At 39.9% G+C, this 144,179-nt stretch overlaps 3 protein-coding genes and 1 long non-coding RNA gene across 10 annotated transcripts in view; 3 read left to right on the top strand and 1 right to left on the bottom strand.

Moving 5' to 3' along the window:
- LOC140337099 (uncharacterized) overlaps positions 1 to 469 on the bottom strand; it is a 5,433-nt gene extending 4,964 nt beyond the window's left edge. Inside the window, exon 1 of the long non-coding RNA XR_011921991.1 lies at positions 89 to 469. This is a non-coding gene — a long non-coding RNA (uncharacterized lncRNA). The remainder of the gene's footprint in view (positions 1 to 88) is intronic.
- CCDC71 (coiled-coil domain containing 71) overlaps positions 1 to 3,108 on the top strand; it is a 17,306-nt gene extending 14,198 nt beyond the window's left edge. Inside the window, exons 1-2 of one of the 2 annotated variants that reach the window (XM_072420640.1) lie at positions 257 to 438; positions 1,958 to 3,108. In XM_072420640.1, the coding sequence (XP_072276741.1) occupies positions 272 to 438; positions 1,958 to 3,089 (1,299 nt within the window). In that variant the 5' untranslated portion in view covers positions 257 to 271 and the 3' untranslated portion in view covers positions 3,090 to 3,108. Of the gene's footprint in view, positions 1 to 256; positions 439 to 1,957 lie in introns of those variants that run through there. The other variant, XM_072420641.1, reaches the window with a different exon arrangement.
- Positions 3,109 to 23,769: 20,661 nt separating this feature from the next.
- Positions 23,770 to 86,619, top strand: LOC140337095 (laminin subunit beta-1-like). 3 transcript variants are annotated; one of them, XM_072420636.1, is made up of 36 exons: positions 23,774 to 23,895; positions 24,005 to 24,148; positions 37,498 to 37,595; positions 48,387 to 48,562; positions 52,069 to 52,192; positions 53,555 to 53,628; positions 54,869 to 55,057; positions 55,412 to 55,475; positions 56,252 to 56,454; positions 57,540 to 57,660; positions 57,760 to 57,948; positions 59,005 to 59,184; positions 60,829 to 60,941; positions 61,674 to 61,753; positions 62,624 to 62,780; positions 63,651 to 63,803; positions 64,167 to 64,328; positions 65,511 to 65,632; positions 66,531 to 66,651; positions 67,413 to 67,605; positions 68,741 to 68,884; positions 69,465 to 69,696; positions 70,143 to 70,306; positions 70,675 to 70,899; positions 71,361 to 71,575; positions 72,146 to 72,242; positions 72,944 to 73,322; positions 74,133 to 74,317; positions 76,694 to 76,935; positions 77,326 to 77,529; positions 78,198 to 78,342; positions 78,903 to 79,110; positions 80,262 to 80,403; positions 82,322 to 82,498; positions 82,845 to 83,001; positions 84,929 to 86,619. In XM_072420636.1, the coding sequence occupies exons 3-36, from the start codon at positions 37,541 to 37,543 to the stop codon at positions 85,060 to 85,062; spliced, it is 5,526 nt and encodes a 1,841-aa protein (XP_072276737.1). In that variant the 5' UTR covers positions 23,774 to 23,895; positions 24,005 to 24,148; positions 37,498 to 37,540; the 3' UTR covers positions 85,063 to 86,619. The 3 variants fall into 3 exon arrangements, with proteins under 3 accessions (XP_072276739.1, XP_072276737.1, XP_072276738.1); XM_072420637.1 differs by lacking the exons at positions 23,774 to 23,895; positions 24,005 to 24,148 and adding an exon at positions 31,974 to 32,213; XM_072420638.1 differs by lacking the exons at positions 82,845 to 83,001; positions 84,929 to 86,619 and having other exon boundaries at positions 23,770 to 23,895; positions 81,285 to 82,462.
- Positions 86,620 to 100,789: 14,170 nt separating this feature from the next.
- The window catches only part of LAMB2 (laminin subunit beta 2), a 55,756-nt gene continuing 12,366 nt past the window's right edge, over positions 100,790 to 144,179 (top strand). For 2 of the 4 annotated variants that reach the window (XM_072420631.1, XM_072420630.1), the window contains exons 1-22: positions 100,790 to 100,948; positions 103,643 to 103,778; positions 116,825 to 116,997; positions 119,708 to 119,843; positions 126,583 to 126,656; positions 127,130 to 127,318; positions 128,172 to 128,235; positions 130,172 to 130,374; positions 131,226 to 131,346; positions 131,953 to 132,141; positions 132,958 to 133,137; positions 133,634 to 133,746; positions 135,986 to 136,065; positions 137,009 to 137,144; positions 137,917 to 138,075; positions 138,211 to 138,338; positions 138,813 to 138,933; positions 139,510 to 139,702; positions 140,824 to 140,967; positions 141,122 to 141,353; positions 141,457 to 141,620; positions 142,458 to 142,487. In XM_072420631.1, the coding sequence (XP_072276732.1) occupies positions 103,751 to 103,778; positions 116,825 to 116,997; positions 119,708 to 119,843; positions 126,583 to 126,656; positions 127,130 to 127,318; positions 128,172 to 128,235; positions 130,172 to 130,374; positions 131,226 to 131,346; positions 131,953 to 132,141; positions 132,958 to 133,137; positions 133,634 to 133,746; positions 135,986 to 136,065; positions 137,009 to 137,144; positions 137,917 to 138,075; positions 138,211 to 138,338; positions 138,813 to 138,933; positions 139,510 to 139,702; positions 140,824 to 140,967; positions 141,122 to 141,353; positions 141,457 to 141,620; positions 142,458 to 142,487 (2,857 nt within the window). In that variant the 5' untranslated portion in view covers positions 100,790 to 100,948; positions 103,643 to 103,750. Of the gene's footprint in view, positions 100,949 to 103,642; positions 103,779 to 116,824; positions 116,998 to 119,707; positions 119,844 to 126,582; positions 126,657 to 127,129; positions 127,319 to 128,171; positions 128,236 to 130,171; positions 130,375 to 131,225; positions 131,347 to 131,952; positions 132,142 to 132,957; positions 133,138 to 133,633; positions 133,747 to 135,985; positions 136,066 to 137,008; positions 137,145 to 137,916; positions 138,076 to 138,210; positions 138,339 to 138,812; positions 138,934 to 139,509; positions 139,703 to 140,823; positions 140,968 to 141,121; positions 141,354 to 141,456; positions 141,621 to 142,457; positions 142,488 to 144,179 lie in introns of those variants that run through there. The other 2 variants (XM_072420632.1, XM_072420633.1) reach the window with 2 other exon arrangements.

Here is a 144,179-nt window from a genome sequence, read left to right as displayed (position 1 = left end):
CCCTCATACCCTGTACCCCCATGCAATGCCCCCTCATACCCTGTACCCCATGTAATGCCCCACCCCCTGCCCCAGCACACACACATACATTACAAGCAGCCAGCCATGGAGTGGTCAGGTTTCTGCAGCAACCAGGCTGCCCGCCCCTCCCCCATTTCACTCCAGTACTGTGCGGTGGCGGGGGAGGGGCCTCTGGGTTTCCTTCGGTAGGTGGCGCTGGTCGGCCCCGCACACGGCCCATAGGAGCCCACAGCCGACGCTGTAACCCACCATGGTCGATGGGGGGCAGCCTAGGGCTCGTGCGGAAGCTGATCGGCATTTCCGGTGCTCAGCGGGGCGGCCATTTTTTTTCCCTGCCTGTAGAGCGGCGGAGGCAGAGCCCGGGGGAGAGCGGTGCAGGCGGGTCACCGGCGGAGAGCAGAACGGCGCCTTGAACAGGTAGAGGAGGAATAGTGACCGGGTGGGGGGAGCGGAGTGGGCGCGCGTCTGCCGGGTGTCAGGAACGCCTCCTGCCTCGCCCCGCCCACCGCCAGTCCGCTGTGTGGCCGAGTAAAGGGGGGGGGGGAGGGGTACCTTAGTGTATGGAATATATAGGTGGGGTAGGGGAGGTGACATTATATCTCCCAATATACAGATATATGGACATTATAGGGGTGACTTTATATACAGGTCATTATATGGATATAGAGGTGTTATAAAATGTTCACACACTTGTCTTATTATAATTATGTTGTCCCTCTATTGACATATGGCCACTATATAGACTGGGGGGGGGCAATGGCCGACTTAAGAGGACCGCCGCCTTAAGTATTAGGGGGGGGTCTTGGTAACATGTATCAGGCTGAATCACCTGACGGCGTGTGCCAGACGCCATTACTTTTACAAGTGGTGCTAAGAGGCTGGGAGAAAAATGGTGGCCGGAATTCCATTGGGGTGAATGGAGCTTCTGATTGGCTATTAAGGATAATAACGGGATGGATCGCCACCATAAGATAAATGTAGGTAGAAGTGGCGAACATTTATCTGTTTGGCTCCTCGGAGGTGACTGTAGGCTTATCAGATTTCTAGGTGACACCTTTTTATTTTAGTCTTCGGTGCAGCAATGGACTGGATGAACCCCCCCCCCCCCCCTAGCTTTTATTTCTGTGTCCCCATTGAGAAGATTTCCTCTTTTAGTTCTACAAGTGAGCGTTGTCACTAAAAATCCAAGGGAAGTCCTCAGAGGAGGGGAACTCCCCTTTATTTTTGGAGTCCTTTACCACCTTCCCCGGGAATGTAGGCATGGAAATGTCAAAAATGGCAGGCATTAAAAAATACCCACGGGATTTGCTTTGTCTGTACATACCCTTTAAATAGATGTGAATCTATACAATGTATTCAACAATATTGGCATAAAGACATTTGTGAATGTTTTCACTCAAATCTTACCAAGACGAGTCTAACTTTTTTTTTCTAGTTGTATTTAATTAGAAAAATTTGTGAATCTTGGGTAAAAAAGTTTTTCACCATATTTTGCTACATAGGGAAGTGCCATTGTGGGGCCATTTGGACATTATATAGACGTGTGAGGCCTTTTTATAGAACGGTGAAAAGGTTCACTAGACCAGTGGTGTTGAGTATACAAGACATCGTTTTTGGGGTCACCCTATTTATAACAGCTGCTAAAATTTCCCATTCCTCCCATTGGTTTTACTGATAAGCAGGGCTTTGTTGCTGCTGGGGACTGGTTGATAGCGGTGTACCTCAGCGGTCCCTTAATCAAAAACCACCTATTCTATTTTCTAATAAGACATTTGCAGTCCTCCTCAGAGAACTATAAGGTAGTTTGGTTTATGTTTTTGTCAGGTTTGGTGTTTCTGCTGTAGATCATTTTTAATGTCCAGTTGGCATTTATGTCCTAATTTTTTATTTATGTCTTTTTTTATGTCTTATGTTTATTTTTTTTTCTCCATTTCAGTGCAGAGTTAAGCCAACAGACACTGCCACCTAATGCCATGAACGACCCCATGGAGAAGAAGGCTGTACACTCATGGTCTCGCCTCTCCTCTGCTGGGAAAAGTGCCCTTGAGGAAGCTTTGAGGGTCTTCAACCCGATGTCCAAAGACCTGACCGACACAGAAACGCAGCTGGTGACATTTCTGCAAGGACTTCGGGAAGAAGGCTACCAGGCTACGATTCTCAGCAGCAAAGATGTATACGGATATAACTCCACCACTGCAAATACGCCACCCCCGAAATCAAAAGGCCCTTCTAAAACCACTCCTGTGGTGTCATCTTCTAAAACACAAACCAAAAACCAAAACGGCAAAGTGTCCAACTCTTCGGTGGGTATTTCTGTCAAAGCTACTAAAATTTCACCCAAGCCCACTGCCAAAAAATCCACAAACTTACTGTTGAGTTCCCTTAAAAAGACAGACTTAAAAAAATCCAAAGTTTCGTCCGTCGACTTTCCCCCCAACATGTATCCCGGAGTTTATCCTGCCATGAGACTGTCTGTCGTGTTGGAAGCGATAGTTCCATGTAAAGAGGACACTTCCTCTTTAGGAACCAGCCTTAAGCCGCGGCCTACGGTTGCTGCATCAAAAACCAATTTAAAGGGAAAAACCAACCAGGCCTATCAGTGTTTAATAAAACAGACATCTCCTCCAAATGGGACAGTTTTAAATGGGGCCAATGGAAGGATCCTAAAAGAGAACAATGCTTGTAACACCTTGGGAGTTTTGAATAGGAGAATTATGGTCAGCTCTCCTTCCCATTGCAATGGTGTAACCCAAACCAAACAGAACACTAAGCTACAGGTGGATGTGACCTTGAAAGATGAAAAGCGGCAACAGGCTGGCAAGGACAAAAAACGGAAAGCATCTGAGGCTTTCCAAGAACCACAGCCTAACAAGAAAATAAAAATTTTCATTCCGTTGGCCAAAAAGCCGACACTGGACAAAGACAAATACAATTTGCTGAAGTCTAAAGTTATTAAAGTAGACAAAGCATCCTCTGATGAAGATGTACGGAGGAAAGCACAGCAGATACTAAAAGTCAACTTATCTCCTGTCCTCCGAATCCAGCCTCTTTTACTCAACATCCAATAAAGTGTGTCTCTTTGCTTCTTTTCTTTGTTTTGTCTATTAAGGAAAAAAAAAAAAAAAGTTCTTGTTTTCCCTCGTTTGCCGCACTTCCAAACATTTGAGCTTCGCAAATTTATTGTGATCTCTAAGAATGAAAGCTGCTGGCCATCCAAAATTTTACAAATCTCCCCTTCTGAAACTTCTGTGGCTTTTTTGTCACTTTCTATTTCTACAATATACTTGTGTGCCGTGGTTAATGAACACACAGCTATGTCTTATTAAGAATGACTGGGGATGAACAGAATGGAAAGCGGGGCATTGAAGTCTTGTTTTGCGATCCTAGCAAGTTTTGATACATGAAAATATGTACATGTGCAATAGTTTAAGGACTTTTTTTTCAGTGCAGTATATGCACTGTGATTTTTGCTTCTCTGTATAAGTTGTTTGCTTCTTATTTAATTGACTAGGGACTGTTGTATGAACCTTTTTAAAATGTACCAGTGTAAGCCTAACAACAACTTGGTGACTTTGCTTAAGTTACATTTCAGATACAGAAGTGGATCCCAGAATAGCTTGACCTGAAAATTGAGGCAAGATGAAGTTTTTTTTTTTTTTTTTTTGCTAAGGGTTTTGGCTTCTATTGGATTCAGGAAAATATTTCCTTTAATAAGGTATTCTGTGTAGAGCATTCTGGAAATGTTTTAAAGAGCCACCCTTCTCCTTTATTGAAATAAAATCACCCCCTGCAGCAGAGTGACATTGCTTCCAATTTACCAGATATCAAGATCTCGGTGGTCCAGTAGACCTCTAGTTGTTGCTTCCAAGGTAGCTGGCGAATTGGTGGATATGATACCCCAATGTTGACTAGTTAGTTTTCTCTGGATCCATTTAGGAAAGGGAAGTCTTGGGAATAATTAGCAAGCACCAAGGTCCCAATATTGAAGCAAGCCTTAGATGAAAAGTGGCAAAGACAGGGAAGCTCAGCTGAATGTGGTATGCAGGGGTACTTTGTAGAGGCACCGGGACAACTGGAATTAAATACCTTCCTTAAACTAGCAATGGTGTATTGCTGAGGTCCACTTTAGGCAGCAATAAGTTCACCGCCCACAGCACCTAGACCAGGCACAGACTATAAAACCATGGACTCTTATCTATAACTCCTTACTAGGATGTAATGAAAACCTTAGCTCATGAAGTCAGATAAACTGCTGCTGCAGTAGCCAATACAGGGGCTCGGTTAGGGTTAGTCTGCCAGGCATTGGTAAATCTCTTTGGAAAGATGGTTTTTCTGGAGCTGAAGGCCTCCTTCATGATGGAACCTAATTCACTGATCAGTGTGTGGTATTAGAAGGAGAACTACTTAAAAATAATTGCATGGCTCCAAATCTGCAGCTATTGACTCTGAGACTGTTCTAGAGCCAGGGCTTTGACTTTCTCTGCATTTGGATCAAATTGGTTTCCTTATTAGTATCTGGAACAAGTATGCCGCTTCTTTAGTTGCTTACAACACAGGGTTCCAAGATGTATTTTGTGACAGACGAGGCATTTAAAAAACGCTCACAGCTTCATTTCCAGCAAAAACTCCAATGCTGGTGTGCCTTGAAGCCTTAGAAATATGAGGTGATATGAGTCTAATCCTGAGTTGTTCCCTGATCTCAACATCTTTTGCTAGCAATTGATGTTCCAGTCTTGCCCTGCTTCTCCTATTCTACTGATATTTCACACATTGCCTGTGTTTGCTTGTAGGACAGCGATCAATCTTCTCTTGATTTGAATACAGTAAAGTATTTAAGGTAATATTCCAAGGCTCACTGCTGTAGATCTGATTTACTTCTTTTAAATCACTTTCCACAGCTGTGGTTTTATCCACCAATCTCCTGATACCACGGAGTCCTTTAGTGTGGTGAAAGTTGAAGGATGAAATCACATCTTGCAATAGGGAATACAGTCATATGACACTCCTGGAAGTGTTAACTTTTACGATGTTTGTGGTAGCAGGGAACTTCCTAACGGGGTCACTTTTTAGGGATTATGGGTATAAGAATGTGTTTAAAAGTTGGTACATGTTGCTACTTTCCAACAATATGTAACAGGTTCTAAGTATGTGTGGGGGGATTCATTACCCCTAGTTTCGAATTTTAGAAAGTTCACCGCAGCACAGATAGCGAACTTTCTTTTGGCTTAAAAAGCACAGTTTATTTTCGGGTTGTAGAATGTGTTAATTGGAGTTATTACATTATTATAGCCAGGAATGCATTCTGCAGCTCTTGATATATCTGCTGAGCTAACATGATAAATCGTATTGAAAGTCTTGAGTAGAATGGTGATAATAGAGAAGAGGGATCTGCAAAGTATTGTCACTGTGCTGCATTACTAAACAGGAAACGGCCTTCACAAATTCAAAAAAAATGAAAGAGGACAAGTTGCATTAAAGCTCAGTAAATAGTCTACAATGATAATATTTATAAATGTGGGCATTGCTCCCTGTGTTGCTTGGTTTGGGTGACTCTTGGAATTAATGGGGGCCTTCTAAGGTTTGACAGCCTTCACCTTGTCAACTGGCTGTTGATAACACACTGGGGCTTCAAGTGCAGAACCTTAAAGAGAACCGGAGCTGAAACTGGCTATTGGGGAAGGATGAGAACTTCTTACTGCCCTGTGGCTGCTGTGGGTAGACTTTCATTCACTTCCTGTCCCATCAAAAATGTGTCAGCTAGTTCATAGAATGTTATACTTTTGACACCTTAGTTTCCAATGGTTGTCACTGGGTCATAAAGCAAGGGTAAATCTCTTAAATTAGGCATTGGCCACCAATAGAAACATGAGGGGTTCAGCTTTTCCACATTGCATCAAAAGCATTATGGTTGGAGTTATACTGTGAGAGGAACGTACACGACTGTAGGGCTCAGTTATTCTATACTTTTGTCCACACTAAGAAGCAGGAAGACAGTGTATGTTATAAGGGGGTCAAGGGGGGCACTGTCATTTTATAACCAAAAAGTTCAAACCTAAATGATAAGTGGCAATCACCATCCCTTCTCTGTTCCACGCACCAAAGCAGAACACCACCTGTTCATAAGCTTTGCTGCACAACTGTATTTTGTTCTTCTAATCAGTGGAGCAGAGAGAGCTTTGATTGGAGGAAACCGGTTGTGCATCCTGAATAGATCACGTGACTGGCTTCTCCAATCACAAAGCTTTCTCTACAACCGAAAACTCTGAATTAAGGACCTGACATTCCTTAATGTGTGGTGTTTTTTTAAAGCAGCGGTATGATGTTACAAACACATCACATGCTGTATAAATGACCCGCTAAGTAACAATAAGTAGGGGAAAAGCTTGATCTTTTGAAATTAAGCCTGCAATTTCAATGCATTGCAACTAAATATTCAGATTCTTGTAGCAGCCAAAATCATGACTGGTTCTTGGGTAAATCTGAATTCCAGACAGGAATAAAAAAAAAATCATAGTCCACGTGCACTTGCTTACGGTGTTCTTATTTAGTACATTATGTTAATTTTGAATAGGCTGGCTGTACACCTAACACATGAAAAATGAGTCCGGCCTGTGCTTGTATGTTGCTTTCTAATGTATCGGTTCATTTGGGTGCTATTAAAAATGAACAGCACCGTGCCATGCTTTGCAGTTTGCATCAGGGTGTGGTAAGGCACGTTTACCCAATCTCATATGTGTGAATGGGCTCATTTATCCTTAGACCGAGAGAGTAGCAGTGCTGATGTTCTGGTGGATGGAGAAAGAGCTTGCCTTATTATAGGTCTGCTGCTGTTCCTTTTATGTCCCTTTCAATTGCAAACTGACGATGTATGAAAATGGGGTCACCACCGGGAAGAACATAAAAACAAGGTTAACCTGGTTCACATATGAACGGTGCAGCACCACACGCATTATTACACTGCAATGTGTTAACGAGTGTTATGTTGATTCTGTATGATATGCTTGTTTGTGTTGCAGTTTTTTTTACAGTGCATGGTAATGCAATTCTGCATTTGTGTCCTGCACTGCTGTGTGTCACATGACCAGCACAAGGTGCTGCAAATTACACAATAATGAAGTATGGTGTCTGTACAAATGTGAACCTGGCCTAAAAAATCTAAGCGTTTAATTAAAGAGTGTAATTGTTGGGTCTTGCAAAGGGTGAATCGGTCTGTCTTGTCTGTCTTAGAAGCTAGTAAAAAAAAAAAGTAATCTGTGGCTCAAAAAAGGCTTTTTAATGTAAAAATAAGCAAGCTCTGAGAAGTGCAAGTCCTGAACTCACCATATCTAGGGCCGAAACACCCGGACGTTATTCAATTTACAAATCTTTAAAAGTGTACCTTCTGTTGTGTTACAAAAAAAAAATCTCTATTTTTTTATCTTTTTCCGAGAGTGTTGTAAAGTGTACCTGTCCTTTCTGTCCAGTGGAGCCAGCCCTATGGTGACCGGAATCCCAATACTGCCAATCAGAAACTAGAAGCAGTTGTTTTTTATTATTATTAATACTTGTGATGCTTCAAAGAGCAAAATGGCTTCCCTTTTCTGCATCCAGGCAGCAGGTGCAGGTTCTAATTTTGTGATGAACATCAACGGAGGCAGATTTTTCTTTTTGATATTTGCTGTAGTTTTGTATTGCCGATGTTAAAAGGACTTTGGAGGTGATGAGGTAATTTATCTTTTCTATTTAACATCTTTAAAAGCTGCCATGTCTGTTTTAATAAAGATCTGTGGTCTTGAATTCAGTTTTTTCCATGCTGCCGTTTTATTTCATTTGATCTCTCGTTGATTTCTGTTGGTTTTATATTGTGTGATATAGTTGGGGGGGGGTTAACGTAATCAGTATTTTTTAGGTTATTTTAATGTTCTATTGGTGATTGAAGTCAAGCAATATTTGCTTGACTTCAATCACCAAAGGAACTGGCTGTAGTATCTCAAGATACCATTTTGTAGTTATAATACGTATTATTTTTAATTTTAATTATTATTAAACACTATATAGAGCCAGAATATTACACAGTGCTGTACATTACATAGGGATACCAATAATGAATAATGTAAAAGAAAAACTTCCTATCTCACTCCATGTGAGAGATTAAGTATTTAGTTTTTTTTAATATTAGAAGAAAGCCCCCCTATGATGCATGCACGATCTCAGGTATGCGCAGAATGAGCAGCCTCCTGGGATATGTGACGCAAGTAAACCACGGCAGTAAAGAAGAAAGAAAAGTAACCTCCCCATAAATTTTTTTTAAAAAATGCACAAGGTTAGCCACCCCTTCATGTTCAAAATAATAGGTCATCTTTAAATTGCATTGGCCCAGTTATGTTACAGGTCCTTAATCTTTTACTGCAGCATTTGGGGGTACTTTCTGCAGCACAGGCTGATGGAATGGCACAACACTAGGGTCCATGACAGCCTGAGCTAACATTAGTGGGTTATATAATGCTGGCTGTCATTTAACTAGAAGAGAAGCTCCATCTATGGGAGAAGATGAGCTGTTTTTTTTTTTGTTTTTTTTGAAATCTTGGGCTTATTAAGGAGTTTAATATTATTTTTAACCAAAATGCTCTATGATTCAGTTTTACCTGCAAAAACCTGACTCCTGACCCTGGTGTAGTGAAGTTCATAGTTGTGGTTAACCTTAAAGGTTCTTGCACACTACTCTCTGAATTTATGCCCAGTTCTCCTTTCATTGAATACTAATTATCACTATTTGAAACCACAGCCCTGCCTTTCTCAATATTATCTAGTTTCACATGACTGAATTAGGCTGCATACATTCCGGTGTCAATGTATTTTTTTTTAAACCACTCAGCGCAAGTCTTCCTGCAGCAAACTTGTACAAATTGTGTGATTGGCTCGCAAGTACAGAAAATCCTGTTGTTTGCTGACAACTCTGAGCAAATGATGTTTATTTCTGTAAACTACTCAAACCGATCTACTCTTTCTAGTCCATAATCTAAAGGCTTCTCATTCCGTAACCTCAAGATAAGGACAGAGAGGGCCAATCAAAGAGCAAAAGAAAAGTTCATTGTTTGGGTTTACAGAAAAAATTATATATTATTCAGTCCCAGTTTTTGCAAAACAAAAGCCTTGAAAACGAGTTTGTGATTGGACACAAGAATAGAAAACTCAAAGATCAGCGTGAGCCTGATTCTCACCGACAGCAGGCTATAGATAACTCAACATTAGAATAGCATGTTGGCATCTTTGTGAATTCACGTACAAAGGAAAAAGTTTTGCATATCTGGACATAATAAACAATCATCAGGTCTTTCATAGATCCTAAAATGAGGTGAATACAACCTCCGATGAACAACAACACATGACTTATTACACCGTGGTATTGTTCATATAGCAAGGACTAAGACAAAATGCTGAAGCCATATGTGAAAAATAGGTACACCTTTACTACTTTCTTAGAATAAAGTAGTAGTCAGATGCTGATAATCAAATGCATGCAAATAATTGGTTATCAGCAAGTGTGACCGTCTAAAAATTAGACGTTTTGGCAGTTTTACAGTCTGGAGTATTCAGGTGTGTGGTAACACAATGCCAAGGAAGAAAGACATCACTGCAATGAAAAGCAATCTTTGTTGCCCATCAATATAGAAAGGGTTATAAAGCCATTTTCAAACAATCTGAAGTCCATCATTCTAAGAGTAGAACATATATTCACAAGTGAGAAACATTTCACACCGTTGGCAGTCTTCCCAGGAGTGAACATCCCAGCAAATTTACCTCAATGTCAGACAGTACAATGCTCAGAGAAACTTCACGAAACACAAGAGCTCGATATCTGACTCTCCAACCCTAGGAATGTTCAATATTAAAGCTCAAGATAGTACAATTAGAAAAGACTGCACAATTAGGACTTGTTTGGAAGGGTTGCCAGGAGAAATTCTCTTCTAAAAAGAACTCTCTAAAAAGAACATGGCAGCACGGCTTAAATTTTGAAAGTTGTATCTGAACAGATCACGGGACTTCTGAAACAATGCCCTGGACAGGCAAGACCAGATTGGAGATGTTTGGCCATAATGCTCGATGCTACATATGGTGAAAACCAAACCCAGTATATTACCACGGACATTACAAGTAAACACACTAACAAGGTGTGCAAAATAGGGGCAGGGTGGTGGTTGTGGGTGTGTGTAGATGGGGGTGTCATTTGCTTACATGCTTTGATCAAAAATAGGTCCCCCTTTCTTATCCCAAAACGTTGGGAGAGATGCCCTGTGGGCAGTGAAGAATGACAATCAGTAATTCCCCCTGTCTGCTGGCTGTGTTTATTCCTGTGAATGAAATGAGCATTGCCATTATTGTTAAGCTTCACTATATAATTGTGCTGCATGTGTCTTCCTTGACCGAGCGTGAATAAAGTTGTATATTTTCACATGTGTGGGATTTCGGAGACAGTGGAAGGCAGGGCTAGAAGTACCCCTTGCAAAGGAAAACTTAGCAAGACGGCATTGAGAGAAGATGGTGAGGGTTATAAATAGGTCGTCTTCCTCTTTGAACCAGGCCAACTTCTTACATTGCTTCATATACCAACCCATTGTAGCTGCTTTTGGCTCTGGACAGGGGTCAGCATGGGCACTGTGATGGTTCTGTGGCTAGGCAGCCCCATATGTAACAAGACTGCGATGGTCTGTGTGTTCCGACACTTCTCTTTTAGTGCCAACAGTCTGTTTTTCAGCAATATGGACTATATTAACTCTTCTGTGGGTTCAAACAACGACCCACCCTCATTCCTCCACCACGCCATCAATGAGCCTTGGGTGCCCATAACCCTGTCATTGGTTCACCAGTTGTCCTTCCTTGGAGCACTTGTTGTAGGGACAAACCATTGCATACCATGAACACCAAACACTGTCCCAGGAATGAAAACATTGTTACAATGTGTTTTTATATGAATGACAGAGCATTTTCTGGATAGGTGGAGCACGTTCAATTTCTATATGTATAAGAAAAAAAACACATGCAAGTATTGCAAAAACAGTAACTTTGTGCCGTGGTTTGGAAGTTACCGATTTCTGCGTTTTATCACATATGTCTGATCTTGCAGCTGGAATTGCACACAAAGTTCATTTATCAGTTTGGCACTTTAATCCTCATAACTCCAGAAATTCCAACACTTGCAGGAAGGGATACAAAGTGCGATCACACAGCAGCTGAGGTAACACAATACTATATAAGGAAATAAGGCTAAAGCGACTTGTGTCACCAAGGGACCCTGATGTGGACAAAATCTGAGAAGACAAAAACATAAAATTGAACATAACTTCTTCCTAAAGTCCTTTCTAGAAAAAAATAACTTGTTACCTTTTAATTCTTAAATAGTAAATAAGTAGTGTTTAAAAGTAAGAAAATACTTTTTTCAGATTTTTACTATTTTATATTTTGTAAATTAAATGTGTGCACAATGGAGCCCAGTGTTTCACTTTTAGTGTCTCAGCCCCTGTTGAGAGCACCATGAGCAAATTTTATCAAGGAGCATTCAATGTAGTATTAATTACATCGATCAATCAAAGCTGATCTTTAGACAACACATTGTTAATTAGCTCACAGGTGGATTGCTGACACAATGATTCAATGTCTTATTTATCTGATGCTTCATCTATAATTGTCACACTGGTTGCTCATAAACATGCACCTACAGATAGTGGCCACTGGGTGGCACTGTGACCTCACTATTAGGATGTATGGCAGCACAAAATGCAGAGGAAAACATGCAGGATATTTCTGCAATACATGCACATGTATATACATTCCCCATGTTTTAAACTTGTAAAGATCCTGCAAGTACAGAAACACTTCTATTGATTTGTCAGAAATGCACTCATGCCCTGTCACGCTGTCAGCCCCGACCAGTTTTGTTTTGCTAAACTACTCAAGCTCCCATTTTTCCATCTTTACAACATAAGGAGGCAAGAAGGGGATTTGTTACCGTAGTATTTAGACTAATCTGCTATATCTGTCTTTCCAAGGTTAGTGCCTACTGCATCCCTGTCACATGGTGCTCCATAATACTGATCACCACCAAATTTGGATTGTTGGAAGAAGTTGCTCTTGGTTTGATACCATTTTGTATTCATAGCAGTGTTCTTGGGCAAAATTGTGAGTGAGCCCACAACCTTAGATGAAATGCAACCCACACATGGATTTCCCCAGGATGCCCCACTGTTGGCACAACGCAGGACTTATGGTAGTTTTCACCTTTTCTTCTCTAGATGTCCCAAACTGTTGGAAAGAAGACTCATCAGAGAAAGTACCTACCTTCTGCTCAGTCCTCATACTTCCTGCAGAATTTCAGTCTGCCCCTGATGTTTTTCTTGGAAAGAAGCAGCTTAATTGCTGCCCTTCTTGACACAAGGCCATTGTCCAAAAGTCATCGCCTTATTGTGCATGCAGATTCACTCACACCTACTTGCTTCTGTAGCTGAATCCTCATAAATAGACAGTCTGGCACTTGCTGTACACTCTTGGACATCCGGAAGCCTTCTTCATCACAATTGAACATCTCACCTTGAAGTTTTTGATGATCCGGTGAATGGTTCTGTCCAGTGCAATATTTCCTTGCAGTTTCCTTGCATGTGAGGCCATGCAAAGTGATGATGGCGGCACACATCTCTTTGGAGATAACCATTGGTAACACAAGATACCAATTATTTCAAGCACATCTATCTCAGCTGGACTCATTCACACCCCTTAACCTGTGCTGATGATAGAATGATACTGAAATGAAGTCAGCTGATCAGTTTGAGGGCTAAAATTCAGTGAAAATGTTTTTTTGTGATAAAGTTCACTTTTTATGCTAAATAAGCTCTTTGCAATATAATTGTCTCTTTGACTATACAGGGATTACACAATCTGAGGTGAGTCTGTGCAGTTCTGGTACATGGTGCACCTTTTTATTTTTTTAAATATTTTTCCTTTGGATTATTTCCTGGGTCATGATGAGTTCATACTCGGCCCTCATGAGCCACACTTAATAGGATAATTTTGAAAAGCTAATAGCAGCAATTAGTTCTCCATTGCACAGACACCTCAGATTGTGCAACCTTAACAAATGTCGCATTGTGTGTGAGACTGACCCGCCATTCTGGCATTCTCTCCATTGGTCCTTGGGAGTAATTAACTGAAATCTAAACTAAAGATCATCATCAGTGGTGAATTCCACATTCCAACACTTGGGACCTATATAAACAGTGATCTTGTTTTACTGCAGAACAAGAGGACTGCAAATACAGCGGAGGTACGTACTGCTGGGGTAAGCGCAAAAATGCACAGATCCTTATAAATAATACATTTGTAGGATATGGCACTGTATGCCGCTTTAATTTTTTTATTTTAGCAAAACATTTGGTTCTCTTTTAAATTTCAACCAGACCCTTAAGGCCAGGTACAGACCTTCTTCAAGATTAATTGAACCCATGTGGCTCCCAGCAGATGGCACCTTGCCAACCACTTTGCTACTCACACCACCATGGTGGTTATTAAAGAGCCAGCTTCTTCAGATTTGATAGCAGTACCACTCACTGCAGCCCCCATTCATTCTTTCAGGGGCTGTCAAAAATTGAAGCTGCTTGCATGACCTCCCCCGAGTCAGTAGTTCACTAGCATAACCACACTGCAACCTCATGCCCAGTCTGATCATGTGGCCTTAATGACAGAATCAATGTACTGCAGTAATAGCGCCAAATTGGGCCAAAAATATTCTAATCCTTGTCGCCTGTTCAAATATGATTGAAGCATGCAGAATTTGCTGGCTGATGGTAGGTATATATTATTATAGAAGTGTCCAGGCAACTCAGACCCTATCTGGGCCATACAACTTACAATCAGATTGTATAATCTCCTTTGGACCCACCAGAAACTATGCAATGCATGGACCTACACAAGTGGTTGGATTGTGGTTGGCCCCCATATTATTTGTAAACCTAAAGGAGATTCTACAATCAAATTTTAATAGGTTTGAACTATGTAGGCCAAGCCCAAACACTTAATATCTTTTCTATAAAATCATGCCCTTGCACTTAAATTTTTACATACAATCAGATTGTATAGTGGATAGACAGCTTTATAAGGAGGTCAGCAATGGCCTTCAGGTCAATGCCCTTGTAGATTGCTAGGAGACATCTTGGTGGTCTTCATACAATCCTTTAAATGCTAACAAGCCATGGGGGGCCAAATAAAAATGTTGGTATGAAAGGATGGGCCAATTCTCACTGTTGTCACACCCGAGAGGATCTGTCCTATGATTTACACAGCTGATCAATGAGGCTGCCGGGGAGGCGCTTTTAATATCCAACCTGTTATGGCTTCAAAGGCTGCCCCCCCATGGGTGCCATGACCCCAGAGATATGTCAGCAAGGAACTGAGAACCGACAATGACTTGGGAGTGGCTGCTAATTTTGTCTTATTAATAATTACCAGGAGGGAGAAGTCAGATCCATCTCAGGATGCCGATCACTATGACAACTCCTCCCCTGACGGTATAAAACAAGCATGGTGAGGAGAAGGCTCTTCCAATCTATCAGCAGACAGAAAAAGCAACAAAAGGTAAGAAGAGGCCGTGGCATTGCAATCAAAAGAGATGCAGCTATAATGATGGGGGGCATTTTTTTATGGGTGACCATTAGTCAGTGTGGTGGTCATTGCAGTGTGACTTTGCAACATTCGTTCTTGGGTTCAAGTTCCAACATGGACCATATCTGCATGGTGTTTTCTACTTTGTCATCACGTATTCCCCAGTGCAGCAGCATAAATGTTGGGAGTATTACTTACTAATCAGGTTTCCTGCATTTACATGTGCAAAAAATAACATGTTGTCAGCAGAAGGAAGCAAAGAGATGACCTGATCAACCTGTTTTTGCTCTTGCACTATCCCCAGACTGGTGGTGGGAAGGTGACCTACCTGAACACCAGCAGACGGTCATTATTAGGCTTGCTTTGTGTCAGGGCTGTGGCAAACATAGGGCTGGGTGGACAGGATTACATTCCTTTGGCTATTACAATTGCATCCATTTATTGGTTCGGACTGTGTGTTTAGCTGTCCAGAGTTCAGTTTTAAGGGGTGAAGGCATCTCAGAAAACCCCCACCAAATGGTCAGTTTAGGTTGAATACCATGAAAACCTGCATTCTGTATGAAGTTGAATCTTCCCCTGTATATGACAGGTGCACTTTAGTTCCTTATTTTGTGGTGGAAGGCTCCTATGGCCAGCTGTCAGAACCAAGAAGCCAACTGTCGCCAGCGATCCTTCCATAGAGGAGACTCCAGCTTGATCTGTAACAGCGTTTGTGAGACGTTGCAAGAGACCACTGAGGAAGAGAGGGAGGCTGCGCCCAACCCATCTCCAGATTATGTCCAGCAGCTGTGCAGGTAAGTGACCCTCAAATGTCCATGTTTCTTACAGTATAGCAACAGTTATGAAAAAAAAAAACACCAACAGATACAGGGGAAGTATATATCTATTACAAATAATGAAACCTATTTCAATGCAACGATGCAAATGCCTGAATTTATTCAATTTCAGCTGCTTGATGGCTGCATGCACCGTTCAGTGTATGTTCAACAGGTAAGGATGTTTGTTTTATTGCAGATATTGCAGATATTGCTTGTGCCTGCTGCAAATAAAGATCTGTTTGCTTGCAATTTTTTCTTGTTACGGTTTTATTCGGAAAACCCGGAAAGCCTTTTCTTCCGCTGGGCTGAATGACACCCGGTTTTGCACTTTCTGTCGCCACTTTGTCCACCACAGCACTTTGCAAGGACAGCAGAAGACCCTATGGTCATGTGACCATACTAAAAACACCAATAAAAAAAAATAAAAAAAAAGAGTTTCTGGTGCAGTGGGGTAAGGGTTGGAAGGTGGTACAAATATGGCGTCAGGCTTTAATTGCACAGCACTTGTTGAAGTTGTATTTGTGCATCACACAAGTATATATTTCTTTCTTTAAGCATCCTGGGTAAGCAAACTGCTGAATATTTTCTAAATCCTCCACCGATGGATTTCCAAGTCAGCCCTACATTACAGAAACTCTTAGACAATATGGAAGGTAAATGTACACCGCTCTTTTCATAAGAATCATCTTCCTGTATGTGGTATTCATTTTCCCTGTAGTAAATGCCCCACTTGGCTGGGCCTGCAATTATAGGGCGTTATGCTGAACGCAGAATCAGTGTTTATGTTGGTTAATTATGAACTACCAGCTGTGTTTTGTAAGATTGTAGCCATGGGAATATGCTCGGCTATAAAGTCTCATCATAACATTCAGCCTTGTGTGTTCAAATAAGCTGGAAAAATTGTGCAAAGTTAGATTTTATTACATCCTAATATTCCTTGGATTAAAGTGGATATGTTAGCTCTTCATAAGTTGTACTTTTGACATGAAGGAACTGTATCTTAAAAAGCCATCTCTAAACACCAATCCAATAATTTTGCATTAGCATGCTGTTTATATAGACATAGGTGGAACAGGTATTCTAATATGTTCTACTGTAATTAGAAGTTCTGCCACTAGGTGGTAGTGTTATATATAATGCTTGTGTGATATAATTATTATTATACAGTATTTATATAGCGCCATCATATTACGCAGTGCTGTACAATGTCCATAGTCATGTCACTAACTGTCCCTCAAAGGAGCTCACAATCTAATGTCCCTACCTTAGTCATATGTCATTAATGTAGTCTAAGGTCAGTTGTTAGGGAGAAGCCAATTAACCTAACTGCATGTTTTTGGGATGTGGGAGGAAACCGGAGTACCCGGAGGAAACCCACGCAGACACGGGGAGAACCTGCAAACTCCATGCAGATAATGTCCTGGCTGGGGATCGAACCTGGGACCTAGCGCTGCCCTGCCCTAATGCCCTGCCTTAATATACTTTGATATAATGTTCTTTCAAGTGGGACTACATAGTTATGGTTTCCTGCTCTCCATCAAGAATGTCTCTGCAGCAGTACCTGACTCACAAAACCTTGAGGCAGGGAAATAAGTATGGGTGCCTTGGGTGCTTTAGTTGGTGGGGGAGCAGAAGAAGGCAGAAATTAAACAAATGTTTAGCCACATTTTGTCCTTTTTGCCTTGGGTGCTGAAGGACCTTGTCCCAGCACTGAGCAGAGCTATGTTGACATATAGAAATAATCATGTGGCTCTACAGCTGCCCAAACACCTTTACATTGAAGTAGATCCAAATGTTCAATTTACTTCTGCTTTTGTGGCCATAAGATTATTATTGTTGTGGGAGTGCGAGGATGAAATGACCCAAACATGTCTTCCTTTTCCATTATTTTTCTGGTTTCGTCCTACAGACCCCCTGGGAGCTGAAGAATTGTGGGGAATTCTGCAAGAAAAATCCAAACAGAAGCTCCATGAAGAGTATGGTGAACCAATAAGACCAGAAATGGTGATTATTGACCTAGAATTTGGGTACACAGAGCTGGATTTCTCAAAAAAAAAAAAAACACCTAGGCCTAGACCTAAGCTGCCCTGGCCACTAGGGGTGGCATTTGTACTGCTATCATGACTGTAATATGATAATTATAATATATAAAAGTACTTGGCATAGGACTGTTCTGCCCACAACCATCGTGGGTTCTACCAATGACTATCCACCATCATATCGTCATGGAGACCCTCCCATATTTGCCCCTCAACTACAAGATAGCTGGCTTGAGGGAGAAAAAAAATAAAAAATCTGGCCCTGGAGGTAAAAAATTATTGGTCCATTGTACTTGGTAATGAGGGGGGGGGGGCAACATTTCGATGGTTATACCATGGGCAGTTAAATTCATTTAAATAGTAGGGTATTAGAACCTATGGTGGGTTTTTCTTGCTGTGCCTCCACTGAGGGGATCCACCCTCCCCATTTATCTGATCGTAGGAAGGCAGAGCCTTGACGCCTTGGGCTAACAGGAAGTGGGTTGAATGATGATGGGTGGTCAGTATTGGGTGAATCTAAGGGACCAGCCCCAAAGAGAAAGTTGGAATAGCTGTCTGAATTTTCACCTTTAAAGTATTTTTATTTCCATCTTCCTCCTAGATAAATATTCTCAAGAACTTTGCTCAGCGTCCGATGATGCAGAAAGTGGCAGCAAAGCGCCATCATCTCACCTATATTAGACAAACTTTGCAACACCAGCAAGACCTAACCAACCTGCTTCTGTCTGAAAATCCCCTTCCAGATGTGACATCATCAAAATCAGAATACAGAAAGTTAGATTACCGGGGGCCAATGTGGCACCATTGTGGGGCTGCCACCTACAAGAAGAAGAAGTAGGAACTGTCTCTGATTAACCTCTAGCTGGATGATAAAAAAGGACACTCCGGGCAAATGCAATTCTACAACATATACCATAGAGATGTTTTATCTGTCAAATTATCCGCTTTTCCCTATATTGTCTTACATGGGGTGATGATATTTTATAGGAGCCTATCATTTTATATTATATGCCACTGCCCCGCCTCCTGTCTGTCCTCCAGATTTCAAGGATAGTATCATAACTTTGTATACGCTCAGCCTTGGTAAATTTACCCAATATATTCCCACCAGCCTCCCGTCATCCTCACTGCAAGTCTCTTAAGGAAATCTGGAGGCTGCTATCACTGAAGATACTTTTTGCTTGGCTGTCATACTAGTTCAATGTCTTCAATTCTTCTCAAGTCACCAAATAGAATTTTATAAATATTTTTGTGGTTACGCTGATTCCAATGTTAAGCACAATATTAAAGGAACACTACAATAAATTTGGATAATTTTTTCTAATACATGTAATATAAGAAATAATACCACAGAATGCCCTGCAGGGGGCAGCCTAGTCTACAGTGAATCACATGAAGCTGAACATTTCTGCTTCTGTGATTGGTTGAACCAGATTTTGTGAAACTGAAGCATCCGTTTGTCATTTTCCATGCCCCTTTTTTTCTTTTGTTTTCTTGAATTTGCAGCTCACCCAGGACGTGCCCAGACACAGCCACCTCACAATAAGACACCTGAATCCCTACTGTAATAGCAGGCCATGATATCTGCCCGAGGAATAGAAGATGTTTGTTTAATTGGCTACAGAAATAAATAAACTGTTTTCTACAAACAGGATGAATATGTTTAAAGTAGACAAAAGGATGTCATTGGGAAATCTCTGGGGTGAGGAGCACTGAACTATTCCAAAATGTGATAGATAATTTGTGAGAATAGGGGGCAACTTTCTTTCTTCTTTTTTTTTTTTTGGGGGGGGGGGGAGCAAGGGTTACCTAGACAAGAAGATTAGTAGAAAAAAGTGTCACTCATATATAAGACATTCAAGATTATTTGCAAACAATGGGATAAGCTAACACATTTCGGGGGTTTCCAAGGCTCCCCCTTCATCAGGGCTAAACACATAAATGTTATCATATGATAAACTTTTATCATATCTATATAATTATTATGCAATTTATAGATTTTTTATGATATCTGTATTTAATCCCTGAAGATGGACCCTCAGAACCCCCCAAAATGCGTAGGTATATCTTGTTGATCATAAATACAGTCATAGTGGAGTAAAATTTTTCAATTCAAAATTTATTAGCAGCACACTGTTATAGGAAGAATCTCAACTAGATAGGAGGAACTTAACCAAGTTCCAAAAATTGCTCATTTATGAAAAAATAAAAAATCATCATGAGCTAAATTTTGCTTTCCAAAGTAAGCGGCGTGCTTTACCAGAAGTACACATGTTCACTGTGTGGGGTACATGGCTGGACAGAAAATACATTCAGAACATCCTTAGGGCAGGACTAAATACTTTAGTATTTCCTACCTGTTGCATTACCAGTTACAGCCACCAGGTGTGTGTTGCTTAAAGGAAACCTATCATGTAGGAATCAGGGCTGCCCCTGATGACCTCCCTTTGTAGGTGTGTTTTGCCTGGCTTTGTGTTGAATCTTTTTTGGATGGCTTCTTGCCGCAGTTACAGCTGCCCGAACGCCTGGCAAGCACCCACTCGATCCTAACCTTAGCCGTAACTTAACCACAGCAGGCCAGGGTTAAGGATGAGCATCGGTCCTGGTATTGCTGCAAGAACCGCCCATGTGAATTCCTGATAACTGTTACTTTAAACAAACTCTTAGTGGGATTTAGCAAATATTCATTGGGCTTTACCATTTTTGCATCTTGCTAGCAGCTTGGTTAAAGTGCACCTGTCACCTGTTACCCGTGCAGCACAAAATCTGCCTTTTCAAAATGTAAAGTCAGGCAGATCATTGTTACAGAAAGGGACAGGTGATGCCCCTTCTGCAACAATCCCTCCTACCTGCCTGGTTGCTTTGTGGAATAGTCAAAATCACTGAGCTGTGATGTGCAGTTCAGAGTTGGTTGCCAGAACACCCAGCAATCCTTCTACTCCTGCAGATGCCAGGACTGAATGATGTCCCATGAACCTGCACAGGAGTTACATCATCTCAATCTGGCACAAATAAGAACAGAAGGAGATGATTGGGCTGTGCGATGGGTTGGTGAGTATGGTGGGATTTAGTTCTGCTTTAACATTAAAATAGATAAACCCCAAACAATGAAATACTCTGTCACATTTTTCACTTCAAGAGGATTTTAGTGAATGAACACTACCCATTGTGTACCTTAACAGCAGGCTCACAACCCATGCCCACTACTACTACCAATCACAACACAGTGAAAAGTGGTTGGCAGGCTAAACAAGATGAAAAACAAGAAAGTTTGTAGAACTCATAACGTTGCTGAAACCTAAATGTTGCCAAATTTAGAAGACACCGAACTCCGAGCATTGCCATGCCCAGAATGGTGCTGAATATTGTTCTTGTTCAATCTGAAATGGGTCTGGCAAACCTAGAAAGTTGCCGAACTCAGAATATTTGTAGAACTCATAATGATACTGAAACTTTAATGTTGCCAAACTCAGAAGATGCTGAACCCGGAACTTTGCCAACACCAGAATGTTGCTGTACCTGGAAAGTTATTGACCCCAGAATATTGCCACACCTAGAACATTGCCAATCCCAGGATGTTTCCGATCATTAATCATGTTCATTTTGGCCTGGGTCAAGCAAACTTGGAATATTGAAAACCCAGAATTTTTGTAGAACCCATAATGTTGCTGAAACCTGAATGTTGCCAAAATCACAAGATGCTGAACCCCGAACATTACCAGCAGCAGAATGTTATTGTACCTGGAAAGTTATTGACCCCAGAATGTTGCCAAACCTAGAACATTGCCAAGCTAGAATGTTGTAGAACCTGGAACTTTACTGACATAAGAAAATTTCAAATCTCAGATTTTTTCCAAATATTGTTCATGTTCAATTTGAACTGGGTCTGGCAAACTTAGAAACTTGCTAAACTCAGAATATTTGTACAACTTTGATGAAACTGTTGAAACTTGAATTTTGCTAGAAGAAGAGGCTGAACTGGGAACATTGTTAATACCAAAATGTTGGTGAGCCTAGAAGATTACCAAGCCCAGGATGCTGAAGAACCTGGAACTTTTCTGACCCCAGAACATTTCTAATATCAGAATGTAGTAGAATATTCTTGTTCTGTTTGAACCCGGTCTGGTAAACCCAAAAGGTTGCCGAACTAATGACTAAATGTTGCCGAACCTGGAACGTTTGCTGAACCCGGAAAGATGGACAACTTTCACTATGATATCAAAGGCACACAACACAAATTGCAATGTTGCATGAATAATAAATCCTCAGCGTGTAACATTGCGCATGGTTACAAATGGCGGCTAAGTGGATGCTACATCATAAAACACCATAAACCATCATTGTTACCTTTATACATTAGCTGTATACATATCTGCAGCGCAGCCCACAGCTCTCAGGCAGATGTTGGTACAAGTCTTCCAATATGTGTTTATTTTACACTATGTATTCATTGCATTCCAGTATAGACAGAAACCATTCACTGAGTGCACAAAGGGGAGAAAAACTCCTCCAACAATGCACTGAAAGGGTTTCCTTGGGAACCTCCATAGGCTCAGATCCTGTTAACTCCATCAGTGCCATAAAGTTCTGGATTACAGCAAATCTGATACTTACCAACCTCTGAGATTTAAAACAGGGTGAGATTGTGCAGTGAGTGACCTTGTCGAATAATAGGAATGGAAAAATCAATACAATCTGATAGCATTTCGCAGTTTGGCGCCTTTTTGGGTAAAAGGGAATTCCAACAATGTTAAAGTTTGAATACAGCTAGTGATTTTACACCATAGAAGCAGCAACTGACTGATGGGGTCAGCTCTCTGCTCCTATGAGCATGCTCCTGATTAGTTCAATGTTTTGCCCCTCTCTCTGCCGCTGTACAAAAGGATTAAATCAAGTCAAGTGCAGGTATTTATACTAACAGCGTTTTAAAGCTTAAGTTCAGTCCCAATGCAAGAAAGAAAAAAGGGACCTTTTTATTGTATAAATACATACAATTTTTTTAAAAAAAATATCTATTGTTCTATATTTTGTTCATCTTTTTATTTGTTTTTTTTTTTTTTTATATATACATTTTATTTTTAATAAATATTATTGAATTTAAAAATATTATTTTAGAATATTATTTATTATATATATACTTTTTGTTATATCCACCATGGGGTCTTTTTTTAAAACAGTGAATCAGACATTCATTGAAACAGTAATTGGTGGGGAATCTTCCAGGCCCATATATTTTAATGGTAGCAATTAATTGTCCACCGGTTTTTCAGTAAATGTCAGGAATTTATTTATTTATTTTATTGTATTTATGAGATAAATATATAAGTTCAGTTTTTTTAAATGTCTACATGGAGCCCACCTTTGAAAATTTTTATTTTCTATTTAAAAAAACAAAAATAATATTTTTTTATATCTGCATGGAATTTTTTTTAAATTATTTTTATTTTATTATTTTATTTATTATTATTGTTATTAATATTATTATTATTATTATTAATAATAATAATAATAATAATAATAAAAAAAACTGTGTTTTTAAAGCACCATCATATATATATAGCCCTGTACAATACCTAGTGGGTGCAGATTCACAATAAAAACACAGAATTTTTTAACAAATATATGTGTGACTGTCATCATTACCAACACTGTCCATCAGTAGCCTGTTCTTCTACAAGTAACCAGGATGTTACCGATGGACGGTGTTTGGTAAAGATGAGCACATGTGTAATTGTTAAAAAAATTCTGTGTTTTTATTGCCAATTGTGTGCTAATAAAGCTGTAAATTTTAGTTGTTGTAACTGAAAAGTCCCATTTTGCTGTTTTTTTTTTTCTTTATATATATCTGCCTGGAGATCAGCTGAAATGATCTAACATCACACATCATTTTATTGTTATTATTATTCAAAAAATAATCACATTGCTTTCAGATTTAGTAATTTTAATAAATAAACACATTTATTTATGCTTTTTCGAAAGAACTTTTAAATATTTTTTAAAAATATAATAAAACTTTTTTTTTAGTTATTATAATTTGTTGTATATATATGTATATATATATATGTTATAATATTTATAATAATATATTTCATATATAAAATATAAATTTATATATTTTTTATTTTTTTTATCTTTAATTATAAAAAAAATACCTGTATTGTTATTATATATTTTTTGTCTGCCTGTTTGGCTTTAAATACTTTTTTTTTTTCTGCTGGAACATTACACGTGGTGGCAGGTTGGGTGTAACATGATCTGTAGAACAATACCTTCTATATCAAAGGTTATACCCAACAAGAAAAAAAAGAAAGGAGAAATCATATCTCCCCATTTGTCTGCACACCTTGACAGGACGGCTACAGCCCATCTGCTCCTTTCCAGGGAGGACGGTGAGAGGGGTAAAAGGGGGCTGTGGGGGTCTGGGCTCAGGTGCTGGGAGTAAAGCAGGACAGGTATCATTGCATTGCAAACACACTGACAGTTCTCGCCCACTCCCAGTTCTTGGCAGGGCACCAGCAGGCTGGATACACCCCACAGCTATGAAAAAAAGGTTGGGAAGATAAGCCGGCGGAGTGAGAGGTGGAACTGTCTTCTCCCACGTCTGGGACCCCAGTGGGCACACTTACAGAACTTGCACTGCAGGTGAGTGCAAACTTTTTTATTGCTTCCTATATCTGATACAAAAAGACTTTGTCCTGCTGCAAAGGACACACTGGCACAACCCCAAGCAAGTCAGGCTGTGCTGATTATTGTGCACCTTTGTCACATCAGGTATTTGCTTCCTCGCCACCTATTCGGGTTCTTTTATTTCTAGCATTATCATTAAGTAATTACTTTTTAATTCACCTGATTTATAAAAGTGCAGATTGGCTGAAAATATTGGCGCTGTTCAGTGTGATCACCATGCAGCTATTGCATTTTACTATTCTGCTCAAAGAAAACTTATTAATCATCAGATCGCATTTGAAAGATGAGAACTCCATAGGGATCAATAGCGATCACCAGTGTTTTATTCACCCTGATTGACACCTCTGCAGTGATCTCCAAGGTGGTGATTGGCGGCTGTAACTATAGGCTTTGGGCCACTGTCTACCGCCACCGACTGCTGATAGAAAAAGTGCCGACTGGGTATTCACCACCAATATTCACCAATTCAGGAAATGGCAATCAATGCACTGATTATTAATATTTAAAACTCGATTGTTCACATTTTTATAAATAGAATGTTTTTAAAGTGGCGATTTCCAAAAATGGAGAAGTGTTGCCTGATATCTGATCGCCACTTTATTATAAATGGACCCCAAAGGTTTGGCGCAGCTGGCGCTGAAGGTGCAGAATGTGGTGAATGCTGGAGTGTGAGACCACCTTCTGTCCCTCGGTTTGGCTCCTTATATCAGGCTTTTTATTCATTTTCTGTTATGAAGAATGTGGTAGAAGTAAAAATTGCACAAATTTCACTCTGCAGAGTCAGGAACTATGGCAGGTGCTGCAGGAGACCCCTGAGAGATAAAGGAGTCCAGGGACGAGTATAACTGCATCATTCTTAAAGTGAACCTGTCTAGTATTCAATGCATTATAAACTAAACATACAGGAAAGACATCACCAGATGCCTGCTGTTGCATCCTAAAATCCTCTCCTCTCTGAAACTAGTTTTATTTAGTTACTGGGTTCCAGCTTTCTTCTCTTTCTGGATGGCACTGCCCATTGCCTCCCCCTTTTATCTGTCCAATATGAGCCCTCTCCTATTGGCAAAGTAATTCTGTTTAGCCCCTAAAGTCAGGCTGCTGGTGAAACTATCTTCTGAATGGCGCACAAACAAGGGTTGTCATCACAAGCAGTGCCATTCATTTCTAATGGCACCCCAAAAGTACCTTCCCAGGGCATTGCAGTACAAGATTGCCATGCATTCCTACATGCAGCATGCATCATTTTCTGCACACAGATTGGGCTACAATGCATTCCAATGTGCATATCAACTCAGCCTTGTGGGAACAACCCTTCAGGCGAGGCATTTTGTCCTTTAACATTAAAGAGACCCCGTCACCACACTAACCATAGTTTACATTCATATTATTCACCTGATACAAAAATACAAAAATGCTGCTATGAACCAATAGTATCTTCCCATGTGTAGCCATCCCAAAGGCCCAAGGCTGATATTTGGTGGTGCCATCTTGGATGTGAGCTCAGCAGGTTTAGAGCTATCACTCATGTGGCACCCTGTAATATTCTTCTTCAACTCATTCTTATGGTGCAGGGAGGGGCAAAGTAGCTGGGCCAGCACAGTTAGTATTTAGACACTCCCCAAAGAGAATGACATGCAAGGAGGGTGGGGCTCTGCTAGGTACAAAGGTTGAAAAATGAGCCCATTGAGATCAACCAATATGCTTTTTTCTATTAATACTCAAAGGCATTGCATGTGATGACCAACCATTTGGGGATACCATTCTATTCTATACACTTCCATTTAAAATATTTATTTTTGCTTTGATCCTTTTATTTACGTTGGTGATAGTTTGCAAGGTGGGCCCTCTGTCTTCTAAATGGTGCTCAGCTCCATAGCTGCATGCACTTTGCCGCTGACAATCTCGCTCACCCTTTCATTCAGCCCTGGCACAGCCTCCTTTGCGTTGGCACAATTATCCCTACATGAGCCTCTGCCAGGCTGTGATTTCACAAAGGCCGGCGCATACCTTTAGCTTCGGCGTTGTGTTTAGAGGTGGCTGGGCTGCCCAATATTTATGCCAAGAATGAGGTCACATATGCAAAACAAGTTGCAATCTGCTGACAATCTGAAAGATATTTTACTTTTCCTACTAAAGGATGAGATGACAAATAGCAGAAACAGAGGACAGCGCATTGGTTTTGCAGCACCGGTGTTCTGAGATCACTTCCTACCAGGGACTGTTGGTACGCTCCATGAATTGGGAGTCATTGTAATAGATTAGCTCTATAGGTGTGTATTTGTTGCCACTAGATTGTAAGCTCTTTGGTAAAACAGACTGATGTACGCTTCATATCTTTAAGGGATCTGTGAACACTGGTTCATTGATATTTGGTTTGCCAGAACATTGTGTGTCATAAATAATTATAATCTGATGATGATAAAATGTATCTTCTACTGTTGTATCTCCCCGCTGCAGGTTTGCAGCCTCTTTGCAGCCACTTGCTATCTGCATGCACTCCAGCTATAGTTGCATGGCATTGGACAGTGTGACAACGCAGGTGTACAACTATGAAATTTATAAAGCGTTGTCACCCTTTTACAGGAAGTGCCTAAATTAGTATCCTTGTGGCAGGATCATATCTTTTTTTTATTACAGATTTCAGAACATAGCTGCCCCCTATCTCTGGATCACTGCATGGCAGCCAATAATAGTCTGATAATGGCTTTAATGGAACTCTGTGATTAACCTGGGCCATCATTGCCATCCTCTCTTTCTGAGAATGTTAGTTGCATATAGTCATGCTGATCCAAAAAGTTCCAGAGATAGCCAGAAAATTTGTATTTTGTAATGGACTCCAACTAGGTGTTGTGACAGGTGCACTTTACGAAACCATATTGGGCATGAGCCAAGGGGCCACACATACCATAGAAGTGGGCAGGCAAGAACAACATAGGACTTGCACCTGGCCTCACTGGTGGATAACACATTAGGGCAACTTTAAATGGGGCCCAAATAGCACTGCATTCCAGCTTCCTGCTTCCTGCACACCCTACCATTGTGTCCATTGTGGCCCTGGAGAAGGTGGGGGCCCTTGGTTTCTAACCATTTCTGTAAAACTACCCACATTCTGAAGGACAGGTTGATCCCCCAATAATAACACATCCCTTGTGCCATATGTCTGCTTGGCGTGTATATGGAATGCCCTTCATGTATGATCTGCAGACACTCCCAGCACTGAAAAGTTTCCCGCACATGACAATTCGGTGCAAAGTGCATATTTACAGAGCTGTGATTTTTCTTTGCTCAGTTTCCTGTCGTTTTGACTCCCTCTATAGATTCTCTTCTATGGCTGTAACAAAGGCTGAGATCACGCCGAGCCTCCTGTTTAGATTTCCCCAGCTGTAGGCGCTGTGTTTAGGTAACATGGGCCTGCTGAGACATGTCCCTCACCTGTCGGCCACACCACTGTGCAAACAACAGGGATTCTCCTGCACAGAAGAGGATCTGTCAGGATCATGCCAGGGCTCCAGGGGGGAGATCTCTGTGTTGGGGATACTGGGGCCCCTGGGTCTTTGCACATGCAAAAATCACTGTGCTACTCTTTGCAATGCAGGAAGATTAGGGCTGGGCTTGGTGTCCGGCTTCAGTCCTGCATTAATTTAAACCCAAAGCGAACAAAGCCAATGTTTACCAATGTTCGGCAATCAGATTTGGAACCTGGGACAATAACAGGTACGTTGGTTGGATTGGCTGTGCCGTACCCTGTACCTGTCATTGGCTGAAGTTTATCCATTTAAATGTAGAAATTTTCCCCCAGTGACTTTAATGGAATTCAAATTTGGCTACCAAATCAACCCGAATATTGGGGTAAATTTGACAAAAAACCAACAATACCCAAGGCTGGTGGGTTGGTGGGAAGGGCAAGCAGTGGGCTGGCTCCTGGGAGGAGTTATGCAAATGCATGGATGGGTGGCTGCCAATCTGGAGGAGGTGGAGTCTGCATGTAGATAGTCCTAGGTAACACATGGGATGCTGAGACTCCTCATTTGGAGAAACTGCAATCCAATGAATGAAAGGGACTGGACCAGGGACAGTCAGGCTAAGGAGGGAGGGGCTAGATGATGTTGAACATTCTCCAATCAGGAAATGGGGCGGATCTTTCTGATTGCTAATGCACATTGTGTGATGCTCAAAGTGTGCAGTGAAATCAGAGTAGGCAGCTTCAGTCCAGGACTGCATGATGACCCGCATACATCACCTGACTCATCCATTTCCCGGAGGGGACACAAATGATCTGAAAGAATTTCCCAGGTTATGTGTAGGAAGGAGCAGCACAGGTCACGTCTCCCTTGTCTGTAGGGAAATATTACACCACCGAGCCCATGGTGTCGTCTGCCATAACAGGAAATAGGTGATGGATTTGAAGCTTCTGTTTAAAAACACAGATGGGCAGATAAAATATATTTATAGTATATTAGAGGAATGAAAACATTTCATTTATACTTCAGCTGGAAATACCATTCATTTCTTTTAAAGGGTAACTCCACTCCTGTGTGGTGCCTATTTTTTTAAAGCAGATTCACCCTATAGATGATTACAGATTTTTGGTAGGCTGACACACAAATAAAAAAGCTTTAAGTCCACCTAATATAATGAAAAGAAAGCTAGAATATCTAGAACATTTGATACTTGTAGATAATCGCAGGCATCAATTTAAATTGATCATAATTATAATTGGGATATTGATAAATAATAATATTAATAGAAAATCAATCAATAACATGGATTCACACCTCACACCATGCAACCATCCACCAGTTATGTGCAGCCACCAGGGTCGCCCAATTGTGAGAATTTCTCGTCCAATTAGGACGCCTGCTAATTATTTCCAGCGACCTCACACATCCGCTTATTAATCCTGGAGAGACAAATTCCTGTTGCTATTAATTAGCTGCTTGGGAAGCTGTTGACTTGACGTGGCCCTGATTGCTCAGCCATTCATGTTCTGGTTATGTAAACAATACACAAGAAAACTCGGGAATCGGGGGACCGCAAACAACTTCGCAGGACGGGGACATCGGCCACCTGAGGAGTCACCAGGGGCAAACATTCCATGGAAAGCTGTCAATCAGATTTAGACACAATTCCTATCATTGTCACAGATAACACAGTGATTCATATATAAAAAAAGACAAAAAAAATTAAATATCACAACATGATTTATTATATTTCTAATAGTATGAGTATTATGTCTTTATAATGTTGGCATACATGGTTCCAATTGTATTCTTTTCTATCATTGGTGAGATCGGTTAATACTGATCCTGCAGATCGATGACGATATTCAATATGTTATATAATTGTTTAATAAATGAACTGAATTTCAATCACTTTCACTTTTTTATCTAATCAATATTGTCATCAATATATAAAAGGCTCTATTTATAAAACAGGGAATTTGACATTCCCTCAAACATTCCCTGGTGGGAATCTATTATTGTCATTAAAACGTGTGAACCTGGAAAATTCCTATGAGGGAAAGTTGAAGGGAATGTCTGATTCCTTGCTTTATAAATGGAGCCCAAAAAATATTATCAATTACCATACAATGGTTAAATAATAGATTTATTTTCAGTTCACATTCTGCTTATTATTTGAAAACTTGGCCATATATATAATTGTTTTGATTGATTTATAATTGATTTGATGCTTTCATCTAATCAATCGAAAGAATCACATTGCTAGCTGAATGCTGGATACATGTGGGTTAATTTTTCCATCCAATCGTGCAGTTTGATTTGATTCATAAAATCAACTATAAAGTGATTCCTTCTTCCTGAATTAGATCAACCAAAAGTGATTGATATCAGGTGTAGAATTAAAAAGAAAGTTGTTCACCATATTGGGAAATTTCTATTGATCATATGAGAATCTGATAACTGAATTTTGGAGAATGCACATATACACTTGAGTGATCAAGGGGAAAACATATTGATCATTTTGCATTTTTATTAACTATAAGGAAGCAATAGTAGAGAATTATTTGTGCGTCAATGGCGATGTGTGGTAGTACAATCTACTGATTTTTCAATGGACAATTGACATTAATATTGGACATGTTGATGGAATTGAACATCATTCAGATGAGTGTTGATTCATGACATGGACCAGTATTTCTCATCCAGGGTTATTCCAGAGGTTGCTGGGGATTTCCTGAGCAAAAAGCTATTTTAACCTCCCAGGTCTGTTTAATGATCTTTTTGGCTATCTGTAAGGGTGACATTCTTCCCAATGGCCAGCAGTGTAAGAGGAATTCTGTACTCTGATCTGTGGATATGAGTATTATAGCAGGGATTCCCTGACAACCTAAAAGTTATTTCAAGCAGTTCACCCATGTTAAAAAGTTTGAGAAAGGCTCCCTTAGAGATTCATAGAACGATGTGCAGAACAGGCTTCATACTGACAGATTGAGGCCAGAACAATGAAATGTATTGTCATGTATGATCTGTGATGCAGTGAGGCACATTTATTTTAAATAGCACCCCAATGTACCCTGTAAATGTGGCTCAATACTTGCCCATTAAAAAAATGCATATCACATGCATTGTGGTAAATAGACATGAACACCGTCAGGAAACTCGTGGGAGAATGTTTAGGGCCACTTCACATCTGTCCATTTTGGTGCATTTAATAATGTATGAGTGTCAGATATTCCTGTACTTGCCCTAAAAATGGGCTGCCAATGGACCAGATATGAACATATTTTTCCAACACAAGGCACAGTAATTAGTTAGTAGTAATAAGTTAATATATCATGGGTCAATGACAATGAATAGCACCGCAACAAGCTGATATAGATAATGTGCAATAATGCATGTGTGTTCATTGCATTGTAAAAAAAAATGCTGCATGTTCATTAAGGCTTATTCACATTTCTCCAGGTCATTGCGGTGTATTGACACCATTTATTGTAAAAATACACCACATTCAATATGAATAGGCTGTGATTGGCAATGGTTCACAAATCTAAATTGTATTTTTATAGCACAATGCAATATAAGGCTGTTGCAGTGCACTTTAGTTCAAACGCATTAGATAAATGAAGAGTGAATCTTATAACACAGTGGCACTTTTACCATCCAGTCTTAATAGGAAAGGCTTACAACATATCCAGCATTGAGTTGCCAGTTGCAGTGCAATGCATGTCAGGGCTCACAATAAGTGCAGGTTAATGCGCATGTTACACACTGCAGCAAAATCAATAGTTCCTTAGTAAGGTTTCATATTTATTTTGAGTTTCTTCCATGATTCCTATTTGTTATATCTTGGTATGAATTATAATTTTGCATTTAGTATTGATGCATTTATCAATTTTTGACTGCCTCACTTTGCTTATATCAAAGTGCTAACTATCACACCGCTTTTACAGTTGACATATATTGCCATCCAGCAGCCAATCATTGACTTGCCTGTGTTTAAATCTATAACTGAGTTTCTACTTTGCCTGTGGTGTTTCTGTTATTTTGTCCGCCCTCTGTGTAAAGTGCCCATATGAGTCTAAGGGGCAGCATACAGGGATGGCCGGCCAATACCCAGCCCGGTAAGACTTGGAAAAAGGCCTGCAGCAGCGGGCCACAGGACGGTTACTAATAAAAAAGCAGCAGAGGCTCCAGGCTTAGTGTATGACCCACAGAGCAGAAAGAATCAAGCTCTGCATTCCTGTAGCCTGGAAACCATACGCTCCCCTTTCAGACCTCCGCTCACCAGTGACAGTACCAATTTGAATAAGAATCGCTCCATTTGGAATCAGAATGGAGGGGGGAAGAATGTCCCGGTTATTCCTGCCCGCTAGCTCCTTCCCTGCTTGTTTGTTTTCACATTGCTAGTGTTCTCACGCTGGAAGTTGGTATAACACCCTCCGTGCACTGGGAAAGCTGTGCCCTGGCGGTCCCTGGGCCAAGTTGGCAGATAAGGCTGACGGTTATCTTGTGGTCGCACAAGATTGGAAGACGAGCCAGCTCTGACGCACAGCCCCAAGGTAACTGATTTTAAATTCTACTTATGAATTGAGGTCAGTCCGTCCAGCCATCACACACAATGAAGGGGGGAGAGCGGGTACAAAGACTGAAAAATCTGATAAAATACACAGAGTATATGGGGGTGCGCAAATCACTCCAGGAAAACTTCACTGCAACTGTTTTTTATTTCCTCTGCAATTAATTTCACAAGTTTTCTAATAGAGATACAAAAAGTATGAGGCGTAGTTTTAGAAAAGTGAATGTGAATGCACAAGCAAGGTTCACCTACTGTGATTGTTTAATGAAAGCTGCAGCCACTGATACACCCGAAATACATTTTCTAGATAGAGATAGAAGGATAGATAGGATGATGAATCAGATAGATATAGTTAGGCCCATAACTATTTGGACAGGGAGAACTTTTTTCTAATTTTGGTTCTGTACATTACCACAATACATTTTAAATGAAACGACTTTAAATGAAAGTCTGCAGTTCAACTGCATCTGAGTTGTTTCATTTAAAATAATTGTGATAATGTACAGAACCAAAATTAGAAAAAAGTCTCTGTCCAAATATTTATGGGCTTAACTGCATTAGATAGGAGATAGTAGATGAGAGAACCTGGGTGATCCAGCAAATCTTGAATAGGTTTCTTAAAAAAACATTTGCTATTAGTTGGCAAATGCTTTTTATCCTGGACCAGATCCATTCCAGGTTCTCCCGTGATAGTTTATCTTCTTGGGGGGCTTTAATAAATCAAGTCCAATGTATTGACTTATATAACAATATCTACAAATCATTTTCATGTATCAAATCATGTATTCATTACCTCAAGGTTAAAATGATTCTATCCTCTGGGATCCCATAGATTCCTTCTTCAGCTTTAAAACAATTGGGGATCCAAGGGATAGATTTGCATATTTGCAATTTTATATGAATAATACTTTGAGCTAATCAATAAAAAAAAATCAATATTAAATTATATGTGGTGTAACCTAAACTATTAACTGGTTGATGACTACCTTGGAGGAAAAGGAAGGAAAGGAAGGAAGGAGAAAGGGATATAGACAGGAAGGGATAGAGGGAAGAAGGAAGGAAGAAGGGAAAGAAGGGATAGAGGGAGGGAGGAAGGAAGGATGGAAGGAAGGAGGGAAGGAAGGGATAGAGGGAGGGAGAAAGGAAGGAAGGAAGATTGTCAGCTCTTCTGGGGCTCTGAGGTCCGTGGAATGACCTTTCTTATTGCCCAGTATTGGATGGAATGTATATATGGTCACCCCCTGCAATGTTGACCTCGCTCTGTGGCTGATCCTCTTTTCAGTGAGTCTCATCTGAATGTTTCATTATGGAGAAAATTCCTATTATTTTGGCAAAGTTTGCATTGTTATCTCCAGCACAAGGCACAGAATAAAACCTGATGGGACTTTTTACCCTTCCATTCACTGTACAAACCCAAATAAGCATTGGCTCCATATACATTTAGATTCTTACATCCAAAGATGTCCTCAGTTTCAGGAGTTTTGTGTTCACAACCACCATTCCAAGGAGTTCCCATAGTGAAAGGTTATATGGAATAGAATCAGGGGACAAGAGGTTGCCTTCTTACCTTCAGTCACTGTGTAAAGCTTTTTGAATCCTTAAACTGATCTATAACCAAAAGTTAAGAATGAGTTACCAATTTTGCTGTGATGAATAAATGAAGAGGAGTACAATGGCTAAATAGGTACCTTCACTGAAGATTATGCTGCGGGGCTGAGTGATGTTTCCAGGTCTAAAAGCCAATTGATTTGGTCTCATACGCAGTGCTGGGACAAGGTCTGTTAGCATCCAAGGTGATTAATTTCAAGGTGCAACCTCCCTCCTACCCTTCCATGAGTGCAACTACTTCAACAGCATTGGGTTACAGATCTGTCCCTTGCTTAAGAACCCAAGACAGGCCACCGGTTCTGGTCACCCCATGGCCAGGCCTTGGTCACATGGCATCGGGTCATCAGCACTGGAGAGAGCCCATTTTTAATATTACAGACCTTATATATCTCTTTATCCATCCTCTATCACATACAATACTTAACACACAGACATGCAACACACCCAAAAGTGTTGAAAGCTGAGGACTTTTTTTGCTCTGCAAAGGAAATAGCTTAAGTAGCCTTAATGAATCATTATAATGTAATATAGGAGTTCCGTTCAATGGGAATATTTTAATTGGTTTTGTGGATTTATCTATAATTGACCTTTACAAAAGCAGCTAATTGTCACCATCCATGGAGCTATTACTACTGACCCATGCGTGACCAGTGCATGCTGGGAGGGCGGACCCCTATAATAAAAGGACGGACCGTTCTCTGTGTGTGGGTAACTCATTCTTATGGCTTTTACATTGCAAACATTTTATTTGCTTGTATTTTTCCTATAGCCACCTGAGTTTTATACGGTCTCACAGAGAAGAGTTCATTGGTAGGTTTATTCATGGCACATTCTGTGTTTTGAAATGCGCTGCAGCCTGCGGTATTCAGGAGCCATGAGAGGTGGCTGCATGCTGCTCCTGGCACAAACAATGCAGCACAAAACACAGTGAAATCATGTCACAATTCATTATAAGCCAACAGCAGTACTGGCGCATTGCAAACAGTGGGATGGCAATATGGTGCACTTTGCTGTATACTATGGTAGAAAAAAAGTTGTCTTATGTGTTTGGTCCTCTTTGCTCCAGCTTGCTTCTGTTTGCAGCTTTCTCTTTCCTGCTGTACTGCATGACATTCTAGGAAAAACAAGCACAGCACCCAATAGGAACAAAGAAAAAGGGGCCTTAATGAACAAAATGTGTGGACAAAGAACATGACACTGCCATGAATCAGAAGTGTACAAATATGATTGGCAATATATATATATATATATATATATATATATATATATATATATATTTATATGTATAGAGAGAGATCTATATATGGGGCAAAAAAAAAAGGGGCATCTGGGGTAGAATGAGGCACAGAGCGATTGTTTGAGGTAGCTGGGACATCTACACACCTTGCAAATCCACTGCTTTTTATACTTTTTTTATGACTTGTCAAAAACTTCAATTAATTAACATCAAATGTAGTATTTTGTCTAAGCACTTCAGTACCCAAATACCTTGTATTAACAGGAATTTTCTGTCTATGAGCTTATTGGCGCTAGATGTATATTAATATTTTTCCCTTTGCAATTTGCAAGGATAAATATACCATACATATATATGATACGTATCATACCATACACATATACCATACAATATATATATATATATATTTTTTTTTTTTTTTTTTATTTAACAAAAAAAGTTTTGAGAAAACTCAAAGAAATGCTATAAAATACTAAAAGTAATCTTTGGTAAGAATTCTGCTTTAAATATTTTTTACTTTTGCTGTACATTTTTTCGTAAACACAGTTGTACTTAAAAGTATCATTGTTTTCATTTCAAAATAATGGGAGATATAAAAATCAAAGATAATTATAGGCTAGGGGTACTAGGGTTCACTAAAATCACTTTTAACCAATCCTATAAATTGTGATTTACAATTGAATATAAAATTTGTGTATTGGTCAATAAATAAGAATTTTATAATAACATTAGTTTTTACTTTTTGATCTTTTGAAATCTCAATTAAAAATGTATAAATAGTGAGAGTGCACAAAGAGACAGCTATAATCTGGGCGGTGACATTTTGTATTTTGTTTATGCATATTTTTATTGACAAGTTGTTATACATTTTATAGCCAAAGGTTTGGAGGCAAAATATTGCATTCAGATGTTTCAGGTGAAGACCAATGTTAATGCAAACAAAGACATTGAAACTAGTTTACTTGTACGTGTACTTCTAGCCTTCCAGTAACAGTTTGTTGAAGGTATTTTTCTATTTTAATATAATGGTACTGCTGTACACAATCCAGCAACAAAAACTGTAGTATGCTGGGTTTGGCATGGAGTAATTAGATTGGCCTGCACAGAGCTCCGACCTCATCCCTAATAAACACCCTTTGGCTTTAATTGGAACACTGATTGCAAGGCAGGTCTTTTCATCCAACATCAGTACCTAACTCAAAATTGCCTTTTAGACTAAAGCACAGATTTCTAGAGACACACGCAAAATCCTCCCAGGGGAGTTGAGGATGTTGCAGCTGCAAAGGGTGGAGGCCATCTCTATACAAACAGCATTGGCTTTGGAATGGGATGCCCAACAAGCTCATATGGATGTTTACAGTCCACAAACCTTTGCTAAATAATTTGAGAGCGAGTGGTACAGTAGGGCCTGGAGCCTGTAAGAGACAGGAGATTACCGGAGGGTTAACATGACTGGGCGAAAGATTGGAGAGAGAGGTAAAAGAAGGTTCAGGGTTGGTATTGATATAAGAAGAAAACTAGGGCAGGAAAAAGGGGATATAGCATTGTGTAGACAGAAAGATAGCATAAGAGGATAGTACAACAGGGTGAAAGTTTCCTACCCCTTCCCAATTTTTGCTTGAACTTGTTTTCATTGGGGCTGGTTGGTGAGATTTGTTCTTTGGGTTTGGCAATTTGAGGACAAAAAGACAGGGTGAAAGTGTCTCTACCTCCCTCCTAATTTTTGGCTAAACTTGTTTCGGTTGGGGCTGGTTGGTGAGGGTTGTCCCTTGGTTTGGCGGTTTACGGTCCACCAGGGCAGTATGTGGATTATGTGATGGAGTTGGTGGAGAGCCATCTTGTGGTATGAATTTAGCGGAAAGTGAAAATTGGGTGGGAGAATATTCTGCTGGTAATTGATATTGTTTCCGGAGCAGTGGGGTTGCAACCTACAATATCAATGGGGTACAGATTGCTGTTGCAAGTTGATGGTGGTGGAATGGGTAATGCCTTCTAGGACTTGCAACTGGGTTGGTTAAACTGTGATTTGGTTAAACTGGTAATTCAGGTTATGTATCCTTTGTTATAGTGTTATTAGGTATATATTACCTGTAAAGTGTGATATTACCTAATATTAATAGGTGTTTTATCAATAAATAGCCATCAGGCCATTTTGTACTATATATTTGAGTGTTTTGTTCGGTTGGAGGGAAGATGTTTTGTTAGCCAGCAAGAATGACTTTTCTTTTGGGAGGTAAAACATGGTCTTCACTGTGAGTTGGGGTTCGCCAGCAGTAATGTATACTGAATTATGTGATGGACATGTGGCCTTAATTAAAATGCGATCTTTTAGTTTTAATGAATTTTAATAATTTCCATTATATTCAGTAATGAGGTTGGTGATGTGGTTTGTCATGTTCTGATTGGATATTTCTTTTTGCAGGAAGGTGTCTTGGCTGTGAAGTTTAAAGCAAACCGGACTGCAGATGACTGTCAGGAGAACAAGATGGCGACAGGAATGGCCATCCTTCATCCTTGTTGGTAAGAAATCCACACCCACAGCACACTGACTTTGGGATGGGGTTGAGAGTGGTGGAATGACAGCACTTTTACTCTAACCAACATCATGGGGTCCAAAACATAATATACTCCAACCCCTGGATCTCAGAACATTATCATAGTTTCACAACCCAAAAGCACATTACCACCTTGAGGGTCTTTTATCAAAAAGTGAAGGATCACCACTTTCTTTCTTTTTTCTGACTGACGTTTCCCTAAATGGTCATCAAAAACACTGCTTTCTTGAATCCAGTAACTGATCAGCACTTTATCCAACCACTATCACCACTTTTCACAATGGTAGTCAACACCAATACATTAAAAAGTAAGGATTGTGGCAAAAGAACTATTTCGAATATTGAAAAAAAATCCCTTACGAGGTACGAGGATATGATCACACTTAGAGCTCTTGGATATTTGGGGACCTACAAACGGACAGCACGGTGGCTCAAAGGTTAGCATTCTGGCCTTTGCAGCACTGGTTCCCATGTTTGAATTTAAGCCAGGACACTATCTGCATGAATTTTGCAGGTTTTCTCCGTGTTTCTGTGCTTTTCCTCCTACATTTCAAAAACATGCAGTTAGGTTAATTGGCTTCCCCCAAATTGGCCTTAGTCATGTATGAAAGACATATGACTATGTTAGGGACATTAGATTGTGAGCTCCTTTGAGGTAAAGCTAGTCACATTGGTAATGTCATATTCCTCATGTCATTCTTTTTATATAAAGCATTCATTATGACTCCAGCTCCTTGTACTGACAGTTTTATTCCCTGCATGTTGGGGGTTAATGGGATACCATATCAGCTGGAGCGCCCTGTGGAGCATGGAATACATGTCTTGTGATTCTTATGAGGTGCAGTGGATTGTAATGGAATGTAATTTTGCCTCATTGCTGCTAAGAACACAACGTTCCATCCAGGGCATCAGCAGCTAATCCCCCTCAAACCACACTTACCAGACTTATGAGTGATCTAAGCATTACCGGTAACTGGATTAAAAAAAAATTTATATGTTCCAAAATTCACATGGGACGGTGCTGAGTACTGTCACAAGGAAGCAGCCAGGTAAGGTAGTACGTATTGTGCACAATTTTGCTGTCATCATTTAAAACTTATACAAACAAACATGGAAGTTGTCATTCCTGGCCTCCTATGGAAATGTTAGCTGCCTCCCTATTGTGCTGAAAACTTAGGACTTAAATTTAAGACTCTGACCCTGAAAAGTTAGGGAGATAAAGAAAGTTGTTGTGAAGTTCTGAACTGCATATTTGGTGTATATTTAGTTTTAACAGTGTAAAATGTTTTTTTTAGATCAATAGGAAATATTGATGAATTATAAGCAATAGTACTAAATTCTATAGATGAGAATACAGCTTTGCTGGCGATATCAGATTATACACAGAGCTGAAATGGACCTTCCTTCTGTATTAATAGCCGGGTCACCTTAAAGTTAACTTGCACTTGATTATACAAACAAAAGACATCTGCCTATTTTGCTCCCTCATTTGGCTGCTTCCTTACCTTTAAATACCCCTCCAAAGGAGAGACATCATTACACAATATAGGTAGCAGTTATTTAAAGTGTAACTCCAGCCAAAACATTTCCTTGGTTGTGCATAGAATGTGGAAAGGATAGGAACTCGATTTGGTTTTAATTGCAATCTGTATCTTCATTGGGGCAATTTCTTCTCACTGCCTGACCTGGTTAATACTGTCATTACCATCGAAAATAAAGGTAAGTCTAAAATGTGTCACCAAAACAGAATCCCCTACGTCATTATAGTGGGCCTGTGCTGTGCAGGACCTGCATGGACCACGCCCACTCTGATTCCAAGAATGTGCTCTGCATGGAGCCCCCACTGACACTGAACATCGTGCACAGGGAATCCCTCACGTCACCCTGGTGGGCATGTGCTATGTTGGACCTGCGCAGACCATGTCCACACTAACCCTGAGTATGTGCTAAATGGTCAGCCCCCAAACATTTTCACCTCACCAAATCTGTCCCTTTTTGCAAAAAGTTTGGACACCCTGGCCCTAAATGGTCCCTGAACACATAATACTCAATCTCTTAATTTGACAGCAGTAAACTAAATTGCCTAACTATTTAGTACTTATTCTTGACTTTATTAGAAAGTATCTTTTAGCCTGCTGGATGCCCTGAATCTATACCCAGGAGTGCCCATTATAAATCTGTAGATCTGCAAGCCATTCTATGTAACTCACATGGTGCAGGGTCATATGACAGGAGCCTGCAGATTCGCCATGAAGAATAGTAAAAATCATGCTGAATCCGACTTCAAGTTATAAAAAAGTTGGAAAATCTGGGAAATATGATTGTACTTTTTGACTTTGGCACAGCAGATTTTAAATTAATATCACTTGTTCCCTTATTATTAGACAATAGGACATTTATTGTGAATGTCTTTTGCCTGTTACCTATAATAAAAGATATGACATGTGTGGCACCAGATGCCCATTACTGGGCTGGCATTGTCACAGCTTTAGGTGTCACATCTCCCAGTTCTTGCAAAATCTCATCACCGGCCCCAGGACAGATTATCCAATAATGGGCTCATTGTCAGACTTGGGGCTCCTCTCGTGCCGCTGTTGAGTGGCCACTCCTTGTGTAAGGTAATGTTTAGCCCAGGCTGTCTTCTGTAAGCTCTTAACATTCCTCCCATTCCATGACTGTGATTAACAGCTTTATAAACAGGTAGGAACATATTTATGTTCACATTAACTCCTTAAAGTCAAACAATCCGCAGGTAAAGCTGCAGCAATATTATCCGTACGGCAAAGTATAATAAATGCCAGGCGGGTCTTTGATGAAAAGCTGTAAAATGATCCAGCTTCTCCCCTGAATATTATACAAAATGGTTAGAGGTATTACACTAAATTCATTGTGACCTGAAATAGCTCTGCATGGACAGGGTGCATGCTGTGCTCCAGTATATAGGCTGATGGCAATGTTGATGAATTGTTCATAGAGGACTAAATGATGGTGGCTGCAAGGACATATACAACCAGGTGCAGGAAGATCTATGCAAATATCAAGATACTCATAAGCAGGAGATGATCTGGCAGATGACATCACATGGGGAAATAGCTACATGCCTATTATTCTACCCTTGCAAAATACTAAATCTAGTAAATCTACTAAATCTAGACTGAATGAGGATAAATGAGCTGTTCAGAGTAAGATGCTTAATAGGGCTAAGTTTAATTATTATGTCCCTGAAATATGACTGCTAACTAATAAATTTTGGTAAAATAAAGAATTTTAAATCCATATTTAAAGGGAACATAAAAGTATTTTTTGTTGTTTTAGGGGTGCAATGGGCTGGAAGCTTGAATGAAACCCTGTCACAATAATGTGTACTGTGTTGTGGTGCAATTCATTGTAATTGACATTCCAATATATAGGGCTTGATTTATTAAAGCACTTCAAGACTGAAGAAGTCATCTATCATGTGAGAAACTGGATGATCCAGCAAACCTGAAATGGATCTGGTCCAGGATTTCAAATAGCTGCCAACTAATAGCAAATGTTTTTTTCAAGAAATGCTTCCAGGTTTGCTGGATCTGAAAGTTTCTTCTATGATAGTCTTCTTCTAATCTTCTCCAGTCTTGTAGAACTTAAATAAATAAGGTCCACTAAGGCAAAGCATTTATTGTATTCCATAAAAAAGGTCATGTACCAGTTTGGGACCCTTTCTTTTTTTGGACCCTGGACCCCTTATTTTCAATCAGCTGCTTTATTACAAATAATTCTAATCCATGATACAACAGACACTGTGCTGCAACTGGGCCCTGAACATTTTTGCAGCTCCTTTCAGCTATCCAGGATCAGGTCTTGTACCAAAAATGGTCCCTCATGGCTTCATTATTTTAAGTTTTATACAAAAAGGAAAAACTACTATAATAATGTAAGCAACAGTACACAAGTAACACTGACATATATACAAAAAAATGCAAATACATAACCGCACATAAATGTAAATACATAATACGTACCCTTAATACACTGCAAAAAACTCCCCCATAAAACACAAAGATATTATAGTTTGCTCCAGCAAACCTCACCTACACAGCTCCATGAGTGAAATATTGCCTAAATGAAAATGTGGAATTTAGTAACAGTCAATCTTTCCTGGGTTTTTTTATTTATCCCTAATGATAAGGTGCTAATACTCCTCCTCCGGGGATCCTCCTCCACCAGCTTAAATTTTAAATCTAAATGATTACACAGAACACCTGTAGAGAGGTGAGAAATTTTGACCACTGTCTCATGTGTGTGGTTAGCCTAGCCAAAAGCCAATAGGAATAATGCTGTTGTAAGGGTGGCGTGTCTTTTGGCTAAAAGTTTGGAACAAAGGGGTGTCTCTTTTGGTCAAAAACAATTGAGAAGAATACATTTGATAAAATATTCCACTTTAGTTCCGGATTCTGTTCACATATCACATCCATTGTGATATGGCTTTTCTATTTATTCTATTTATTTCACATTACTGAGAGCACTCCAAGGACAGTAAACAGTCCACCCAACGTAGAATAAATTTTACAACCCCCACTATGGCCTGGACAGAGATCACAGTGGTGGTAATGGGAATCTCATGGCTAAACATGTTGCAGAAAGCTTCTAGGTAATTAAGCCATCCAGGTTTCAGTTACAACATGGAGAACAATTTTTGTGGACTGGTCCTTTAAAATCAGGAAATTGCCAGACAGTCTTATGACAATAAGAAACTGGACCGCATTCAAATTATTCCCTATCTCTTGTACAGAATGTAATAAATGAGCACTTGGTGACAGCACTTCATAGAGAACAGAATTTTATCTTCTCCAAATACCTGAAGGCAGCGTGATTCCTAACAGGTTATGTGAGATCACTTGATTGACTATTTTTAATTATGAGCTAAGCTTGTAGGCAGCAGCAGAGAGGCCATTGTTCTTTGTCTTTGATATTGCGATAGCATCTAAGGAAGTTCCAAACGCAAAACAAACCTTTTTCAACCCAACTCATTGTGCGCTGCACAGGGATGGGAGGACTTGCTGAAATCCTTAAAGCTGTGATAGACATGGAAACTGAATATTTCTAAAGTTAGTTTTGCAGAATACTTAGGGGTTAATGGTTAATGTTAATTTTGTTTTTTTTTGGTATAGGGATTACAGGTGTACTACTGTCAAAAAAGTACAGGAGCTGGGAATAGCCATGGGGAACACGTATAAATGTATCTACTTTGTTTTTAAAGATTCATTGAGGGGGGATTAAAGAGGAACTAAACTCAAAACTAAACTCACCTTTAATCCCACAGGGCAGTTAATCGGTTTGGATGTGTATTCCATCGGGTCCCGCGTCGTCCCGGAATCTGTCTTCCAGCCACCACCATCTTCTCCTCTTCTTCTGGGTTCTTCTTCCTACATCACCCGACCCAGGCACGAAATTGGGTGATGTAGATGGAAAAAAAATTGCTGATCTCACTGCGCATGCGTGAGATCTGCAATTTTTTTCTTTTTTGATGAAAAGACTCCTTTATGAGGAAGCACCCAAGAGCCTCCCGGGATGCGTGACGTAGGTATCCTGGCAGGCTTTGCGCTCCCATTCATTCTCAATCGCCTAGGCAATCGAGAATTAGGGGGTGGTGCTGCACCCTTTTTTTAAAAAAAAATGGGTGTTGCCCAAAAAAAAAAAAAACAAACAGAATTTTACTTAACATAAAAGGGTTGTCTACCTTTTGGTACGCTTATTTGCAGCTGCAAGAGCAATACAGACAATACATAAAAACCTTCATATAACATGCTTGGTGGATACCTTAAGGCTGTATCTGGTAGCATTTTCAAGATTTAAATAATTAAATTTCATTTCCACCAGACTCTTTTCAGAGATGGAAGCTATCCAGGAAAGGGAGGACAGGAAGCACTGGTTTGGGGGGCCTGATGTTGATGGAGAAAGGCTCATCCATACATTTTTCTCCCATATACCATACCAAGCCACATTCCTTCCCTAAAGACTGGTATTGGGAGCCTAATGTTGAGGGATAGGGCCTCATCCAAGCATTTTGGTCCCCTAAAAAGAAAGTGTAAAGTTTGTTGGAGGGCTTGTGGTAGAATCTGATCAATAATTCTGCAAAAATAGGCCTTTAAATCTTAGTGATGTAGGATAAATCCACATGGTGGTTTAGGCATCTGACACTCCCGGAAGTGTCAAATGCCAAAGAGAATGTAGGCGACTGAAGTGCTGGAATGAAGGGAAGATAGGAGACTTGGGCTGCCTTAGAGGTGATTATAATTCCATCTTTAGTGAGGAGTGGTGGTTGGATTTACTTGGAGATCTATTAGGGTCTCCTAAACATTTGGGAAGATGTAGCCAACAGTGGGCCCCCTTCTCCTGGTAAAATGACTTGCCCCTGTTGGCTGAGGAGGGTCCAGGTCCCCGATGCAGTGGCATCCTCCCCTTCTCCAAAACTTTTTTTTATTGAGGCTAAAGCTTCTGAGAGATGTAAGAAGCTGATGACCAACCTTTGCCCATCAAAAGAGAGCTATGAGTTGGTCAAATTACCTTCCACAAAGCCTCATAAACATCAAAAAGTGAGATGACACAAAAGTTCATTAGTCAAAACTTGGTGTTAAACCCTGCTGATCACAATATGGACCCACTAGCGCAAGCCAACAGACCTCATCATTCTCCTGTACAAAACACAAATGGCAGCCTTTGATCGCTGACAACATAGGAAGTATGATTAAGTAGGAGGAGAGAGAAGAATAGGGGGGCCAGGATGTGGCACAGAGGAGTTTTCATCCAGAACAATTCAGAGTTACTGAGTTGTACTGACACAGCATGGATATTTGATTGACCACGCCTTCCAAATATCTCCTGCTTAATCTACCAGCTGGGGCGACAGACACGCTTACGGCTTTCAATGAATGCAAGGATTTTTCATTCAGCTGTATTATTTTTCCTGCAAATCTTCTTTTGTTAGCTTTGCATTAACTCTAAACACGAACACTTTTGGAAAAAAACATGTACAGGCCTTGTCTGGCAAACGTACATCATGCAGTCATGAACTGTAGACCCTGGTGGACCACAATTTTGTTTGCAAAGAATACCAAGAGCAGCAGGACGATATCATTTATGTATTGTCACCACTAAAGATATCCTATTCCCAGTCCAAGTCCTATTCCATCCAGTTCAATGTCAAAACTAATACTTCAGGTTGCTGGAACACAGAAACATAGATGACTGATGGAAAAATACATCCAAGTTATACTGTGGAGATGATTGTGAATGATTTTATGGTTTATCAAGAACTGGTTGGGCATAGCTGGTACTTTTGCAATTTATATCTAGATAAGCCATGTGCTATCCCACATCAGGAAATTATAGGCTGAGGGCATTTCTACCTGATCAAAAATATTTTTTTCATACTGTAAAGGGATGAAACCTGGTAAAATATTACCCATATGCTATAAATTTGGTTACTATTAATCGATTCTCTTCCTCTGAATGAGTCAATCATCTGTTCCAGGCATTCTCTACTCTTCCAGTAAAATAACATTTCGATTCATTTTTGGATTTTAGCCTTGAACTTTTAATTTTAAAGATTCAAGCCACATCCCTCTATTCTTGATCCTATTTGAATATTAGAAACATGGTCCATCAGAACTTTTAATGTATGTGAAGCTTTCAATCATGTCCATGACCCTTTGTTTCTTACTTTGAGGGTATACTATATCTGGTTCTGTCATTCTCTCCTGATATCTTATTATTCTGATTTCTTCTTTTGCTTTTCTTGGGGGATATCCCCTACCAGAATCCATGACCATGACCAATAGCATTTGAGGACCTAGGCATTTTGCTTAATTGACTCAAACCTTACAATTAGAGGTCATCTCAATATTTGGATAATGGTAATTCTGATGGAATTCAGATGCCCAAACTTCATATCTGAATTTTAATGTTAATTTATTAGTTTAGCTTTCCAAATGTATTCAAGGAGAAAAGGAGAAAAAAAATCTACACAATTGTACTGCAGTCCTACATTTAATTACTGGGTCTGAAGCTCATCTACACAAGTCCTCATATAGCCCTAATATTGGCGGTGTCTCACTTTCCTGTTGGTAAGAATGGCTGCAAAAGATTGGCACTTGCATATTAACAAATGAGGTTCTAGGAAATTTAGAAATGAGGAGCTCTTAAAACCGAAATTGGATGCTGGAACTTAACATTAGATTGCCGGAAATTGAGCAGGTATTGGAAGCAATAGCACATTCAAAAATGATCAAAGGTCATGGTTGGCCAAATCTAAGAAAAAGAGTTCCAAAAGAAAGTAGTTTTAGGAAGATCACCTCCAGCTCCCATGTTTACAGGGCAAGTTCGAAAAGGCAGGAGCTCTTCTTACACCAAGACCAATGTAAGAAAAGTGAAAAACAGCCAGTGTGATATCTCTACCATTAATACCATTGGATGTAAGTCCCAGTTTTATTGGCTAGTCTGGTAAATTACTTTCTGATTGGAAATTTTATGTATGAGTTAAGGGTAGTTCTTTATGGTAAGCCAATCAGCTTTTCTTTTCTAGTTTGCAAATCTATTTTTTTTTGCTTGGGATCTAATGAAAATGAAGAATGAGGGTTATTCATAATTTGCTGATAATCAGGTTTCCTTCCTTCTGGGTGTATAAATGTAAATGAAGCCCATGAACTGTAAAGATGTATCTTTCCCATATATAAAAAGCATGACCTGACATGACATCAGCCTGTGAGATGACAGTTTCAGATTGGGTGAACAGAGGAAACAGAGCTGAAGTCCTGACACTAGATCACAGAATGGAAGCAATTAATGCCTAAAGAGTTCATAAAGGAAACAAAATATGGCAATATGCAAAGTTCAATAGCTAATAGCAACCAATAGGAATTGAACTTTTAACTATGTCCATTTGCCAAATGGGTGCTGCACATCATTTTTCTTTGTGCAGTGGTATCTAGTATTCCTTTAGATAGATAAAGTAATTGTAAGTCATTGTAGTTATGTGATTTGCTGTCATACTGCACAGGGCAGGAATTACAAAAGGAGACTGCTCAGAGGGAGTAGAATTAATATAAAAAATCCTAGAGGCTATGCAAAGCTTTTTATTTATATTATTACTTTTTTGATCTGGTAAATATACAAGTAAAAGGGTATTGGTAAATTTGTTCCATTTGTTCAACACTGGTTAATTCTTTCAGAAATCATATGAGCTGATACCATGCTCTGTTCTCTGGCTCTGTTGCACTCTAATTAGACTCCACACTTAAAGAACTTTGTGCAGAATATTGTATATACAAAAGTATAAGCCAAGATATTTTTTTTACCTTGACTTTAGAAAAAGAATCTTGGCTTATACTTGGGTCACACCGGTAGATGGTGCTGTGTCCTCTTGTAAAGTGTAATATCAGCTCTTGCCATCTGAGAGAGAGTTTGTAGTACTTTACATAAGGTCACAGCACCATCCACTGGTGGCCAACAATAGTGAACAAAAGATCATTTAAGAGCAAGTGGCCCATCCTAATCAATTTAAAATACAAAATACTTTAACTTGTAAAAAGGGAAAACAGATAAACAGGCTGAGCACTGTCACACGTATCTTTTTGTTGCTAAAATACAGAAGCTTCTCTCCTGCGCATGCCTGCAGTTCTGAGCCTGGGCGTGCCTGCTCTTCAAGATTTAATCAGTATTGCCCCTCCTGCCTGCCAATCAGGAAATAGCCACTTAATCCTCTATTTAGCTAGCTCAGACACAGCACTCAGCGTTTGTGTAACGTGTCTCCACTAGTGCCGAGCCCCCTAGCTCTGTTGAGCATTTCCTGTACACCTGTTTGTTAATTCAGTGCTTTCCCTGTCCAACTCCTGTGTTAACACCTTGTAGTCCAGTCTGTTGTTTCCCAGCCAGGTCCCTTGGGCGGTTCCAGTCTTTCTCTCTATCTGTGGATATTCCTGTGTCACCTGTGCCTCCTGTTGCTTGCGGTGTATCCTGTGTTCCCTGTGTCACTGGTGTCTATTTCCTGGATCCCTGGTATTTGACCCTTGGCTTTTGACCTGACCTCCCTTGCTTGCTGCCTGCATTGACCATGGCCTTCCTTGACAAATCTTCCACCCAGTGATTTTGTACTGCGTATCATCCTGCCCACCCTGGTGTGCCCAAGGGCTGCAGCCTGGCAGTGACCAGCAGTGCAACATCCTCACCATCAGAGGCTTCAGAGAAGACCTGGTTACTGCTTAGATTCTGCACCTTGGCCCTTTTCAGGGCTCACACCATTTTTGTGCCAGCTATAGCGCCCCCTGGAGGCTCCTACTCACAAACTGTGACAAGCTCATGTAGTTTTACTTTTCACCCTTTTAAAGAAATAGTTTAGGAATAACATACCATTAGTGAATTTATTAACAAAAATGTTATTTGAATCCTGTTGATTACTGGCTGTTGTAGGGCACATTTTGTGCCCTAGGTTTATACAGGAGTTAATGTAGTTTTCAGTGATACCTCGGGTATTCCGGTATATACTTTAATTAGTCAACCATTATGTTTCCATACAGATACTACATGCACCATTTAGGGGTATTTTGGTGCATTACACAGTCCATTTACATTAATTGGCTGCCTAATGCAATGCAAGGGGAAGAAATGCTAACACATTTTAATGTTAGAATATACAAGTGTATATGGTAACACAGAGCAACAGTGTAAACAGGGCCTAAAGACACCTCTTTTTCATTATTATTTCTGTGTTTCTTCCTAGCTTTTATTCTAACTGTACAGGCTGAGGAGCCAGACACAATACAACATGGATGTACCAATGGAGGATGCTACCCCGCCACAGGAAACCTTCTTATTGGTCGGGACAACAACCTCAGTGCCACATCTACATGTGGAATGGAGTCGAGCAAGGAGTACTGCATTGTCAGCCATCTTTCGGTACGTCATCATCAACGTTGGCATATTCAATGGTTAATTGGTATATTGCAAGGCTCAGTTTACAGAGCTATACCAATTATGTCCTATAACGTCTCAATAATATAAATTAGACTTAAAGGAGCAGAAAATAACATATAGGAAGCATGGTTGTGCCATATACCAACATTACCCACTTGGACAAAGTGAATTCCATCCATCTATATATGAAGAGCCTTTGTTCCCAAAACCTGTTGTCCATTTCCAAATGTACAGAAATGTCAAGCATCTGCCTTTAATCATGTGCCCACTGGGCATAAAAAAAATCACATCATCATTTGTAAATGTCCAGCCTCTGTCTTTTATCTATAATTTGGCCAATATCTAATGTGTAAGGACTTCTTTTGTTATTATTTTCTGCCTTTGAATAATAGGATATGAAACCAGGACAGTGCTACAGGACAGGAATATTTTTGGAAAAGTGGATCTTTCAAGGCAAAACAACCCAACAAAGTTGCATGAAATAGCACAAATAGCTTTCAAATGCAGTTTAGAAACAAACAGTACCCCCACCTCTCCAAACAAAGAACTTCACCCCAGCTTCTAATGCTTCTTCATGATAAGGGTGACATTACTGGTTCTTCAAGCAGCGCAGAGAGGTCAACATTCATCATGGATGCACTCCAGCCCATTGCAAGGTAGCTTGGGGAGGGTCAAGCTTATAGCTCTTTTGAAGGTCCAGTAATGTCACTGGTGCCACCAGGAAGCATTGGAGACTGGACTAAGGTATTTTATTTATTTTTTGGGGGCAAAAGTTTGTTAAGAAATTATTTTTTGTGCTAACTGAAAAAGTTGACATGGAAGGTCCACAAACATTCCAATGACTTTCACTGACAAGTAGTTCACCCACACAATAAAACTCCTGTTTTGTGGAGGAACCCAAGGGTTGTCCATCACAAAATGACATAAAACACCATTTGGCCAGAATCAAAGCTATGAGAATGCCCAGAAACTAAAGCATAGCTGAAAAGAAACAGTTGTGCATACAGAACCTTGATGTCCATCAAGTGATCATTTCCTTCCCAAGCACACAGACCTTATTATAGTCTTGTCCTTGGAGACACATTCTCGGCTGGTTCTAATCGCAATGATAACAGCTATGCCAACCAGAATTTAGGAACAGGGCCAACATTTTATCTGAGACTTTGGGCACAAATTCTCTGAAAGTACAATGCAGCTTTGTCATGTCTGCTGATACCTGAACTATACGGAACCTAAAGCTGAACTCTAGGCAAGCAACTTATATGTAAACTGTCCTACCTGCCGAGGGCTTGGTATTTTTCTTTACTAGTCTTGTCTTCTAAGCACCCCTGTCAGACAGTACAGCCCTGTCCTGGTTATATATTTCCTGCACAGAATATGTAGGCTATAGTATAGCTATGAGTGAAGAAAAAATAGAAAAATTCCAATTTCTCTAAAACAGCAACTCTAGTTTTCATTAATTAACAATGAGATTTATATTAGATCATTATTTGGTTTAGAACTGGTCCATAAATGTTAAAAGAATCCTTTATGCCATAAATTGTAGGAGCTTTTTAAAGCCCATTGAACATCTTTAAAAAATGCTTAAAACCCTAATTTTACCTTCCCCAATGTAAGCAAAGTTTTGCTGTAAGCTCCAGAATTGTGCAAACTTTATTTTAGGAAAATTATATATCTCAGTTTTGCTTAGTTTTGTTTTTGCTTCCCTCGTAGAGTTATATCAAAGAGGAACTGAATAATGGAAGCTGCACCCAAAAAAAGGCCACAAGACTAGACACCAGTATTTTTGTGGTCTCCCTGCAGCTGAACCTTTCCCTATCACTAACTTACTATGCCTTGTTCCTTATTTTGTCTTTGTGTGGACGTGGCCATCTTGCATTTGCTTCCTCATGTCAGAGCCTCCAGCGAGGAGAACAGTGAGCGTAGTATTGACAACACTAAATATTACCCAAAATCTCCGAAGACCAGCAGTCAGAGTACATTAGATCTCATACTGCATATATATATTCATGGTGTTGTGTGCATAGGGGTGCCCAGACACCCTCAGATTTTTTATAAGGATTGTTGGGGAGGAAGTTGAAAAGGCAAACTTTAATGCCAGATATTTATAATGCTTCTCACATGAAAACCAAAGCTTATAAAAGAAACACTCTGTTACTTTATTTAGCTTGCCCATACAAAGCAACTGAAAAATATAACAAATAAAAACTAAGCAGATAAGTTAGAAAATGCCACTAACCTCTGAAATTGTGCTTGTATGAGTTAAACTTCCTGGAGGTGTGTACCCACATACAATACTCTTCTCACCTAGGGCAATGCATTTATAGATTTGGGCAGGTTCCAAGTTGGTCTCGCTCATTTGTATGATTTAACTCTTAAAGTGAAGCCAAGTCAATCTCATTACATTTTATATTTCATTCAAGAGGCATCCAAAAGGGATTTTAAATTAATTATTAAAAGCTTTATGGCAATACATTCAAAAAATTATTAGCAATAGAAAAAGTCAAACTGTTTCCACTCAAGCATTTTTAAGCTATGCAGTTTTTATCTTTAATAATTAAATTATAACACATACTTTATATGCTGGATTTTCAACTTTGCTTGGGCGTTCTTCTCCTCTAGTTGCTGCTTTACCTTACTTTTTTATTGATCCCTGACTTCCCCTTCTGTAGTGTCCCCCCCCTAGTCTTCTTTTTCGATGGCACCTGATACCTTATCTCTATACTACTACCTCTACTGCTCCCTGGTTTTCCCCTTTTTTAGTTCTCTTTCTCTAGTCCTTGTATACCCTGTTCTGTCAAATTGCTCCCCAACTCTCCACATCTCTCATGCTTCCTCTCTATTTCTCAAGTGTTCAACTTTATTTTCTTTCTCCAGTACTCTGATGCCTTATCCTTTTTGTAGCACTGTCCTACTTCCTCTACCCCTAACTTTTCCTTTGTTTCCTCTCCCCTATATTCTCCTTTTCCAGTGTTCCCCTTCTTTTCTCCTCTCTAGTGCTTCACTCTTTCTCTAATCCACCCATCCCCTATTTCTAGTGTTCTTTCACCCACCTACCTTCAGTTTCTTCTTCCCTGGTGCTCCCCTGCCTTCTCCTTTTCTGCTCCTCTCCCAACCTAACTTGTTCTCAAGTATTTCTCTTCATTTTCCATCTTTTTCTTCTCCTCTACTAACGCTACCATGTAGGTTGGTTTCCACCTGGTTCCTTCTCTAGTACTTTTACGCCTTAACCTTGTCTATGGCTCCCCTACCATTCTCTTTTACCCATTCTGCTCTTGTGTTCTCCTACCTTGTTCTTAAATACTGCAATCTCCTCACCTAGTACTGAAGTCTACCGTCCAGCTACAATCCAATATTTCTGTTTGACCAGCATCTGTCAACCATCTTAACATTATGAACGTTTTATAAAATCTTCAACAACGACTATAAATACACCATTGATTTAAAAAAAAAATATGTTACATTTAAGATATATTGTTGTGTTATAGGAGTCAGAGAAATGTTTCATCTGTGACTCGCGGGTGCCATACTATAAGGGGAGCCACAGAATCCAAAATGTCATTTACCTGGCAGGACCTGATGACGAGAAGACATGGTGGCAATCTGAGAATGGTGAGGGGTTACTTGCAGACTATGTGACATATTTCAGGGTTCTTTAAAGTAAACATGTTACAAACTGAACTTGCCATATGCTTTATAGATGTCGCCATTACTAATGTCTAAACCAGTTTTTTTTAACATGGGGAAATCTTGAAATAACTTTCAGGTCTTAGGAAACGCCCTCTATAATTATTATATTTACACAGCTCACAGTATATTAGTGTGGTGGTCAGTGGGAAGAATGTTTTACATTGCTGGCCATTGGGAAGAATGCCATCCTTACAGATAGCCAAAACGATCATTAGTGTCAGCAGTAATTGATGTGAGGGGTACAAATTGCTCTTTGCTCAAGGAACCCTTAGCTATCTCTGGAGGAAACCCCCCGGATTCCATGAAACCCCCAGTTGATAAACACTGGTCCAAACATCCTGTAGCTTGCAGATATATGGTCCCTTGAGCTTCTTGAATCCTTGCTGTCAATCCAGAAATCATTGTGCAGGTCTAACCATGACCACCTGCTGATGGGCAAGCTATAGGCTTGTATATCAGTATTGGCAGTTCTGATCCATATCCAGCACTGTAATGTGGGCAGGCACAGCATACTGTACATGAAAGTGGCAACACTGTCCTGCATTCAGGAGCAGTGCAGAATTGTTGCCACCTCATCACAGGAAGCTGCAAAACAGGAACTCTGATAGGTTTGCGATTTGCAAGGGGACTAAGCTAAAATTGTAAGTGCAAAAACATAATTTATTACTGCAACAACTTATGGAAGACCAAGGTTCTATTTTAATTGGTACAAGAGTACAACAATGGGGAACATAATCTGTACTTCCCACTCAACAATATTGTTACTGGAACTTGCCAAAAAATGTTGCTAAAAACGACCTCTTCTTTGCCCACCCAATTTGCCAGCGCTTCCCTGTTTCCTTTCGAAAAACAGCAACTATGGGACCTTAAATGATTGAACAGGCTAGCGTGACATAGACAGAGCTTACTTGCTTTGAACATTGTAATAAATTAAGCTCTTAATTGCTCTAAATCTCCCTATTAAAACCTAATTTGCATACATTTGCATGTAGTTAAACAGTTTCTAGCACAAAAGCACAGCAGACACAAAGTTTATGGAAGTATCAATGGATCATGCTGAGCAGGCGGCTAGCAGTCTCCTGGCTCCTAGCCACCCTATTAACCCTTTGTGGTGGCCTGGGAAACATGCTGATAAAATGGAGTTGGAATTAGTAAAATGAAACTACAAATTGTGTGTCAATGGTATTCACAAATACCAGAGTGAAAGATTGAAAAATCTATCTGAAATTATTCATTTACTTCCTATGAATGTGGCATTTAAATTTTTTATTTCTTTGCTTACAGGAGTGGAAACAGTAAGCATTCGGCTCGATTTGGAGGCAGAATTCCACTTTACGCATCTCATCATGAAATTTAAGGTACAGTTTTTTCACAAGGATTTGTGACATTTTTAGAGAAATACACAGAAATAATCACTTTGAATTGTATTCAAACCCAAGAGCTAAAATGTAATACATTGCAGCTAACGTTGCATCCTATTCTGTTGTATGATCCATATTTTCACCAGGATCATGCCAGTAACACATCTGCCCTGCACTATGGTGACAACGCTCTATCACCCTACCGTACTATATCTATGGAGGAGCAGCATTATCACTGCAGACTGCTCACTTCTGAATTGGATTTTGGTATTTGAAATTGACCACTCTGTCCTGTTCATATCTCCATAATATGAGGGGAGATGTTCTGCATTTGCAGGTGAACTGGGCTGCCCAGATAGAACTTTTAAAATTTTCCAAACAGCACAGGTAGAGCTCACAGGAAGTTTTAAATTATTGGATTTATGGACAGATCAAGGATATATAGGAAAGAGTTAGAATTACTCTAGACCTTTTTTCTGTTTTTAATTAGATATGCACATGGTGTATACCATATTTACTCCAAAGCACTAATGGATTTCCTGTATAGAAGTAATTGTAAAGTATCTATAATTAATTATGGCTATGGTTTCAGAGTCTTACAGAAAATATAGGTTGTAGGACAACTACCCCACAAAATAGGTAGTTAATACATTTATGTATATAGTTTCACATTTACATACAGATGAATGCACAACTTGGTGTGTGTTGCATCCCCTGAGTGTTGGGTGGTATTTACCGCCATGCACACATGCTGGAGTTCTGTTATCTTGGACCAAGGAAGTGATAAACCCAGAAGAAGACTAGGTGAAAATGCCACTGGTGGTGATGGAGCAATGATGGAGATCATGGCCATCATACCACTGAAGGGGGGCAATGTGGCAGGTAAAGTCATGCATAAAGTGCCACTATACTTGCATGTTATGGCAAAAGACTAAGAAACCCTGATTGGACTCTAGTTCCAAATTAAAGCAGAACTCAAGCCACATGACTCACCTATCTGCTTTCCATCACACAAGGCCACCATCCTTCTTTTTTTTTTTCTTCCCAGAGATGATATTCGGTCATCCTGATTGGCCGTGTCATAGAGATCTTAAAGTGTCTACAGGATAGTAGAGATATTAAAGCAGGAAAAAGCAGAGAGTTTTCTTATTGCACACTAATCTTTATTTTATATGGTGTATAGTTGGACCATACCAGTACATAAATCCAAAATGAGTCACCTCCATCTTTCTTGCAGACATTCCGACCAGCCGCCATGTTGATTGAAAGGTCGGCAGATTTTGGTCACACTTGGAAAGTATATCGATATTTCTCCTATAACTGCACCAAGATGTTTCCTGGGGTCCCGGTTCACGCCCTACAGAAGATTGATGATGTCATCTGTGATCAGAGATACTCAGATATTGAGCCATCCACTGAAGGAGAGGTCAGTGTTTACCATCATGGTAATACAAAACTGGGGGATTGCCTATTAAAAGTTAACTCCATGGTAGTAAATATATAAAGGAGCTTTCCAAATATTTGTTAACTGATGTAGAGGTACATGTGATTCACCCATCCACATCCCAAGTTGGTTCATCAATAATAAATCAATTGATTGGTGATTGATCCATTGCCTATTTCAAAGTATTACTTTTTTATAGCTCCATCCTTAAGAGATCTCTACTGTGAGGACAAACAGGGACTAAGGCAATTAAACTTCAGTATACATAACATTAGCGGAATATGAACTCTTCTACAAAAACATTTTAAAATCAAATGTTCTGTTCTTGGTTTGCAGGTGATTTTCAAAGTCCTTGATCCAGCTATCAAAGTAGACGATCCCTACAGCTTGGAGATACAAGGTATGTAGCACAGATCTGATTCTTGTGATCTGAACATTCCTACCGACATTGGGTGTTATGGTATATAATACAATGTCTGTAGACTAAAGCTGACCTATATCTTACAATGTCCTTGTTACACAGAGATTATACAATCAGGCCAGCCTTAGTGCGGAGCGTTTCATAAAATGAGCTATTGATTGCAGTATATGGTCTGATTTATATTTCTAGCTACATTTTAACTATACAAACCAATAAAGATGACACAAGAGTAATGGTTTTATGTTGTTTGAACTGTGGTTTCTGGGTTTTCTGACATTTTTTAACATTCCTGCAGTCTTGTGTACTGTAGTTAATTTGAAGTATTTAGTCCAGAGGTGACCAGAAAAAGCAGTGAGGCATAGTACTGCCACCACTGCTGTGCTGCCTAAGGCACCGGGCCATTGGCGCCAATATAGTAAAAAAAAGCCTCAACCCAAGCCAACAAGAGCCTAGGGCCCCCAAGAGGCTTGAATGTTATGGATATGCATTTGAAGTCAGAAAGTACGAGATCTCTCCTCCCTGGTGGTCTGGGAAATCAAGGCAGGATTGTCTTCTTCCTAAACTTTGTGTGGTTAATCTCACCATAATTATCATTGGTGGGATAAAAAATGCTAACATTCAGTTGCTCAACCTTACCATGTCTAGTGGTGAATTTCCAAGAACCCCAACATGAATCCACCCATAAACAATGAGACAACCAAACAATTTTCAAGATTCAATTTTCTTCTAATAAAACTTGGTATGTTTTCCTACAGAACTCCTACAGATTACAAACTTGAGGATCAATTTTACCAAGCTTCACACTTTGGGGGACAATCTTTTGGACCAGCGGCCAGAAGTCCTGCAGAAGTATTATTATGCAGTGTACGAGTTGGTGGTGCGTGGGAGCTGCTTCTGCTACGGACATGCCTCGGAGTGTTCCCCCGTGGAGGGGATTGAAGGAGGGGTGGACGGAATGGTAATTTAATACAACATACTTCAATATATAAAAGGGGGTTGATATAGAAAATATCACTGGGTGAGGATTTTCAAAGACAGATGCAGAATTAATCAGCACTTCCTGTGTTTATTCATAAAATACTGTCAGTAATGTGGAACCCGTAGTGTCTCCAATGCAATGAAAGCTTCATGACTGGAGGATAGAATGGTCACATGACTTTGATGGTCACGGTTGACCTGACTCTCCTATTAAAGTTACAAGGATTCTAAAATCAGTTTAATTTAGCTAAATATAAACCAAATATTTAAAACAAAGCAGTGTTGATATCAGTCCTAAAAACACTTTAGTTAGGATCATATAACAAGTTGTGATTGGTTCATTATTTAGTCATGTGAGGCACTTATGGTTCTTTAAAAAGATAAACTTGTACTCTATATATTCAGGTGTAAATCAAGATTTTATCCCCTTAAAATTCCTTTAGAAAAAGAATCTTGCTTTATTCTCAGATCACACCAGCTGATGGTGCTCTGTCCTGTGAAGAGTAAACAAACAATGAGACACGATACATGTTACACACTTTACATTCTAGCACAGTGCCATTTACTGGTAGCCAACAATAATATACAAAAATAAAATAACAAATGACCCATTTGTAAGCGGGAGTGTGATGTGATTTAAATTTGTTTTCCCTTTTAAAGTGTTTTGCAAAAACATTGATGTAATTATTCACGTAAGTTTTTTTTAGAATATCTATTGATTATTGTTTTGAACGTTAGCAGTTCAGGATGCAGTTTGTGCCTTAGGTTTATACTCAAATCAAGGCATTTTCCTATATTATAGCTGAAAATAAGTACCCAAGTTTATATTTGAGTATATATGGTATGCCTTTGCTAGCGGTATTTACAATATATCATTATTTGTTTTACTAAACCTAATTGGGTTACTGGGTCATGGGCGAAGATCATTTTTGTAGATATTTTTTTAAAAGCTTCTTTTTACATGAATAGCCCCAAGAATTTTAGTGATCAGCAGATTGAAGCTGGAATTAACTGATGCATTTTGTTTTACCAAAATAAACTTTTTATCCCTGCTGTCTTTTCTAGATACATGGCCGATGTGTGTGCAAACATCACACAACGGGCCTAAACTGTGAACTGTGCCAGGAATTCTACCATGATCTTCCCTGGAGACCAGCAGAACCAGACAACCCGCATTCCTGCAAAAGTAGGACTTCCCTGGGCTTATCATGCTATATGCCAATAGCACTTAGCACATGAAATAATGCTTACAAGTGTTTAATTTGTATGTCTGGGTTTGTTCTAGGGTGCAACTGTAATAATCACTCCAGAAAGTGCCATTTTGACATGGCGGTGTATCTAGCCACTGGAGGGGTGAGTGGCGGCGTATGTGACGACTGTCAGCACAATACCATGGGGCGCAACTGTGAGGTCTGCAAACCTTTCTACTACCTAAACCCCTGGTCTGATATCAGAGCAGAGACAGCCTGTATCCGTGAGTTCTTGTTCTGGCTTTTTATGGACATGTTGGGAGTTGGTGTGGGGGAAGGAGGTCATACATCCCAAATACCACTGATTTAGATGGACAGTCCCTCTATTAGATCCAAGAACCCCTGTCCCTCTTTAGTCCTTAGTTGTACCTCTTTTTATACACACCTCTATATATGGATAAGATGGATATATACTTATAAATTACTTTTTTATGGGCCACAAAATAAGGGCGTGGCTGGGAAAAGGTCTTTTGGCACCCAAAGCAAAAAGGCTTGATTGTGCTTTCTCCATAGTCTTTAAACTACTTCTGTGGCATACGTTTCATATCCTGCCCTTTTTGTTCCCACTTCTGCTAATTCGACCAAGCTCCTCAGGAGTGTTACCCTCAGCAGCTTTACTTGTAATTTATAACTCCTTTGAAATTGTTGCCCAGAGCTACTACACCATTAAAAAGATAACCCAATGAGGAGTGTTGCCCACAGCTGCCACCTATTCTAATATTTGAACCCCTCAGGGGCATTGCATACAGCAAGAACATTTTTAAAATATGAGCCCCTCAGCGGTGTTGCATAAAGCTGCAACATTTTAATACATGAACCTCTCAGGGTCATTGCCTACAATAGATGCCTTTTTAGTACATTATACAAAAATCAACCAAAGTTGCTACCTTGCTAATCTCTCTGCCTGGCCTTGTGGTTTAAAATGCCTATTATGCCACAATTCCTATCTCTCTTTCAGCCCACTACCACCTAGTTGTGGGTGCTTTCATCCACCAATGAGTGCTTCAGCTTCCTTAGAAGCATTTTCCATATATAAACCAAATTACAAATCCAACAAGGAGAGTGTAAGCTTTTCATATTAGACACAGTAAATGCTCAAGGTAGGAATCTCACTGGTCTACAGCATCTGCCAAAAACATACTTTAGATCCCAGTGCATTAACCCATTAAATTTGTTTTTAAAAACAACTTAGAAGGGGAAAATATTAATTCCAACTTTATTCTGTCTATGTTGTTCATTCATGTATTACAAGTGTATTTGCTGTGTACTTTATTCTTCAGCCTGTGACTGCGATCCGGTGGGCTCCTTGGATGGAGGAGTCTGCGACAGCCACACCAACGTCAACCTGGGTATGATCGCAGGACAATGCCGCTGCAAAGAAAATGTGAAAGGAGAAAGATGTGACAGCTGCAAAGAAAACTTCTATGGACTCAGCAGAAACGACCCCCTGGGGTGTCAGCGTAAGTACTCTGCTCATCCCTCTGAATAAACTCTTTTATATCCAATGTTCCCTAATCACCATTGAATTAATTGTACTCTGGGCCCTGAGTTGTATTCAATTCATGAGCCCCCTCTTCCTTCCCACATCACTTTTTCACTTTAATTGGATCATGCATAAGGATCATTGTATACAGACATTTGTGTTATGCTTTTGACATGTTTTTGTGGAACATTTCTGCAGGATTAGGAATGCAAATTGTGTATGGTTGTTTTGTAATATTAAAGGAAACTTTTATTAAAGGCAAAACAAAAGAAACCATTGATGGCCACTGGATTTTCAAAGAAGTAACTTGCAAGTTGTAAACAGCACTGCAATTTAGAATTTTTTTTAGCATCCCCTTCCCTGGGACAGCTGTCTATTTTAGCCTGGTGTAGTCTGCCACTGTAGCCTACTTACTGGTGTCTTCATTTGCAGTTTTACAGTATTATTGAGGAAAAAAATCCCACAGTATTTGGAACTTTAGGGGGTCTTCTTCTCCTAATAAAGGTTTCCTTTTCTAACTTTATTTGCTATTACTGACCTTCAAGATTCTTTGCACATTTTAACAGTGAGAATGTAATCATTTTCTAAAATTCTTCTTTTCCCTTACATTAACCTTAGATGATGGGAATGACATATGATTATGGTAGGGATTATGGAGATTAGATAGTGACATGAATATGGACTATGTCAGGGCTTTATAAATGCATAAACAAGACTGCACATGATGGTTCAGTGACAGTTACTGGTAGGTTGCACTGTGCTTTACATAAGAAAGGGAAAAACAAAACATTAGTGTTTATACTGAGAAAAAGATAAAGATTGCCATCACCTGTCATACAGATCTTATATTATTATTAATATTGCTATAAATAAACAGTATTTATATAGCAACAACATATTATGCAGCACTGTACAATAAAAAAGCTGTATATCTTGTTAGTAGCTGACCACACATGCAGATCAGAGAAATCTTAAAGACTCTGACTAAAGATTTTAAAGGCAATCCTGAGGAAGCAGTAAAAACTGCGAAACGCAGTAAATTTTCGGCTCTGCCTATGTATACTTTCATTACTTCTTGATTTTAAAATATTTGTTAAAAAAATGTTTTTTTCTTGGTCTATTTGAACATGTCAAAGTGATCACTGTTCAAGTATTGCAAATACTTATATTTCTCTTTTTATATAAAGTATATTTGTAAATGAAGGTATTTGCATTTTTTAGCTGTTTGTAGGTCTATAAGTTGCAAATTGTTGCAATTGATGCCACTGAAAATCCCTTTCTTTTTGAACCAGTTTCCTGGTGAATTTATAAAATTGTACTTAAACTCAGGGATTGTCATCTTTCACACTCAATCTTACTCCCCTGGAATTCTAAACTCAATAGAGACCTAAAAACAAGCAATTAGGATTTTTAGAAGCACAGATCAATAATGACAATCTTCATATTTTTTTGTACCTTTTCTTTTGTTGCTTGGGGGTGGGGCTTGTGTATTTCTTGGAATGTTAACAGGTAGAAAATATCAATGCTTTGTTGCACCTTTTGTGTTCTGTTTTTTTACTGTACCAAGTGTACCAAGTTTTTTTATTCTGGCATCCCAATATCTCATGTTTTTTTTTTTCAGCATGCCAATGTGACCCTCGTGGGATTGTAGCAGGTAACAGCCCTTGTGACCAGATTAGCGGTGACTGTTACTGTAAGAGATTTGTGACAGGGCGATATTGTAACCAGTGTCTGGTGAGTGCATATTAAAGTTTAAATAATTCAATAATAGAAAGGATCTGATGTGAAAAAAGTGTCTGCAAGTAGTAAAGTGTTTTTTTTCAACCAATTAAATTAAAGCATATAACTTTTTAAAGCATGTTACACTAATTAAAAAAGGTTACTGCTCATTGACATCAACACTTTTATTGCACAAACCCTCACAGCAACTGCACTATTAATCTATAAACTCCTCAGCGGCTTGGACTACACAATGCGGCTACACATTTATTGCAATGCATTTTTTTAATACATAGGATCCTCAGGTGTGTTGCTTATAGCAGATATACTTTTAATGCATGAACCCCTTAAGGGCATTTCCTACAATGGAAATCTTTTGGTACACAAGCTAATCAAGGGTGTTACAACAAGGATAATTCTAATCCATTGGACACACAAGTGTTTTCTACAGCAGATAGCACCTAAACCCTAAAGGCTGTTGTCCATTGCAGCCCCTTTTTTAATATATGAGCCCCTCAAAGGCGTTACCCAAGGCAACCCCCTTAAGGGTGTTTCCCAAAGTAGCCAAACTTTTAAAACTTGGGTGTGGCCCACAGTAGCAAATGAAATTTTAACAATACAGAGACACATCTAATAAATCAATGTGTAGCCCCCAAAATGCTCCTTTTCTCTCCTTAATTATGAAATAGATATATTGAATATACAGTAATAGAAACACCTTATATACCTGTTTTTTCCCTATTCCAGCCAGAGTTTTGGGGTCTTAGCAATGACATAATGGGATGCCGACCTTGTGACTGTGATTTCGGAAGTTCTTATAACAATAGGTAAGCTATTGAGGCTGTTGAGGTTATATAAAGCTACACCAATTATTCTTCCTATTCACAGTCCAACCTGGATTGCAGGAATTGGCACAAATGTTACCCGTTTCTTACTTAATTGCTGGGATATTTTGGTAATATAAACACAAAGTTTTCAAAAAAATAAATTACCAATTGATTAGAATTTAATGGAAACTGAACACTGGTTTCACTAATCCAGCTTATATAAGCACACGGATACAATGCTTGCTTAAACCAATGATGCAATAAAGGTGACCCTTTATTCACCTGGGAGTGCCGGCATTCTTTGTGCTTTTATAGACAAAGAAATGTTGCTTTCTGGTTTAGTGTAAAGGTTTTATTGGAGAGAAAAAGTTACTTAGTAGTAAAATACTTAACCCCAAACAGGGTGAAAAAGGTACAAAGTCACTATTAGTGCTAATTTGGATTGGAGTTATTTTGGAACTTGGCAATCTGGTTTCCAATGCGACATTACTATACCTGTCATTGACATGATGATAGCTGCCACCCAATTCAGCCGCCAGACTATGACAGCTGTCATTGTCCAGCAGCTGGATTGATAGGTCATTGACAGGCATAGCATGGCTCATAATAATAAAATACCAATTGCAACTCAACACCTCGGAATCTGGTTAGCTTAGTTAGACCATTTAACCTAAATTGGAATTTCACTGTTAGTGAGCACCTCTAGTCACTGCATGCTGGTATGATATGCTTTAAATAAGCTCATACTTCTGCTAAAGATAAATTTGCAGCAGATAAAGATCAGGTTTCTTCTTCTCCCATGGAGTATTGTGCTTCCAAAACTGGATGGACAAAAATATAAACCTACCTGATTTGTCTTTCTCTCAACAGGTGCTCCCTGGAGGATGGTCAGTGTGACTGTCGAGCCAACATCATAGGGCGTCAGTGTGGAGATGTACAGCCAGGATACTACTGCATGCCATTGGATTATTATACCTACGAAGCAGAGAACGCCAAGGGCCTCTCGCCAACTGATCCCCAAACACCAGTAAGACATTTCTGACAGCTGTGCTCTTCTTGTCTTTTACAGCAAAAAAAAAAAGACAAACGTTTTAGCCAAAAATTGGCTTTTTAGCCTAAAATAACAACTAATGGAACAAAAACCCATATATCTCCAATAGTATGCAGGCATGAGATTTATGTTAATGAATATTCATCTATCACTAGAATTGCAATAATTAGCATGTACCATAAAAAATAATTAGCAATCTACTCCTTTTTATCTGAGAACATTTCAATACATTTTTTCAAGTGTGTCATTACCAGGATTGAGAAATTCCACCAGCACTAAGACCTAAAAAGAGCCATTGTTATAGAACTGAAATGTGACCAAGCAGTGGAGTTCTGCCAATATTGTACCTTGTCTCTGCCCTCTCAGTCCTATTTAAATTCCTTTACTCTTGGCTAGTGTTGGAATTTGCCTTCAATTTTCCAGAACTTTTTTTTCAATATTTTTGCCTTTTTTTTGTGCACACGTTCACACATTCTACTGATTATCATGGGGAGCTAAAAAAGGTGTCTCTATACTGGTCAGTGGGTTCATGATTTGGTTAATGATCAGCATCTTGTTGCACCCATTTACCAGTCCATTTGACCACTTCATTTCCCCCTCCACTAAAAGGTTAAGGTGTACCCTCTTCCATCATGCCATTGCCATATCACACATGTCTACTGGTCACCAAAGGAATGGATGAGCATTGTGCCTTTATGTGCCTTCATCACTCATGCATCCAGTTAAATGACGTCACAAAATAAATAAACTGTTGGATGAGGGGGCTACTATCTCTCTTTAAATTTACCCCACACAGGAAGGCAGTAGTAAAATGCTGTGATAATATTTGTTTTCCTTTTAAACCAGGGTAACCCTAGACCAGAATCCCAGACAGACTGTGTGGAGTACTACAATGCCATTCAGAATGGAAAGAAAGTGAGACTACGCCGTCACCGAAGGACCATCCGCATCCTCCAACAAAGGGCAGCCAACCGGCGAGCACGCCAACTGCAGCAAAAGGTGAGCCAATTGCTCTCATATGATCTGGTGCTCTTATATCATTCAACAATCTGCTGTCTGGCTTTTCCCTTCGGGATGAATACACAAGGTGACACAAAGTAGTACCAGTCTTAATAATCATTACCAATTCAGATGAACCTGGTTGGATTGCAGGAACATCAATTGTATCTCTTTTTACCTCTAGAGATTGACAAGTCTTTGGCAGCCAGGTGTTTGGATTACACCCTATGGCACTTAATTATCTGTAAATCCTTATGTCTTATGTAAGAATAACTTCTGGCAGCTCTGAACATGTGTGCAGGAAGGGTGGTGGCATTCCCTGAGCTCAGGTAGAAATCTCTTTCTTGTTTCTGTCTCCCACAGGCAGACATTGAGATCATCCGCCGTGAACACAATCCAGATCACATGATCACCTGGACTGGACCTGGCTTTGCTCGAGTTAGAGATGGTGCTGGTCTCTTGTTCCACATCGACAACATCCCATATCCAATGGACTATGACATCATGATCCGATATGAACCTGAGGTACCAACTTAACCTAAGCATGTTTTCAAATGTTACATATCTAAATGATGCAAAGATAGTGGTACTTTGTTGTAACCAATCAATAATTCAGCACCTCCCCACTTTAATCTGAATAGTATACTAGAGTAAAATTAGCAGTTCAGTTTCCGTGGGCAGAACAGATAGCCTGGAATTCTATAGATTCATATGAATTAATGAGATTCATTGTGGGCTATACAATGGGGAAATCCAGTTCTGAAACTTAGTCAGTGACCTCTGATTGTGCAGAATAAGATCTGCTATATTTATACCTTCAACGTTACTAACTTCAGATATATGGGTATGACTAATGGTAGCCTGGAACAACCTATTCTGCATAAAATGAAAATATGCTTGCCCTTCTGTTCTTTATTTTATTTGTTTCAGATGGAAAATAGCTAAAACGTGTTTACTGCTCTGTTAGTTTTAAGATAATCTCTACTCACCTGATGTTCCTTTGAGCATTGAGGTTAAAATTCACCCAAGGGTGACACACCAATAGTCTCGACAAAGGATGAAATTTTGACCTAACCAATATTGGAAACAAAAACTTTTAAGCACTGACAAGCACCCCAAGCATGTCTGTTTATGTAGCGTCATCAAGCCTTTATGGACCCATGTTTAACATCTTCAAATTAGAAATGTTTGGTGCTTTACCTCAAAAAAGATGTAGAAATTGTAGAAGTTTGCTGTTCACACAGCACCTACATAAGCCAAAGCTATTATGTTCCTGGCCCAAACAGGCCCTTCCAATAAAATAAAAGGTCCAATTATGCAGTCTGGGCCACTTACCACTGTCTTCTGGATGATGTCCTTCACTAAGATTCTTGTGGAATGGAGATCAGCTGATGAATTTGCAAAGGATTGCCTTCATGGAAGATTTCACCTGCTCTGCATTCACAAGAAATTTTACTCGAAGACCAGACTCTTGTCTGGTTGGGTAGGGGCCCCAGGCTGCCTAAGTAGGCCATCTAATTCAATACAAGGTCTGCAACCTTTCCATTTAAGGTGGTAGTACCCAAATGCTGGTGCTCTGAGCTATTCAAGCTATTTAAGCAAATTTAAAGCTCACATGGATTGGTGTAAACATCTTGATTTTGCTTTTGTAAGTGTGAAATAAAGGAAGAATTTCAATAATCATGTTCTCAATTGGTTTCCTTGTAGTCAGCAGAGGACTGGGAGGCCATCATCAGTGTGACATCTCAGACATTACCCATGAGTCCCCGCTGTGGCAATGTGCTGCCTTCTGAGCAGATGTATAGGGAAAAACTGCCACATTCAGAAAGGTAAGTTCTATCTATATACACCAACCTTTCTAAAAATTGTTACTCAAAAGTAAAAAACAATTGAAATTAATGGAACCACTGCTAAACTCAACTCAATATGGACCAAAGAAAGAAAAAAAATACCTTACATTGGTGACCAGTTGGAAGAATTCCACAAATGCAATAACCTAAATAGATAATTGATGTAAAGAAGTGGGTTCTGCCAATTGCTTTTAGCCCCAAATCTGTGCCGGTACCATCAATGAGGAGGTCAATAAACCACAGCTCAAAGAACGTCTAGAAACCACTGGAATGTCCACTGGAGTCATTTTGAAGCACTGTGAATCAGTTTTCTTGATGAAAACTTGTTATCCGGGTGTATATTTAGGTGTCCATATAGTTACATTAAATATATGTATAATAGAATATACAACTGTACATGTCATGGTATAGAGCAGCCTTTCTCAATAAGGCTCCTCAAAAGGTTTCTTAGGGTTCCTTTTTTCTCATAAATGTAATTTATGGCACCCAGTGGAAGGCAGCATTTTACCTAAAGGTAAGCAACCATTTCTCCACCGGCCACCATGTCCATGTCCAACGTCCCTACCATAGTCATATGTCTTTAATACAGTCTAAGGTCAAGTTTAGGGGGAAGCCAACTAATCTAAATGCATGTTTTTGGGATGTGGCAGGAAACCGGAGTACCTGGAAGAAACCCACACAAACACTGACAGAACATGAAGATTTTGCTAACCTCTGAACCACCATTCCCACTAGTGCCCCACGCATTGTAGATATCATCTGGTGTACCCTGGGACCTAAGATTTCTTTTACAGGTTCCTCCATATTAAATAGGTTGTAAAGTCTGGTAAAGAGATTGAAGAGTTTTCTTTGTAATTTCTTACTTTTTCATATCTAGGTATCTGGTCCTCCCAAAACCTTTCTGCTTTGAAAATAACAACCAGTATGAAATCAGCATCCGCTTCCAGCGTTTTGAGGCCACCAGTCGCTATCCAGGATCCTTCATCCTCATTGACTCGGTAACTTTGATCAAAGTTTGCTGAAACAGATTCATGGCAGGAGTTTAATTACCCCCAAGGCTTTTATTACTTTATTAATCATCACTCCATAAACTACTGTAACATTTATTCTCTGTACTATACCATCATAATGTGGTGTCTTAATTCCAGTCTTACTTATTCCAGTTGACGGAGGAACCCTTTAGGTATGCAGAAGCTGCCACCCCATTATTCACATGACTTTCACCCTTTAAACCAGGGTTCCAGCAGCACCTACCCGCTCTCCTTGGACCTTGTGTGTCACATGGTCACGAGTAAGATCATATGTCATAATATGCCCATCAAATTCAAACAAGGTGATTGCAAAGCAACCTAGAACCATGCTAGCTATAGAAGAATAAACCTAAATACCAGTGGCAGTGCCACCTTCAGGTGTTATCTAGTACTGCATTTGGTTCTTATAAAAATAAAGTTAACTTTTACCCTTTTTTTTATCATTTTAAATCATGTCAACCTTTGCTTTAAGGGTTTAAACATTACATCAGTCTTAAATTTCCAAAAATACTGACATTCTAATACCCCTTTATACACAGGACTGGTAATTTTTTAAATATGCCTTAAGTACCACTAAGTCATAAACATTTTTGGGGGGATTTAGGTTTATTAAAAATTAGATGTAATAAATGACTTCCATTTATTTATGAAAAACAGCTTACTAAAGTTCTTTTTTATACTTTGCAATTTATTAATTCCCATCCTCAACAACTACATATGTTCCACAGCTGGTTCTTCTGCCCAAAGTCTATGAACTGCCTGGCTTCCATGGTAATGATCCAGTATCTACACACCACCGGGAAGAAATGGAGACCTACAGATGCCTGGAGTCTTTCAAGATGGCCACCATGCCAGACCTAGCAGAGATGTGCATCAAGATGCTGTGCAGCATCTCGGCCATTATCCACGATGGAGCTCTGCGTGAGTGACAAATCCTACTGACCCTCTACCCTCCTTGGATGTCCCCTTATCAGATCCAAATCTCTGTCCTTTTGTTACCTTTAGTTTTCCCTCTTTTAGATCCTGGTCCCGCTGTCCACCTCAGTTGTCCCTCCATCAGGTTCAAGTTCTTCTTCAGATCTAAGTTTATCTGTCCCTCTGTTCCTCCTCATTTGTCACACTTTCTAGTCCCCTGGTCTAGTCCCCCCAGATTCTAGTCCTCCGGTCCCTTTTTCCTCTTGAGTTGTTTCTCTATCAGATCCAAGATAAACTGTCCTTCTGTCCTCCTGAGGGGTCCCCTTGTCAAGTCTAAGTCCCTTAGTCCTCTTTAGCGGTCCCTATTTTAGATCTAGTGTTCCCCTTTCCTTCTTAGTTGCCTCTTTATCAGATCCAAGATCATCTGTCCTTTTGAGGAGTCACCCTTTCAGATCCAAGTCCCTCTGTCCCTCTTTCCCCCTCACTTCCCTATTCCCTATCTCCAGAGTTTAGGGATAACAGTCCAGTTGTAGTAAAGGGTATGCCTTACCCAACCCCACCCAAGGGTACACCTATCCATGACTACATCTGATTACAGATTGTCATGGGTAGCCTTCAAATATGGAAATATTTTCTCCTCTTGAAACTGCTGATGTTACTGTAATTCCAAAAGTTTAATCTCCTTAAATCAGCTGTTTTTTTAATATAATTCCTGGTGGTGCTAACTTTAAGGTCCCTGTTATGGAGTAACAACCATCTCCCAGCTATGCTCCAGCATTGTCACTTTGCTGTCCAGTTAGAGATTAAGTCAACGTTAATATTTTCTGAAGTCAATTAATTACCAGATTAGCAGTTATACCATTGTAATCATTGGATTTTTATATCACTGCATGTGCAGATATTGAAGCTGAGACAAACAAAAATAAAATCCTACATTGTTTGAAGCTGGTGAGGAAATGACAACCCTTTGTAATCTAATCATTATAGGTTTCTTTACAAAGCTGCCCATTTTTGTTCCTGAAACATTCTACACTCCTGATATAATTCTGAATAATATTGTTTATCATTCACATTTGTATTGCAGATGTTGTAATCTTATTCTCTGCCATCACTTAGCATTACACTCTTCTCTGTATTCCAGCCTGTCTTTGTGACTTGCAAGGCTCACTCAGTGCTGTGTGCAACAAAATAGGAGGACAATGTATGTGTAAGCCCAACGTGATTGGACAGCGCTGCGACCAGTGCGCTCCTGGGACCTATGGATTTGGCCCATATGGATGCACTAGTAAGTAGACATTTCACATTTCATATACAGTTCAATGTGATAAAAAGGGAAAAGAAAAGTCTTTAGATAAAATGTAATGGCTTGAAAAAATGGGGAACTACCTTAAAAGCCCAGCCACCAATATTTATTATTTATGATATAATAATATATTTAATATGTAATACAAACAGTAGAATAATATTAATGAAAGAATTCTAGATTAGACACTAGGGGGAGCTTTCGGGTTGCTTAGTGCACACTGTTCAGATATCAGCCACAAAAGCACATTACTAGTTCTGATCTGTTCAGCAGTGCCAAGCCAAAGGGCGAGTGAAGCCATACATAGAAACCAATTAACCTCCTATCGTTTACAACCATCAAAGAATAGAGTCTGATGTGTTTGATTTCCTTTATTAAAGCAGAGCTCTAACCTTTGCACATTTTCTTGTCACTATTCCTGCTGTGGTACTTTAAGATTCCTGCTGTGGTACTTTATGGTAATGCAAAAAATGTTAGGAACTTGGAAATTGTGCTGTTGGTTAACATTGAGAAGGAATTGCAAGTTTTCAAAATGCTCAAAATATTCTTTGCCCCATTACAGAGTGTGACTGTGACCCCCAGGGGTCCCTTTCCAGATTCTGCAACCCCGTAACTGGTCAGTGTCAGTGTCATGGCAGTGTGGCCGGGCGACAGTGCAACCAATGCCCACCAGGACAATGGGGCTTTCCCCAGTGCAAGCCCTGCCAATGTAATGGCCACTCCGAGGACTGTGACCCCAGGACCGGGGCCTGCATCGGCTGCAGAGATTTCACCAGTGGACGACACTGTGAGAAGTAAGTTCTGGTTGTGCCACCTAATACCCACACTCTCATTTCTAGTATTTGTTGCGTTTGTATACAGATCAGGTTTAAATATATTCATAAACTAGGATTCTGAGGTCAGTTTCATTTTGTTTACAATTTTAATCCTTTAATTATTATTTATTGAAATGTAATGCAAAATCTGCCTATGGACCAGAATTCTCAGAGCATTATGGGCTTTCAAACAGTGCTGATTGCTTTCATACTCTCTCTCAAATTGAAACAAAATACACAGTTGCCTTGACAGCCTGGCAAGGTGAAGAGTAAAGCCAAGTGACTTTGATCTTCTGATGCCAATGAATTCAGCTGAAAGCATTGGGGGCACCCAAAGTCCAGTTGACCAACTAGTAATACCACGACCAGTGTGAGTGAGATCCTGATGTCAGAAACATCCTCCTAATTCCCAATGTCTCTTTTAGGTGTCTGGATGGATACTATGGAGATCCTATTCTTGGCTCTGGACAGCAATGTCGTCCCTGCCCTTGTCCTGGCTACCCTGGGACCCAAAACTACCATGGAAGTTCCTGCTACGCAGATCGAGACTCCAGCCATATTGTGTGCCTGTGCGCCCCCGGCTATACGGGTAAGAAGCCGAGCATGTGGGTTATCAGTAGCCAAGAAGCTTGTCCTTTAATAAAGGCTGCCAACACCAAAGCATCCAGAATCCTCAACCTTTGGCTTGAGAGTCAGATTCTGCTCTTTGCCTGCCTTTGTCCCGCCTATGAGGTACTATTTTATCAACTGCCACTAATGATAGGGAAGAATTCCTTCTGATGGGGCACTACTACTGCAATGATACCAACTATGGGGGATAGTCATCCTCCCACCCAACATGGGCACTGGGTCATATTTTCTTTTAAATGCTTTCAACTGCATATATAGACTGAAAGGGAGCATGGAGAAAGTATAAATAACATATATAAAGTCTGACTTGCATAATGTCTTCTGAAGGTTCACGGTGTGATCGCTGCTCCCCCGGCTACTTCGGGAACCCGGACCAAGATGGTGGAGAATGTCGCCCTTGTCAGTGTAACAACAACATCGATCCCACCGATCCTGAATCATGTGACTCACGGACCGGCATGTGCTTAAATTGTCTCCACAACACCGATGGACATCATTGCGAAGAGTGCAGGGCTGGTTATTTTGGCAGTGCCATTCTGCGCAATTGCCGACGTAAGTAACGTCAGGTTTTCATTAAATTTTGGCCCATTTAGTGGTAACAAATGTGGATGATTTATTTTTGGTGGTGCTTAAACTGTTGCCTGTGATCATTATTTTGCCTTTTGCGTGCCTTTACTTGGCCCTGGACATTTTTTTTTCACATGGCACAATCATGTCTGGCAGTGGAGGAGACCTGAATTTTTCCTGCTGCAATTATGCAACACACCCAGGTCTTGTCCCCCCCCCAGCCTGTGATTGGACAGTCAAAGAGGAAACTGAAGACTGATCATGTCATCTGATCTCTGATCGGTAAAATTACCCTTCACTTCCCATGTGGCCACCTGGACAGGAAATAGGAAAAATATCTGCCCTGAAAAAAATAACTGCCCTGAGTTCCACCTTTCTGTTAACATTGATTATAGATTTGTTTTAATGATTGTCCACATGGTGAGGATTTTCTGTTTGTTTTCCAGGTTGTACCTGCAATGATCTGGGCACCCTGCAGTCCCACTGTACAAGGGACACCTGTTACTGTGACAGGGTAACTGGGCACTGCCCCTGCCGGGCAAATGTCATAGGCAAGAACTGTGATCAGTGTGCCCCCAACTACTGGAACTTCGGAGCCGACCTGGGCTGTGAGCCCTGTGCCTGCCAGCCGGAACATTCCCTGAGACAGGACTGCAATGTGGTGAGTGTGACCCCACATGTGTCACATGACATGTCCTGGTGTCGGGGAAATGTATCCAATGTAATGTTACAAGTTACATTTTATTTCATGTTACTTGGTCACATGAACTCTCAGCTCAATTGTATCCAAAGCAGTGTGTCCAGTTCTTACTGGTTCTCCTCTGCTGAACTACACAACCCCTTCCCCTCCCCTAATTTCTGTACTCCAGTAGGGGAGAAATTATGCAGGGCTTAGGTGGATAATTTTTTATACAACACCATGCAATTTTTGTGATTGGACAAGATTTTATATAATTCTGCACATGAAAAAGTCTCTATCATTGTAGATGTAAGGACTCATTTATAAAAGGGAGACCCACTGGATCACCAGATTAGTAGATCCCCCTATTCATAAAAGGGGCATCCCCATAGGCCCACCTTATAAAGTGCCAACCAGGTCTGAAAAGTCCTGGAAAACTGCAAGGATGTCACCTGAATGCCACTTTATAAGGCGGGCATATAGGGATCAGCACTTTGATTTTGTTATTCACAAATTAAAAATCCCAATTCTTTGTCTGTGCCCTCCCTGTAGTACACGGGACAGTGCCACTGCCAACCTGGCTTCGGAGGGAGAGTCTGCTCACAGTGTCAGGAGAATTTCTGGGGTGACCCCAAAAGAAAATGTGAAGGTATGGCGACCGGCGTTTATCTTACTGTCATGTGACTGAGGATAATTTTTTATGTACTGCTACACACTTACTGTAGCCAGCTGACAATGCTGCCTCTGCTGCAGTGAAATCCCAAGCGGTGTTGTCAGCCCTGTCTGATTTTTTTCTACTACAGAACTACAGAATAATATTCCTCTAAGCTATGGAGATGAGTAGAAGAGGGAGAATTCTGGAAGGGCTGACAACTCTGCTTCACATTTCAGTGTACTAAATGAACTTTTTTCTAAAGTTGCAGCATTTAAAGGGTCAAAACACAGAAATGTGCACAAATTGCAGATATTTACTGACCATTTATTTGTAACTTTGTCTAAAAATTAATCAATGCCCTGACCAATGCTTTTTTTTATTACATTTTAATTGGATAATTATCTGCTGCTATGGCTTGTGATTGATGACTTGATAGGAAGGGGTTGGGCTTTGTGCCGAACAGGGGCTTATTCATGTAGAAGTTGCAGCTGTTTGGAATAAATTGATTCTGTTGACTATGCATGGCCATGGCATGGGTTTCTAATATACACAAGATATGTAGGCGGTAGCAACCAAACATAAGATCGCAGTGGCATAGGGCACCAACATTGCCCAGTGCCCAGCCATAATGCACAGGGCTGTAGCCAGGGTCAGACATTTTTTTCTGCATCTTGATCACGTCTTTCTTTCTCCAGCATGCAACTGCGACCCATACGGTTCGGAGATACGGCAGTGTGACCACCGCACAGGAATGTGCCGCTGCCGGGAGGGGTACACCGGTCAACGGTGTGACCAATGTGCCAGAGGCTTCCAGGACAATTACCCCAGGTGCTCTGCCTGCCATCGGTGCTTCTACCAATGGGATGCCAACATCTCTGAGCTCCAAGAACAACTTCGTGCCATACAAAAGAGGATGTCTGACCTCCAGGATGGGGTGGAGGCCCCCGAGCTCAGCAACAGCCTCATAAGGGAACTGGAGGACAAACTGAGGCTCATAAAACAGATCATCGGAGAGGGAACTATCGAAGGAACCCGCATGCTGGAGAAGATGAACAGGCTGGTCAACAAGATAAGGCAGGTTCTCTCTAAGCTATAGTTTGTTCCAAAAGATGGACCCCCAAGTGACATACCAAGAGATTGATGCTCATCAGATCACCCAACATACATCAAAGTGTGGCATAACACATATTGGCCCCACCATTCCTAGAACACAATGCTGTGTCCTTTTTCATGTATAATGAATACAGTTTCTCCTAGTGGACAAATTGAGAATAACATTTGTTATTAAACCAAGCAGTTGTTCAGCAGAAATGCTGATTCCTGATTGCAACTTCAGCCATCAGCGGTCGCATTTTTCAATCAGTATATTACTTCCCAGTTGTAGATAGAACTTTTTATTTTGGGATCTGTTTATAATAGAGTAAATGGAGATCAGGGAAATTTGACAGTTCACGTGACCTGAAGGTTTTTTTCCTCAATTTGTGTCTCCTATTAGTAACCTGGTATCACAAGTAAACCTGCTAGAAATGTTAAGAGAAAAAATACCTTCTTGAAATTTGGTACAGCAAGCTGCTAAGGAGAGATCAATGTAATATTATATTTAGGTATATGGAGTTAAAAAAATTTTGGTCAGATCACCTGACCAGGTGTTCCTGTCTTTCTGATCCATCATTGTGTTGTCACTGGTTTGCATGCCGTCATGTCCTAGTAATTCTTCTAATTTAATTTCCTATGTCCTTTGTGAGTGCAGATATTTGAGTGCTGAGCTAAATAAAGACGCCCCGGCTCTGTTTATTATATTATTTCTATTAATAGTGGAGTGTTTATGAGTCTCAATGACTAAATAACTGAACATTTTCTCTCTCCGCCCCCCTACCCCCACAGGACGGAGGTGGCACAGCTCTCCTACCAGCTACATTCCCAAGAGAAAAGAATGAATGATACCACCAACAAAGACCGAAGGCAAAGGGGGAAACTGGACAAGCTAACCTTAGAGATCAACCTGCTCAATGTGACCGCGCACAACCTCAAGACCCAGATAGAAGCCATTGCTGCCTCAGGATTTAATGGTAATACGGGGCCCGTGTGAGGCAGAGAGGAAGTTTTGCAAAACATTGGGCTAAGTAGCATTGGGGACAATTGACTACCATGGGAGAACATGGGTAATCCAGCAAACCTGGAATTGATTTCCTAAAAATCATTTGCTATTTAATTGAAAAATGTTTTCAATTCTGGACCAGATCCATTTCAGGTTTGCTATCCCAGATTCTCCCATGATAGTCTATCTTCTCCAATCTTGAAGAGCTTTAAAAAATCAGGCCCAGTGGCTGTTAAATTATTTCCAGCAAACAACATTGTAAATGTAACTGCCTGACCACCTTCTATGTTCCATCACTGGCTTAATGTAAACATTGTTTTGTTTACGATCATCATGACTGCGATCTGCAGTAGTTTACAGAACAGCTGGGTATTTGCTATATTCAGAGCCTTAGCGATAAGCAATGAATTCTATACTGCACTGCACTTATGTCATCACAAGAGAGCACCAACTGCAAGAATCCTCTTCAAATGTTTAGATGAGTTTTGTACAACCCCAGTTTATGTGACACCAGACAGCTGGTTGTAAAAAAGACAATGAGGATCTAGATCTGTGTTTCCCAACCAGGGTTCTTCCAGAGGTTGCTGGGGGTTCTTGAGCAATGAGCAGTTTGTGTTCTTTGGTCAGGTTAGGTGACACCAAGAATCTTTTTGGCTATCTGTAAGAGTGACATTCTTCCCCAATGGCCAGCAATGTAAGAGGTATTTTTCCCATTGACCACCACACGTAATGTACTGTGATCTCTGAATATAGTAACTATAGCCGGGGTTCCCTGAAGTCCTGAAAGTATTTTCAAGGGTTCCTCTATGTATAAAAGGATGAACATTCCCAGGAAAATTAATACAGATCCCCCTGCTGTACGTAAGTGTTATACTATTGCAGACAATCATGAGCGATTGATGTCATCAGATTGAGCAGAACCTAATTGGATTTTTTTGAAATGAAATGTATCAACTGATCGGCAGTAAATGTTTGATTTACATGCTGCGTGTTATTTGCAGATTTTTTCATCAACATTTCCACTTTATTAGATTTCACACTAGAAATAAAAATTGCCACAGATAGATAGATAGATAGATAGATAGATAGATAGATAGATAGATAGATAGATCAATCTATCTATGGAGGCACTTGGTGAGGTTTCTGCTAAACATAAAAGTCACATTTGTTGTGTCTGCAGGGTGACACCAACTGAGCCAGGATCCAAGCACTTTAAGCATAAATCTACCTGTAGCTATAATGTGGCTTAAGATTTAAAGTGAAACTCAAGATAATATTAAAATAATATATCATCTAGTTTGTTTTCATTAAACATATTTACATGTATAGTTAAGCTGTGTACAAATGTCGGGTAATTGTCACGCAAGATGAACGATCAGCTTTTCTTGAGCACAGTGGTCCCTCAATATCATTTTTCAGTCTGCCATGGCAGGTCATATAATGACTAAAGGGGAATAACTGCTATGCATTTTAGCGGAGAAGAGCACAGCAGAGTTTTCTTCTTCCCTCTCCATAGAACAGAACAGTGCTCCTTGATTTATCTGTCAATGGAAACGGTCATTTCTAGCAATAAGGATCCAAGTGTGCTCATAGCCTTAAAGCAGAACTAAACTGGCAGCTTTTGAATGCTATGAAAATTACCTTACAAAAAATACCCAAATATGAGCAAAGACACTTAAAAAACAGAATTTTTGTTACCATGATTGGATAGTCAACAAAACTTTGCTTATGTAAACTGTCTAGAAAATGAACACTATTGGTTTTATTCCCTGGCAGATCCACCATCATAAATTTCTGGGGCCATAATAGATAAATGTTCTGCCCCCCCCCCCCCCCATGTCTTAAAATTCCAGCAGTGCAAAAGTCAATTCTTTTTGATCAGGGCCTGGTACAGAAGTACCCTTTGTGCCCCTCCTATAGCAGCCCTGGTCCCTGGTCATCTTCTACATGGGTAGCCTTTGGCTGAAAACAAAAAATAAAAAAAGCAAACCCCTATTTACATTAAATAACTTATATATTATAATTGATTTCTGTTATTAAATTGCCATAAAATGTTAAGTTAAATTTATGAAAAACTTGTTGTAGTTACATTGTAAGTAACATAATGAAGAAAAAAGTGAACAGGCTTAGAATTCTATTGCATACTGTAGCCATTTAGGGTTTAGCAATATTTTAATGCAACAAAGTCAATTGTACGTCATCAAAGAAGCAAATATGCAACTGAGTTTCAAACTATGAGAATGCTGAGCCTCAAATCAGCCTATTACAGAAAAATGTATCAGTCAATCCCAATTCTTTTATACTATATATGATTTCCTGATTTTATTGGTACAATTATATATTTTAGAGTCCTATGGGAGCATCCTAAAGGCTTATTTGGATTCTACAGCTGCTGAGAGACTTGCCAATTATTCTGTTTATGGTCCTGATAGTCCCGTGTACCTGTCCCAGGAAACACGAGATGAGACGGAGAGGCTTGTGGAAGAGAAACTAGACAGTTACAGAAGGAACATGACCGCTCATCGGAGCTCACTAAAGGAACTGCAGAAGAAGAGCAAGGATCTGAATGTTTTTAAAATCAACGAGAAGGTACTAACGTAATATGAGTAAAGAAATGATAATAAAATGCACAGAATTGAAGTCAGAGAAATGGTGAAGTCATGTTTGATTAAGCTGGGAGTTTATGACTGCACAGTTCAATGGGTGGCACAAAGGCTCAGAGGTTGCCTTTCTTGTCTTGCAGCATTAGGGTCCCATGACCCTGCATGGAGTTTGTGGGTAACCTCTGGGTATGACAGCTTTCTTCCACATCCCACTGATAGTTTAATTGGCTTCCCCCAAAAATTGGCCCAGGGCACTTTACATTGTGAGCCTCCAATGGGCAATTGGTGGCCATAGATATTTTATTGCCTTGAATACTCATTAGGCTAACCATTTTTTTGTGTTATATGACTCATTTTGGATTTATTTTTCTGTAAGATTTGTGGAGCACCAGGGGATAAACCTTGTGATCAGGCTACATGTGGAGGAGCCAACTGCAAGGATGACCAAGGCAGGAGGAAATGTGGTGGAGAGAACTGCAATGGGGCTCTACCAGTTTCAGCGAAGGCCCTGGTATCTGCTCAGAATGTCAAACTGGACCTGGAAAACATGGCTAACCAGCTGAATGACATCTCTGAGAAGGTAGGTGGCCTGCACCACACCTTAAGGGGCATGAACCCAAACAGTATGAGTTTTGTCCAAATATGGTTTTATAGGCTGAAAGTTAGCAAGTCGGATTTGGTGATTGGTATTTTGTATTTAAACCTTTGTTTGCCTATTAAGCCTGGACGGTGATCAGGCCTTAGTAATGGAAGTTTTTGGGGGCTGTATACATTCCAATATTGAAAGTTGAAACAACAATACAAACAAAAATTTGCCTATTAGTGGTAGGCTAAACCCCTATCATATTTTTTTCATTTTTTTTCATGACCCTGTTGCAGATTTTTCCTATTATAGGAAATATCACTTTTCATTTTTGGTTCATATTTGGTTTTACTATTGAGCCCCTAAGGGGCTAATTTTTAGGAAATTTTATGAAATTGGGTAAAATTCAAACATTTTTTATTTAGTCCTAATCTTTACAGCCCTTGATTTTGAAAGGAAATTCATTTGAGGACACAAATGGTAAATGTAAAGGAGAAAGTAGTCTTGGTGGACCCCCTGGGGCAGTTGCCTTCTCTGTACCCCCTGTATATACCCCCCTCTATCTTTGAAATAAAGCAAATTCTAAATTTCAAGATAGAAATTTGCCAAAAATAAAATAATGCAAGCTGTAGTACTGAACTGTATATTGTATAACCTGGTTCTAGATTCAGGAAGTTCAAAACATTGCTCAGGAGGCCAAGGTGCAAAGTGAATCCACCTTGAACAAAGCCAAGGATACAAAGAGGCGTATTGAAGACTCCACAGAGAAATTGAGAGCTTTCATTAGGAAGATTAAAGATTTCCTGACAGGTAATATGAACAGAGCTATAATAATGGTAACATTGGACAATTTTCCTATATCCCCTCATCAACTACAGAGTTCCCCTAAAATCTAAGTTGTCCCATTACCCCACATTTTTCTAATTGGCTTTAGTTGGTAAAAGATATGAATCCTGGGGAATGTTGTGTGAACACATTTTGTTATAGACCTCAAAATGTTTTACTTGGTGTAACAGTGTGTCAAGCCAAAATGTATCCATATCTCCTGCAACCAGTTGAAGGCAAATACCCCACAGCTGTGATAGGTAGAAGTAGAAGGTCACATTCAGTTGGACTTGTCCTTCCATATTGCACCACTCCTCCAAGTAGACTTCTTAGTTCTAATGCAAGTTTGGAACATACTCCAGCATTTAGGAAGATGTTGCTTGTCCAAACACATGAAAGGACTTGTGAAAGTTTCTGTAAGCAGCTACAACTTGCTAAACCATGACCTGGATGAATATAAACTTTCACCAGTTGGCCTCCATAAGCCAACATTGACATTGGAAGGTTTTTGGAATTTTGAATCTGTATTTATTCCCTGTACATAGAGGAAGGAGCTGACCCAGAAAGCATTGAGCTGGTGGCAAGACAGGTGCTGAACATCTCCCTCCCAGCCAGTCCTGGAGATATCATCAGTCTCATCACCCAGATCACAGAGAGCATTGGTAACCTCAGCGGGGTGGACCTCATCCTCAATGTAACCTCGGATAGTGTAAATACTGCCAAGCTTCTCCTGCAACAAGCTATGGAGGCCAGGTATGGGACTTTGTACTTACCTCAAGACATCAGGGGGTTAGTTTGGTGTAGAGGGGGAACTGTTGCCATTTAGAAGAGCAACAAATGCTCTAAATAACAGGATGGCCATCAAGGTGTCTGCAAAATGATTTGGGGAATTGCCCACACTGTAGTTCGGTTATGGTTACATAAATAGACCTTGATTACTAATCAATATTTGCTTTGTCAAAGGCAGTGTTTCTCAACCAGAGTTCTTCCAGAAGTTTCTAGGGGTTCAGGTCAGTTACTACTATTGCCAATGATTGATTTTGGTATCTGTAAGGGTGGAATTCGTCCCAATGGCCAACAGTGTAAGAGACAATCTCCATATTGACCATCAGGTATATCATAAATATTGGCAGTGGTTTTTCTGAGACCTGAAAGAGATTTCAAGAGTTTCCCCATTGTAAGAATGTTGAGAAAAAATGTTCTAAAGCATATAATTCAGAAGATGTGTTCATTTGTTTTGCAGATGGGTTCATTATAAAACAAATGGTTATACAGATGGAAAGCTTTGTGTGTGAATTCCAGATGTGTCCACACAAAACCTCTGGGCTGTTAGAGCAAAACCCGCTTATTATTTTACAGATGTCCCAAAACTCCAGTAGTTAGGAAAATATGTAATTATGATGGGAACCTCTCACGCAGCTTGTTTGTAAGTCCTCAGTTTAGTTATCAGAACTCCAGAACAGAAGTCTGAAGTCAGAAGTTAACATTATGGGAGTGAATGTGATAAACAGCAGGGTTGAGTAAAACTGAGAATTGTTACTTTCTCCTAATTTAGGGGAAATACGAAAAAAAGTTTGGTAACATTTTGCCAGTTTGTGCATTGGAATCAATAGAGAGGGCAAAAAAGGGGAGAGGTTTAAAGGGGACTCTGAATGGAATACTGTATGAGTGAATGTAATAACCAGCAGGGATGAATACAATAGAGAACTTTTAATCCTCCTTTATTTACAGGAAATACAAAAAGGTTGCCAAAATTTTGCTAACGCTGGCAAAACATCATTATTTGATCCATATTCTTGGTTTCTAAAGGTTATCTTAAGATTTGTAGCTATTGCCTCTATAAGGAATGCCAGTTAAGCTTTGAAATAATTACAATACATTTTCCTAATTTTCCATGTGCACAGAGAAAGGGCTGATGGAGTGAGTGGAAACATTGCTGAAACCAAATCTCTGCTGGACGATGCCGGAAACAAAGCAAAGGTGGCAGAAAAGGCTCTAAATGCCACCAAACAGAGCATCAAAAGGCTGAAGAGCAGTGTGGACAATGTAAGAACCCTTAACCAATGTAGAGTTAATATGGAGGTTTTACTATTACTTATTGAATCCTGGAAAAGCCACTCACTTTTTTTTACTTCTGATTATTATCTAATCATACTACTGCCATTCATAAAGCTGAGAAAAAAGTCATATGGCACAGAATGCATGGCAGAAGGGTGCAGCACAGTATGAAGTTCTTCTACCCCCTTCAAGGTCCAGTTCCCCCGGGTTCATACTCTGACCAATGATGTTCTCTAAAGGCAGATTGACAAGTGGGGTTCTATTTTAAACCATACATAAAGCCAAAATTTTGTTGTTCTTATTATTATTAGTGGAGAGGAGGGTTAAAGCCTCTGTCCGATCACACATTGAGGGGATTTCAGTTCACTGCCTGTCCTGTAGACCCAACAGAAAGTGAGAGGATATCTCCCAAAATGAGGGAAATGTATTGTATTTCTGTTCTAGTGACTTCCAAATCTGTAGTCCTCACAATCACATGTTTTTATCAGTTTTTGTACAAAAGATACAAAGAATGTGTATCTGTTTGTGTAGAGGGTCAGAAATGTAGGTGGGACAATCTGTGGATGATTTCTAAAGTAAAGCACATGAGCTTGTATTTGATTCTGAGCTGAAAAGGTAAGCCAAGAAGTAAGTGTAAAAATTTGTCAAGAGAGGCAGTAGATGAGGAAGTGGTGGGAAGAATAGATAAGTCAAGTATTTACATTTATTGGACCTCTGGAGTGTGCCCTAGTAAGGGCCACCCATATAATATAGCCTAATATTGGTCTCTCCTACAATATAGGAAACATTAAATTGTCCAGGAGGTATTTTTTCAGCTTGTGCTGTTCATAAAAAGCCACCAAGTGCAGAATTTTTTTCTTCCACCATAGGTTTAAATGCATGTTCACTCAAAACAAACACCATATGGATGCCATCTGATATTGCAGGACAGCTTTATTATGGAGCATGTTGTGACTGATATGACCCCTTGAAGCATAAGAGGTTACTAAGAAGGATGTTCAACCACAGAGGAATATCGTGCCAGTTCTGACCCAGCCTTCATTTGTAGTGTGCACCAGTGATGGGTTAACCATTCAGAAGGAGTTGCTGCTTCTGTAATACAATGGTGGCTCCCTCCCTTTCCTGGTATTATTCTCACACAGCTCTGGCTGTGTCCTCCCTCCACTATTACGGTGACTTTATTTCCTTTCCTACAGTCTGTCAGATCACAGTAGAGATTATGCAGCTTGGGAAAGGATACAGTAGGCTAATGTGAGCCGGGGGAGAAGTCATATGTAATGATAATGGGCATATCTTTCACATAGGACGGACATTTATTTTAGAGATAGGACCAGTTTGCTTGTTTTAAACCCAACTAAAGCTAATATTGAACAAAGCAAAATATCAAAACCATCTTGTTGATTTTTAAAAATTATATTTAGACATTACATTTGATAATGGACTTTTGAATTCAAGAACCTATTATGTTCTGTGTTTGGCTGTAGTTTCCTGCTAACAGATTGAGGTCTTATAACTGTTCACAGCCTATTTACACTGCCTACAAGTCCTGCCCCTCCTCATGCAGACATGGGTAATGCAAAAAACTGGGAAATCTATTGTTCTTTCGACTTTGGGTGTTACATATTCACACATGATACCATGCAAGCACACTGGTGCCCTTTAGCGCTTAATACCATTATTAACTTTATTGTTATAATTTGTCTTGCTCTGTTTTGGGTGTAGTTGGATTTAAATCATTCCCCTGGTGTTAAAAATGGAAAAAAGGACAAATTTGGAGTTTAACACCAATTTTTTAAAAACACAAATGGATTGTCATTTCTTTATTTCTTTATTGCAGGTGTTGCAATGGCATATTCTATAAATCTGTATGTTTTCTGCCTCTGTGTTACTATTGTATTCTTCTCAGTCCATGAAAAAATTAACAGGTGTGGAGGACATGGAGAACTCCTTAATGGATCGTTTGACCAAGGCGGCCACAGAAGTGGAAGCTTTAAAAAAGAAAGTGGATTCCAACAGACAGAAGGCTAACGAAGCAAACCAAAAGGCTATGATGGCTAAGCAGGCCACAGATGGCCTTGACAAGGTACGAATGATGTTCAGGGACTGGTAAATGTCTACTTGTTTGAGAACAAAACATGACCATATACAATGCATGCACGCAATAGTTTGGCCCAATTTAGCATAATATCTGTCCTGTATATGTTGATCAGTAGTCTCATTCATCTAACTCTAATTAGAAGTCTAATTTTCTGCTATGGCACACAGATTGTTCTTTGAAGGGGTAATTGAAAAATGAGGCCCATTGTTGGTAAAGAATGGTCTTGATGAATTCAAAAGAATATTGTTTATTGAAAAAGCATGTATTCCCAAAAATCCTGCAAATCCCGTCTGTCCAGGCTTAGCCTCATGTCCTGTGTTCTAACCTCCAGGAGATGGAAGTGGTCCAGAAGAAGTACAAAGACTTGAAAAACAAAATTGGTGGAATGGACACCTCCTCAGGGTCAGCCATGCAGAAAGTACAGCACATAAAAGACGAAGCTCAGGACTTGCTAAAGAAAGCGATAGACGCCAAGGAAAGACTAGATGGTAAGTCATTGGCACCATTGTTTTTTATGGTCTCCAAATGCATGCTCTTCATTGCTGTCCTAACTATCATGATATATACCTAGTATATATGATGTATGTAGTTTATATAGAACCAGCCTATTCCTCATTAGTTTACAGCACTGTTTCTCAACCAGGGTTACTAGGGGTTCATTGAGCAAATTATACCTTTCAGGTCAATTACCCCTGACACCAGTAGTGTTGGCTATCTGTAAGGTGACATTCTTCCTTCTGACCACTACACTAATGTACTGTAAGCTGTGGATATAGTAATTTTAATAAGGAGTTCTCTGCAAGTTGAAAACTATTTCAAGGGTTCTCCCATGTTAAAAAGGCTGAGAGAGGCTGGTTTACAGAGGACACCACTCAACTCCATGCAGTCATGCAGATGCCCAAACACATTCACAGCCAGTTTATAATTGGAAACCGGTTAACCTAACAATACATTTTAAGGCTTTAGAGGAAATCCATGCAAACATCTTAAAGGAAAATACAAACTCCAATAGGAAATGAGGTCATGACTCCAGAACTGCAAACATTTCAACAACTAATATGCAACTTTGACCTTTCCATTTCTTCACAGAACATTTGATCTTGCCCATTAAGGTTAAAGTAACAGTATCCATTCCTTAGACCCAATTATACTCTATACCGGCCATCCCTCCTCACCGGAATAACTGGTGTCTCTGATCGAGGGGACTGTGGGTTTCGATCCCCCAATCATAGTGCTCATGGGGAGCAATTGCAACAGGGAGGAGGAGGTCACTTGCTTCATCATACATCTAGTAAGGTGAATGTAATGAGTGGGAGCTTTGCAGAAACACAATCGCTTTGCTATGCATGAGCAGTAGCCCTTTATATAGGAAAATGAATATGGAGTCCAAAAAATAACCCTTCAATCATTCATCAGATGATTTAACACGCGTTCCTTTTTGAAGCAAAATCTGCACCCATCTATGTATTCAGGGTGCAGACACCCTTCTCTAAAATTTGTATACTGTTAGCATGGGTGCCACCCCTTCAGCAACAAATAAAATATACACAGCGGTTGTACTGTACCTTATTTTAAATCCCCGATTTTTATGCCTTGAAACACATTGGATGTTTTATTCCATATCATCTTGTTTGTGGTTTAAAAAACTAACATTTTGAACTTCAGTGGTTTGAAATTACCTATACTTTACCATAAAAGTGGGCCTAAGATATACTTTAAAAAACTGAACTCAAAAAATGAAAAATCAATAGGAGGTCGAGGTTTTTGACAGAGGAGACATACTATATTTTCCCTTCTCTTCTCAACCTGGTGGCTTTTTGTTATAGTTTACACTTCATGATGCATGCATCACATAACATTGAGTCCAAGTCTATTCCCAGCAGAATTGAAGTAGATGCCAGGAACAATTAACGCGCAGGAGTTATACATGTGCAGGAGTTACGGCATCATTGGCCACCCACTGGCTAAGAAGGACCACAATGGATCCTTTAAAAGTTGACAAAGAAAATGGCAGCTTCAGGGTGAACATTTCTTAGACCTGTCATTACTGTAGGCTGCTTTGAAAACTGTAAGCATGGGCCATAATTGGCAAGTATTATTGCAAAAATGTACCCACATCAACAAGAGTTTAGTTCCTCTTTCAGTGCATGTAAAGAATGATGATTTCTGGTGTCTACTAGATCATCAAAAAAGTATCCTGATTTTAAGGTTGCAATAGGTTTTGGGAAAATACCCTCCATTGTATATGACTGCCCCCTTTATAAAGCAATACCCATGGAGAACTCCCCCCTCCTTCCTTGGGATGATGGCTTTCCATAGGGGTTTATTTTAGGGTTCTTTGCAAACAGCAAACATGGTAAATGACCCCTCATTCTTTTGTAATGTAATTTGTTGAATTATCTTTTTTTTATGCAGGGCTTGAAGAGAAGTTCAAAACAAATGAACGTGACATGAGTAATAAAATTGAACAACTTCAAGAACTGGAGAAAAAGGCAACAGATTTGCTGAATGATATCAGGGGTCAGTCCAACATGTATGCATCCTGTTAGCACAGCAAACATCTCTTAAGTGCTAAAAATCTCCATTCATTCCACTTCCTAAATAAACTGTAAACCAACCACATGGACTCACCCAAGTGGCCTATCGGTTTTACAACTGCGGGGTGGACCTAATTATCATTAATAGTGTCAGCAGCTTAGCATTGTATGGTTATTTTGATTGATCAAGCACATCACTGCCCTATAGAGAGATGATGAAGATTCTCCATCACATTGGTGCCTACCAGAAAATGACTGATAAGCTTTGTGTGTGTGACAGGTCCACTTTTTACCTTCCTACATCAGCCAGGTCTAAAACAGGTCAAAACCACAATATGAATGTACAACCGCTCTCTAATTTTACCAATATCTCTACCAGCCATTCTCAATGAGGGTAGCATAAAATACCAGGGTTCCTCAGGGGTTTGGTAGGGGTTCCTTGAACTGTTGATGATTGGCCATCTAATTGATGGTACCTGATTGGTTCACAGGTAAATGCCATTGGGCAGTCCAAAAAGGTGATATTCTGTTGAGGTTATGTTAGACATTCTGCCCAATGGTCATCAATATATGGAGCATTTTTCCCAAGACCTAAATTTTTTTCAAGGGTTTCTCTGGGGTTCAAAGGGTTGGGAAAAGCTGCTTCAGGCAATGCAGGTGCCTACCTGATTGGACATTTCAAAGAGGTTTAAATGGAGGGAGCAAACAAGGACAAACTCAAGACCAATGAAAATCCGAACTTTACCTTGTTACAATCTATGTAGACACCTCAAAAAATGGATGACCTGGGGATGACCTGTCCAACTGCTTTCTGTCTTTGTTAAGTGGTAGGGTGCCAGCCCCCTTCTAGGTTATAGGAGGCAGTAACATAGGTCATGTGACCTCACAGAACAGATTAAATATTCATAGAGAATATATTGGGACATGTGATGATAAAGCTCTCCAATTTAGACACCCATTTATAGTAGAGGAAGTAAGGGTTGCATGGACACAATGTTCTTAATATTGCTTGAGTCAATTTGTCCTGGTGACATCTGCTCATCAAAAAGGTGGGCATCGGGAGGTGCAAGTGTGCATGTACGCAGCCCTGGACCCTCCTCCGCCAAGAGGTGGCCCCACACGGACCCCAAATCAGCTCTGCCACTTTTCATCAAATTTCTTGTTCTAACATCAACTTTACATACTTTCTGTGACTGTCTGAGATTTCACTGACACCTTTCACTTGACAGGTAGTGAAGGTAAATGTCCCCAATGGGTACACACAAGCAGTATTTAAATATTACCAGAGATTCCATGCCTTCTTTTGACTAGAATTGGTCCAACACATGGGGCCGTTTCATCCTCTCGATCCACCCCCACATCCTCCATACGTCTGCCATATTTTGGTTACAGTCTGTGTACAGATTCAGTTTCTTCCTACAGTGTTACCCTGTGACCTTACATATATCTCTATGGCCCCAGGAGGTCACCAAATGTCAAAAAATGACGACTGTGTCTAAGATATGTTTTTATTTGCAGATTGGTATAAAATGTGTATTTCAAGTAAATAAAAAGAAAAAGAAAAACATTGTGGTGAGTAGATGTGCCTATGAAAAATGATGAGGCTGTTAGAGTTGAATCAGGTGGATGGGTAGAAAGTAATGCCATTACCGCTTCTTGGGCGCATGTAATTAGCTGACTGAACCATGTATGTGCTTGTCCATAAGGGTTGACAGGCCTATGATGGCCATGGGCATTTGTGCAGTCAAATTTGAAAGGTCAACCAGCTGCTCAATGGTTGAAAGGTGAACCGACTGCCCAATAGTTGAAAGATCAACCAACTGTGCAATGGTTGAAAGGTCAACCAACGGCTAAATGGTTGAAAGGTCAATCGACTGCTCAATGGTTGAAAAGTCAACCGACTGCAAATGGTTAATAGGTCAACCGACTGCTCAATGGCTGAAAGGTCAACTCACTGCCCAATGGTTGAAAGGTCAACCTACTGCCCAATGGTTGAAAGATCAACCCACTGCACAATGGTTGAAAGGTCAACCGACAGCAAGTAATTGATAGGTCAACCGACTGCTCAATGGCTGAAAGGCCAACTGACTGCCCAATGGTTGAAAAGTCAACTGACTGCCCAATGGTGCGAACCTTGAAGAACCCTGAAGACATGGGATCTACTGCAACAGTTGATGACCATCTGGCAATCAAAACTTCCTTCATTTATTTTCTCATTCTTGTCAATAATTGAGCAGGGGAGATTGGTGGTTGTTGGGCTGTAACCATTGCCCATGGAAACTGGAAACCAGTGTGCAAATTTATCCTGGTAATCACATGACTTCCAAAATACCAAAATCTATGATGTCTGTTCCATGCTCTACCATTGTATGTTCACAGATTTGTGTTTGGAGGTCATTCTTTAAAAAATGTCCTAAATGCTTGGAGATGTGAATGTTTGTGTGAAAGATTCATCATTTGACACTAACAAGGCATAGCAGAAACAATATTTTGCTGCTGGCTGTTGTAAGAAATATTGACACTAAAGAATAAATTTGATCACTCAATCTTTGCGTGGAAATACAAGGGGGTGCTGAGAAGTTCCTGGCTTTGCCCCCTTGCAGATGAAATGGAAAAATGAATGTGGAGGGGCATATGACAGCCTAATATCTTAGTATGTAACTGTGCAAATATCAGGTCTTTGCACTTCTTAAAACTGTTTTTTCTTTTAGTGAGAAGCTGTGATGGCAGAGGGACAAGCAAGTTTCGCATCTTTGTAGTTATGGGCTCATGAAGTTTTTGTTTCTCCAGGGAAAGTCAGCAAAGGACATTCACCATGAGATGTCATGAACACTGGGGGAGAAGTGTCCTTCCTTTACCTGGAGAAACAAAAACAAAACAAAAACTATTTACATAATCCAATAAACTGCAACTTTCCTTTTTATGGTTCACATGACCCCCCTCCCATAATCAACTTTAACCTTTTCTTTCTTTATCACCCACCCTAACATCCATCCTACACTTTCACAGCCACTGCATCACCCAGCTTAGCATCTTTTTTACCACCCAATGCTTACTCTCCACACAGCCTAACATACATCCCACCCATGTGTCGCACAAGCCCCTACAGCCACCTTTGTTAACCAGCTGAACCAAGTTTTACCCTCCACTGGTACCCTAACATGCATCCCATCCACATGTCAAACAAAGACCTACACGATCAACCACACCACCCAGCTCTGCCCTCCTCTTTACCACCCTTTCTATGCAGGTTTCATCACTCCTCTGAAGCCAGTTTACCACCCATCGTCACCTATGTTTCACAACAACCTTTGCTGTCAATCTGCTTTACATACCAACACACTACCTGAAAGGACAGTTACTCCACCCACTATGGGCAGCATCCACTCAGGTATTGTTCACCCAACACAACCTCCTCCATCATTGTTGTCCACTAGGGTTGCTAACCTTAACCACCCTCACACATAAAGCCCTGGCTAACTGACGACCCCCCCCACTACTACACTCTCATTGCTTAACTTGAGACAAGCCTTGGGAGTCTTTTGACAACACACATGACCATCTGAAATGTCACTCTTGAGAAACAAACTCACAACATCCTACTTGTAGGACCCTTGCTCACCCACAGAGCCACCACATGAAGTACTTTCAAACTCATGCAAAAAGGAGGGTCTTATAAGGCAGTCAAAGCAGGTACATGGATCCTAAGGTACAAGCTTTTTTTTGTCTAACAAGGCCGTATATTCTAACTCTTTGACAAGCAGCTGATATGGTGGCTCAGTGGTTAAAGGTGAAAATGTTAGACGGTGAGTTTAAGTGCCACATGTGGCTTGGGAGCTCAGCTCTTAAAGGACTTGTGGATGTAATCCTGGTTCTGGTGTTTCTTCAATCTTAATTTTGTCCAAGCCAATGTGGTTCATTTAAGGCAGTGGCAATGCTTCTTTAAACACTACCCAAAAATGGTCTTGTATTAAACATCGCTCGTGAGAAGAGAATTCATGATCTACTGCTTGCAGGACCACTGCTCTCCTGCCAAACCACCAGCAAGACAGTGGCATTGCATTTAGCAATTAGGAATTAGGACTTTAGCTCTGCCAATAAATGTGTTTAATAAATCTGCCTTTAGGTTATCCCCAGTTACAAATCCAGGGACATTCTTTAAAGGCCCCACATGCTCAGATCTGATCTTTTTGATATTTATATATTTCAAAAACTTTTTGGGGTTTGCCTTATTTTCTTTTGCAATCTGGCTTTCATTTTTAAGTTTTTTCCCCCAAAGTTTTCAAATCATGATTGTGATCCTTTATTTTTATAAGTTTTCAATGCCCTTTTCTTACTCTTTATGGCTTTTTTCAACATTAGTTGTGAGCCACATAGGTTTTATTTTAGCCTCCTAACGGCATTACCCATTGGATTATATTTTTCAGTGTGTTTGTCTAGAACAAAATTGATACATTCCCATTTCTGCTCTGTGTTCTTTGAGGACTATAATCTCTCCCAGTGCAAGTCACAGAGAGCCGATGGAAAATATGCTCTCTTGAAATTGAATCTTTTTATCTTTCCTGGTTTTGCTCCCTGTTTACAGCTTACATTAAATTAAATCATATTATGGTCACTGCTACTCAGATTCTCTGTTACATGCACATTTGTCATAAGCTGTGCATTTTTGGAACAAACTAGGTCCAGCAGAGTATCATTTCTAGTTGGTGCTTCAATAAACTCTACCAGAAACAGTCCTGTATTAAGCATGACTCCTAGGAAGGGAACTCATGAGCTTTTGCTTGCAGGATCATTGTTCTGCCTTCAAGTGATCATCAGAAGCGATGAAAATGAGTTCCAAAAAGGAAGGTCTTGGAGCCTGTTGCAAATTAGTTTTGACTAATAAGGATGTATGTTTCTGACTCTGGCTTGTGAAAAGCATGGAATTTGGGCAGAAAGCAGTTACTCTTGCAATGGAGGATGTATGTGTCTTAGGTGCTCAAGGTAACAGTGAGTGTAGGTGTAAGTTTCGGATTGTAGAGGATGATTAATAGCCACCAGCCGAGGAACTTGCAAATTGTTGCAAAAAGGAGGGTCTTTTAAGGCAGTCCAAGCAGGCACATGGAACTTAAGTTACAAGCTTTATTTTTGATGAATGAGGACGTGTCTTTCTAACTCAATCAATAGCACCTCATCCGGTGGCTCAGTCGGTAAGGGCGCTGCTGCTGTGAATCTCAGACTTTGAGATCTAGTCCCACCTGTACCTTGGGAGCCCTGCCATTAAAGGACATGTGGATGTAAACCATCACCTTAATTTTCAACAACTTTTCCTCAATCATATTATTATTAAGCCAATGTGGCTCATTTAAGGCAGTGGCATTGCTATTTGCAATTTGGACTTCAGCTCTGCCAATAAATGTGTTTAATAAATCTGTCTTTTCGTTATCCCCAGTTACCAATCCAGGGACATTCTTTGAGGGCCCCACGTGCTCAGATATGATCATTTTGATATTTATATATTTAAAAAAACTTTTGGGGGTTTGCTTTACTTTCTTTTGCAATCTGGCTTTCATTTTGAAGTTTTTTTTTCCCAAAATTGAAATTTTGCACATTTTATCTTCTTTTTACATCTTTTGTTGTATTCTTTAAAGTTTTCAAATCATGACTGTGATCCTTTACTTTTATAATTTGCGAATGCTCTTTTCTTACTCTTTATGGCTTTTTTTCAACATTACTTGTGAGCCACATAGGTTTTATTTTAGCCTCCTAAAGTTATTACCAGCACCCTACATTTCAAGTGTCATAAAAGCCACTGAACTGCTGCCCCGTGGGAGCCATTACATGAAGCATCTACTCATAGAAACCCAATAAAGAATTAATGGGGGTGGCAGTGAGGGGTTCAGTCATTGCGACCTGCTGCCAGATCTGCAAATGTAGGGTCCTTTAAAACCAGAACTGCATTGTGGGCAAGGTGCCAGCCGCCAGGAGCCAAGTACAAATGTTTGTTCCCACTGCAGGTTTTACCCGACCACAAATATTTTCTATAAATCAGAAGTTGATCTTGATTTGAGTCATTTAGATTGTTCAGACTGGTAAATAATGTGGCATTTACTGCTGCCAAGCTCCTGTCAGCAACTTCTAGGTGCCCCAGAGTAGTAACCACTGGGCATGTGCAAATACTTGTGCGTGTGACTGTGGATGGAAGCGGAGTTTTCTTTTATCCTAACTTCTATAGATTGTAAGCTCTTCGGTGCAGAGTCCTCTCCTCCTCCTGTGTCACTGTATCTGTCTGTCATTTGCAACCCCTATTTAATGTACAGCGCTGCCTAATATGTTGGTGCTATATAAATACTGTTATATATTAATATGGAATGATGTAAGTTTTGTATTCAGGGTAGATAACCTCTCATGGATGCTGCATTAAGTGTCTGAGAAATGTGCGGTAATTATATAAATGAATTCATTGGTTCCAATGTTTGATTGATTGATATGCTGATGTCAGTCAGGGCTTCAGCCTTAACATTGAACAATATTCTATCATCTCCACACCTGCAGAGTTTAATTGTACAAATTCCTGCCAACTCCTGCAGTGGAAGGGTTAATCCCGACACACTGCACACTTATCCTGTACTGATAACAAGGAATACCAGAACTCGTTATCTCTGTCATCTGCGTCATTACCAGGAACGGCTTACACTATACATCCCAATCATTGTCCAAACTGATAGGGCAGAATAATGTGAACCCAACACATAGGACATAAGAATACCGAGATTTACACCTGAGACGTGGTACTGTGCAGAGTGCACACATATACAGAATAAGAACAGATACTGAGAATTACATCCAGCTGTTTCCTAGCCCGGGAAGCTAACATCCATTCTCACACGTCACACAAGCACCTACACTTTCACAGCCACCTTTGTCACACAGCTGAACACAGTCTACTCTCTACTTTAGCACCCAATGCCCTTGTACCCTAACATTCATGCCACATCAACACTCAACTTTGAGCCCTATGGAGTCTACAAGGGATGCACGTCACCAATCAGTTGCAAGTCTCGGGAGTCATTTGTCAACCATGTGAAACGTCGCCGGCGGGATTCGAACTCATGACTTACTGCTTGGCGGACCGTTGCTTTCCTAGTGAGCCACCAGCCCAGGAACTTGTATAGTGTTGCAAAAAGGGGGGTCTTATAAGGCAGTCCAAGTAGGCACATGGAACCTAAGTTACAAGCTTTTATTTTGATGAATAAGGTGCTGTCTTTCTGACTCATTGAAAGCAGCTCATCTGGTGGCTCAGTCCGTAAAGGTGCCGCTGCTGTGAATTTTAGACTTTGAGGTCTAGTCCCACCTGTTCCTCGGGAGCCCTGCCTTTAAAGGACATGTGGATGTAAACCATCAGCTTAATTTTCAACAACTTTTCCTCAATCATATCAATATTAAGCCCATGTGGCTCATTTAAGGCAGTGGCATTGCTATTTGCAATTTGGACTTCAGCTCTGCCAATAAATGTGTTTAATAAATCTGTCTTTTCATTATCCCCAGTTACCAATCCATGGACATTCTTTGAGGGCCCCACATGCTGAGATATGACCATTTTGATATTTATATATTTAAAAAAAACTTTTGGGGGTTTGCCTTACTTTCTTTTGCAATCTGGCTTTCATTTTGAAGTTCTTTTTCCCCAAAATTGAAATTTTGCACATTTTATCTTCTTTTTATATCTTTTGTTGTATTCTTTAAAGTTTTTTAAATCATGACTGTGATCCTTTACTTTTATAATTTCTGAATGTTCTTTTCTTACTCTTTATGGCTTTTTTTCAACATTAGTTGTGAGCCTTAGTAGTTAAAAAAAATTGCACCTTAGGCTCCATGTGCCTTCTTTGACTGTATTATAAGACCCTCCTTTTTGGAGGGCATTTTAAGCACTTCTGATGATGTCTCAACGGTAAAGCAATGATCCTGCGAGTGCAAGCTTATGCATTTGCTTCTCAGGAGTCATTCCTAATACCAGTTTGTTTTTCCGTACAGTTTATTGAAGCACCAATTGGAAATGATACTCTGCTGGACCTAGTTTGTTTTAAAAATGCACAGCTTATGACAAATGTGCATATAAAAGAGAATCTGAGTAGCAGTGACCATAATATGATTTCATTTAATGTAAGCTGTAAACAAGGAACAAAAACAGGAAAGATAAAAAGATTGAATTTTAAGAGAGCAAATTTTCCATTATTAATGTCGGCTCTCTGTGACTTGGACTGGGAGAGATTATAGTCCTCTAAAAACACAGAGCAGAAATGGGAATGTATCTAGTTTGTTTTCCAGACAATCACAATGAAAAATATAATCCAATGGGTAATACCTTTAGGAGGCCAAAATTAAAACCTTTTCGGCTCACAACTAATGTTGAAAAAAGCCATAAAAAGTAAGAAAAGGGCATTCAAAAATATAAAAATAAAGGATCACAATCATTGTTTGAAAACTTTAAAGAATACAGCAAAAGATGTAAAAAGAAGATAAAATGTGCAAAATTTCAATTATTGGGGAAAAAAACTTCAAAATGAAAGCCAGATTGCAAAAGAATATAAGGCAAATCCCAAAAAGTATTTTAAATATATAAATAGCAAAAAGATCAGATATGAGCACGTGGGGCCTTTTAAGAATGTCCCTGGATTGGTTACTGGGGATAAGGAAAAGGCAGATTTAGTCCAAATTGCAAATAGCAATGCCACTGCCTTAAATGAGCCACATCGGCTTAATATTGATTTGTTTGAGGAAAAGTTGTACAAAATTAAAATAGCGTCAGGACATGATGGATTACACCCACAAGTTCTTTAAGAGCTGAGCTCCCAAGCCACAGGTAGGAGTAGAACTCAAAGTCTAACATTTGCACAAGCGCTGCCTTTTGCCACTGAGCCACCAGATGACCTACTAGTCAAGTTGTCAGAAAGATACGTCCTTATTCGTCAAAATAAAAGCTTGTAACTTAGGTTCCATGTGCCTGCTTTGACTGCCTTATAAGACCCTCCTTTTTGCAATATTTTGTAAGTACCTCGGGTAGTGGCTAGCTTTTCAGGCCAAAGGTTCTGTAAGTAGTAAGTCGTGAGTTCGATTCCCTGTAGTGACGTTTTGGGTATTCGTGTGTGCCAACCAAGAACGTCTGAGGCTTGCAACTGTTGATGAGACACCTGCCTTGGAGGCTAAATCGAGCTCAAAGTTGAGTGTTGCATCCGTTGTGTTTAACAAAAGGACTACATTGGGGGCTCCATGTGTGAGGTTGGTCAAGGTTAGGAACCCTAGTGCACAACTAAGATGGAGTAGCTTGTGTTGACTAAACGATACATGTGTGGAGGCTGCTGATAGTGGGAGGAGCAACTGTCTTCAGGCATTGGGGTGGCATTGAGCAGATTGATAGAAAGGTTTGAAACATAGGTGTGGTTGGGTTTTAAACTGTGTTCAGATAAGCCATGGAGATTGTGGAATGTTAGGATGCCAGGGCAGTGTGTGGTAAAGAGAAGGGTTGAGCCCGATGGATGGTAAGCTGGTTGAAGATGGCTCCTGTAAAAGTGTAGGGGCTTGTGTAACACATGGTTGGTAGAAGAAACGGTAAGCAGTTGGTCGTGTGACCCTTAAAAAGGAAAGTTGGGATGCATTATGTTAAAAGACTGAGGTGAGGTGTTTGTTGGGTTACACGCAAGCTGCTGAAATTAGACAGATTGGAAGTAAAGTTTTAGCAAACTTGATTTGACAACACAGTTTCTGTAGCACCCACCCTTCAGACACACCCATTTTACTCACCATTGTTTTCAGACTCTCACTAACTACTATTACTCTACCATCATCATTTTTAACATCTGTACAATCCAAAGCTTGGACCTACACTCACCATTACCTTAAGCACCTAAGACGCATCCATTCTCCGTCACACAATTCCTTCCTCAGTCGCAAGGGTAACTGTTTTTGGGCCAAACTCCATGCTCTTTACAAGACACAAGTGGGATTTGAACTCACGGTTTAACAATTGCCTAAGTGCCGTCTTTACCCATTGAGCCACTGGACCAGCTGCTTGTCTAAGGGTCAAAAACATACAGACTTCCGGTTCCAGTGCCTCGCGAACCGCCAGCAAGTGATAGCGGCTCCTGCTCACCTCCGGCATCCCGTGATACAAAGCTGGCACTTCTGTTCCTCACCCGCCTGCAGCAGTCACTCGGATTACTGGTGCCTGGATGGACCGGTTTCTGGAGCGCTCCTTCGTATCAGCTAGCCAGGAATCCATGAGGAAAAAAGACAAGCCCTGGGCCACGACTTCTAAGATGGCCGCCGCTCCATCATCCTCACGTGCATCCAGTGCTGCTTCATCTCAGGTACAATCTGCTGAACTTAATGATATCTCTCATCCTACACAAATTGCAGATGCAGTAGCTGCTCTGCTTAAACCCACATTACAGGAAGCCATTGATACTGCAGTACAAAAAGGCATCCAGTCTTTGTGAAAGGATTTGCGGGAGCAATCTCAACGATTAGATAATGCTGAACAGCGGATCAATCTGGGAGAGGATGATGTCTCATCCACCAGAGCTATTATTTCCGCGCTGGAAGCCAAAACACAAACACGTGCTCATAGATTGGGCCCTGTTTGTAAAGAATTGTCCAGCCCCCAACCGGTACTAGTGGCTTATTCTTATTATACCGATAGAAACCGCATACTTCAAGCTTTTCTCAACCAGCCCAATCTGAGGGTGCCTCCCTGCTCATATTTTCAGACTATTCTGCAGAAGTCTCCCGTAAAAGGCGCAGTTTTCAGCGTCTGCTCCATATTATACCGTCACAAGCGGCGCTTCACACTGGCTTTTTCTTTTCTCTTTTTTTTTTTTTTTTCTCCATTTTTCTGATGATCAGGGGAGCAAGTATTCTGTCACCTCTGCTGAGGAGGCAGAAAGTCTGGTGCATGCCCTGCTGTCTGATGCGGCATCTACCCAATCTGAAAAAAAGTACGCTTCACCACCACCTTCTGCTGCGCATTCGTTAATTCTGGTGTATTCTCCAAAGCAATCTAAGCAGCCGGGAACACCATCCACTAAGAGGATTTGTGATGCCCACCGTTCTGAGCTGTTGTCCAAGGCGAGATAAATTGGAAAGAACTTTGCTCTGTTTCAAAGTGCCTTTTTTTTGGTTTCTTTTTGAAATCACACCTTTATGATTCCCATTATGTGAGGTGCGAGCCTGCCTCCAACGATATTGTAATGTTTTTGATGATGCAACTGCCTTGTTTTTTTTTCCATTGCTTTGTGAGGAAAAAAGGAAAGTCATTCCTTCATATTGTCTGTCTTCTCCCTTATGTTTTCTTGATGTTCCCTATCTGTTTTGATGTTTTTATCCCTGAAACACTCATTCTATACGGTCACACAGCCGATATGACCTTTGTGCCTACTGTGTTTGGTTTGTTCATTGCAAGCTATGTATGCTGATTGTGCTATTTACTAGGCCACTGTACTGGTGCGACTTAACGCCACAATTCTCCTCACTACCTGTGTTTATCATACTGCTGTTATATTATAATTGGTCTATTTCATATTTCATATAAGCCCTTCCTCTGTACTCTATGCAAATAATTTCCTGGAATGTTAAGGGTTTGCGTTCCCCTAACAAACGCATGTCTGTACTCCGTCATTTAAAAAGACTGAAGGCAGATTTTGTATTGTTACAGGAAACACATTTAGGTGGCAGTGATTTTCATGAACTGAAAAAATTATGGGTAGGAGAAGTTTATGGTACCCCTTCTGATGACTGGAAAGCCGGGGCGATGATTCTGCTCCATAGGTCTTTTCAGGGCAAGGTTAAAACAGTGTAAAGTGATTCTGCAGGACGCATTTTAAAAATACTTATACAACTCCATGACCATGAGCTGTCTATATATAATATATATGCACCGAATTCACAGTCATCATACTTTTTTCAGGAAGTGTCCTGCTGGATAGCCCAAGACCCCACTCCTTATAAAATAGTAGGGGGTGATTTTAGATCGGTCATGGTGAACTCTCAAGCCCATGTGTCTCAGGCCCGCTTAGATTATCTATTTTGTACAGACGCCATTATGTATAGAACCAAGTCACCAGAGATTCATACTATGGTAATCTCAGATCACTCCCCTATCTCTCTTGTGTTGAGAGATCAATACCTTAAACGTGACTATGTACCCTGGCACTTCCCATCTTATTTGGTCAAGGACCCTGAATTCCAGGGAGTATTAACAACTGCGTGGCTCGAATATGCCCAGTATAATGCTGTCCATAGAAACGAGCCGATACTGTTCTAGGAGGCGGGTAAGGCCTACTTGAGAGGTAGAATTATTTCCTTTATGGTAAAAAGAAAAAAAACGACTTTGTCCCACTTTCTAACGGCGCAACAGGAGCTTAGAATGGCACAGCAGGCGTTAACAGACAACCCCACCCCGAATACTAAACAAACATGGTATGCCTCCAAACGTAAATTTGATTCCTGGCTTTCCCAATATGAACAGCTAAAGTGCAAATATAGATCCCTAGAATTTCACAAATATGGCAATAAATCAGGCAAAATGTTAGCCAACTTAGTCCGTACTGGCTATAAACCGACTTATATTCCGAAACTGCACTCACCCACCGGTGATGCGGTTACTTCGCCTAAAGAAGTGAACCATTGCCTAGCCCAATATTTTCAAAATCTCTACTCTTCCTCAGAGACAGATGTTCAGGCCAGGACAGCATTCCTCTCGGAGGTTGACCTACCTCGCCTACAACAAAATGATATAGATACTCTTATTGCCCCTATCACTAAAGAACAGATCTTGATGACTATTAATAACTTAAAAAATGGAAAAGCCCCGAGTCCCGACAGGTTCACCACTGAGTTTTTTAAAATGCTGAAAGATGAGGTGGTAGATGATCTACATGCACTTTATTCTGCTCTCTGGGACAGTGGTGTGTATTTTTGATTCAGTCAAGAAGCATATATAAATCTTCTCTTGAAAAAAAGATAAAAATCCCTGTGATCTGGAATCATACTGTCCCATTTCCCTGGTGAATATAGATGCGAAAATATTGTCCAAAATTCTTGCAGATAGACTGGCCAAGTTACTGCCATCTCCTATTTCTCCTTCTCAAGTGGGCTTTGTTCAGGGCAGAGCAGCAGTGACTAATATTAGAAAAGTATTGGTGGCATTGGAGATTGCAAAACCCCAACCTGTCCTAGACTTAGCTATTGTCGTGATAGACGCGCACAAAGCTTTTAATACGGTGAATATACCGTGGCTTTTTACGGTACTTAGGCACATTGGACTTAGGGGTTCATTCCTTAAACTGCTAGAGGCTATGTATGCGTCTCCAATAGCCAATATACATACACCCGGCTTTTTATCCAATCCCATTGCCCTTTATAGAGGGACTAGACAGGGGGGCCCTTTATCCTCTCTTCTGTTTAACCTTGCACTGGAACTGTTGGTCAGATACTTAGACAATACCCCTTTCTTACACGGTATACCGGTTCATGCTAGTAAATTGCGAACCGCTTTTTTCGCAGACGATATTTTGATCTTCACCTCTAGTCCCAGACTTGATAGTAATACTATTCAAAATGTGTTTTGTACTTTTAAAAGTTTTTCTGGGATGAAAATAAACTTTGAAAAAAGTGAGATATTGTCACTGGCCAGGTCTGCAGAGATTGCAGAGAGCTGGAGGGCGCATGTGCCGTTTAAAGTGGCAACGCACTCTATACTATATCTAGGACTTCGCATTGGATGTCTGCCATCATCTTTATACACATTAAATTACCCGCCCTTGATAACCAAAATACAAAATGAATTGAGACTGTGGGAACAATTGCCCTCATCGTTCCTGGGCCGTTGCCACCTGGTGAAGATGATGTCATTCTCCAAACTGCTTTACCCCATGCAGACGCTTACCTCTTCTACTGACCCATGCTGATGTTAATGCTCTTAATAGGGCTTTTACAAAATTTTTGTGGACTGGCAAACGCGCGAGAATTTTGATGACGAAATTGTATCGTATTGTATTGTAATTTTTAAGATGGTTGATGGCTCCTGTGAAAGTGTAGGGGCTTGTGTGACACATGGATGTTAGGGTGGGTGGTAGAAAAGATGGTAAGCAGTTGGTCGTGTGAGATGTGTGATAAATAAAAGGATAAAAGATGGCTTATGGCAGTTGGTCGTGTGAGCCTTATAAAGGAAAATTTGGGATTGATTATGAGTTGTATGTGGCGTACACACAAGCTTCTGAATTTAGAGAGTGGAAGTAAAGTTTTATCAACTTTGACAACACAGCTGCTAAAAAAGACGGTAAGCTTGGTGATGCAGGTGACCTTGAAAAGTGTGGGGTGTTTTGTGGGTTATGGTAGGGGGGTTGTGTGAGCTTTAAAAAAGAAAGTTGAGGTTAATTGATTATGTAAACAGTGAGGTGTGTATGGGGTACATATAAACTTGTGAAATTAGACAGAGTTGATCACCTTCATCATTTAAAAACTATAAAGAATACAATTAAAGATAAAAAAATTTGCAAAACTTTAATTTTAGAGAAAAAAAATTAAAAGGAAAGACAGATTGCAAAAGAAAGTAGGGCAAACCCCAAAAAGTATTTTTAAATATATCAATAGCAAAAAGACCATATCTGAGCATGTGAGCCCTTTAATTAGAAACTACCAGCTATAGACTTGGATGCTGTACACACAATTTCCTAGTCAGAAGGAGCAGAGCAATTATCTGCAACAGAATTAAAAGGCAAAAAAAATCAGAGGATTAGACCTCTAAAGCATCTGTGCAGAAGGGTCAACAAATTCCACCCTTTACCCTGAAAAGGGGATAGAAAGCACAGAATCAATAAAATCTAGTGCAGTAGAAGCTGTAGCTTGCCCAATTTCCTGGCTGGAGGACATTTAACATTATCTAGCCCAGGTATTTGCAGCCTGAATGTCACTGGTCTGAAGGGGTGTAGTGTCACGGGCACGTGTTGGTGTACCGTGCCCTCACCATTCAAAAATGAGGCATTTACATAACAAGGATGCGCACTCGCCATGGATAGCCTTCACTATTACCTTACCCCTTCTCCTTTTTTTTACAACTACACATCTGATAGTCTGACCTATTTCCTTCAGTTCTTTCAAATGTGGAAACTCCAATCCTTAGGGCAGCCTGTATTTTAGAATGCCAAGTACAGCACCCTACCAACCAAGTATAAAAAGATATATGGTACATTAAAAAATAGCATGTTGATGAGGGGGAAAGAAGAATCCAAGGAAGGCAAAACATAAACATAATAACCTCCAGCTTAAAATCTGATTACCTGTTATTATTGCTTATGGTTATTATTTAATAATAAAAAATAACATTTGCAATTGTTTTATATTCAGCCTGGTTGCTGTAGCAGAATTGTTTTAGTGTTTTATTTTTGCTTTTTTATAATTTATTATTTCATTATTTTGTTTGGTGAAGATGTGCAAAATGCAGTAACACAAAGCAACCAATCAGCGGAGTGCTGTGGTCAGATCAGCTTTTTGATTGGCACATTGCAATTGCTCTTTGCACGGCCATAAAAAATGAGCGTGTTAGGTGTCACACAAAATGACACAAGTGTGTGTGAATATAATGGGGACACAGTGTAACATGAGTGGGCTTGTGGCTTAGTATCCACCCTCACATTACTACACAGGCAGCCTGGGAACACTCCTGCTTTGTATTTACAGTTGCTTGTGTGTGGAAAGTTCTCTCTCTGCCACACTCTCTGGAGCCTCACTCCCTCCAAACGGTTTTTCCTGACTTTTTGGCTCAGTCCAGGCTGAGCTCTTGTAGCTGGTTGCAGGAACTGACAGCAGCCATCGAATCCTTATACTGGGGCGAGTCTGCTGTGTGACAGAGCCAAGCCGGGGGGTGAGTCTTGGGGTAGCACTTTGTAGGTACACCTGTCATTACATGGGACCCCCCATGGGGTATACAGACACTGAAATGTGTGAAACTTCCTTCACTGCCTAATCCTTTCCTCCTCTTCTTTTTTCCTGAACACAGCTGGGTAAAAAAACAAAATCTAATAAGAGCAGCTCCACATTTCTGTTGATTTACATTATATTCTTTTATCTCTTTCCTTTCTTATTCTCTTCTTATATTTCACTTTTTATCCTTTATTCTCTTTCATATCATGCAACTTGTTTTTCTTTACTTTTCCCTTCATTACCTTTTTATGCCCCTGTATCTTCTCTTCCTTTTTTATTTTCTTCTCTTTATCACCTTTATCCAGTTTTTTTTTACCTTTCACTGCCTGTTCTTACTTTTCCTTGTATTTTTATTACTTTCTCTTCTTCTCATATCTCCTTTTTCTTTCTTTTCCTTTCCTTCTCTTTCCTTTTATAATTTCTTTCTTTTTGTATACGTTCATCATTTTCCTTCCTCATTCTTTTTCTTGCCCTCCTTTACACTCCCTTTCCATAATTTTCTTTCTTTTCTTTTACTTTCCATCTCTCCCCTCTTTCCCATCTTCTCCTTCTCTCCTGTCTTGCTTTATTTTCCTTCTCATTTCCTTTCCCCTTCTTCTTCTTTCCCCTTTTTTCTTTCCTTTCAGCTCTCTCCTTTTCCTTCCCTCTCCTCACTTCTCCTATAATTTTTTTCCTTCACTCTCCTTTCATCCCCTTCCCTTCTCTTTCCTTTTGCTTTTTTACTTTCATTTCCTTGTTTCCCCCCCCCCCCCCCCCCCCCTCCCTTTTCTTTTTTTTTTTTTTTTTTTTTTTTTTCCCCCCCCCCCCCCCCCCCCTCCATGTTCATTTCCTTTCATCTTTCCCTTTCCTTTCTCTTTTTTCATTTCTACCATTTCTCTCCCTTTTCTCTTATCTCCTCCTTTAATTTCACTCTGTATTTTTCTTTCCTTTACCTCACCTTTTATTCTCTTTACCTCTTTACCTCTCATCATCTCTCATCATCTTTTCTTTTCTCACATTTCCCTTATCTCCTCTTTTATCTTCCTCTTTTCTTTTGACTTCCTCTCTCCCCTTCCTTCCTTTCATTTATTTCCCTTTCTTTCTCTCCATGCTCTCTCCTTTCCATTTCTTCTGTTTTTTCATCCTGTTCTATCTTTTTTTTTATTATTATTATTTTACAGCAATCCAAGATTAGGATGCTCAGAATGTACAAGCATAAAGTTGTTTCTATCATGTTCAATTAGACTGATGCCATAATTCTGTAACCTGTGACACCTCACCAATAATCACCAAATCTGTTTTAAATAAGGGACCCAGTGCCTTCTCTTGATTGGTAGAGCAGCAAGAGAATAAAACTTTAGCAGAAGAGTGATCTGTTATTTCACAGAATCACTCGTGTGACACGACCCTAAGATGTGATATAGAGTTTTCCTTTATTGATTTATTCGTTTTCCATGTTCTGGGCTCTGTAGACTTTATTGATGGACACTTGGAGACATGTTATTCTATATTGTACGCTGTGTTGTCACACATTTGCTCACTGATACCTGAAACGGTGTCATTCTTATTCTAACAAATGTTGCATTCAGATCTTCTGGCCACCTATCATCTCTATTGCTACCCTTGCTTGTATGAGTAGAAGACTTTCTAAGAAACCAGGCAAACAGCTAAATACACAGAGCTACATACATAGAAGCACTTTTACCTACTAAAAGGTTTTCATTTTTGTCTAGCCATTCATGACATTTACACAGCTCTTGCACACTACACTCATGGCTGGCACTGCAGGAGACTGGAATTTTCTGCTGCAGTTAGGTAAGACCTACGGGACATGCCTCTACCCCAGCCTGTGACTGGCCAGCCAAACGAGAAGCAGTAGAATGTTTTCTTTGTGCTGCTTCTCCATATCCCCGCCTGAGCTTTGTGGTACAGGAAATTGTGATATGCTGATTCAATATTGTAATATATGCCGATTTAATATTTTATTGATAAATACAGAGCTGTATTATTGTGCCTTTTATATCAGTTTGGGCAAATATAAACCCCCTTCTAACTAAACGTAGGAAAAAAAATATCTAATTATTCTCTTGTATGTATTCTCTTGTATTCTCAGTGGTATTAGAAAAAGGAGACTGTTGGGGAGAAAACACAAGGTGCAGCATTTTATTGGTGGACCCCTGCATCCAGAAACTGACTTTTATATAAATATATTTTCCATGGCAATGTAAGATAAAAACTCCAAAATGTGCAGGGTGGATTGAGGAGGAGGGGTAGTAAGGTGGGGGTAAAATTTGGTTTGGATATAATTTATCAACATCCATCAAACATCCAAAATATGAGTTTTGGGTTCCTGGTCCCCTGTTGGTTTTGGTATCTGTTGCAGCTTCTTTTTTAACAATACTTCCCTGCACCCATCTAGTTCAGCCCCTACATGTTTAATTATTCTGAATGCCATAATAAATATTACCTTACATTATATCATTATATATCCATCTCACATAAACACAGAACAAGGAGATAACTTGAGTTGTGTAAAACGCCTGGATTGAAACTCCGACTGGCAGCCAATGTCTGATCAGAGGCAGAAAAATATTTTCTTTGGAGGGAGTTACACTCGTCCTTGCCAAATTAACAATGAATTTCATCTGTCTCTCAGCCTGTCCACAGCTACTCAAGGATCACAAAGCCGACACGACTTCCATAGAGTGTGAAGTTAATGAAGGTGGTGGATTCCACATTGTGAAAAGTTTCCATCGTGTCCGCCATGTTGCCAGGACTTGTAATGATGGCCGGTATGTAACATTATATTTGTTTTTAATAAAAATCTTTTAAGGATTCTACAAAAATATATAATTATAATAATTATAGTTATAGTTTGATGCCAGTATGGTCACACTAAGGATGAATTCAAACTTGCCTCGAGGGTGTAGTGCAGGTACTGCTGCTTCGCACCCCTGAATTGTAGCTATTGTCAAAATGTAGTGTTTCACCTGCGTCCGCCCATAGGGAATGGATAGGGCATCAGTGAGTGGTACAGTACTGCCCATTGTAAAATGATCTAACACTGATTCATTAAGAACCAGCATGTTAATGAGGGTGGCTAAGCAGCTGTCATGGCACAGGGAGCTCTTCTCAAAGCCAGTCTGAAGTCATCCTAAAAGGTGGCCATACAGGTAACAATGGGGGGTTAATTCAGTTATGAGCATACTCAAACCATTCACCAACAAATGGTGCAACACACTCAATACTCTTTGGTGTCTATTTAAAAAGAAGTGAATCTGACATTCACCAAAACATTTTCTGGTGGAGGTATCCATGTATTTCAATGGGAAAGATTGATGCTCCATCAGGGAATGTTTTTAGGAATGCCAGATTCACTTTTATTATAAAAAAGCACTTGCTATGCTATTGTATATCAAAAATATGATTGGTAATTTATGTATTTGAATGCATTGATCTGTATTGCCATTGGTTGTCCAGCACAGATATTTTTCATACAAATGATAAGAAATAGATGGCAAAATGGCTAAGGCCAACCAAGGTCAATTAAATTGGGAGTCCCTGGTTTTATTTGATCAGTTTAGTCACATCAAATGATTGGGCCTGATTTATTAAAGCTCTCCAAGGCTGGAGAGGATACACTTTTATCAGTTAAGCTGGGTGATCCAGCAAACATAGAATGGATCTAGTCCAGGATTGAAAACATTTGCTAATAAATACAAATGACGTTTAAAAAATCCATTCCAGGTTTGCTGGATCACCCAGTGATTGAACAAACATATAGATGCGTGTGTGGTCACTATAAAGATTGGAGAATGTCTCTTCTCTTGCCTGCACTGATGGCAGCAATTTTTTTAAGTTTAGTCAGGGTTTCCATGAATCTTCATCACCCTGCTCCTGTGCTTTTTTTAACTTTAGGGTGCTTTGGCATCACAATGATTTTGCATTATTGCACGGTTTAGATAGCGGTGGGCCCTCACTGAAAGACTTTGTCAGGCTGCCTGGCTGAACGTCAGTGGGATTGGCTGTGTACTGGTTTGCAGCCCGGAGCTTCAACTTCTTTTTTTTTCCACACTCTTTTTTTCATAATACAGATAAGTGAAAAAACATTTCTGCTTTGGGTTCTGGGCAATGGATAAAACATTGTAAGATGTGGCTCTTGCATTTCCTGAAGTGAAACTGATGAAGCAGGAAGGATAGATGAGCTATATGATTTATACATTAACGTTCCCATGAGTTTGGAAAGAAAACACTTCATTAACAAGACTGTTTCCACCCACCAATTACTACCGACTTTATTACATCTGCTCTGGGATTCACGCTTTTCTTTTTTTGTTTCATCCGTTCCTGGAGCATAACAAGACCTTAAAAATAGGAATTAACCAGCATTCCCTATTTAATGACTTTTCCTGAATTTTGTAGAAATTATTTTTAGGTTTTGAATAGCCAAGCCTTTCTTTTGCATTTTGCAGAGGGGTTAAACCCAACCAGCCTATAATTTGCTGTGTCCGGCTGGGGAGATTTCCATGTACTTTGTCTCAGAGATCTAAGGAGAAGTTTTCTGCCCCAATCGAGTCATCCCTCGTCTATCCAGGACAGCAAGGCTCCCCCAGTGAACATCTAAATACTACTGAAGGGGGACATAGTCTACAAGATAATTTTCATCCAAAATAAAATTAGGACTCTCTCTAGATATGATGATTAAACATTGATCTGGAATGCCCATTCCTTGCCCATTTTTGTTTGATGGTTTTGTAATGGGGAGGTAATTTTAAGATACTTTGGCCAAGGCTCAATGCAGTTTATACTAACAAAAAATATTGTCAGTGTAAGCATCAGGGAGTGCACCCTTTGGCTGGCAGCTGTTAGGGAGTGCTCCTGGCTACATATCAACCAATGGGTGCAAGTGGTAACCTGGTAAATGATCAGTATCAAGAATATACTGATTATTCACCCTGTTTGTGCACACAAAGATCGATGTATGGGCACCCTAAGACACATCAGTCCTTTATTTGCCCACAGTAATCACCTTATTGATGCATAAAAGAACTATCCCCACTTTCTTGCATGTCCTGAGCCCCCTCCCCTTCCTTACAGTTTCTTGGATGATCTGCTACTGCATTACTTCTTTCACCCAGGGCTTGGCACAGACAATGTGCCATTGTGCCAGGAAGAGCAGCAACCTTTGCCCATGCACAGTGCCGCATAAGCCAAAATAGGAGCCTTGCTACTTGGCAAAGAGATAGATTGCTGGATAATGTTGGCACTGGGCATAGGGGAACTGGGAAAGCTGTGGCTGGTAAAATAATTGGTAACAGACAGGATAGGATAAGGCAAAGGTTGCCAAACAAGTACTCAACTGAGGTAGTGGGGTCAGTAACAAAGATAAAAATACTGAAAAAAAATGGGACCTGAGGCTTTGCAGACAAAGCAGGTGGTCCTCATCTATGAACCTTCACGCTTGTGAAATCCATTAAAGGAGGTCAATGCTATAATCAGACAGGGACTCTTAGCTGTGCCCCCAGGCCATGGAGGCTCAGGGGATTCTGCATTCCTACTTTGATCGTACTTGGCACAGGTGTTTGACTTTGACAGGAAACCAGTTAAAGAAAGCTTTACAACAGACAAGGAGACGGTTAGGGTGCCTGACGTGCAAGCCCCGATCTGCAGCTGTGCAGGGGGAGCATGTGGAGATAACGGTGCATTGTATGGCAAAGATTTCTCAATGGCTTGTGGTTTTCAGAGTCACAATGGGCTTCATGTTTGAAATCAGTCTGAAATCAAAGTGTCTTTTGTGCCCAACCAATCAGATGGTTCCTTTTCTTCCAGCGTGCTAAGTAATGTGTGAGTGCAACACTCCAAGTGTTTATTACCTCTTATAGGGATCACAGTACTCCTAATGGCAAGTTCTCAAAAGAACCAAGCCATCTTTGTTTAGGCATCATCCATGGTCACCAACTTGCAAAGTCTCTGGATAACCTGACAATACCAGCACCTCTTGTTTCAGTGCTAAGCCACGACCTTACAAATAGCATCATAGTTAGCTTGCTTCTGTTCATTATTGAGCTGCTTATTAGGTCTGCAGGAGGCAATGACAAGCTATTCTGCATGTTATGTGCCGTACCTTTATATATAGCTAAGTAATTGTTATCTGCAAACTATTATTTCAGCTGGGTGAATGGAGCCTGCAGCCCGTTTATTACTGCTTGACATTGTTTGTGTACTCGCCGAGTTCCTTTTTTATGACTTGTGTCTGAAATAAAAGCCAATTGAGTAGATAAAGCCCTACTCAGGAAAAGGTCTCTTGTGTGTCTCGGCTCCACCGAGGGGAACAGTATAAATAAAGCAGACCCTACCCTGCAAAGGTGATGCCAGGGCGGCCAAGGGCAAACAACCAACGTCTTGTTCTCTGCTGGCCTGGAATCCCCCCTGGAATTTACAGAGACCCTCCAGAGCTTCTTGTAAAGAATAATATTCATCAAAAGACCAACCTTTTTGCATAGGAGCATATAGACTAATGTAATATTTGATAATATGTTTAAAATATATATATTATAATTTATTATATACTAAAAATAATGTGATTTGGTAATAAAATCTGCTCTATTGATTTATGTGGTGAATGTCAATGATAGGTTCCCTTTAATTAAAATAAATTTAAAGATCTACAGTCATAGGCCTCAGAAACAAGCAACAAGAGAAACAAGCACACAATCATATAAGAGTCATATCTTTTTTTTATAAATGTGACCAATGACAGACCCTTGGTGCAGCACCCTTTATGGCAGCACCCCTATTCTAACTTAGAGAGCCCTTTAGTGCAGAACCACTCAGTGACAGACCCCCCCCCCACCAGTTATGAACCCCCCATACTGCAAACCATTCTTAGTGACAGACCCCCCTCAATGCAGCCCCCAAACTAACACAGTGGAACCCTTGAAATCATTTTCAGGTCTTCAGGGAACCCCAGCTATAATTATTGTATCCACAGCTCACAGTATATTAGCATGAAAGTGAGTGGAAAAAATGCCTAATACAGGTGGCCTGTGGGAAGTATGTCACCCATATAGATAGCCAAAAAGATCATTGGTGTCATTTATACTGACCTGATAGGCACAGATTTCTCATTGCTCAAGGAACCCCTAGCAACCCTCGGAGAAATCTTAGGGTTCCACTGAACTCTGGTAGAGGAACACGGTCCTAAACCAATGGGAGACCGCCTCTACCAGTCATGTGGAAGCAGTGGTACACATCACTTACTAATCCCATAAGTCAAACCCAAACACTGCAAACAGAAAAAGCTCATTCCCCTGCTAATCACAAAACTGGAACTCTGACTCAGTAGGAAGCACGTCAGACTTCTACATAGACCATTTCTTCCACACAGAGAGCAATTGTCCCTCTCTGCAGCAAGCTGGCAGGGAAGAGGCTTTTCAACACAAGCTGTGGCTGCTTTCTAAAGATAACAAACTGTAACACTTGGTTTGATGCACCTGGAATAGATTTAGCTTATTTAAAGTTTGGCTTTAAAAGACCCCTTGGAGACATCCACTCTCTTCTTCAAGTCAAATCACATATACACAGACATCTCTAGGATGATTTACTAGTGCACTTATACAGCAATTACTCTAAAATGCGCAAAAGGATGCAAAGAGGAAAGCATTTGATCTACATCCAAGTTATATAAAGTTATTAGACCAAATGCATCTAGAAAGATACCGATGACACAACATCTTCCAGATACAGATGGAGCTAAGTGACGGTATGAAAATATGAGCTGGCACTGTTCGACATAGCTATCTGGAATGTCTCTAAGTTCTCATCATATTGGTGCCATGAACAATCGTATCCCTGTTCCGTAGCCATTGCAGCTGTAGAAGCTCCGAGCCAGAGTACATACTTATGCTGTAACATAATTTTCTTGATATAACTTAATTTTCATATCATTACAAGTCGTTCTGCTCTGTCTATGAAAGAATGTAGGAAAGGGGTTGGCAAACTCCATCTTTCCAGCTGTTTCTAAACTTCATCTCCCATGATCCTTAGGTAGCGTGTTGTTGATTAGTAAAAGGCTTAAAGCAACATATTTCGAATGTTTTACCCCAGAGGAACCGCTAAATAAATTCCAGGCCTAGTGGACCCTTGCTAAAACCAAATGCATTAGGAGTCAGTGGGAAAAATGGCCCTTTCATTAGTTATAAGCTGATAAAATGTTCCCCTTCCAGTGGTGGTCTGAATGCCATATTTAAAGCAGGACTAAACCCACTGTCACCTGTCCTTGTTCCGCCATCTTCTCTCTTTTTTTTCGTTCACATTCCAATCTTCGGCCATCTTGATTGACCAGCCAGGATGTGGTAGATGTGCAGGAGTTCATTCAGTCCTGGCACCCACAGAGGAAGCCAGGATTGCAATCTCATTGCATGCGCAGCTTGTTTTTTTTTTTTTTTTGCAGTTTGACAACATGATTAGGCAGGTAAGACTGATTGTCCCTTTCTGCAATAATGACATATCTGTATGGCCAATTTTAAAGTGGACTTTTACTTTATAGACAGCTAAAATGATCTCTGGTGTCATGCTGATGACTCTGCCAAGTGGTAAAGACTCAAGAACTTTGCATGCATCATCAGATGGGAGGTCAATCAGCTACAGGATCATCTAGAAACCTCTAAAGAAATCCTAAGATTTCATGAAACCCCTGGTTGAGAATAATTACTTAATGCTACATTTATTTCCATATTCCTCAATGAATCAAAATGGAAAGAGAATGGACTAAAACTTTTTTTGGACACAATGCTGCAGTTTTAGACCATGATGATTCTGTGAAAATGAACAGTGACAGGAACATAATGGTAGACAAGTGTATAAAAGGAATGGTGGTGGTATGAGTTGTTTTTGCAGGAGTCAAGATCAGTTTAGATGTATGTTGCTTGATAGTATGGCCACACTGGTCAGAGATTGAGTTCCAATGAGGTAGTCTATATGTGAGATTAGGGTGGTTGGCTGAGTCATACCAGTTCTCCCCTGGTTGATGAGTGTGTATGTAGCAGACCCACAGATGTTCACAGCTGTGCTGGTAAAAAATGTTACAGATGAATTTATAAAATGTCAGACACAAGAATGAAAAGACTCCAGGAGATATGGACAGGAATGTATCTTCACCAATCTGTTTGGCGGTCTTTATTGCATTAGAAGTGGAGGTCTTGGTGGCCACCAATGTAGCACACACACATAGCAGTAGGCCTTGACATAACACACATGGTGCAGCGAACAGTGGTCATCCTTCATTAATTGGGTGCTGACATATCCAAATTTTCATTGCTGTAGGTGCTGCATCATGTTTATCGCACATCAATATTATTGGCAAAAAGTCAACAAGTCAGGATTAGTGTAGAAACCTTAATTTGGTCTATGTGTATTTGTCTTCTTAAAGAACTTCAGGGGTGAACATAGAGAGGGCAAAGTGTGTTACTGAACGAGGGCCTTGGATCCTCCTACATTGGGCCCCTGTCCTCTTCAGCCTTGCAAAAAAAAAAAAAGATGGAGACCCCAAGTCAGTTCAACGAGAGAGCCCCAAGTCTGTTTGGCCCACTGTTGGCTACCCCCGCCACTGGTAAACCTTATCACTAATCTCTTGTATAATATTAACATGGTAAAGTAAATTGAAATATTGTTTTTAATCTGTTCAGATCTGCAGTTTTGAATATTATGATACTTGTTAATTCTTCCGTAATTGTCCCACAGGTTGACAATGCTTTAACTCTATCTCCCCACTGCTCTCTACTGCATTGTTACCCTGCCACAAACCCTCTTAATGGAAACTATAAGACTGTGTCACCATTTATTATGCAGGCATGTGCAAAGAGAGTGGCTGCAGAAAAGCTGGAGGAGATCAGCCGCACAGAAATACATTTAGCCTTACAAAATTACTGCAACTCACAGACACTTTTCATGGAATAAAGGTTATCTTTGGACTGCTCCCTGTAATTCTGAAACAAGGACAGGGCTGTATATTTATTGGCAAGGAGATGATTAGCTCACTTAGCAACACTAAATAAAATATAAGTACATGTTTACAAATCAATTGGCAGTCAGTGTATTACCCCCAAGGCTGAATGTTTTCCTTGTAGAGCGTATGGGGAGGTAATGGCATAAATACTCAGCATTGGCCTTGTAACCAGCCTATCAGTTTAGATACTTGTAATAGATTTAATTAGTCTTAAAGCGATTAGATATTACTCCTTACACATACCTCCCAACTTTATGAGGGGGAGAGAAATGGGACGTGTACACAAGGTATTGTATGTAGAATACATACCTGTCATGCAGCAAAACAAATGGCTACAGCTATATGCAAAATACATTTTTGGACACAGTAGAGAAAAGTAGAAACAGGGACCTGGTGCATCTCCTGTTGAGGAAATTTGCCCTTTCTCTTTGTTGGGAGAGACAAAATTTCACAGTTGTAATCAAGGCATGTGATGGCCTGGGAAGTCTTTCTGTTTTACCCTCATGCATTTTCCATTGAAAACAAAGAAAATCCATCAAAAATGTCAACATGCGTCATAATGAATGTCCATATACAATGAGGCTAGTCCACAACTGTCATGATTCTGTTTTAATGAATACAAAATAATGTGTTCCTTTGGTATTTTTATGGAAAATGCATAACAAACATACAAGGACCAATTGAGCTTGAATTCAAACTTTTGCCATTCTTTACAGAGCAAAACACACATTATATTAATGTGCATTGGACATCGCAGCATTAGGAATTGGCTGCCAATTCAAAGAATGAAAAAAACACTGGTAACATAATCCTATATTTTGTGGCAATGCCTCTTTTTCCTGATCTCCATGTGCTGTACTTCCTCCTCTGCTGTATTTCCTGCAGCTGCCCCGTTTTGATTGCAGCAGAAGGAAATCCTAATTTGTTATTTAATATGAGAAAAACAATGGAAACAATAAATAAAATAAAAAAGAAGAATACAGGAAAACAGCGATTATGTGATACAGGAGAAGGCCCAGGGTGTAAATAGAGTAAATGGTTTTTATTATCAGACTTTTTTACCCAATGGAGCCCATGGATCTTGAATATTATATTCAAGTTATTCCAGTGATGGCAGGGCTGTGCAGTTTTTGTGCTTCTGAATTTGAACTATGGTAGAGACTTGCTGGGTGTGTTCAGGGTTTGGACAAGTCAGGTGTTGGATATTTGTATGTTACAGGTCAGGCATGTAATGTACATCTACTGTATAACTCGCCACAAATCTACGTATATAAGTGACTGAACAGTCAGTCTTAATATTCTTTTGCTTTACAATATTGCATATGAAAGAGTTTACACTTGTCTCCATATATCTCTTACTTATTTTGTCTGGCATCTCGAGTGGCAGCGGCAAAAGGTCAGTGTTGTTTGTTTGATTCCCAGACAATGAGAAAAAGAAAACCTTTCCAACCATTCAAGAAAAAAAATCTCAAACCCCCTTTTTCCTGTCATTTGACTTTTGCATCACCACTTCCAGTAGCAGGGACCTGTGATCCGAATTCCAGGCCCACTATAGGCTACTGTTTCTCAATGATCCCCCTCCAATGGATCTCTAAATTTTTTGTTTTGCTTTGAAAAATAATCCTTGCACATTGTAGTCAAGATGGAAAAAGACTGAAAGAATTTGAAGGTTACTACCCTAGAAGGCGCAGTAATGTGGGGTAGGTTGGTCAAAGAAAAAATATTTTCAGCTACAAGCACACCTTCCTGATTTGAAAGAATCATTCTTCTTTCAGGTCCAAGTCTCTCTGATTAACAAAACAGGTTCAGACAATGTAAGTAAAGTGCAAATCTTTCATACATAACCCTTTATTATAGTCAAATTTTTTTTCCATTGCTGTCTGTGTCTTAACTGGAAAGAATAACCCTCCCTGTTTTACACTTATTCCAATGACAACTAAGAAAAGGATTTCCCTTCTTGTTGCCCTTTTCTCTTTTTTTCCTGTTGTGTCTCCTTTATGAGACTCAGTAAAAACAGTGCTCATCATATCCAAAACTAATAAAATGTTTGAACTTTTGAATGATGACTGTTTAGATTCTAGCATCATCCTTATACCAGCTAAATGGGAATGCAAAGGGTTAAAGGGCCCGTGGTGTCCAACCTGCAGCATCAGTTGGTGGGAGCTCGGTTCAGCCTTCTGTTAACAGGGATTTTACAGCTGGAATGTGGGAGTGAGGACTCTGGAAATCTCAATAACTGACAGGATCAAAATTCTTCCCGGAAAATGATTAGAGGGGAATAGCAACAAAAAAGCAAATTGTCCTGGCAGGGATTTTCTACTGCAGGGAGGTGGCACAGGAATGTGTATGGGGCAGATAAGAAGTCAGCACTCAGAGGCCCTGTCTAGGGATGGATCAAGTAAATATATATAGACATTCTGCAGAGGTGTCACTCAGTCTGCTCTGAGAGTTTATTCTGGGAAAGAAAGTATTTTATTAGGGGGCTGTGGAACTTGGTTCAGTGTATTTTTGTGTCTACAGGATGGGCCATGACAAAATGGAGCAGGTGTCACATTTCCCAAAGGTCTCTGTCATCAGGACAGACAATGCCCTTTGAGGATGTCCACATTTATCTGCTTGTTCTATTTACAACTGTACATACTTTAGGTCGGACATGGAGAGCCATATTGATTGTACTAGTCAGGGAGAGCCTAAATGTTCCTAAAACCATGTGCAAAATTTGACTTCATAAATTGGACACTTTTGTGCCCCACATTACATAGAAAATTAGACACTTTGGTACCCCACTTCACATGGAAAATCAGACACTTTAGTGCCCTACATTACATGAAAACTGGGACACTTTGGTGCCCCATATCACATGGAAAATTGGACGCTTTAGTGCCCTACATCACATGGAAAATTGGGCACTTTGGTCCCCCACATCACAGGTAAATATGAACATTTGAGCGTCCCCAGTCTGGGTATCAATCATCCTGTGACTCACTTGCCATTAACACAATAATGAATTTCAGTACGAGTGATGTTCCACTCTACCCACTAACTGCCCATGCCTACCAGTCTCACAATGGTGATTATCATTGACAACATTGCACCACTGCATGCACTACCAGCCCATAACCTATTGGTGATTTTACCACTAAGGCTTCAGCACAATGCACTACCTGCCTATTTCTTCCTACCTCTCCTTGGTAGTTTTCACTGCTATGCCACTCCTACTACTATCTGCCCATGCCCTCTCACCTCACCCTGGTTTATTTCAACCACCAAAGCTGTGGCTCTCGGTCCACTATCTTCCTAAAGCCATCTTACCACTTCTTGGTGAGTTTCAAAATCAAAGTCGGAGCTTCTGTTGGGTTCCTTTACCCATCTGTGCCCCAATATTACATGATGGAAAGTCTCTCCAATGGGGACACAAGCAAAAACTCAAAAGGCCCTTTTAGCAAATGTAAAACATCGTTCAATGAGTCATGACAAGTGCAGCTTTTCTTTATTTCGCCAAGTTTTCCTTCTAGTAAGATATTTGCTGTCCTAAGATAGCAACATTCATTCACTACACTATGGCTATGGAGGAAAAACATTATTGCCCTAGGACATCCTATCTACCTTACATCTACTTTAATTGTATGGAGTATAAACCTACCTAGACAAGAACCCACTATGGGGCATGATGAAGCTCAGACCATAGTGTAAAACAGTGCACTTCTTCCATATATATTAGCAACTGCATGCAACAAAATAGACAGGTCCTCCTAGCCATCTGCACTTTTTTTTTCTTTTTACAAATATCCAAAATAAAATGGATGGATGCCATTGAAAACAGCTTTATGTTTTTGCATTTTAGATGGAGCAGATTACACAGATGAGTTTCCAGAGATTTGTAGATTGCATGTTGCTTATGATATTTTTTTCTCCTGCTGGTCATTGAGTTGATGCTCCCAGTATGAATTATCAGCTGATAATAAAATGGCTTTTATATGAAATCAACCAGCGGAAACAAAACTCCGATCTCTTCCCACAGACAGAGATGGCACGGTAGAGACACAATGCCATCTCTGCGTTTACAGGGAGAAACGATGTGATCATTTGTTTGCAGAGTCATCTGAGGACGTTTCTGAGACATGCTGCAAAAAGGGGACTTTTAATTACCAATCAGATGTTCTTATTCTATTATGGGAAATATACTGGTTGTAATGGGTTATGTCAAAACAGTAATGTGTTTTACCAGTATCCTGCCATTGGTATCTTTTGATGCATTGGGGTTGGATTTGGAGCAAGATTCAGGTGCAAGAGAGGTGCAAAGTTGTTAGGATTACCTTGGGGGGGGGGGGGGTTTATTGTTAGGATTGCAGAGAGAGTTTGTGTTGGTGTACAAGATTAGTTAGTTACAGAAAGGTTAGTAGTTACAGGAAGGTTATTTTAGGGTTACAGATAGGGTTGGGGTTAGGTTTATAGGGAGGTGCATTATTGGGGTTACAGGGAAATACATATAAAGTAAGGGTACAGGGAGGGTTAGTGTTGGGGACATGGAGAAGGTTGCTGTTAGAGTTACAGGAAGGGTTAGTGTTAAGTTTTAAGGGAGGGTAAGTGTTAGGGTTACAGGGAGAATCATTGTATGGGTACAGAAGGGTTAGTGTTGGGCTTACAGTGAGCATTTGTGCATGGGTACAGAAGGGTTAATGTTGGGGTTAAAGGGGGAACAAGTGTATTGGTAAAGAGGGTGTTGGAGTTACATGGTGTATTGGTGTAAGGCTACAGAAAGTTATTGTGTGTTGGGGGTTACATGGAGAATTAGTGTATATAAGGAATTATAAGGGGTTGTTGAACCTTTGAATGCATGAAGGGTAATGTTAGTTTTAGGGTTATCTGACGATAGTGCAAAAAGCCGTTCCAATGTATATTAGGTAATGATAATGTTGAGTCAAAGACTGTCCTTGATACAATCACATAAACCCAATGTAGCAGGACAAATCAATGGATATTACAAGAGTCAACGTTAGGTGATATGTAGACTCAGTATACAAACAGAACCTTGTTGTCATAATTGCAAAGAGAAGAAAGAATTTTCTTTTAATAGTCTATAAAAGTAGAATGTGAAGTTGTTGTTGGCCATTTGGGAAAAGAGTGCTCATTTCAGTGGTGTTCAGGATTACAGTTTCTATCACATTAACCCTCACCAGCACCTTGGTTTATTGATCCTCCTCTATTGGACTCTCTATGTGAATTCTCTAAATCAAGGGACTGTGGCAAAGTTTGGCTTTGGTTAATAGGATCAGAACACTGGCAAGTGTTGAGTCGGTGGCACCATATTCTAGCTAACACCCCCCCCCCCCCCCCCATTCCCATAGAAAAGTTTGGGTGGAAAGGTTGGTTTGCAAATAAATAAATAAATGCAAATAAATCTATACCACTTCTGAAATGGTATTAGTACTGGAATTTGGAAATAGCATGGATCCCCAAGCTGGCCAGTAAAGACCAGAATATTCGGAGGAAACATGGATACCATCTTGAAGAATTTACAAACTCACATCAGGTAGAACCCAAGCTGGGGATAGGCTAACAACTCTCCAAATCAACCTTGTAAAAATACTTATGATTGTGTGACCAATAAACAGTTTCCAACCCTGGGACTATTAGAAGAACAGAATATTTCATTTTAAACTGATTATAATCTAAAACAGTTGTTGGCTACAGGAAGCATTTTTTATGTTATTTGTTGTGGTCACTTGACATTTGTTAATTGGTGTAAAACATTTGTGAGTAACATGTACTAGTTACAATGTGGATGAAACATTCTGTACATACATCTTACTCTGCCATTTCTGCCAACAGCTCTGGCGGTGGGCGTATTGTCCCATTATCCCGAGCAGCCACATGGCTGTTCTCAAGGCAGCTGCTATCCAGCCACCGGGGACCTGCTTGTTGGCCGGGCTGACAAACTGAAGGCCACGTCAACCTGCGGGCTCCAGAGAGCGCAACCCTATTGTATTGTGAGTCATCTTCAGGTGAGTCAGGCCAAGAGGCTGTGCAAACAAAATGTGCAATGGATTAGCGAGCCAATATAAAGCCAGAAATAAATGGGAACTGTTGAAAAGAAAGAACAACTGTTTATTTTAATGAGTATTTATTTTTTTAGTTGTTTTTATTGTCGATAAGATTTCCATGTTCTCACATGCCATAGTTCCATTGTTCCCTGCAATATGTTCATGATCAGCAAATATGGCTGCCCTTTTGGTATAAATCATTGTAATAATTAAAACATAGAAGCCTATAGATGTTTTACCTAAGATTTACCCAAAATGTACACATTTTTCACATTGGATTCATTTAGAAAATGTCTGAATCAACTTTTACTCTTTTTTCATATCCTTTTGGGTAAAAATTGGACGAATCTTGGGTGAAACATTTTAAATAGACCTCCATAGTGTTTAAAATTTTAGCATGCACTAAAGTTGAAAATCCTGAATAGCCAAAATGCACAATGGGGCTGATCTACTAAAGAACTATAGGCTTCTCACCCACCAAGGTAAATTACCACATTGCAAGGGATGATACACTCAGCTTAGTGAATGTGGTAGTTCACTTTGCAAAGAATAACCAATCAATTGCAAGGGAATTTAAAAAAACACATGAACACATGAACTATTTTAACTATCAATGGGTTTTTTAAAAGATTTTGGCCGGTTGACATCTTTACACCTCCAGTGGACATTTATAGGGACAGGCTGTGTCCTTTCTGCTATATAATAAACTTACCTGCCTGTGTGCAATTATTTAACTCACCCCTCCCTGCCCTGTTCCCAGAACCAATCCAGTTTTCTTCCAGGTTCTGGATCTTTGCCATCTTGATTGGTCAAAGTGGAATTAATGCCTGCACATGTGTGCAAGAGTTTGTTCATTTGCATGAGTAGAATAAAGAAAGAAAGATCAGGTAGGTACATTTGTCTATGCAATGCTGCGTGTAGTGAGCTGTGTGGATATGGAGAACTCTTCTAACAGATATGGGACACTGGCCTGTTTCTTTTGCAATAAAGAACCTGCCTGATTTCATTATTTTTTTTTACTGTTCACTGAGCTGTGTGTGCCAATGAATGAACTCCTGCACACATGTGCATGTGAATAATGAACTCCTGCACACATGTGCATGTGAATAACGAACTCCTGCACACATGTGCGTGTGAATAATGAACTCCTGCACATATGTACATTTGAATAATGAACTCCTGCACACATGTGCATGTGAATAATGAACTCTGACACACATGTGCAGGAGATATGGTATTCCAATTTGGCTCATCAAGATTGAGAAAGGCCCCGAACCTGGAAGAGAACTGGGTGAAATTGTATATGCTGTGGACAGGGTGGGAAGGTTGGTTAAAAAACTGCAAGCAAGCTGGGCAGATGGGATATCACCTGTCTCTTCTGCGATAAATAACCTTTCTACTTCACCTGCAGTTCCACATCAAGTCTCACCGAACTTCCCTTAGTTGCAGGTTCCATATTTCTTAGAACAGCCCTCCATCCACACACACACACAGCCTATTACAGACGACATTGTAGAGACAATCAGAGCTCAGCTACATGGAAACATTTCTGTTATTATTATTCCTTGACAATAAACATTGCTCTCTCCACCCTTCACTTGTCCCACTATACTCCCAGCATGCTCTGAGACCTCCCAAACCCTTTTCCCTTGGATTAATCAGGCCTCAGTCCAGCTAAAAGTTGTCTGAAAGCAGATACAAAAAAAACATTGGATTTGGCCTTTCACCCATCCAAGCTGCGTGGACTCAGCCAAATTCCCCAAATAGACAAAAAAAGAAAAGTAAGAGAAAAAGAGCGGTCTAATCCACAAAACAAAAGCAGGGGAAAAATTCCCTTGAAATGAATTGCCAATTAGAACACAAACATTAACCAAAGAAAGCAAAAACAAGAGGCTGGGAATAAAAAGAAATGCACAAGGTAAAAGCCTTGCTCCTTATTCAGTGAATCAGAACTTCAGAAGAATGCAGAATTTCTTTACCTTTTGTAGTTTTAGATGTCCAGTGAGGAGCTTTACAATGGGAGTCCAGGAGAGGAGTCACCAGCCCTATCCCAATTTGATTGTACAACCTCTGTATACCCCCCATTACATTTGGCAGAACAATACAATTTGAGTGCTTCCTTAATCTCCCTAGCCAAATTCTATCCAACCAGGCCATGTCCTTGTATTACATACAGTAGCTGCTAGCAGAGCCAAAAGAAAATCAGATTGTATTCTACATGCTTTGTTGTATCTGATCATGCAGCCACTTTGGTACTGGTAGAGTTAGGCTGGGTACACACGTGCAATAATTGTCGCTGGAAAGGATCTTTCACGACAATCTTTCAAAGACTGCACGATGCATGAACGAGCGCTGTACATACAGCACCGTTCTGCTCTATGGAGAAGGGAGAGGGAGAAAGACAGAGGGGCACCCCGCTGCACTCTCTCCCCTTCACTTCCATTACCATAGTTTATTGTCCATTGTCGGTGGATCAGCCAGGATGGTAGTTCGGAGGATGGACTGTACACACGCAAGATTCTCGGACGAGAACCATTGCACGTGTGTACATAGCCTTAAATGAGATTGTACAATCATATTGCATTGTGTTTGGTTACCTTAAAAGCTGGAAGAATTCAGCCAGCACTTTGCAGGTTTAGGATGTAATGTGTGTTTGCTGTTTGTCTACCAGGATGAGAAGAAATGCTTTGTCTGTGATTCCAGAAGACCTTATAACCGGCTGACCAACCCCATCAGTCACCGCATTGAAAATGTCATTGCTACGTTTGCTGAAGACCGCAAGAAAGCCTGGTGGCAGTCAGAGAATGGTAACGCTATTTATGTTTATTTCACTGGACACTTGGGTTGAGTTGTTGATGTACTATTTCTGAGCCCATCCTTGACCTAAAGTAAGCAACCCCCAAGGCTGAATTCACACTGGCATTGGAGGTTGCAGTGTGTTTACCACTTCGGCAAGCCAGGAACTGCTAAACCCCTGTGGCAGCCCCATAGCAAATGAATAGGGGTGACAGTGGGTGGTACTCACTGCTGCCACCTATCACATGTGCAGATGTTACTTTAAGAGCCAGCACTGCCATGTGAGTGCTTGAGCAGCTGTCAAAATGCCAGCTGTGGTGAGCCATGTGAAATGGTCCAATAAGGAAGCAGGTGTGAACCTTTCCTTTAGGCTAAGTCTACACTGACCTTATTTTTAAATGCTTTGAAATACCTGTACAGCCTTTGTATGAGTTTTAAGAATTAATAAACACATTTTAAATGAAGGTATGGGGCAGAGGAGAGTTAGAATAGGGGAAACCCCTCCCAAATATCCCAAAGTGCATCAAAAAGTCCAAAAACAACTAAAAACACCCATTGATGTCAATGGAGGTGTTTTGAGCATTTATAGGCCTTTTAAACATTTTTAGGGGTTTGAGAGGTGTTTTTAGGGGTTTATGGATGTTTTGATTAACTCCAAACACTAAGGATGGGTTTTCTTTACAGCCCATTAGGAAAATGCTCTGTTGGGGACCTACCCATTGGAATGAATAGGAATTTCAAACAAGAGCATGTAAGTGCTGAAGTTAAAGGCTGGGGAAACAGTTTATGTAGACTTAGCCTAACTGCAAGAAAAAAAAATGTGTGAATATAAATATGTATAAAAATAAACACATAATTCTATATAATAAAAAAAAATACAATTCATTCCCAGGAAGCTCCAGACTGCAGAGCATATAATACAGGAAAAACAGCACGTTAACACTAATTACCAGTCATAAAATAGGCCACACTGAGCCCCTCTGTGTTTGTTTGACTGATACCAATAAAGATTTTGTTGAGACAAGTTTGCAAAATGGCCCCAGGCGCCACGGAAGGTAAATCCAGCCTGCATTTTTTTCACCTCTTGCTTCCTCACCCTCTTTAAAGCGAGATAATTTAATTAGACATATTCTTCTTTTGTATTAGTACTGTAACACAGAAAATAAAGGATACACAGCCTTTGAGGATTTCACAAGCTAATCCTGAAAGTTATTTTATCTGGAGTCATATTAAAATTCTTCCGTATGTTATTCCGAACAGTTTGTATCTCCCAGGAACAGGGCAGGATGGGACAATGAGAATTGTGGAAGACAAGCACTTTCCACCATCCTCAGGAAATTCTGACTCATTTCTATGATATTCACACGCAGGAGAAAAACATATTTGCCGGCCAGTTATTTTTTTGGAGTATTTAAAAAAATAATTTGTTATTAGGAAACAAAAGTTTGATAAACTTTGTTTAGTTAAAGGCATTTTCTCTTTTTTTAGCTTTCATTGGAAGACTTCTTCCGTTTTCCTAGTTTTTGTACATCATAATTATATTTATAAGTATTAACCATAAAAAATTATAGTAAGCTGTTTGTGGGCTATTTTAGGACTGAAATTTTAAAATGTTATGTAAAAGTTTGGGGCAAGAGAAAGGATTTCTTTACCAGGCTTTACCAGGCTGACCAATGGCAATCTTTGCATTAGGGCAGCCCAAAGGAATCCATACCTTGGAATCCAGTAACTAGAAATATCTGGGTCCTCTTGTGAGGAACAGTTTTTTAGTATGAGCTCAGAGGTTTCTGGGTCCGCCTTTGAAGAACAATAATCCCCACAATGCTATAGAAATCTTCTTTTAAAGACCAATGATACCTTTTGGTACTTCTTGTGATGATAAATAAAGTAATAGCTTAACCTTTCTAATATACAGGAATAGCCTCCTTTTTAACAAGAGCAAGGGGAACCCTTGAAATAATTTGAGCTTTTAGGGAACCCTAGCTATAATTACTATATTTACAGCTCACAGTATATTATCACCGTGGTCAATGGAAAGAATGTCACCCTTACAAATAGCCAAGAAGATTATTGGCGCCACCTAAACTGACCTGGGAGGTAGAAATTGCTTATTGCTGAAGGAACCCCTAGCAACCTTTGGAGAAACCCTGGTTGAGTAACACTACCCTAGAAAATTCTGGGACTCCAATATTACCCCAGAGGTTGCTGGGGCCTCTTGCAAGCCACATCAAATCCAGCAATACTTTGGAATTCAGTAATACCCTAGAAAATTCTAGCACTTCTTGGAGGAAATTCTGGCTCTTATAATACCCCCAGAGAATGCTATAACCTCTTGTAAGGAACAATGACTCCAGCAATACCACTGATTCTATTCTAAGTCTGGTGCATCCCCTGAGGACCATTGAATCTGATAATACCCAAGAGGATTCTGGTTTTCTTGTGAGGAACAATTAATCCAATTATAACCTAGACAATTCTGAGGCTCCTTGTAAGAAATCATGACTTCATTGATATGCTAGAAGATGCTGGAGAGTAAAGAACAAAGAATTCAGTAATATTCTCTAAAACTTTGGGACTTATTTGGGGAAACAATAAATCCAGCAATAGGATTCTTGGACTTCTTTTGGGTATCAGTAAATATGAATACCGTAGAGAATTCCAGAACCTCTTTTGAAGAACATTGGTTCTAGGAAACCTCAGAGGGTTCTGGTAATTCTTGTAGCGATCAATGATTGCAGCAATACATTCTTTTAAGAACCAATTAGTCTGGTAATACCCCAGAAGATCCCCTAACTTCTTGTGAGGAAGAATTATTTCAGTAAGGTTTCCTACAAGAAGAGAGTCAATAAATGTGAATACCCCAGGGAATTCCAGAACCTCTTTTGAAGAACATTGGCTTCAGTAATATCCCATTTTGGGAAGAAGGAGAGCCCCCCCCCCCCCATGCTATACTCTTTTCCTATATTAAACAACATACTGTATATATAGAATGTGTATAGCATGTGTCAAATTAAATGTAACACTTGTGCCGCTTCTGGCCTTCTTCCAGGTAGAAAGTTCAAGCAGAGAGAATGCTGTTATTTTACACAGAAGGAAAAACAGGTGTAAGGCTGCTGTAGATCTCTGGCTGATTTTTCACTGAATTGGGGCTGGCGTGCGCCAGGACATTAGCTGGTTTGCATACCAGTACCCACAGCTGCCACCACTCTGGCTTTATGTACACTCGTTAATACATTGCAGCTCTTACATGAAAAGGAAACATGTCATTATGTGTGTCTGTGTTAGCCTAGGGGGATTCACAGCCTATAAGACCTAGTCATGTGATGACAAAAGCAGTCACCAATATGGCCTGTGAAGGAACATGGCTCTATGTATAGTTTACTAAAAGTATTCTAAATAGTCAGTCCATCCACATCTGACATATCAGATAGCAAAGCGAGTTTACCATGGGGACCTGAATTAAGGATTACTTTGTCATCTAAAAAATATGGGGTGTACCATTGTTGGCCACCTTTCCGAGGATGATAGTTGCTTGGTCATGTCTGGCTTGCACTTTTCTAAGCACCTAACCTGGAAAAAGGTTAGCCTATGAAAACCAGAGAAGTCATAGCTTCAGATTTCGGTTCTTGTTTAAATTCCCTGGCCTTCCCCACTTTGGTCTAGGATTTAGGATTACATCTGCCATCTAAGAAATGTAATGTCTACTATTGTTGGACACGTTCTGAAGATGCTAGTTGCTTGGTCAAGCCTGGCTTCCAAGCTTCTGTGCACCTAACCTGGAAAAATATGGGACCACTGGAAATCAAGGAAGTCAGGATTTTTTATTTCTGTTCTTGTTTAGAATTTATGACCTTCCCCATTTTTGGCAAGGGTGGTTGGGCCTGATTGTCAGGTTTGTACAATGTCAAAAACCCTACTTATGTTTAGACACAACACAACACAACTCTGGGTTCTGGCAGGAAAACAGGGCAGCAGTAGAGAAAGCTTAGTGAGATATGGCATTTCAAGAGAAACAGTTACAAGTATGTTTTTAACCTGTAGAAGGTCAGGCACATCTGGCTGTCTTGCAGCAACCCAATAGAGGTTTCGAAAAAGCATAAAGCTGCCAACTGGAAAGACATTCATAAGTGTTGCATCAACCTGAGCTTTAACAGGAATTCTACTAGGGGGCTTTTGACGGGACAGCAGCAGTCGGGGGTTTGTAGATCCTTATGATCCTATATGATATAACATGGCCATCACCTGTCCACAGGACAAAGTCATTACTGTACACATCCTTTCCACTAGTTGATGCCAAGTTGCTCTTACTCCAACACAACTTTCTGTAAGATTACTGTTGCTATTTATTAGCTATGGCTTTTTTGCATCCCTTGCAGAAGGTGCTAATTGGCCACTTATAATTTAGCCTTCTGCTTCTTGTTGTCATTCATCAGTCCCAAGAGGCTTCCACTAAAAGCCAGTCATTCTTTTTATTTCATGGTCTGTCTAAGTGCGCTATACTATGCTAATCAGAAGAGCCAAGGCAGCTTGGGTCTAGCCCAGTAATACTTTGGAATTTTATAACAGAAGAGAACATATTCAAAGGTCAGGCACCCAAAAGTGATTTTGTTAGCTACTGGAGAGATAAACATATCAATGTGGTTCCTCTATTGTTTAGAGACCCTATTGGTGAGATTCCCCATGCTAAGTTCTCAGGTCTGCACACCTGCGGTGCCCAAGCTAGTTGGCTTAGGGGAGCAAGAAGTATAAATCCGACCCTGATTAAGTGACCATTGAAAACTGGTGAATTTGCATATTCCCCAACCTTTAATGGAAGGGAAAAGTGTATATACAACTCACCACTAATAAAGAAACCAAAATATTGGGCAACATAATAAACTGTACGTCTATATCTGATGTCTCAGCTTGCAACTGTAAATCTCGCTCATTAACGTCCAAAAAGAATTTGTCTGAACCTATCATCTCTAAAATGGCAATTGAACTTCATCCAAGGGATTTTAGAGTTCAGCCTTTCTTAATCTGTGTTTTTCTCCCTCCCATCATCAGCTTAGCTTCAAAGGGAGAACACTTTTATGTCCTGTTATGTCGGGATGAGATGAAGTAGTTTTCATTGGACTGGAAGACTGCAAAAGTGCAAAAGGGCCAGTAAGGCAAATACAAGTACCTTTCTAAAAACATCTAATAAATACTAATTCACAACACTTTATGATTGGCAAATTTTAGCTCCCTAAGAGATATAACCCAGATTCTTCCAGGCCTGGTGCTAGACCTCGACAGGCTCCGATATCATCACAGTGCCATCATTGGTCTTTTGTTTTTGTATTGTGTATGTATTAGACGTGTTGGGACATTAGTATTATGCAAAGAGTTTAAGTGATTTTGCATTAAGGTCAGTGGCATAGTTTTTTGTTATTTAGCAGTCACCCATGCACATCTGGGCAGGTTCAACCTCTGAGGAGCAATTTCCAGCACCAACTGGTCTCTCACTTACATTTATGCCTAAATCCCCAAAGAAGTGGGTGTACTAAAACCTCTGGAACACCCTAACTAACCGCACCCCTTTTGGACCCTCTAGAGCAGTGTTACTTGACATTTCTACGTGGGGAAACCCCTTCACAAACTTTCAGGTCTTAAGGGAACCGCAACTATAATTATTATATCTATAACTTACAGTACATTGGTGTGGTGGCCAACAGGAAGAATGCCTCCTACATTGTTGGCCAGTGTGAAGGGTGCCACCCATACAGATAGCCAAAAAAAAAAAATGGTGTCAGTATAACTGACCTGAGAGACACAAATTGATCATTGCTCAAGGAACCCCTAGCAACCTCTGGAGGGACCCCAAAGTTCCACTGAACCCTGAATGAGAAACACTGCTCTAGATGTTTACCAGCCTTGGTCTAACAAACAGGCCATGCAAAATTAACCTTTATTCAGAACCCCTGAACCATTGGTTTCAGTTCTTTGGCACAAGAGTCCAGTGCCTCTGTCTGTTGCCTAATGAAACCAGAGAGCTCTTGGAGAAAGAGGGTGCAGAAAAAGTTTGGGTTTAACCAAAAGACCCACCATAGATTGAAGTTTCCACTGGAATTGAAGAAAGTCTTATACTTTCTAGGACCAATTTGCAAATTACCTACTCATAAAATAAATTGGAATATTGTATATACACCTTACCTCCTGCATTGTTGGGCACGAGGCCACTGTCCTTTTGCGAAGATTCCTGTAGAACAGTGTTTCTCAACAAGAGTTCGTCTAGAGTTTGCTAGGGATTCCTTGAGCATTGAGCAGTTTGTGACTCTCAGGTAAGTTACCACTGACACCAATGATCTTTTTGGCTATCTGTAAGGGTGGCAGCCTTCCCACTGATCACTAAGTCAATGGAATGGATATAATAATTAATAGCATTGGTTCCTTGAAGACCTGAAAGTTATTTCAAGGGGTTCCCCCATGTTGTAAAAGGTTGAAAAACACTGCTGTAGAAGATGGGTATGAGCTAAATGTAATTCAAATGTCTTTTCTTTCAGGTAGGTTTTTTACCTATATTGATAGGTGATTTATGAAGGGGGGAAGGCACAATGGAATTTTAGTGGAAGGTCTGAAGAAGCAAACCATCCGTGCTAGTTGTTGTACATAGACATCTAAAATAGATTAAAAAGACTTGAAATTTCCATCAGCCTATAGCTTGCCATAAAAACCCATACAGGTAAATTTACATATGAGAAATAACCCCCTCGCCTTTCTTTCATGCAGGAGTCTCTGAAGTCAGCATTCAACTAGACCTGGAGGCTGAATTTCACTTCACTCACCTGATCATGACCTTCAAGGTACATCTAATATCTGTGCTGATTATGGAAATGATCCCTGTGTTGTTTCATTTCTTCCTGGGTATTTATTGAAGACAAAAACTCCATTCATGGGAATAGTGAAATATCTGGGGGTTGGGATGGGATCCAGTGAATGAAAATGGAATTTCACTTATTTCACATCTCCAAATTATAATAGGAGGATTTGCAAGGTATTTTTCTCTTTTTCTACCTTCCGGTCGAAAATAGAACTGTTTTAAAGTATTTAACTGTCAGTTTTCAGTCCAGACCTTTGTATTGTGAAGTTATGGATGGATGTTGGATGGCCATGTCACCCACTGGATTCTTCTATCTCCCAGATTAGCTCTAGATTAAATTGATGTTTTATTTTTCTTTTGATACAATTATTATATTTTTTAATAGAAAACTCATATAACTTTCATTCATTTTCATATAACTGTAATATACATTTTTTTACTCTTTTTTTGTCTTAGACTTTCAGACCTGCGTCCATGTTGGTTGAGCGCTCGTCAGACTTTGGTCGAAGTTGGCAAGTTTACAGATACTTTGCTTATGACTGCGCATCCGTATTCCCTAATATTTCCCGAAACACCCAGAGAAAGGTGGACGACATCATCTGTGAATCTCGTTACTCTGAAATTGAGCCGTCAACAGAAGGAGAGGTATGGTGATCAATGTTTGGTGAGGGTGTCAAAAAAAGAAATCACATCTCAGTGTTCCTCCAGCTTCAGTTTCAGACATTTCCTGTCTATATACAATAGAGCAGCCTTCCTCAACCTTTTTAACTAGGGGGGACCCTTGAAATAACATTGAGGTCTTCAGGGAACCCCTTTCTATGATTTTTTTATCCACAGCTCACAGTATATTTGTGTGGTGGTCAGTGGGAAGAATGCCTCTTACATTGCTGGCTAGGTACCTTAGGTATGGATCACTGGAAGGTGAAGGAGACTCCCTCTCAACTTCAATCACAATGGCCACATCTACTGGGACAGGAAGCATGGAAAAATAGTCTCCAATGCATGAAAAGAGGGACATTTATACCCAGCAGAGGATATAATCACTTTCTATCATTTCAAAGCATAAGCAAATTGTTTGGCTGAATATCAACTTGGAATTATAATATCTGTTCCATTTCACAAACTAGAAGACTGAATAGAGATTTACTTAAATAGAGAGCTCCCCCTAGCGGCTAATCTACAAATATCTGCTTTTAAAGCAAAATATAAAATATGGAAAAGTAAGCAGGTACATACACAGCACATCATATTTTTTACTTTATAATTGATCTGTTCGTACTGAAAAATAGACTCCACCTATTCTTTAGTAGCTGTACAAAGAGCAGTGATGAACAGTAGCTGATACCAGACAACTAGAAATATTTTTTAAAGCTTGGAATAGACAGAATGATCAGAGCTAAAAAGTGACCCATGCACTATTTATGATTGCAATAATTTAAGCTCAGACATGTTAGTGCTTTTGCTGTTGGTTTTATTAACCCTTGTGTGCTTTTCATAGGTGATATACAGAGTCCTGGATCCAGCAATCCCAATCAGAGACCCTTATAGCCCCCGTATCCAGAGTAAGTACTTCTCAAAAGCTTGTTAACAGGGGTATGTACTTACAATAAATCGGGAAAACCCCATGGCATTATTATAGTGGTTTTCCAACCTAGACTTTTTTGGGGCAAAGTCAACTCTTGTTCTTGCAACAGTGCTTTGGGAAAGGCAGAGCTTGATCATCCACGAGGCAACCTGGACAGCAGTCTGTGGACGTTGGGTCACCAGGGGGTTTCAGCTCCAAGCTTTATGCTCCTGGAGTAACCCAAGGACATACTATAACTGTCTCCTACAAGGAACAATGTTCTTATGCATGATGGGGCCATGCCTGTACAGAGAATGCATATGTCTGTACATAGCAAACACACCTTTAGGAACACAAAAATTAGGATTTGAATCAAATCCAGTTGCTTCAGTTGGGAAATCCAACCAAACTCTAAAACATCAGAATCTGTATATTTTTTTTTACATTTTTAGAGTTGAACTATATCTGTCATTGATGGTTATTGTGCAGCCAATCTGATCACTGCACAAGTATATTACATCAATAAATATGGCCAATTACAGCAGTCAATATGTGCACCAGAGAGGTATAGTATGACACTTGTCAACGATCTACTATACCAATCAATAGAAGGTATAGTAATGTTGGATCGAAACTCCCGATTTTTCAGGCTACAAGTTCTGATTGAGCTCAGAATAGCTTTGATCTGAGTTGGAATCAACTCTACTTGGATCTATCCATTATTTGCATCCCTGGGACAGGCAGTTAAGAGGAAAACTTTAATATGCAGACAGCAAAAAATAAACTCTCAGAGGTTTCATCTTTTCCATACAAAAAAAGGCTAAAAGTTTTGTTATTCATACAGTTTAATGATTCCAGATGGTTTACCCTCCGATGGGTCAGTTGATATTATATCAGTATGCCATTTTTAGAGATCAGATCATTTGAGGAATCAGATCCTTGTCTTCTATGTTACAGACACTCAAAGATAGATGCACCATTATGTAGACTAGAATATAGTGATACAGGGGAATTCGGAGTGTTTTTATAGACCATCCCAGGGCTATTTCCCGACACAGGATGAGTCTGATTCGTTTCTATATCCAGGGAGCTATTTTCTGAGCCCCTGTAAAGATGTCTGTGACTGTTACTGATTTAGCTCCGTGTTTTCGGCTTTGCTCTATTGCCATACATGGCAGACTCCCTGTTTAACGGATGATACTGGGTGTTTCTCTTGGCCCTCGTCCAGCCACCAGCCTTCTATGGAGTGTGGAAAGCAAATTACTGTGACATGTCCCAGCTGGTTCTGTTAGTGGAAGTGTCACCCTTGTAGATCAAATGTAACAAATGTGTCACAGAAGGGGAAACTCTTATATGAGCCATTTAAACAGCAATGAAACCAATTATGTATTCAAATTACTTTAATAAAATACTATACAATTCAATATTGATCTGTGCTGGCTTTTGAATTTATAAACCTGTGTTTTAGGATCATCAGTATTTGTTGACACAGATAAAAATAATTCAAATTCTAATAATGAAATGATTGTTTTGTTTATTAATTAATCAATTTAAACTAAGTTCAGGCAAATTTTAACTGTGTGACTTCCTTATCACCCCATGACCTGCACAGGTTATTTACTGCCTTGCAAAGAAATAATAATCTCCTAAGAGCACTTTTTCCAGGTTTAGGGGATCTCTAATCCAGCACTGCAAATATTCCCAATCTGCCTACCCTTTTTGCATTAGGGAAGCCATTATTGCACTACATGTGTAGAAATCCTGACCCACATCTGTTTTAGCTGGATGCTTGTCTTTTCACCTTCAAACTCAAATGGAACATTCTTTGGTTGGGTTTCCCACTTCTTTTGAATTCATCTACTATATGTAAGTCAAGAAAGATGGACAGAGTCATGATCATCTTCTGTTCTAATCGAGTCATTTTTGTCATTTAGATCTTCTTAAAATTACCAACCTGAGGATTAATTTCACCAGACTTCACACACTGGGGGATAACCTGCTCGATTCCCGCCAGGAGATCAAAGAGAAGTATTACTATGCTCTCCATGAGCTGGTGGTCAGAGGAAACTGCTTCTGTTACGGACACGCTTCTGAGTGCGCTCCAATCCAAGGTGTCTCCAGGGATGAGGAGGGCATGGTAAGAAATTCTAATGTCCTTGTCTTAATGTCCTCAAAAAATAGAATTATTTAGGCCAATTAGTCATAGAGCTATTGTCGTTAATTTTGGTATAAGAAAGGACACATCAATAAACCCATTATAGCACCATGCCATGTGCCAACGATTTAAAGGAAATGTCACCAATAGGAAGCTGAAACAGATCATTGAAACAATTCCTAATGAGAATTCCTAAAATCATATTTATTTATCCTGCCTTACAATATTAGTTTTCTGTTAAGCTAGAGGTACATAAAAGTTTAGAATCAATGCTAAAAGGGTCACTCCATGCAAAAAAATGGTAAAAATGTAACTGGAGGGTGGTGGATGAAAGTTGACTCTTTGCTCAAATAGTGACTGTGTATGTTAAAAACAAGCAAAAGCGGAACATATAAAGTCTAGATTTAGTTAGTCTCCCCTCATTAATGTTTGGTATCGTTGAACAATGTGTGAAGACTGATATAATTGGAGGTATCCGGAGGGTATGTAGTAATTGCTCCAGATTTCCTAAATGTCAATAGAAGCAATGATCTAACTGATCTAAGTTTACCAATCATCTCTCTTTTTTTATTAGCCTAGTATACAGATTGTTTAACAGTACCACCCCTTGATGAATGATAACCCTGTAAACACCATAAACATAATATACCATAATAAAGGAGTTTTATTTTCTCTTTTATTTTCTTTTGTTGTGTTCCTCCTTGCACTTCCAATACATTTGGAGTTGTGGTGAATGCAGTCACATTTTGATTAACAGAACTAGTGCAAGGTCTGTTGTGTCATTTTTGGTGTTGGATGAGGGCAGTCATATTTTTGTATCTTCTGAATTGTAGGTCCATGGCAGATGTGTGTGTAAACACAACACCAAGGGACTGAACTGCGAGCAGTGTGACAGTTTCTTCAATGACCTCCCCTGGAGACCAGCAGAAGGACGCAATACCAATGCTTGTAAAAGTGAGTCTGGAGCTCGAACAAATGGAATTCTTATCCAATAAAGTGGTGCAATGGGCAGAAGTAATGTCAGAAGTGCCAATAGGATTATAGTTCACTGATCAGTGAATTTTGATTTTATCTGAAAAATGAGCAGCTATCTCAATGTATACAAAGATATTTATAATTTAATACTTTGAGTCCATCAATGGAACCTGACAACATTTTGTTGTTTACATTATCATCAATGGATTACCTATTTCTTAAACTGGTTAGGTTAGATGAATAATAGGGACAACTGTTCAGATAATACCTGTCTGGATTTCCAGACACTTTGGAGCAATTGCATCTCTCTTCTTGTTGTGTCTCTGGCTTCTCAGGAATTCTCCCCAACCAAAAAAAGGGGGGGTTTAAATACGTTTAATGTACTGATCCGAAAAGTGGGGTCAAAGTTTGCATGTCTTAGATGACCCATTGCTCACTATTTTTCCACTGCTACCAAAATGCTTTTCCTTCCACAAAAGGTGAGGGGTCTTTTTCTTCCCAATGATTTTTTATTTTTTTACTCTTTTGTATTCTCAACTTCAACCAACAAACAAAAAGACTGAAGACTTAACACTATCTTTACAGAGTGCAACTGCAACAACCATTCCAGATTGTGTCACTTCGACATGGCCGTCTACCTGTCCACCAGGAACACCAGCGGAGGTGTTTGTGATGACTGTCAGCACAATACAATGGGGCGAAACTGTGAGCTGTGCAAACCTTTCTACTACAAAGATCCCACTAAGGACATCCGGGACAGCAATGTCTGTAAAGGTACATGACAGTGGGCTGTTGAGTAGGAACAATATTGTGGAAGGGGTTTACTTCACAAATTTTGTCAAACATGTTAAAAAGAAACTACTACAAAATATTACCCACAGACCTAGAACTGCAGCTGCAGTCTAGACCAACCAACAGACAGAGTAAGTTAATAATGGATTTATGTGTCCGATGAATTGGTTAACATGAAGTCTTGTATGTCTGCATCAATGCCCATATAAAAGAACTATTTTAAAGGAAATCTGTACTGAGGAAAATACGTCTGTGCCACTGCCCATGGTTGATATACTTTAGATTACTTTAGTTTCTTTATTACTTAGATTACTTTTGCCATACTTTAGTTTCAGATTAGTGACTCAGAAAGTACCAAAGCCATTGGATGACCATAATACCAGGCAACCAGTATTTTCACCAGGAGAGGTTGACAATGGTAGTCTCCAACTTCTTTTTAACATCTTGTACAGAATACATCTAACAGTACATACAAATAGTAATGATGAGAAAATGGTCCAGAATTTAATTCACGCAGAGCTCAGCAAATGATATAAAAGTCACATTTGATATAGAAATATGGGTATTTCAAGGGGGCACGCTGGGCAAGGTATTGCCAAATTAAATGCTAGGCACATGTGGGAGACCTTTGCCAGGGCAAAGGGTCCTTTGATACAAATTTAAGGAAACATTTGTAATACCTCTAGTCAATGAGGTCTTGCCTTACTTTGGGTCCAGTGGGTAGGTACAACCAATATCCAGAATCTAAGGTGTTATATTTCTATGATATCTAACAGTGTTCTAAATGTCTCCCTGCAGCCTGTGACTGTGATCCTGATGGCTCTCTTAACGGTGGCCTCTGTGACACTCAGGATGATCCAATTTTGGGTCTCATAGCTGGACAGTGTCGATGCAAAGACTTTGTTGAAGGTCCTCGATGTGACAGATGCAAGTCTGGATTTTTTGGTCTCAGTGCTGGCAACTTCCAAGGATGCAGAAGTAAGAGATTTGAAAAGGATGCAAAAATCAATAATTGAAAACATAAACTGAAATGTCATTGTAGCATATCTGTACCTCCATTTCAATATAAAAAAGGTCTTTTTGTTTAAAAAAACCAAGACAAATCTTAACATATTGGTCCACCTAATTCATACTCTTTTGTTACCCTAGAGTCTCCTTTTTGTCTGTCTTTGCTTTTGGACTCATTCTGTTCTAAAGGAGACAATAGAAGCAAAGAGATATAACAAGTACAATAGGACCCGATAAATTCCCTTTATATGCAGCCTAATAGCATGCACCTTATACTGGCCTGGCTTCCCAATAACCCTGGTTGGAGGTCTCCTTAGAAAGAAATATTCTATTGTTGACAGTAAAGTTGGTTTTACAAGGTAGAGTTTGAGCTGAAAGATCCTTTAAATTTCAAGTTGGAGAAATGAATATGATCTTGAATCGGTTAATTTGTTGATTATATTCTGATTTGTTAATCTATTGGCAGGATGCCAGTGTGATCCAAGAGGAACCATTCCTGATGGTACCCAGTGTGATTCTATTAGCGGAGATTGCTTCTGTAAGCGCTTTGTAACTGGACGCAGTTGTAACCAATGCCTGGTGAGTATGTCAATGAAAATCAAACTTCCGGCAACTAAGCAATCTAGGACAAATAAATAGCTGGATCAAATTGGAGTTTAATGTTGATGTAGAATTTGTTTTGGCAATGACACAATTTGCTGATGTAACTTTGTTTTAATATTTGGCTCAGTAAGGATTTCAAAATTTGAAACTGAAAAGAAAACAGTCCATACTCTTCATACTGAGCAATACATTTTTCTGGAATTTGTTCTCCATTCAACATTTCCAGGATTGTCAAATGCCATAGTCCCCTACTACTCTTCATGTTACCATCTACTGACCTTTGCCATTACTGGATACAGTGGTAAAATAGAGGCAAGAAGGGAGAATTCAATAGAGGTCCAGGCACAGTAGGGATGGTTTTTGATGTTGTTAGTTACTTACATACTACTCCCATCAGAACAGGAGTGTTAGCTCAGTGTCAAGATTTAATGCCTCTATGGTAGCTGTTTCTTGCCTGAGCTCAGGGCTGATAACTGACACTCTTTCCTGGCTAGAGAAGAGTTGAGCAGGAAACTGGAATGTATTAGAACCCTCAGTTAAAAACATTATATATTATCCATTAAATGTATCAAAAGCCATTTTTGTTGGATAGAGTAGAAAACTGTAACAGCCTCAGTCAAATTTTTATTGCCACCTGCATCCCAACTGGTAAAATATTCCAGAATGTTAGTCTTGGTGACCAATATCAATGAGTTGTTAATGTAAAAGGGATGGAGGAAAACTCCAAATTCCATTTGTGGACTTGTTACAGTGACAATTGTCCAAGGGGTGACTTCCTATCCTCAAATCATGTTGTGCCATATTAAAAGTAAAGGACAAAGACAGCCAAAATGAGAATTAACGTATCCTTACTCTATCCAAAACTAAAAGAAATGATTAAGTTTTACAAAAAAGGAAGTTAGGAGAACTAAGTATTGCTCCTATTAAATCTTCCAGCTTTTTCAAGAGCTCACTCACTATACCTTGGTCTGCATCATCAAAAAATGGCAGCTGGAATTTTACTTTCATCACTGACATCTCCTGCTCTCTCTGAATCAGCTTCATAACAGTCACTTTGATCTTCTGAATAGGCTATAAATATTTTGGAGTGTCTTGTAAGGTCACCTTTGGGCTCCAGAGCTGAAGCCATTATACAGTTGTTGGCCAGGCATGGAGAGGCGGCTTTGGCGCCCATTGTTCCTTTCTAATTACCAGATGGGAATAAGGAGTGAGATTGCACTGCCGCATCCCTTAATCTGTTTATTTTTACAAGGGAGGGTAAAGGCATTATTCCGGAATATTATACATTGATAGCTTCCATTCCGTACATACAAACACCTTACAAGCTCCCACAGGAAGTCATAGTTCCCAGGGAGGGAGGCGTATATCCTCCTGTGCATTCCACCCAGCAGCTGCTGGTAACTGAATCTCCTGTCAAAGGGGAAGAGGAATGGTGAATGTGCTGATGGCCATGGGGTGAGAGCAGGCCTTTGGAGTGGTGTCACCACCAGACTGGGCTAAGTGTGTGTTCCAGACACTGTGGGGAAATGTACGGTGTCTGTGCTTTAAATACCAGGTACCTGCATGCCTGGATTTGTCAACAGACCTTAATTATCCCTTTCATCCTAAGCCATACGTCAAGGCATAATAAAAAAAAAAGGAAACATATTTTGCACATCTCAGTAAACAATGCACATTTTTCCCCATGTTTTATCCCTGAAACATGCTGCAGGGTTAAAAAAAAAACTACCAATGTGCCAGAAAAAAAGGAACCCCCTTCTAAAACGCCATCACTATTGCTCCATTCATAAAAGTGGCATCAGCTTACACGATCTTCGATTTTCTAAGAGTTTGCCAATTCATGAATGAACAGCCGATCATTATTATCAGGAAATTAATTATGAGCATCATGGCGATCAGAATAATTGACACTTTACAGGTTGCCAGATTATGTTCACAGCTTTAATAGTGGCCAAAGCCATTGGTCACAATGGTGGTGTTTGTTCTATATATCCTGATTGCTGCTTTTGTGAATAATCAATTGCCACAAATGTGCCCTCATATGGCTGATATAAAGATCATTTACTCCAAACCCTGATCACCACCTGTGTTTCTGAATATGGCAAGAATGCCGATCAAAGCACAGATCACCATCAATAATTTTCATTAAACATATTGCACCACTTTCGAAAAATTAGCTTTTCTAATTAGATTGTTGTCTTGTTTTTTTATCTAGCCAGAATACTGGGCACTTAGTAATGATATTAACGGATGCCGTTCATGTGACTGCGACGTTGGAGGTGCATGGGATAACCAGTAAGTGTAAAATACAGGAATGTTTTTTAAGAACCGTGCTGCAGTATAAAATGCAGAACTTTGCTACGTACAAAACTGTGCATGATTGAACAGATCAGAATATATCTATCAGTATAGTTGGTCTGTGTTTTAGCAGCTTGAGATATGCAAATCACTGGTATTACTTTCATTCTAGCACAGTTATGCAGGCTCCTCTCATGGACTAAATTGCTTTCTCTGATTTCACTGCATACTGTGAGCTACAATGTTCGTAAAAATGTAAAGAAAAGGAAAGGAGGAAAAAACTCACTTTGTATAGATTATATAAGTAACCAACCCTTTGTAGTAATGGAAAAAAAAAAAAGGGATAAATCAGATAAACCTAAATCGGGTCTACCAAGAAAGAGTCTTTTGTTACACCATATTAGTGTTAGACTTTTCGTAGGGTCAAAAAACAAAATGTTTAATGTATCTCAGTTACAAGAATAATTAAAGGCCACACAAGTATATGTTGTTATAAGAATTAAAATAAATCTTAATATTCTGACGCGTTTCGCAACACTTTCTTCTTCAGAGGATTTAGGTGGTTAAATATCAAATCACTAGGCCTGTTGGTTAGGCTATGTCAAACATTCCTTTACTGTGGAGCAGCCGTCCCAAAGGGAGTTATGTGTCCCGTTCATGAAACCTTTTCTTTGTAATGGTAATACTAAAGGCATTATGATTATGGGATTCAGAAGAGGAGACCCCACAATTTGATGGTAATTGGAGAGGCAGAAAAAAGCCACAGGGGTCACGTTTGTCAGAAAGTCCCGGGCTGATATGTGGAATTCTGTGTTTCAGAGGAGTGGCACAGTGGAAAAGATGTATACGTCAAGAATCCAAAGGAGTTAAGAGAGTTTAGATGGAATATGTTTGTCATCATTTTATAAAGAGATAAAGAGAAGTCTTTCTTTGTGACTAGGTGCTCTTCAGAGACAGGTCAGTGCCGCTGCAGGAACAACATGGTCAGCAGACAGTGTAATATAGTGAAATCCGGCTACTACCGTATCAACTTGGATCACTACACCTATGAGGCTGAGACTGCACTGCTCCGGCAGGTAACAAAAACAATGGAGGGAAGGGGAGAAGAGTAAAGCCATGAAGTTTAGGTTGCTGGAAACGATCTTTTATAATTATTTTGACTGGCAAAAAAAATAATGAACGCTGTATACCCAGTTCTGTACAGAACTATGGAGGGGGTAAGGGGAGAAGAATTGGAAGAACCCTGGATAGCAGTGGGATAATGGGGTGCCAACAGTCTCTGATGAAGTTTTCCCATGCTGCCTGGGATCTTTCTTCAAAAACAAATCTTCCTAACAGGCTAAAAATGACTTGGCAAGGGGTTTAACCTACTCCTACTTGATCCTTAAAGACAACCAAAATATACTCACACCTGTTTATATAACCAGGAGTTACAAGAAAACTTCTGCCAAAATATTTTTTCCTGTCCTAGAAATGTAAATAGTTATAGGAAATCTTCCCAACATGAAGGAATTTCCATTTTAGATGCCATCAAAACAGTTGTCCTCATAAAAATATTTTCCCTCTATGGAATGGACTTTCCATTTATGGGGCACTATGGGTGAATGCGTGAATATGGGTGAATCTCTGCAGCAGAATGCACTATAACCTTGATGGAAGATCTAACCATTTTCTTTTCTATCAGAATGAAAGTAAAAGTTTACCCTTTAAACATATTTTATTAAAGATGTGAGCATCCCATGCACAGGCTGGAATAAGCTGGCTTTCCTACCATTCAGTTTTAGGGCTCACAATAGTCACATTGGCCACCTATTCTTCAGTAATGGCTTTAAATATTTCTCCCCATAGGGATGTTCTGTATTTGAGCGGGAACGTATGGTTGGTCGCCCTGCTACATGGACTGGACCTGGATTTGCTTTGGTCCCTGAAGGTGGAGTTATAGAATTTCAGATCAGCAATATTCCATATTCGATGGAGTATGACGCCATCATCCGCTATGAGCCCAAGGTGAGCAATTATAAGTCATTTACATTTTTTGCAATCTTCACTTTATTAAAATCTGGTTGGACACTAGCTCCATTATTTCTCTAAATATCTGTGGTCCAATTTTCATTCATTGTAACATTTGCTGTTTTTACATAGTTTCCAGAGACGTGGCAACAGGTGAAGATAAGCGTTATCAGACCTGGACCTATTCCATCTAGCAGCCCCTGCGGTAATACCATCCCCGCTGATGATGTCATGACGGCCTCATTTCCCACAACGTCACGGTGAGTGTATGGGTACCTAAGTTTATCTAGAGATCCCAGGAAGTTACAGATGGTCAATGTAAGTTCTGGTTCCTAAGTGTTTCAAACTGAATTTATTGCTGTGTTATATATATATATATATATATATAAATAAATATATATATATATATATATATATCATCAGAATAGGACAGCCAAATGGTGGAGAAATAGGATGCACCCCTCTGCACTAGCAGTCATGGTGCCATATAGATCTTCATTGCAGGGCCAGTGCTAGGCTTTTCTTTCAATTAGAAAGCCCAGAATACATGATGCACAATAAAGTGTGGAAGCACCACATATATAATGTAATTGATAAAAAAAGGATTTTGTACAAATTAAAAAAAATGACCTAAAATTTTGTATTATAAGCCTATTGTTGACCACAATCCATTACTGTTTTACATTCAGAAGGTACTGATTATGTAAATTGTATTTGTAAATCTTTCATTGCAGACAAGTGGTCTTGGCTCAGCCAATCTGCTTGGAGCGTGGAGTAAGTTACACCATCCGCTTGGACTTCACAAGGTACAATCTACGGAAGAAGGTACCAGGGGCCAACATCCTTATAGATTCGGTGAGGACAGCACTTTGTTTTTTCATTGACATAATGGACCTGATTTATCAAAGCTCTCCAAGACTAGAGAAAATAGACTATCATTGAAGAACCTTGTTGATGCAGCAAACCTGGAATGGATTTTCTAAAATCATTTGCTATTATTTAGCAAATGTTTTCCATCCTAGACCAGATGCATTCCAGGTTTGCTGGATCACCCAGGTTCTCCTATGATAGTCTATCTTCTCCAGTCTTGAGAGCTTTAATAAATCAGGCGCAGTGTATCTTGGTTGCAGTTAAGCTGTTCCATGAAGCAGGGTCTCCTTTGGCACCTATTTCTATAGTTCATACAGTGGAAATCTTTAATCTACAGGTTTTTGACCACCTATCTCTATTTGCTGGATTTGGCATGAGGAAGCAAGTCAAAATAGTACGGAGATTATAAAGTTCTCGTACCTGAACAGTTAAAAGGGGAGGACTTGTACCTAATTCAAGAGAAAGCTTGGCTGTAAAGAACTGATTTTGAATTTATGTTGGGTGAAAAAAAACTTTTATTTTAATAGGCTGTTTGTCACTAATTTACCTTTTTTGCTGTAGCTGGTGTTGGTTCCCCGTTACTCCTCATTAGAGATGTTCATTGCTGGAGACCCGGCCTCCATTCAACGCAAAGAAGCCTTTGAGAGATTCCAATGCCACAGTAGTAATATCAATGTGATCAAATCGGCAACCAATGAGGTTTGCACGAAACTCATCACCAGCATGTCTTCCGTCATCCATGATGGAGCCCTTGGTGAGTTCAGGAAGAGAATGGCAATGTGCTAATAGCCATGGTGCTGGGATGAACTAACTGTTATGAAGAAAATCAGTTCCTGCAGTCATTGTATATTTGGTGTTCTAGGTTATTCTGTCCACTTAGCTGCTTTTAAAAGGACTGAGTGGCCCAAGCAGAACCAACTCCTTGTTTATTGTGGATGATGAGATATGCCACTTTGGACACGGCTCAATAGCCACCGTGCGAATGAATATTTGATTATATTTGTGGATGAATGGAAGTTTATTTGACACAGCTCATATACATATATCGTACAAGGACAGATTTTGACCTTAAAAAGGCTCTCATTTTCCAATTCTTATTTTCAATAACCATTTGGTCGGCCTGATGAATTTTTGCCCTCCATGCCCTTATTATTCTGCCCATCTAGCTGCTTTTAGAAGCCAAACAATGGGTGATCCAGAGTCAAACAGAATCCATATAGAATCCAAGAGAATTCAGTTCCATTCACACTGTAACAAAGGATAATGGGTGATACAGCATGCATAGAATTTATAAAAGTCCAAAAATGTCTCCATGCTATCCAAAAATAAAAGTTTTGCTAACTATGCATTATAAAGGTCCAATCCAATCAAAGCAAAATGAGTCTTGAAACACAGATATAGATCATTTCATCCTCTCAGCACAAGAATGTTATGACCACTCTATGAATATAATAGATTTTTTTCATTTCTTTACATTTCCGAAATAGAAAGCTAATGAAAAGACATCCAAACCCTTATTCGGTGTCCTGTATGTTTGTCCGTGTGTCCTTTAAAACCAGAACATTTTTGAGTTTATTTAGCTGAAAGAGTGGATTTTTGTTTTTTGGCAGGATACACTTTGCAGCATTTTTGTTCTATAAGTTTACTATGTTTGGTTGGATGCTGTTTAACTCTTTCAGGTTGGGGTATTAGATATGTTTTACTGCCCCCTTGTGGGGAATAAACAAATCGTTTAAATTTCAGGACAGTTGCACACACTTTAATATTGATTTTTTTCATTGCATTCCTATTCATTTGGCATTTATTTGGCAAGCTTGTACTCTGTAGGAAATACATTTTTTTATTTTTTTAATGAATATTATTTCCTTTCCTTAGCGTGTAACTGTGACCCTCAAGGATCTGTGAGCACAGAATGCGATCCTTATGGCGGACAGTGCCGGTGTAAGCCAAATGTCATTGGAAGACAATGTGACCGTTGTGCCCCTGGGACGTATGGATTTGGACCTTCTGGCTGCAGAGGTAACTTTACACTTTAATTAAATAACAATTAGCTATAATATGTCACAGGGGAGAATTCTAATATTTAGGTGTGGTTGAGCTGAGGATTGGGTGGGAGTTAGTTGAAGTTCTTGAGTCTGATTGGCTGATTAACACCTATTTTTTGTTTTTTTAGCCTGTGAATGTAATCTGGAGGGATCCACTCATAGCTTCTGTGACCAGTACAATGGGCAGTGCCCTTGCCGACCTGGCGCATATGGCCTAAAGTGTGATCGCTGCCAGCCAGGGCACTGGGGCTTTCCGAATTGTCGGAAGTGCATATGCAACGGTCACTCAGAGGAGTGCGATCAGAGGACAGGAGCTTGTCTAACCTGCCGGGACAACAGGGCGGGAGAAAGATGTGAGAGGTAACTTCCATCACTGGTCAATGTCTATTTATATTTTTGTATAAGTTGTAGAATCTGTTCACCAGATTTAAAAATTTAAACAATGCCAATCTTAATATTACAGATGTGCTCCTGGTTTTTATGGAAACCCTGTTCTCGGATCAGGTGATCATTGTCGGCCTTGTCCATGCCCAGATGGTCCCAACAGTGGACGACATTTTGCTGCATCATGCCACCAAGAACCACGGTCAAGGCAGATCATCTGCAATTGCAACCAAGGCTATACAGGTGAGAGTGCAATAAGGGCCAGAAATGAATTTAAGGGAATGGTTGGTACTGGCAATGCCATCCTGAGTTGGAAAATATCTCACACAGAGCTCATGGCAAGAACCCAACAAGACTTATCCAACAAATTTGGATAGCACCAATTTTTCTCTTCCTTTTGGCCCAATCCTCAGAAAGGAGCATAGATGGGACTTTTTCTATTAATGGTCTATAAGGTAATGAAGTTTCATTTTAGTAAGACTTTGCTGCCTGACTATCCCTTTCAATAACAATCTTCTATAATAATATAGGAGTAAAAGCCTCCCTCATGTAGACATCCAAAAGCCCTGAGACTGCTGTTGGAGAAGCAGCCCAAGCAAACTCAGTGCCTCCCTTATGTAGGGAGTTGAATAGAGGGACAGAGAGCTGGGCCAGCATGGAGAATAATTAGACACTGAGACAAGGAGAAGGTCATGAAATTCAAGAAGAGAGGGGGCTGAACTAAGACATTGACACTTCCTGAAGTACAAAAATATTCTAGCAAATCCGAAGGTACATTGCAAATTGTTATTGGCCATGGACACATTAATTTTAGGTATATCCATTAGAAGACCCATTTGCTGATGGCAGCCAGATTGCATACTTTGAGATGACACTCCTTCACAATGGTGGAAACCTTTATGTGCATTCAGCAAATTCTGTCACCCTTTGCGTGCTTTGAGCCAATGTTCAGTTATTCAGTGGACAGCCATTTTGTTTGTAGAGCAGCAGAGGTGGCAGCTGTTCTGTTATCCGGAGTTAAGGCTTTTGAGTAATGAATGGCACCTTTGATTTGGATATTTTCACAATTTCTCTTTCCAGGACTGGTAAAGAGGTCAGGAGGGTCACGGCGTGAGTAAACGGCTTCTTGACCTTGCCACCACTCTATGCATGGCTTTCTCCTCACTCCTACAGGGTAGACACCAAACCATGCAGCACTAGCTAGCTAGAGTCCTAATAGCTTTATATCAGGCTGGAGCTGAATTTCTGAGCATTCCAAAGAGATTTAGTAAAAAGTTAGTTTATTTTTCGGTAATTTTTTTGTAGTTTCGGCTAGAAGGCAAAGTTGGGAAAGGTCAGTTTTTATTATTTTCCACTGTCCTCTCTCACTAGATTCCACCTTTATATGTAATGGTGACCATTGTCATCCCAAAAGAAAGTGGGAGGAAATCTAAAATGTGCTCTTTTGGACAATTTCCTGTTGTGTCTCTGGGACAGGAAGGGAAATTTTACAGGTACAAAAAAAAATGAACGTAGAGGGGATTGTACATCTTCCCAACTCTACCCAAAGCTAAAACCAAAGATTTTGCTGTAAATACATTTTAGGTAAAAAAAAAAATCCCACCAATCTAGAGAACAAGTGGAGGACTACTGTTTTATGGTTGAAAGGAAAACCTCACTAAACTAATAATTTTGGGCCTTCAAGTAAGAAGGGAATTGAATATCCTCATACTAATTTCACTAATGTCCCAGGTTGTGTGAAGTTTCCTCAACTCACCAGTCACTGCTAAAAGAACCATTAAATGGTGCTTCCTTCGACTAACACTATTCATTTTCAAAATATAGCAGTTTCCTTTCCTCCATAGCCCTTTTGGGTTGTCAAATAGTCATAACAGAAAAACAGGCTGAGCTTCTTCTTGAGATGCCAGTTAGGTGAAAACATTATATAGTAAATACAAAAAAAAGCCTAAAACAGTGATAAATCAACCAATCCTTTCCAACTTCACCTGGAATTCATGGTTGATTGTTGATGGGTATAGGGTATGGATAAGTTCTATGGTTAGAATATGGTGTCACAGGTGAAGAATGCAGGAAGTCATCCAGGGACCATGTTCCGTACTTTCAATTGGTTTCCTGCTGGTGGAACCCATCAACGTCGTAGGCTATTCCCAAAATACAGGTCAATGTAAAATCAGGCAAGGGGAGAAAAATTTTGTACACAGCCCTTCCCGATCAGGCTTTGGGAGGTTTCTTGACCATAGTTAGAATGATGTGGTCAGAGCCCCCCTTGCAGCACTCCAGCTCTATATTGGCCCAGAGATTGGGCTTCATGACCCAATTCTGCCTTGTCATGGGTGGATACACTTAGTAGACACCCCCAATTTATTTAAATGTTCACATCACAGCTTCCTCAACTTCATGCACTTTCCACAACCTATACATATTCATATCATAGCATTCCCAACTGTGCACAATCCTGTCCTACTTTTAATTGGTTTCCTGGTGAAGTAACCTATTAACATCATTGGGCCAGGCCCGAAAATGGGGCAGGGTGAATACAATTGTGCACCCTTTCCTTTCAGGCTTGGTTTTGGTAGGTTTCTTGACCATAGTTAAAACAATGTGCTCTGAACACTCCCTTGCAGCACTCCAATATTATAATGACCCAGAGACTGGACTTCTGTTAGATGGATCAACTTTTAGCACAACTTAGTAAAAATGTCCTCAACATATATAAACGTTCACATCACAGCCCAACTATATGCACTTTCCACAACTTACACATGTTTATGTCACAGCATCCTGAACTATGCACACAGTTCC

Source organism: Pyxicephalus adspersus, chromosome 8, assembly GCF_032062135.1.
Source record: "Pyxicephalus adspersus chromosome 8, UCB_Pads_2.0, whole genome shotgun sequence".
Taxonomy (NCBI): Eukaryota; Metazoa; Chordata; class Amphibia; order Anura; family Pyxicephalidae; genus Pyxicephalus; species Pyxicephalus adspersus.
This window is presented reverse-complemented; position numbering and strand designations above follow the sequence as displayed.

Bases quoted from the DNA above. Each gene is read 5' to 3' on its own strand.
- LOC140337095 (XM_072420636.1), top strand. From the start codon at position 37,541: ATGACTGTCAGGAGAACAAGATGGCGACAGGAATGGCCATCCTTCATC. The intron at 71,576-72,145 runs GTGAGTGTGACC...CCCTCCCTGTAG, and splicing joins TGAGACAGGACTGCAATGTG to TACACGGGACAGTGCCACTG. The intron at 76,936-77,325 runs GTACTAACGTAA...TTTTTCTGTAAG, and splicing joins TTTTTAAAATCAACGAGAAG to ATTTGTGGAGCACCAGGGGA.